The sequence below is a fragment of the Trachinotus anak genome, unplaced genomic scaffold (genome assembly GCF_046630095.1).
Source record: "Trachinotus anak isolate AG129_WGS33_773 ecotype Australia unplaced genomic scaffold, CSIRO_AGI_Tana_v1 ptg000026l, whole genome shotgun sequence".
NCBI classification, from domain to species: domain Eukaryota; kingdom Metazoa; phylum Chordata; class Actinopteri; order Carangiformes; family Carangidae; genus Trachinotus; species Trachinotus anak.
This window is the reverse complement of record NW_027273877.1, coordinates 126810-269918: the sequence shown is the minus strand read 5'-3', so window position 1 is coordinate 269918 and position 143109 is coordinate 126810. Positions and strand designations below refer to the sequence as shown.

Below are 143109 nucleotides of genomic sequence, written 5' to 3'. Positions count from 1 at the left end.
GAGGCTCTAAAATAAACTGACGGTGTTTGAATACCATGCATGGTTGACTAAAAAAAATCAGCTGCCATGTCTTCTCCAAATAACTTTATAATGTGAGCTGCCTGTGACATTACATGGGTGTGTTGGTTTAATACTGAAATATGCAGACTGAGACAAACTGTAAGCCCAAACATCGAAGGGAAACAGACTTTTAAAAAAGCTTCCTGCAAGAAAACAGTTGAAAAAAATGCAAATTTTGATTTCTGCTTTTTAGAAATACTCCTCCAGGCCTCCTTTGTGGCATTTGTTCCATCCATTTTTTTTGTTCCATTTTGCATTTAGGCTCTGTTGAAGGCCACTCAGACGATGGAGCTCTTGCAGCCTTAATTGGAGGTGAGACTTTCACTTTAATTCTTTTCCTACAATATTTCTTATTATTTTAAGCACATTTTTATCTTTTAGAAACATCTTGTTTTGAATAAAATGAGGAACATCCTCACATGTGTGCAGGCATTTTTCATTGCACTTTTCCAGTCCTAAATTATAATCAATGAGATGACAGGTAAATATATTAGTATCCTAAATGGAATTTTAAAAAGGGAAATTATTAATTCACACTGTTTTATTCCGTTATTAATCTATCTCAAGACAGAGGAGATCCTGAATTTGAACTTGTTGTATCAGCTGCTCTGTGATTAACTGTATGATGAGTTGTCTTGACATTTATACTTCACCCTCCAGGGATCGTTGGTGCAGTGCTGCTGGTACTGATCTGTGTAATAGCGCTGTTGCTGTGGTGCCTGTCCAGACATAAAGGCTCATATGTCACTAACGAGATGGATGACGACAACGACATCGTCAACGAGGATGAGGACGAGTCTGTTGGTTCTGATATGGCGCTCCAAACCAAGGAACCTCTGATGATCAAAGAGGAGGAATAATGGAAAATACGGGCTTGATTCGGGGATGAAGGAGCTTTGTAGCTTTGTTTGGAGACCAGGTGTGAAAATAAAAATTTCAGGGCAGTTATTTTCCAAAAGTAACCTCCTAATCTCTTAAAGCTGCACTGAGCAGAATTTGCACTTTGGCTGGTGTACTGAGAGCAGAACTGAATTTCCATAAACAATCTCACATTTGGTTTATTCTCCAACAAAAACGGCAAATTTTTTCACCTTAATATCAAACACATTCAAGAATACAGAATAACAATCTTAAATTTAACTTGAGTGGCATTTCTCCTTTAAAATGCAGAGAAATGCAGCGACTGTCACGTCTTCTGCAGACATTATCAGTCTCAGTCAATCAATCACCACCTGCAAACACAGAAGCTGCTGCTTTCTAAATCTTTTACAGCTCCTGTCCTGGTTTTAAAAGTAAAATAAACCTTCTTTAGTATTTAAAAGAGGATGTGAGGGCAGAATAACCAACTTACCAGACGCTGATAAACATTTACTTGCATCTTAACTCTGGGTTGCTGGTGATTTTCCACCGTGGTTGCTGTCATATTGTAAGCGCCTAACAATGACCAACTAACTGCAGATTGGACTCTGACTAACACACCGCACTGTTATGAATCAGCTGTGAGAAATTATCTGTGTAAACATTTGAACAAGAGGGTTCGTGGTAATTTTCCAACCTGAAGCAACCCACAGTTATTTCTGTCTTTTTTTTTTTACGAACAGAGAATCTGTTTTTCATTTTTTTCAGTAAACAGAACAAGACAGGGTGGTAAAGATGAAAAGACTTAAAGAAGAAAGTCAACATTTAGATGAAGTAATTAATCCTGTTCTTTTATACCGTTAAAACTAGTGTGGATGAATAAGATTTTAAATGTTCTTTTTTTAAAAAAATATTTGTTTATACATGTAGTTATTAAAATCTCTTTTACTTTTATAAGAATAAAGTTATTACTTTTGACACCGAGTCGTCCCTGGTGTTTGTATTTGGTGCCTCTTTGAGATGAAAAGTTAGTTTACACTGCTCCATCTAGTGTCTGAAACACAGTACTGCATCCTTGATTTTCAGAGCATGTGTGTATCTAATTTGAAGAACACCTTTCACTGGACTTCAGTTACTTCTACTTTTGATTTAGGATAAAGAGAAGTTGAGATATTGCATTATATATAGCAAATTACAACGGGTTCAAAAACAAGTGACCTTTTTGGAGCATGTGATCCTTATCTGCAAATATGCATAGAAACCAGAAAACTAACAAACAGGTAATAGAAAAGGTCAGACTGCACACCAACAGGTGAAGCTCAGACTACCTGACACATCAGATCCATTCTCACAGACTGCAGATGAAATAAATGGTTACAGCCATTCAGACCTAAACCCACAGCAAAACCAAACCTTACAGAAATAAAGCCACAGAAACTATCACAGCATCACAAAAACAAAAGGAACCAGACAACTGAAGAGCAAACACAACTACTGCCAAGGTCCCTGCCCCCTATTTGTAGGTTTCCTCTCAATCAGGCCAGAATAAGGCCGCCTGAGGAGAGAAGACAAATCCTCAGGGGTCAAAGATCATTTGCACATCATAACCAGCAGGGGGGGAGAGAGAGACTCTGTATCCATGCTGATGAACACTGATGCTCACTGAGGTTTAAAAACCTAAAGAGATACAAAGGCGTTTCTGCTTTTTTCCTCCCTCAGCTTTCCTGACTCAATTAAATTCATGTAAAAAAGGAAAGTTAAGGATATAATTCAAATTTTAATCTGTTTAATTTTCAGCTTTTCAAAGCCTGAGAGTGATTTGTCGTGCCTGCAGGTGGCCCTAAGAGAGGGATCAAAGCAGAGAACTGGTTGAAGACTACTTTTCAATAGACAATACCAATAAATAGGTGAAACATGAAGAGGAGAGACGGGGGAGGAGAAAATAAAGAGGAAGAGGAGGAAGAAGAGAGATAAGAGTAAAAAAAGGAAGAGCGAGAGAGACAAAAAGAGAGAGAGAGGAAATTACACTGAAAAAAAGAGAAGTCATTTGATCTGATACATGATTCTTTAATCCTGTTCATTAAAGCAACAGGACTGTGCTCACGTTGCCTCATTAATATTTAAACCGACACACAGCCCGAGTGGCAGAGTAAATATAACGTGTCTGTGTGTTTATCGACCAATAAAACCCACTAATTAAAACCGGGTGACGCTTGTTAATGAACTGCCTTTAAACAGAACACACACGCGGCCAGACACACACACACACACACTGCAGCAGCTGAGCGGACACAACCTCAACCACTGTGGGTCATTTACAGACAAAACACTGCTGCTTGTTTTCTACAGTGGCGACTTACAGCAGCTTTCTACTCCATTACACTGGAATTAACAATGAATTAACAGTTTTGTCTGGACAAATTCATCAGCATCAGTCTATGTATCTAATTATGAGGCATCGCAATGTTAATCAGTGACTCAGACTAAAAAAAAAAGAAGTCCTCTGAGGTTTCAGTAGCTAAACTCTTGGAAAAAAACACACAATGCTTGTTGTTTTTCAGAATATTTTAAATGGTTAAACATCTGAAATAACGGTAGTTTGATGAATGTGTTTTGGTTTCTTTTATTTCCACGCCTCAGGCTACTTTTTCTGGAAGGATGCAACCGATTTGGCCAAGAGGGGCCTCTCTTAAATTTCCAAACATCTGATCATCTGTCAAATCTTCTAATTGCAGTTTGGCTGTTTTCCTCACATACGTTCAGCCAAACCAAACAGTAAGTTGTCTGCGGTCTATCTCGTGTCAGTCTGATTGGAGCTTGGAGGTTTATTTCAGTGTTAGTCTGTTGGTAAAACCTGTAAATAAACCAAAACGCCTATAAAGGATTAATCCAAACTAAACTAATCCAAACTCATCTGTCTCCCAGTACAATAAAATCTATATAATACACTTTGAGCCCATGTGTTGTAATTTAAAGTATAAAGTTCAATATATCTTAAAGGTCCCATATTGTATAAAGTCTTTTTTGATTAAACTACAGAGAAGAGTGAAAGACCTAAACAGACCTTAGTCACAGCAGATATAGTTTGACTCATCGAAGCAGGAAACGTGCAGGTGTGTCTATTAACATCAAGATGAGTCAAACAGTGTGTTCGGGTCTGATGCTGTGGTTTCAAAGGTTTGTAGACACAATTACAGTGACGCTAATAATGAGGTGAAACAGAACATTTAGATTTGGTTTCACACTGCAGGGGACAGGAAAGTGTCTGGGAGCATGGTAGCTCTAGCTGCTGGGGCTAGCATGGCCGAATCTGTATGAGATACTGTTATCAGCCTCGTGTCACTGAGTCGTTGCTGTTATCGCATCCAACGTGCATCATCTCTCCTTCTGTGGTTTCAGCAAATCAACGGTTACAATTGTTTTTTATGGCGCAAGTTCATTTCAACAGAAATAAACCAACCTGTGGATGTATTAATAGAACTGGATACTGGACAATCATTACCCCCAAAACCCAACAGTATTTTTTTCATGTCTGTGAATTCCTCAGTGTGAAAAGGAGGTTTTGCAAACTACAGTTTCATGTCATCTAATAACTTTTCAACCAGGTTTCAGCTACTTTAGAAACACTACATGTAAACAATAAACTCCAAACACTGTAAATGAGCCACTCCAACATCATCCCCGACCAACGCCCAGTTTAACCCCGACAAGCATCTTCCTGCCTTTATAGACAGACTTCTGTTTCAAATGAAAATATTGCAGTTTTACGATTGAACTGGCACCAGAGTCTCCAGACTCTGAGCTCCTGGCTTCACTGGTTTAAACTGTGTGAACAAATGGACTATTGTATTATTATAATCTCTGATGTCCATTGTGAATAAACATCCATAAACCTGTTTAGAAATCACAGGAATAATATAAGCTACTACAAGCTTATTTGTACTTTTTGAGCTTTGAGGAACTTGTTTAACTTCCAGCAGAGCTGAGCTCAGTTCCCGCCTGGCAGCAGTCTATCTGAAAACACCTGAGAAGGTGTGCACGGCTTTTACACATAGGATCTGAGTATGTCTTCCACCACTCACCAATTCAAAAGCCATCAACAAAACCTGACTTTCAAAATTGAAGCAATGTATAATTTTCCATTTAAGCTTCTAGAATTCTATTGTTGTCTAATTTGATTGATTTGGGATTTTCCAGCTTCACTATTTAGACTCCAACCAGCTGCTGAAGTGCTGATGTTTGTTTTACCTAAAACTCACAGATCTGACTCATACTGGCTCAGACAGAGACGGTTCAGAGTGCACCTTTGAACTTAGTAATGTGATGGTTGATTAACTTCTAGTTTTACAAGGCTGCATGCGTGACAACATCTCCATTATTAGGAGTCTGCAGGAAACTGAGCAGGTGAAGACATAAAAAAGTTCAGAGGGAAAGTTTGGACGTTGTCAGATTTTTTCCCTCCTCCTCGCAGCCATAACTGTGTCCATTACAGCCCAATCCGTTGAGGAACGAAGGGGCCCGGAGCTCCGCCAAGGTGGGAAATTTCATCTGTGACTCACATGCTCGCTGTTTGTCAAATCAATTTGAGCGCTGAGCTGAGTTAACGATGTTCTCAATAACAACAGCGCTGCTGCGGCCAAGGAAAGAATGAGCTGAAATTGTTTTGAGGAAAGAAATCAAAGAGATAAAACACACTGTGGACTTCCCTGGAGAGCTGCGTAATTTCTCGACAGTAACGCAGCCTTTTCCAGCGTAGTGAAGGTTTGGCAGGGTTGAGTTTCCCACCCGGCGGTCCCACAAGATCATTACTGGAATGTGAAAATATATCATTTTTAACAAGTGATTTATTTAACCTGGTACCGAATCTAAAAAGATGACTCCAGTGTGATTGTACGGCCTGCTCATTTCCTGCAGCCTCTTATTGTTTTCCTTCATTGTTGATGGTTTTCCAACTTTTATCATGAAGGAAAAGAAAGAGGAGAGCAGTAACTTAATGTTGTAAAATACTGTGTCTGTACGCCGTCGCACACAGCTGTCTGGATTTCATAAATGTTAATGAGATGAGATTTGTATTTATTTCTGGTCATTACGAGCTGAATATGCTTTAAATCTAACACAGGAAAACATGTGTTGATGGAGGTTAATGACATTAAAACGTCTAATAGGAAGCTGTATAATTTACTTGTGGACTAAGCCTGTTCAAGCTGTTTTCTTTACATGCAAGAAAACGTGTGACTGCACCATGAGGCTGTGATAGGTGGGTTCTTTAAGAGCCCTACCAATGAAAATCAAGTGCATGTCCATATGTTGTCCACTTGAGAAAAAGAAGCGACTAATGCCATGACTGCATATGTCTCCAAAAAACAGATTCAGACAGTCGGGGATTCATATGTCACAAACCTAAAATGTTGTCAGTACAGAGAACCAGAGTTTGCATTAGCACAACCACTAACACTGTCAGCCACTGCCAGTTACAAGCTAACAAACAACATAAACAAATAACTATGTTTTGCTCAGGAATCCCACAGTGGACGCAGCGTACAGTGTGGTTGTAGCACTGCGGCTATAAGGCTGAGAACGGCCTGTGGAATCACTGGATTTAAACAGCATGTCATTTAGCATGGGACTGGTCTGATGTTGTTTCATCTGGCATCTGAACAGAGAATGTCATCACTTCATTGTCAGTGATAAAACACACCAGGATCACAAGTGCACCAAAAGCCATTATTTCCAAAGGAGAGAGCACAACGCTGACTTTCCTCCAGGTTTTGCAGCCACAGTTCAACTTAATTGAATTTAATTGACCTCAAAGATGCAGATCTCCACAATGCATGACAATGGGAATGTAACCTCGATGGGACACAAGTTTTGGAGAGACAATTTCACTGTAGAGAAGAATGGAGGAAAGTTAGTTTGCGCATCATATTGTAAAACTCAATGCACCACTCCTACAGAGACTTAAAAAACATCTGTAAACATCAGTAAATATCAGAGAGGGAGGGGGGACACCATGCTAGAGAATTAATATCAAAACTGTTACTACACCCATTGATTTCCCAAACATGGAGCTGCACATTTTTCGCTTATTATGGATTAATATCGACAATATAGGCAACATATGTCTGGGGCACCCTTGACTTTTTTGGGACCGGTCCTGGAAAGTCCTGGAGAGGTTTGGGCAAGTGAAAACAAGAATTTAGGGCAGCGAAAGCAGAGAGATCCTCAGATTTTATTTTGAAGGGGTGACTGAGTTCATGGGAAGCCGTCATCACATCGCTCGTGTGTGTGTGTGTGTGTGTGTGTGCGCGCGTGCGCGCGTGTGTGTAAATGTGTGTGTGTAGTCATGGAGACCCCCCACCTCCCACCCACCCATCTGTCCAAAACACACAAACACACACACACACACACAATTTACACAGTCATACACCACAGCTCATGTCAGTGTGTGTGTAGGGAAGTGGTGACGTTAATCAACCCCAGATGAGCGGAGAGGCCAGACGAGCCAAGTGTGTGTGTGTGTGTGTGCGTGTGTAAAAGCAGTAATAACAGTCTGGGCTCGCCGAGTTCGTCCCTAATACCGGCCTCCCGAAATCTACAAACGCATGCACAGACACGCACACACACACAAACACACACACACATTCACAACTCACTCTGAAGTCACCACCTGAGAATGTTGGGCCAAGGAGGCCAAAGCAGGACCTCTGTGTGTGAATCGTGCGTGTTGAGTGTGAGTGTGTGTGTGCGCGTGTTGTTTTTTTCAGACAGCAGAGGTTTGGAGGAGTGTGTACTTCACTGACAGGCCCGGTTTCCTCGACGTCTCGGCTCAGCTCAGTGTCAAAGTCTGCGTTCACAAACATTTCTCCATTTACAAAGGATATACAACCAAAACCAATCAGTGAGTCACGTTGCGTTCGAGGTCAGTCAGGACAAAATGCCAGCATAAGCAGGTAGAAGAAAGTAACAGCTTGGTGTCATTAAGACTCAGTGTTTGGATTTTTTCTGTAGAACCGGGAAGTTCCATTATTCAGTCAGTGATGGCAACGATTGAGATTTAACTGCTGTTGAGATAATGGTTATTTGAAATGGAGACATCTACATGTGTTCCCTAATGTCTGTAAACAAGTCAGTGAGTCACTAGTTATCAAAACCAATAGGAATGATGACAAAAGCTACCAAAACAATGGAGTTTTCCATGTTGGATGTGTCATATCCCACCAGCACATGACCAACCTAAAAAACCCACTACATGCCTGTCCGTCACCACATCAACATCTCAAACTTTTTTTTATTCCGGAGCAGGAAATATTCAAACCCAGTGAAGTTAAAGCCTGTAGCATGAAAAATGACGTTGTTTTGTTGTAGCTCATCAAATTAAATCCGTCTCAGACGGAGACAAAAGAGCAGAGGTTAGAGAAAATTTGATTTTTGTGCTTTTGGGTGGATTTGGATTGGATTAAAACATTTTTGTGCCTTGAAGGCTGTGCAGCACCTCTGTATGTTTTTTTCTTTCCTCCACTTTCATTTCATCGCTGACCAAAAACGCCAGTTTCATTTTCCAGACAGTTTTTATGTTGGCCAGGAATGAGTCATCAAAACTTAAGGGTCTGGAAAGGATAGCCACTGACGAAAACATTTCCCAGCATGCTCGGTTAGTCACATAGCAGGATGATGGATTGAAAGCTCTTCCAAATAAATACAGGAAAACAAATCTCCACTTCCCAGGTCAGCAATGAGGTTTTTATTCAACCCCTATTTATCCAGGGGAGGTTTGTCGGGCACATTCACTCTTTCTCAACAATGCCGTGATTCACTTCCATGAAGCTGCACACATTATCATTTGAGAGCTGCCCAGTGTGACCACAGCCTTTTGGTGTCAGCTACTGGGAGCTGCCCAGTATCCAACCACAGCCTGCCGCTGCCACAGAGCTGCTCCACCGAGCTAATTGGAGGTTAAGTGTCTTGTTCAAGGACACAACTGTGGTATCTGCTGTTACTGCTTCACTTAAAGGGTCAGTTCACCCAACTAGGCCTTGTCACCCAGACTGTCTGGGTTCTATGTGAAATCTGTTTCTACAACGTCTCTGATAACACTTCAAATAAAACACAGGGAAAGTGTCAAACATGGGACCTTCAACAACAAAGTTAAAGTTCTTTAAAGTGAATAGATTTTGAAATCATTTTATAAAATAGGAAAAGATGGTAGCCAGAGCTGACACATATCCTTACCCGACATGAATGATGCACAACCAAAATTGAAAGTTTTATTATTTAATAGAATTTGTCTGTCAGTGAACTAGCCAACTGTCCACAGGCCTGGGGCCCCATGATTCAAAATGGCCAAAAATTAATTCAAAGTAACCACAGAGAGATGTGAAATGACTTTAAAGAGAAGCAAAATGGCTACAGAGAGATGGGAAACAACCACAAAGAGGCACACAATGACCACAAAGAGACTGCAGAAGATGTGGCTCCGTCATTCGTGGTCTTTTTGTGTGGTGGTGTCTCCTATGTAGCCTACATGTCTGTGCCTGGGGGCCCACTGTTTCACAATCAGTCCATGCCTGAAGTTGAAGTTCACTGAGAGCTTGTTTCATTTGTTTCTAACCATCCTCTTACTCATCACTCTGACCTTTCTCCTGGCGTCGTGTTTCCTCATATTTGAGTCAGACAAAGCTCTAAAGTTACTCCCATGAAACGCTCTGCTCTGATATCGATGGGCAGTGAAGAGCGTGGGTGTTTGATAACCAAGGAATGAAGTGCATTAAGAAAATATGTAGCTCTCCATCATATTCCACATAATTCTCCTTTTTTTGTTTTCATTTTTCCAGAGCTGGCGGAGGAACTGAAGCTCTCAGGCAGAGTTAATCTCTCAGGCGTCAGTGTGTGGAAGCTCGTCCTTAACCAGACAGAGCTGAGATAACCTCTGGACGCCTGATGTACTCACAGCATTTCTGTACATGACCGTCTAAGAAGTGCACACAGAGATGAGGTGATGGTGCCCACGGTTTGTTTTTGTCAGCCTCCAACTTGTGAAATGTTTTGTGAGGTAGCTCCAGTATCTCATACATGCCATCACAGATTCCAGAAGTGCATCAGGTGCCACAATCACCAAACAAGTCAAGGTTACCAGCGCATTTCTCTCACTTCTTTTATGAAAACCACTCAGTATCTGCTTGCAGGCAGCGCAACATATACTTCACCTTCAAGCTTATTTATTCAGGCTTACCTCTGGGTTTTCTGTTTTTAACCTACATGCTCTGAAACACATTCCCAACAAACCCCATTAAAGGACCAAAACCATCCTACCAACAGGTTTGTCTGAGTATCCGGACCCGGATATGTCCTTTATGCCATAGAGCTCCACTGTTGTGCAAAAAACTATAAACAGGACATAAAGTAGAGCTGAGGCTCATGGGAATTTTGTTCAGGATTGGATAAATTAAAAGGGAATATGTTTGAAATAGAAGGAGGTTAAAAAAATGGTTAAAGTCTGGGATTTGGGGAAGTGCAAGAACTGTGGGAGCTGAGTGTAAAAGTGGTGCCGGCCTTGTGCAGTTTGTGATATTTATCCTACCGTCAGGCAGGACAGGCGCCGGCTCCTGCTCTTCAGTTCAGGGACCTGAGGTCCGGTCTGGGTTGGCTCGCCATCAACTTCCTCAAGTCAGTCAAAAATCCTGGCCTGCAGGGCGACCCGATAGCTGAGTGGTTAGGGCGTGCACCGCGAGCTGATGCTCTTTGCAGGCGAGTTGCCGGTTCAACTCCCAACTGGCCTGACTCTTTCCTGCATGTCATTTCCTGTCACTCTTTACTATCCTGTTGAATAAAGGCAAAAATGCCCCCCCCCCAAAAAAAAGATATCTTAAAAAAAGAAAATCCTGGCCTGCAGTCACTGACAGGGCCAGAATCATCTTTAATCAGCTGCTTGTATGATTTGTCAGGAATAGTTCATGTTAAAGTGTCAATAAATTTCTATTCTAACTTATTGTATATATTTATTTACATATTAAAGTGTAGCAATATTACAAGTACTGCAAACTGTACAGTGTAAAGCTGGCACCAGATTCTCACGTCTTCTGTTCTCAAAATCAATACAGCAATGAAATAAAATACTGAAACATTTACCAGCCACAGAAAACACTGAGCAGCTCAACATTTTATTCTTTCCAGCTGAGTCAACAACAGTTAGCACTCACATGACTCTGTTAGCTTAGCATGACATGTAGCATGACTGCAACTCACCTGTTCAGGTGTGTCTCTGTTTCACCTGACAGGTGTCAGTGAGCAGGGCCTCACTCACACACACACACACACACACACATCTAGGAGCTTAAAACACAGAACAAACGTTTCCATTCAGGTTTTTACCGTCAGGCCGCTGCTCCTCCCGCCACAGCGCCACCCAGCGGCGGGTTCAGGTGCGCTCTGTCACCTGGCCGCCGGCGCTGCGGAGCTGCACTCTGATTGGCTAAAGAACGTCAACACAAGACTGATTGGCTGTAGAGGTGGAAATCATAATGTTCCGATGCATTGCGGTAAATACAACGGTACCTGAACGCATCACTCGATGCAAAATATACCCACAGAAGCTCGATTATTAGGGTTAATAACCCAGGAGCAAACTGTCTGCAAGTCATAAAAATTATATAATGGGTGAAGAAGACATCATTTCTTATTTTACAATTTCTTATATTGAGTTGCAGACCTGCAGTAAATGTGGGGCAACAGGAAAAAAACTGAAATGAAAAAATGGTGCAGCTTTTTTGAAGCATCTAAACCAGCTTAATTTGATCAAACCTAATTAGCTCTAATTGTTTTATTGTGAATGCCTACAACAACCTTCCACACCTCAGTTCATCATCAATGAAGAAGTGGCGATGTGTCAAATTAACATTAGTTATTAACACCCAAACCTGCACCTTTAAAAAATAAATTCAATATATTTATCAACCAATAGCAACCAATGGAAAAATAAAAACCTAGTTGTTGACTGTAGCTTTTGTACTTTTATTTTCCACAACATCAGCAGGAACACTCATTGAGTTCATCCACAAAACATGATGAAGTAAAAACACTGAGGTTTCAATAACAACAGCAACACAACTATGCAGCTGAATAAACTGCAACATTTCATTAAAATATCCAGAAACCATTGATGTTAGAGGGGAGAATTGAACACAGGCTTCTCAGCTCATGTAACCCATCTGTTTCCTGCTGTAGGACGTCTCTATTGTTTGTTTAAGATGCATTTAAGTAGAACTTACTGTATGGTTATAAAAACAATGACCCCAGTTCATATGCTGCCTTGTGCTTGATGCCTGTCATCACTTCAGCATGAACTGGGAGAACAAGGATATGAAATGTTTTTTAACATGTGAGCATCTAAGTATTTTCAACCGATATAGGGTTTAAAGTTAAGGTTGGTATTTTCTCTCAATACTCAATAAATCCCACACAAAGACATAAGCCAACAACATGTTAGTCTGCTCAGTAATTTCCTACAACAGCTGTAAAAAAAAAAAAAAAAAAAAAAAAAAAACAGGGGTAAATAGTAAATTTATTCAACACTACAAACAGATTCAGCATCCAAGATAAAAGCACGTTCTCACGCTTCCTGTCCTAATGGTGGAGAAAAATTATCCTCACAACCTGTTTCAATCTCTCCCTGCTCTGACTCTGAGGTTTTTGACAGCAGAGACTGATACTGGCAGTTCGCAAAAGTCTCATAAAATCTTAAATAATATTCTCGTAAATTGAGCACAGCCTGAGCAAAGCAGATTGTTTTCAGTTTGCAGACTTATTCCAACTCGATAAGTGAGACTATGTGAAAAAATGCAGCATTCTGAGACTTTGTTTTTTAGGGGCTGTCAGTTAAAAGTTTGGGCAAAGTTTGGCAGTTCAAGCAATTTGGTTAAAAGCTTTATTCATGGTTTAAACAAGAACAAAACATTGCCAAAAATGTTATTGTTCCTCTCAGTAGAAGACTTGTTTTCATGAGCAGGGAATTGAACCCAGGTCAGTGAAATTGAAGTCACATGTGTCCAGGCAAACAGGGAAATGTTATCACACAGCATCACTATTGCATTAGAAAAGCTTCAATACTGATGATTTTGATCTCCAACTAACTACTATCTTAAAAAACATATCCTCAGGATGTTTTGAAGGTTGATTTTTTTTCTGTGGAAATTGGGACAAGATTAAAAGAGCGTCACCAATAATAAGTCAGAAGCAGCTGCTGTAATGGAAAAAAGACAAGTTCACTGCTCTGCCTTGTACAAATATTCTCATTTTTCTGTCTCTGATAAAAGCAAGTGTTGCATCTTTCAAGCGGCGGATGTCTGTGGTTGGAATGACGGTTTGACTTGACGCGTTGAGGTCAAAATGCTTCAGAAGGGAGATGATTTGCTGGCTCTGTGGCCCCTGAGCTGTTTCAAGTGGGAGCATTTTTCTGCCATCCTGTCAGCAGCACCGTGTGCAGAGATGACAAATGAGGAGATTAAATAAATAAAGCTTCCTCCACCTACGATCTTCAACCGCTCCAGAGATGATAACGACTCAGCTGTTAAAGTAAAGCACTCTGAAGATGAGTGTGTGTTTTCTTCAGTGCTTGTCAGTGTTTGACACTATCATGTAAATGTGCTTGTGTGGATGAGCAAGTGTGAACAAATCCTGTACTGAATCCAACAGCTCAACAAAAACAACAACACAAAGTAAGAAAAGTCTAAAAGTAGAAACAAGATGACGGAAAAAAAGGACACACCGACTTCACACCCTGAGGCACTGAGATGAATCCATGCACACAAAAGAAAAAAATCTAGAAAAGCAGTTTGTGATTATAAAGCAGGTCCAGGTTCTATATTAATACTGTGAAAGTATCAAAGCCTCAGTCCACAGAGAAATGCACACAGCCTGTATTCAGAAACTGAGCCTTAAAACCAGCCGTCAGGACTTCTGCAACTTTGTGATGTCACAATAAAGCAGGCACCGCCCTCAGCCCCACCCACCTGGACCCACCATCCAACCTTGCAGGATTTGGTTTCTCTGAGTGTTTACCTGAAATCTGCTGTATTTTTACCACTCACTGACGTCCAGGGAGAAGCCGGGGAGAGGAGATGTAAAACTACACTGAGCTGGGCTTTGGTTCTTAAAACCATGAGGAGGGGGAGGATCATCCAAAACATTTGCATTCACCCCCTGGGTAAATGTTAATACTGTACCCAAAGTAAGTTTACTGGAAATCAGCCCAGTCTTCATGATGATATCACACCATGAACCAAACTGTTGCACAAACAAAACACTGGAATCTCTGTACTACAAAGTCATTACAGGGAGATTTGAATATCTTGCATGTATATTTGCATGTAACGAAGATCAAAGGTACATCCGAGTTCATGTGCAGCTCACCGCCTGATAACTCTTCCCCCAAACAAATTGCTAACAAGCGCGCTGTGCACCGCAAGAGCTGCTTTAACAAGCAGTAATGTTCAGCTGTGTGACTGTGTATAAATAGGAGCAGAGGTTTTCAGAGTTAAAGTACAGGGTATAGACGGCTGTTAGGTCAGAGGTCCAGACGATTTCATGAGAGGGAGACGACTGGCAGCACTACAGTCCGTCTGTGGGAGGACAAACACAAAACTTATCTTTGTCTAATTTAGTCCGAAGCAGTCTTCCACAAACAAGCAAACACATCTGTCACTAAGGTGATGAAACTTCACTTGTTTCATGGGTTTCCTCAAATCAAGCGTCACCATTTTCTCGACAGTAGTCACTTGAAAAATGACACATATTTTCTGCTCCAACTGGAAAGTAAAAAAAAGTTTGTTTGTTTTTGTATTGTCAGGAAATCAAGGAAGATGTAAGAGAATGTGACGTTGAAACTCAGAGTTTGTGGAGGAAATATACGTTTGGAAATCATCCATGGTTCCAGCTTCTGTTTTTTTCTTTTAGGAACTTTTTTTTTAAGCTTCTGACTTTTGGTCGGACAGAACAAACAATGTGAAGGTTTGTACAAACTGAAAAACAATCAATCAACTGAGAAAATAATCAACAGATTAATCAATAATGAACATTAGTTGTTGTCCTGTATGAAATAGTTACACACATTTCCTGCAACAGTAATGATAATCTCATGTAAAATACTTTTACTTCGGTAACATTTTCAGTGCAGGATCTTTACTTGTAATGGAGTATTTTTACTGTGGTGCTAATACTTGTCAGTGTATTTGTATGCACAATGGAACAATAAAATCTAATTACATATTTATCTCCAAAACTAAGTTCCTTCAACATTTACTGCATTCATTGCTATAACAAGCAAAAATCCTTGAACTTCCTCTCTGAGACCCTCACACAGGTAAACACAGGTATCCTTCATTCAGGAGCGCAGTCGCCTCAGGGAGCACAATTCCTGTGAACAGAGGAGATTACATTTCATCAAAGACAGCTGTTTCTATAAACTGAAGCAAGAAACAACAGGGATGATTAATAAGCAGCATCAGGCTGTGCTATAATACAAAACATTATGTCCATTTTAATACCTGATCTTTTAGATGTTATCAAAACACCTGGTTATTTAATACCAGTGGTATTAAAGGATTTTCAGACCCTTCCTTTTTCATATCGGTGTCGACTTCTGCTGTAAACAATGACTAATCTGAAGGTTGCGAAAACAAGATCCTCAGCAGCTCACAGTGACTCATCAGCTCACAGTTATCTGACACCGGGCTGCAAAAAGACAAAGGAGACGCCGTCATCACATTGTTGAAACGCTGCTTTTTCTCCAGTTGTGGGAATTTATTCTCCTTTTCCCAAGACTTTTTTCTCTTTTTGCAGTAAAATAGGAAGGAAATGTAGGTGGTTTTACGTCATCATACCAGACTGGCTTTGAGATGATGAGGATTGAAGGTCTCCAGTTTGGGCTTGCATCTTTTCCTGAGTCATTAACAGATGTAGCGACAAGAGAAATTTTGACATCAAATCCGATTTTCTTCATGCAAATTCAATCACCCTCAAGGCCAAATGTCAGATTTTCACACAGTGAGCATGACTTCACCTGTATGGAAATCTACTCTGTAATCTGTTAGAAATTCACCTCAAACTGTTTCCCATCAGTGAGGCAGGAGTTTCCAGTGGTTAACGACATGGTCAAAGAATCCACAGTAAATAAAGGACAAACCAGAAAATACCACACAGGCCCAACTTCCACATACCAGCTGACAGGAAGAGAACGCAACAGCACAAAGGTCTCATAAAGGTGTGAGACGTCACTTTACTTTATGTGCTAATTAATCTGTCTAATTACAGCGAATGAGAGTTTCGATCCTGTGAATCCTGGTTAAAAGTACTGAAAGAGTTTCAAAAAGTTGATCATCGATTAGATTTTTCCAGTTTGAAAGATAAAAGACGTCTGTGTTCAATAAAGAGAAATGCTGCTCTTGTTGGGTGAAAACCTCATAACTCCAATTGTGATGATTTTCTCCCTTTAAACTCATAAAGATCAAAGATAACACACTTCTCTTCGGGTTTAGACAGTTTTACCACATTTGTGCTAATCAAGTCCTTTTTAGGTCCCATTAGAGAAAGAAAACATTGTTTTCAAGCCAAAGCCAAAATGGGTTTTCTCAGATTCCTGGACATCTTGTCTTCAGAAATAAAGTTCTCATTAGAGATTCACTGAGACTTCACAGCAACGACTCTGTGCCTTGAACCACATATTTAACAGACTAACGTTTAACATACTATTGACAACACGTGGTGCTAAAATGAGGTCTAATGGTCTAATAAACTCACCACAAACAAACCACTGCTCACAGCGTTGAAAAGGACATTTGAAAACAGCTTTGGTGCCTTGTTCATGGGCACAACTGCAGCATCTTAAGATCAATAAGGCTCAGTTCAAAGGGTCAGTTCATCCAAATTAAAAAAATGTGCATGCATTTTCTAAAAACTTAAGGGAAAACCTGAAAAATTAGTGGAGAAACAATATAGATGATTTAACAGATATCACCAGGACTCACTGAGTGATGTGATGATTAAGCTGCGGCCTCCACAGTCAACAGAGCTCGATCCAACTGAACACACGTGGTGTTGGGCTCAGATTTTGGTCTCCACCCATCTGCATCTCTGAAATATGATAGATCTGCATTTAAAAGTCACATTTGAAAACCTGAACGGCACTGCTGCGCTTTGTTCCTCTGAATAATCCACAGACATGACAGTCAACAATTTTAATTGGAACTACTGAAAAAAATAGTTCCTTTGAAAACCGTCCAGAGTGAGGTCTATGATTATCCAAAGTATCCTTGTGTCTGGAAAGATGCAGTCAACAGGGTAATTTTCTGAGGTCAATAATCTCAAGATCTGGGCACATAAAATCAAAAACATAAATAGACGTGGTTCAGGAAGAGTAAGGGCAGCGAAGAGAGGTTCAATCAAATCTGTTCCACCCTCTGTCCTTTGGTTTATCATAACAGCAGAAAATGAAACCTTTCACAAAAAACAGTGCAGTCATACAGTAAACAATTACTACAATATATACTCTATATATTACTGCACAGTAGGGAAACCTGTGTGTACTCAGGGTGGAAAAAATAAAATAAAATACAGTTTCTGATTTGGCAGTTCACTAATTAGTATGTGCAAACTATTCAAATTTCCTCACGAAAATTTCCTGCAATCTTAGATTCATTGCTAATATTTCCAAACGAACAATAAATACTTTGGCTTATAGTCAAACAAAGGAAATACTTCAGCACATCAGCCTGTGTCTCTGCTGTTTACTGTGTCCTTTAATGAACAGTACTGGAACATTTGTCAGCTCCAAACAGCCTAAACAGCCTCCTGCTCCTTCCAGTGAATCAGGGCCTCAGTGTTTAGAATCTGTCATGGTTCTCTGTCAAGTACAAAAGTTGGAATTAAAGAGCTTTAACTTTCTTCAGAGACAAAACAAATAAGATCAAGGCAGCAAAAAGAAGTCAGATGCAAGTTCCAACAGAAAAACTCCTGACTTCCAGTAATGAAAAGCTGTTTTATTTCCTCACTTCCACAGTTTGATGCAGACCCAGCTCTCTCCCTCTGAAAGCCCCAGCTCACGTCCAAACTCACCAACATCTGCCACCAATTTACCAGAACACGCCTGTCCCGGATACGACTATTAACCAGAGCTGCTGCCTGCTGTGTCTCCTCCGGCTTTCACCACTAACCAGGGCTGAAGGATGAGCCGCAGGTCCGAGCTCTTCCAGACAAGCCTGACATGGAAATAACATGACTGCAGCGGGCCTGTAATTTCAGTGGCTGTGACCTTTAATCATATCTTGATCTACATCCTTTATCCCCGCGTGTGCCGGTGGCCTGATGCTAATTTGAGACGTCAGAAGTCTGAAGGTTTTGACCTGAACGTTGTCCCATGTTTGTTGCCGTCTCATGTCTGTGTCAAAGCGCCAAGAACGACCAGATGGAAACTGACGCTCACACAGTTCTGCAAAACAGCCAAACATGAGTCAGATAATATTGTTTTTATATATCACCTGTGTGGAATTATAAGATTTAATCACGGTGGAGTATAGAGCTGAAATATTCTGCATCAGCTGGAAAACTTGTGCGCTCTGTGGCCAGAAGTATGTGGACACTTCCTCATATAACAATCCTGCAGTGATTTTCTTCCATCAGACCTCAGAGTATGAGTGAGGTAAAACTGTGCAGGCCAGTCAACGTCTTCTCATTTCGTTATGGCCCTCGCGTTGTCACGTTGAAACCGGGGAAGGGCCTTCACCAATCTGAATTTTGCAGCATGATTTAATTTCATTGGACTAAAAAGCACAAGACCAAACATTCACCATAGTTTAAATAAGACAAATCTGATCATCCTGGCTTTTATTGTGAAGTTGGATTTCATCTAAAACTGAGCTGAAGTCAGGAGGATTGGTTCATTTTGCCTTTGAAGTTGCATTTCTCCATCATCCAGGGACTTGTTTCTCCAACTTGCTCATTCTGACACATTTCACAAATCAAAAACAAACACTGTAATTGTGACCCATGCATGACTGTGAGAGAGAAATGTGGCATTTGTAAGTTTGTCTTTCATTTTTCAAATAACATTGCCTTTATTTGGGATCTGAGCAAATCACTTTTGTCAGCTTTTAAATTTTGGAATCTAAAATCGCGTCCTTCTTTTCAACTGGATGACCTTTATGTTATGTGTCTGTAATTTCTTTAAACAGTGCAATAAATCTCCAACAAAGAGGTACGTAATCTGGTTCGAATCACAGAGAAAATAAATATTGTTCAACTGGTACAACCTCAGTTAATTGTAACTGATTAATACAATAAAACCTTGATAAAGAACAAAGTTTCCAATGATAAATGAATAATGAAAGATTATTGGTTTTAAATTGAGCTTTTCTTTTAAGAACATTCCCAGTTTTCCTGTAATTAGTGCCAAATTACACAGGGCAAGAAACGTCTTACAAATTATTCAGAAGACCCACAAAATAAAATGTTACTAAATATACAAAAGTGCTTTGCTCTCCAGAACTGGACGTAGTTCAAGACATAAAGGGTTTACTGACCTTTGACCTCCTTTATGTTGGTCTGTCACACCCTTGGGTGAAAAGAAAGAGGAAGTTTTTGTTGCAACGGCTTCGACATATTCGGAGCAGAAAGAAGAAGACAAACAGAGGAAAAGGAAGAAATGACACAGAAAGTCCAGGACCTATTTGACACAACAGTTATTTAGATGTTAGGCTTCTTTATGGAAAATACTAAACTATGTACAGATAACAGAGTGAAATGTAATATTGTAGAGGTCATTACATTTAGATTTAGGTAAGACAAGAGCACACAGAGCAAACATGTTTAAAATATGAGGCTGGTTAATCATAAAAGCAATGAACTGGATTCTCACTGTTGGGTTTAAGTGTGTGAATAAAGAGGCTGGTTAGTGTGAAATGCTGAGGTGCTGCTGAGCAAGGCACCACTGTCTTGTCTCAGGAAACACAATTTTCACAAGCTGTAGTGCATCTACCGCTGTGTTAATGCCTCCTCTGCATGTTGCAGTAAAATGCTGCAGCAGCCCGTGGTGGCAAAGTGGAAAGTTACCGCAGCTCCTCAGCCTGTTTTGGTGCTGGCAAATATATAAACTGGTGAAGTTTAGTCATGGAGTGTGCTAATGATGAGGAACAGCAGCTCCTGGCCTCCGAGCCCCCTCTGCTCTCTGTATGGTTAATCCTGAAAACCAAACACAGGCCGTTTTTTAATTCAGCCGCTGGAGCTGACAAGTTCTGATCAGAGGAAAAAGAAAACTACTGATTCTTAATCATGTTGTCAGCCAAGGATCTCAGTTACCTATTATCCTTTAAAAAGCACTATCATTAGTTTTAATTACCCGCCGTAAATCACTTTGTGGATGTCTCAATTAAGAGCAACAACTACGCGGCTCAATTAGAGTCTCAAGATCACAAAGCAATTATATTCGGGCTTTGCAGGCACAAATCAACCTGTCATCCTCATCAAAATCATACAAGTTAAAGACAGAAGAACTGAGCTGAGCTGCAGAAACAGAAAAAGCTGTGGCTCTTAAAAAGCATCTCATAAAGAAGAGCGAGTGAACGCTGCTGCCAGACACCCAGGGTCCCAGCCAAGCTGTATTAAAACAGGGTGTATTTTAAAACAAAGGTTGCATTTTAATAGGGCCAGAGGGTGGCATATTGCAGATAGCTGTTGGCTTTTAACTGCCGTGTTTAACGTTAAACACAACGTCCTGCCATGGCAACATGGATGCCAAGAGTTCCCCCTCAGCGGTGCCAGCCACCCTGGACCTGTTTATATGCAAAGCAGTGGCAAATGAGAAGTACACTTTAATTATGGGGAAGAAAAAGAAGAAGAAGAAAAAAAAAAGCATCTTTACACAGGATGGTTTATATAACTAAAGTGGGTGAGTTTGAACAGGTATCCTCATCATCCTCACCATCATCATGAGATGAAGGAAGTCATGACCGGTGCTTCCTTCAGTGGTCCTGTTTTTGAGAGGCTTCAGTTCTGGAGGGTTGCTGACATCAGATTCAACAGACCGTCGTCATCAGTTTACATCAGCTGTTGTCCCGGGACAGATGATACTATGATCCTGGATTTCTTCACTTAATGTTAGCGGCATGCTAATGGTAGCATCTTATATTAGAGGGATGAATTCATGTCTCACATTTTTGCTCTTGTGTTTTCGGGTTCAAACTCTTCAAATGCAGTAAATGAAATCAAGCATCAACAGACTGAAACATGTCTGATTTAAAGGATGAGGGTCAGACTTAGTGAAAGCATCATGATCTAATGTCTGTGCTGATGCTTACATGTTGTTTGTGACTGGTTTAAAGGATCTCTTTATTGTTGTACCTGCAAAACCTGTGGCTCTGTTTCAATTTCAGCTCTTTTGTTTCCCTCTTTTTGTCAGAATTTTTTGTGTCAAATAAAAATTGTAATAAATCTAAAGATAAAAGGCATGAAATTAATTTTCTGTGGCACAAAGCAGCACGGCAACTCTTGGTCTGAACTCAGCAAATAAAAAAACTGCGTGTATTTCATGTCATTAATTGTCATTTTTTCCATCCAGAGGAATCCTGGTGCGTGGCAGCTCAGAGAAGTCACTACCCAAAAATTCCAGTTTACTTGGTATCCGACAGATGTTGGATAACAAATATTGTGACAGAACCAATGAAGCTCCTCATCTCTGAGCTTTTATTTTCTAAGTTGATTAGGGTCACAAGAGGTGAATTTGTGTGCCTCTCAGTTTTTTAAATTTGCTCCCTGGCATGCTGGAGCGAGTCCCTCACCATGCACAAAGCACCATGATATATTACACTGACACTGGTTGCACTGAACACAATGAACAATACAGGAATCCTTCAAATGCATGAGTCAGGAAAACTCGGTTCACCTCACTCTGACAGAGCGTTGGAGGACACAGTGACTGACTGCCAGATGACCTAAACATTGAATACATGCACCTTGGCTGATCGATGTTGTAACCACAAACATTTACCAGAACAAGCAGAGTTAAGCAACAGGGGAAAGAGACCGAACCTTCACCTGTAGATAACCACTCAGCTGCAGCGGCAAATTTATGTTTGTGCAGCCAAAGCATGTTTTATGTCATCATGTTTTTAAACAAACTTTGACCTATGTTAGATTGTTTTCCACAGACGTGACACTATAGTCCTGGGAAAATCTTCCAAATGTCAGCTTTTCAGCACGGACTTTTGTTTCCATCTTGACCACCGGGCGTTTTAGACTATATAAACAGGCAGTTTCTCAATCTGTGTCCCAGTTCAAGGTCTGCATCCTCCATCCTGATCATGTGTCCTGAGGGCTCAGATGAACCTGTGCCTCTGTCTGAGAGAAGCAGCGTGGCCCCAAAGCCTCAGTTCATTCACAAAAGATCTCACAAGGGAGGGATTCCCTTAAGGTGCCTTAGTTTTTATTCATTCATTCTAATGCAATATTTCTATTATAAAATATTAAAATAAATATTATTCATAAATATGAACAATAATACAGTTATTTATTTAAACGTGTAGAAATATTTGTAAATATGTTTTGATTTAAAATACTATGGTACAGTAGTTAAATAACGTATTCATTTGTTTATTTATTAATTGAATTGGACACTGTCCTGCAGCGGGATGACGCTCCTCTTTAAGGTCCTCCCGGTTGGAACGCGGTTTTCCAGTCATTCCCCGTCTGCACTGTCATTCTCAGTTGGCCCACATTCGGACCACCTTAAATATTTCTGCTCTCGCATTACAGTGACACACACACACACACACACACACGCACGCACGCACACGCACAGACCGCGACGGGAACGCGCGTCGGCAGCAGAAACCCTGTCAAATCTCAACGGAGGTGACGCGCAGGCAGGGGACTTACATAAAGATCCTCCTCGGACTCCTCGGGCTCCTCTAACGCGTAGAAGTCGGGCTGCTGTCGGGAAAGCGCAGTGGAAATACTTCAAGGTCGTCAACATGAGAGGTGTCGATCGGCTGGCGCGGTCCGAGGGGCGTTTGGAGTAGTTACAGACAACAAAAAGAGCTTTTTTTTGGTTTTTTCTTTACAGCTCAGACGCAGCCGATGAGCATCGAGGGGATTTCTACTTATTTTCTGCCTCGTTTCCACCATCGCTGTCACTGTGAGGGGGTGTGGGTCCTCTGAACGCGTCTGGGTCGGGTCCGTGCGCACAGGACCGGGGACGAAGCCGCTCTTTACGCGGAGGCTGCCGCGGGTCACCATGCTGCCGAGCACGGCGCTTTACGCGGCCAAGAAACGGAAGAAGCCGGTCCAGAAAATGTAAGTCGGATCAAATCACACTCGGATCGGTGTGATATTCCTTTGGTTTCCCATCAGTGTGTGGAAAGCGAAACTTTGGTGTGTTTACTGACTTCAGGATCACCGGGTTCGGCCCTGACACTGCTGAGATGTTCCTGAAGTGTCCCTATTGTACTGCCTGCTGTACTTCTACTGTAATACCTCTGTAATACTACTATGCCTGCGGTCTTCAGCAGTACATATAACTCATGGTATTTCCATAGAAACACTGTGAATTTACACCGTGCTCTGTAATCTGCCTACTTTATTCAAACTTTCTGTTTTGCACCCTGTATATATATAAAAAAGAGAGATGGGTCTTTTCTTAGGAGGTTTCAGCTGTGCAAACATCTCCAGTCTGTGTCATGCATGCAGTCTGCACTACAGCCTGCTACATGCTCAGAAGGGTGTAGTAGGCTGTAGGTTCTGCTCTGTGTTTGCAATAGTAGCTGCATTGTCCTGAGTTGAATCCATGAGGCCATAAAGTCTGTTTTCCCTGCTGTGGTTGAGCAGTGTTCCCAGCCAGGCCGAGGTAATGTGCCGAGGTCCAACAACACTGCAGGCCTGTCCAGCATGGAAAATAAAGACAACTGTTGCTTCAGTATTATTTAAATCTAATTATACCATCTGAGACAGCTGGGCTTCCCAGACTGATTCATGCAAATGGTCTCCGTGCTTTAAGACACTTTTAAGATCTCTTCTGAAGAAACCTCCTCTGAGCTCATGTGTTCCTTTGTTTTGTTTTTACTGAGTTTTTGTTTTGAGTGAGCTCTGTCTGCAGGGAGGGGAACAGAGCAGAGAGTGAAACCCCACATCAATAATATCATCATGACACCTCCTCGTGGTTCTACTCCTGCTCTAAGCAAACATGCATATGGTGTCGCTTCACGCTGGATTCCCCTTCACGGTCCCCTGCAGGACCCCGGACCACAACCTGAGAGCTGCTGCTGCGTCGCTCCGCAGTTTCACGAAAGCAGAAAAGCCGTTAGTCTGAGTTTTTATTTTTTCAGTGCTCGGCTGGTTCTATGACGGCGGTAGACAGTGCCGGAGAGAACCTTTTAAGAGGTTCTGTAAAGCATCACGCTCATATGGTTCCTCTGAGACCCCTGATATCATGAACCCTTCAGACTGGTTTAAATGATCTTTCACAGACCTTTGATGCAGCTGTGAAGAACTATTCACACAAATTCTCCATAGCGCTGTACTTTTATGGCTTCAATTAAACCACAAGTGGTGCTTTAAAGAACCGTCAAGGGAAGTCCTTTAAAGCACCATATGCAAAGAGTCCATCCTAGAACCCTCATCGTGGTTTAGCACTGTGGCAGAATGGTTCCTTCCTCATATCTCCACAACTTTTAGGCAGGTTTCATGTCCAAATACTTGAGAATAGATTGTACTGAGCAGTGTTATCCAGACCTTTAATGGTGCTGTAAAGAACCCTTTAGAGATATTCTCTCTAGCACCAGAACTTTAAGAACGTTCTACAGAAGTAACCCGAAGCACCATGCCAAACTGCTTCTTCTTCTACTATTCATAGTGCTGTAAACAACTTCTCTGCAGCACCATGCTCAAATTGTTTGTTGTAGAACCTTAATGGTGCTGTAAAGACCCTGCAGGTAATTATATAGATAATCATAGACCTTTTGTGGTGCTGCAAACAATTGTAGAGATGTTCTGTAAAGAACCGTGATGGATTGTTTTATTTTAGACCCTCCATGGTGCTGTACAGAGCCATTAGAGAGAGTCCCTACAGTGTTTTTTATTCTTACAGATCCTACATGATCCTATAAAGAACTTTTTAGAAAGGTGCTCTAAGGCAGCAGACCCTTTATAGTTCTGTAAAGAACCCTCTGCATGGTCAAATGGTTATTTTCAAACCCTTCATGGTGGTGTAAAGAACCTTTAGAGCAGTATTAACATTTCTTGGTGCTACAAAGAGCCTCTAGGTTCCTAAACCTTTCATTGCACTTTAAAGAACATTTTAGACATGTACAGTGCTCTGATGGTTCCTCTTAGACCCTTCATGATCATGCTAAAATAGTTTATCACTGTAAATAACATTTCAGAGAGGGTTCCTAGACTACCATGTTCTAGTTTTTTATCATAAACGCTTCATGATGCTGTGACGATCCTTCTAGATGTGTTCTCTAAGGAACCATGCTGACGTAGTGTATTAAAACCCTTCATGGTGCCATAAGGAGCCTTTAGAGGGGTTCTCCAATGCAGGCTTAGAGCTCCAGTGGTTCCTCTCAGACCTTTCATGGAGCTGTGAAGAACCTTTGGATGGGTTCTCTGTAGCACCATGCTGAGACAGTTTCATCCTTGACCCGTCATGGTGCTGTAAAGAACCCTTGAGAACGTAGGAGCTGCTCGAAGCCACAGTGTCTTCTCACTGTGATTTTACCAGATTGTGATTTTTAACTTTAACAAGCCAGACAGAGTGTTAACTGCTTCATACAGAACCACAGGCTGGAGCAGAGAACCACGGCAGAACCCTGCCAGAACCGTGGTTTCAGTGTGTGTGTGTGTGTGTGTGGTACTACCTGCATTAATCATAATCAGGACGTGGAGCGAGAGCGCTCTCACGCAATGTTTCCACGAGGGAGGGAGGGAGGATGGCGTAATCTGAGACTCGCTCTGTTTTTTTTCTCCTCCTCCTCCGACTGCCACAACATACTTTTTTCCTGTCTTTCCTTCTGTCTCTGTGTTTTTTTGGGGGTTGTTTTTTTCCTCCCTCCCTCGACTCAAATTAACATAGTTCTGTGTCACGCAAACGTTACGTAAGTCTGCCATGTTCGCCCGCCTCGGATTTTAGGAAAAGTTTCTCTCTGAGAGTTTATCTTTCTTTTTCTGTCTTTTTTTTTTTTTTGGAGGGGGGGTGGGGTGTCGGTGGAGTGAGTGAGTTATGAGTGTGTGTGAGAGTGAGTCTGTTTTGCCCTCGGGCAGGACTGGTGTCTGCCCCGGGGCAGTTAGTTCGCCGTGTTTACACTGCGCTGGAGACCAGAGCGTTGAAACGTGTCCCATGTCTGTGAGAAGATCATCAGCTTCACAGAAGTGACGACACCAGCCTGACAGAAGAAGTCAGACAAAAGTATGCGGACACTGAAACCTCTGGTTCGTTTGTGTTTATTGAACTTCTCGCTCCAAAACCACGGGCGTTAATAAGCAGTTGTGGGAAAACGTCCTACGTGAATTTGGACCCCAGCTGGCAGAGTGTTAGTGAGGTCTGCCACTGATGAGCTTTGATTGGGCCTGGTGTTGATGGGTTGAGGTCGGGGCTCTCGGATCCTGGACTCCTTCTGTCTACAGTCCTGACTCTCAAATATTACTGTGGAGCTGGAACACATTGAGAGGTGCACTGATCATTAATTAAGCATTAATCACTTAGTTGTTTTGTCTGTAAAATGTCACAACGATGAAAATGACAACAAAACATAAATCATAGCCTCTCAGAGCCCAGGCCGACGTCCCAGGCTACAAAATATTTACAGAGTTTTAAAACAGCAAATCCTTCCAGCGGAGAGGGAGCGTTTGCTTCAATATCAAATGACTCCAGCAGCTGATTGATGCAGTTCATCTGCAGCGTCGATGGGAACCTGTGCTTGTTTCTGTTCAAATGAATCATGAAATAATTAAGACTGGTGGACAGTAGCTGAGGAGGCCGACGGGGCTGCTGGTGACCTGTGTGAACAGAAGAGAACGTGGACAGTTTCCCACACCGCTCCTCTGCTCTGACGGTGGAACGAGGAGCGTGCACACACACATGTGTGTGTTTATGTTCAGTGTGTGCCTGTTTGACAGCAGCAATGAAAGAGATTGGGCCGAACTCCTGTGGAATAAAACGGTCAGACCTTCCTGCTGGTTGCTTTTGTTTAGTGTTGGTGGACGTGGTTTTGGCAGCGGTCACACTGCGTCTTGAGGCCCGGAGCAGGAGGCGCGCTGCTTCTCTCATGACTAACATGTGATGGACATCAGTCTCCCAACTTTCACTTCCTGGACGTTGTGACAGTGAGCAGTGTCCAAACACTGTCACTGAGCTCAGTTGTTGTTTTGGATCCGTTTTGTTGATGGGAACAAAGAAAAAGTCATAATATACAAGCACACTGTTTCTGTGGCAGCTCTCACTTTAATATCTCCACCATTTCTTTATTTTAATCTGGCTTCACTGCGTCACAGCGATGACTGTCGGGCAGAAATCCCTCTGTGATTATTTTATTTCTAGAAATATTTATATTGTGATATAAAATCACATATATTGTTTCATATAGATTTTTTCTGTATTTCCCACCAGCACTTTGCAAAAAGTGAATAAAAGAAAACAACAGAACAATGTAAAGTTACAGATACTTTCTCAGTGATGCCTTTTAAAACTCATCATTTCTTCTTCACTGAAGTTTAAACTGTCGAGATGTTGATTGTGATATTTTAGAGGAGTTACTCACACGTTGCCTTGTTGTGAAGAACCACACAAGTCAAACATAAAGACACATCTGAACCAGAGAATATTTGACATATTTGCTTGAGAAATGATCGACGGTTATTAGCTGACGAATGGTTGCAGCTGTAGATTAAAGGAAGACGTGTGGAGCTGTGGAGATTGTGGAGTCTCGGCTCTGCTCTGAGCTCTCTCTCTCTTTTTTCCTGTATCATAACTCCAGCAGGAAACAGACGCCAGAATCGGATTTAGTTTCTTTTGTTCCGCAAAGGTGTCGTTGCCCCGTCAGAGACAAAGTGCCTTTGTGTGAACAGAGGGGGGGTGTTTCTTCAAGTCCAACACAACCCCACACTCTCTCTCTCTCTCACACACACACACACACACACACACTCATGTATACGTCCACGCCCCTTCCAGGACAGATTTGGTAGATAAAGCGAGGAGCAACAACACTGGCCGCTCATTGTTCTTGCAGGGAGTTGTGCCGTCAGGAATGCAGCGATAGCCATCTCGCCTCGATTTCAGATATGTCGTGTTCTGGAGTATTATTGGAAGCAGATGTCTTATTTACAGGAGGGAGGGAAGGAGGGCCTCGTCCGGGCCAATGTCCACAATTTACACATTTAAGTTACAGTTACAGTTCAGACGTTGAGCTCACAAGCTTTCCCTCAGAGACGCTCAGTTTTGCAGGGAAGTGTCTTCTCCTGCGCCGCTGACTCTGTTATAAGTTCTGGGAGCATTTAAAGTGTGAAATCATGTGTTTGCAAGTAATAAGTTTGTGGATGAGTGTGAACTCCACACCAGCTCTGCCAGTCCGTCTTCACTCAGAGGCATTTTCAGTGCAGCTCTCCTGTGAAATCATACATTTAGAGACATTTTTAAACACTGTCTCTTCCATTTAATCTAAATTTAACACCTTTCATATCAGGCTCCTCTTATAGGTCCAGGAATAAGATGTTCTGCACCTTAATGTTAATTGTAGATGATGTTTTTGACTGGTCCATCCTTCTATATATGAATATTGTTAAAGAGATATTTCAGATAAATTGAACATATTTTATTTCATCTAAATGTAGCATATTACTGTGTTTCTTCCTCTTGATGTGGGTCCTCTCAGCCTCTGAATGGCCTCGTCAGACGTACTGTAGTTTGGGAGCAGTTACCCAGTGGAATGATAGATTATTGATTTTGCTTCTTGGCAAAATAAAACCTCGGCTATTTACATTTGATATTGTTCTGAGACACCCTGCAGAAAGTTTCCTAGAGAGATAATGAACAAAAGCAGCAACAAGAAAAGTTTGTTACTATATTTAGAAATAAATAGAAATATACATTTGGATCTGTTGTTGACGTTCTAACTTCCGACTGTATATTTTGACACTTGAAGGCACCGGGGATCAGGAGGTTTAACTGTGCAGTAATGCAGGTGTGTGTGAGCTTCACCGCTGGCCTGACCTGACCTGAACCCCCCAGAGGAGTCATCACAGGAACATCTGAACCTGATTTAACTTGAGAGGCAGCAGACGTGCAGCTGCTCAGTGTGGGACCCACCTTTAACTGGAAGGTCGCAGGTTCCATTCCCACAGCAGCGTCCTGGAGCGAGAAGTGAAACCCGCCTGTTGGCTGCAGCTAAACATTAATCCTGACGTCTGAATCACTTCATTTCTGTCTGATTCAACTCACCACTCCAGCCTTGTTGTGTATGTGTTGATTTGATAGCAGCAGCTTCTCAGGTCATAGCTCTAAACCGGATCTGCCCTTGAGCAAGGCAGTCAGAGACACAAAAACAGAGTTGGCTCAGCTCTTCATCCTTTTTGCTTTCATTTTGTTTTCAGAACAGTAGCTGGTGGAAAGTGTTGCTTTGTCTGAAGAACCACAGAGAACAGTGTGTTGGTTTTACTCTGACTCAGATAAGACTCACACTGTCTGGAAACTTCACCTGTTCTTCAGGTGGAAATGAGAAGTGAAGATGACGTGTGTCTCGCACTTTGTAATTGTGTGTTAAGAACTCGTTTCTGTCTTATATCTGTTTTGTGCGGAGCTGGACTGAGTTCATTTGAAGTCTCCTTATTTGTGGAGACGTGGAGAGTTTTTAATACAATTCAAATCCATCTTCAGTCAGGAGGAAACATTAAGAGGTGAAAATGCAAATCATGAGCCACAAACTGATCAAAGCTCCTCTTTCTTCAGTGCTGAGCAGATATTAGACGCTGAACTGACCCAGAACCAGCCAGGTCTGAGTGTAAATGTGCAGCCTCCGGGTCTGGTTTGAGGTGCACCACAGCTTCACACCGTCTCTGTGAAAAAGAAAAGCCGCTCTGTGCAGCGAGGGTCTGGTTTGAGTTACAGGAGAAGCCTCCGGGCTCACCGCCAGTCACCGGAGTTCACCCACAGACACACACCTGCTTTCTGCCTCCTCCGGCCCGACGGCGCTGACCTGCAGCCAAACAGCCTTTATTTACCTCGTTAACACGACACTGTGCTGCCTTATCGAACCAGTGTGGCGAGCTGTACTCATGCATGCTGCCGGACTGACGCAGATATGGAACCAGTATCATCACTGGGATGGACTCTATGAAAACTTTACTGTGTCGGTGATATTGCAGCTCTTATCAATATTGTCATGGGATTAAACAGTATAAGCAGGCCTCCAGTCCGCCTGTTTATCGACCGATTGATTTTTCTGCACGTGGTTGGCACCGCAGCGCCTGCACACAGGTCGTCAGATGTTCAGAAGCATTTCAATATGCAAAAGAGCAGAGTTTGATAAGAGGAGCTGCCACAGTCAGCTGACCTCACAGGTAGAATCTGAATGTGAGATGTTTTATTTGATGGAGACTTGTTGTTTGATCATGAAAGCAGCTGCAGTGTCTCTGCCTCTGCCTTTAAAGTGACATTAAAGTAATGACTAAATACAATTTTAAAGTTTCCAGCCTGTTTTTTAGTCTCTGTGGTCAGGCTGGGACCAGTCCAGCTCTTGGGAAAAAGGATCCTCACCTGTAGTTCAGTCAGAGTCTCTGAAGTCAGTGGGATGTTGCAGGGAAAAGAATTTGATCTTTTACCTTTCGGTTTCATGTTATGTGTAAATAAATGTGACCTTTCAATGGTGTAAATCAGATTTAGGAAGGAAACTGTCCATTTCCTGTCCCTCAGTAAATCTGTAAACTCAGCACACACAGGGCTCCAACAGGTCCGGCCCCTCGTGTACAGAACTTTAGATTTTTTGTCTCTCCTGCCGAAGCGTTGCTGACGGAGCAGAGCTGAACACACAGGTGGTAAACAAGCCCTGGAACAGGTGACATCAGGCTGCTCGCCTGGTTCCCATGGCAACAGTGGACGGGGCTCGCTTCCTCCGCCCCTGGAGAACGGAGGTGGTCCGGGCTTGGTTGTTTTCCACCGGGATAAACCTTCTAATCCTCAACACCCAGCAGCTGTGAGGGAAACATCGCGGCCTGTGTGGACTGAGGAGCCGATTCTGAACGGATCAGTGTGATTATGTGAGGACACGGAGGACGGTCCGCACAGAGAGGCCTGATGTTTACAGCTGAAGTGTCAGTACTGAGCCAGTCTGAGTCCAGCATGTCGGCTTCCTCTGCACACAGGGACAGTTCCACACAATCACACACATAGCTGCATTAGTGTTTCTTTAGTTTTAAAAACCTTTCCACACTTCTGTTGTTTCCGCTCAGGTTTTTTATGCACTAATTGAAAATGTGCATCAAAAACATGTTTACCATTTTTAAATTGTGAGGGTTTTACTCGTGCAACTCTCCTGGTGACTGATTCATTCTTTAAATCATCATCAAGCAAATAATTCACTGGTTCCAGATTCTCAGATGTGAACATTTGCTGATTTCCTTTGTCTTAAATCATTATGAATGGAAAACAGTTTGAAAGATTTCATCTTTAGCTCCTGCTGGGCTTTTTGACGTTTTACAGACTAAATGGTTGATGAATTAGTTGGAGTTCGCTGCAGCTCCATTTAAAAGTTGCAAAAACTGACTTTTTGATGCTTGCCATCACCTGCTGTGTGTTTTATCTGTGTTATCTGAATTCATCCCAGCTGCTGTTGCACTGACGCACACAGACGTCAGTATAAAGAACAGATTTAGCCTCAAGCTTGTTTGTTGTACTCATCATGACCTTCTTCAATTTCAAAGCCAAGCTCTGATTTTTAAGGGAAGATGACCTTTTAAAAACGTGAGTCGAGGTTTGGAAGCAGTTTTCTCAGTTTAGATACACTTTACTTTTATTTTTGACCTCTTATCATTAAATCAGTCTCTTGGTTTCCTGTTTAGCCTAAAATAAGCTTCTTAGGTTTGTTGCTGTGTTTTAATGTTGTTGTCTTTTTGTATCCGCAGCCCCAAACCTCCACCTCCCGATGGCGTCAAGTCCAACCCGTCCAAACGCCACCGCGACCGGCTCAACGGCGAGCTGGACAAGCTCACCAGCCTGCTGCCCTTCACCGAGGAGGTCAGGGCTCGTCTCGACAAGCTGTCTGTCCTCCGCCTCAGCGTCGGGTACCTGAAGGTCAAGAGCTTCTTCAACGGTGAGCGTCCAGACTAACTAAGTAAATTATTACAGCAAGAGCCGCGACCTCGCAGAATATTTGACGCCTGGAGTGTGAGTGGTGCTGTAACGCTGCTGGAAGAGGACGGAGGAGGAGTGTGTTTTATAATATATTTTCCTCTGGAAGCTGAGATAGAGAAGGTACAGAGTTCTGCTTCACTTTATACAAGTGCAAGCATAAAGACAAGACAGTGTGAAAAGTCTTGAGTGTTTTCTGCTGTGGACAGTTGTTTATGTGCACGAGAACTAAGAGTGGTGCGATGGTGGATTGTGCTGCAGGAGGCTGTGTAATGCTTTTATTTTGTAGTTTCAGTCGGCACCATCAGACCTGTACAACAGTTACAACATAACTGAACCCAAATGTATCATTTGTTGGTTGTTTAATTCATCCATCGTCTTTCTTCCTGCCGAACTGCCAGAGGAAAGTTATGCTTACACACCACCGTGTTGAGAACATCCTGTCACATTATTAATCTGAAGACATGAGAATGTGTTTGTAGGCGACTTTATGTGTGTAGAAGACAGATACGTTTTCGTGGGTGTTTACTATGTCTGTGAGAAACCAAACACACTGCAGGTTAGTGAAAACAGTTTATCCTCAGCCTGTTCTTAACCAGGTTTATTCCCACTGACTGCTCTAAACAAGACAGCAGACAAACACAACAGTGTCAAACATCCTGAGTCGCCTCCACTTCACTGAGGAGAATTCATTCAAACGCTTAAAGGGCAAACGTCTAGACGTTCAAACTCGTGAAAACATTTTCATACTCACGGACAAACTGATTCCCACTGTGTCCAAGCAGAATAAAACCTCAGGTCGCCAATAGCACAGGCACAAGGAAGGAGTCACAGCACCAAAGTCAATGTAAAAAATACAGTATTTTGGGGAAGCGGTTGAGTAAAAATACAGTTTTATCTCAGAATAATGTGGAAGGAAGCAGAATGAGTGCTTTTCAAGAAACATTTGGATCTCATTTGAATTACCAGGGAAAGCTTGCATAGTTAACATAGTTACTGTAAGTCTCTGTAACGATTACAGAGAAACACAAGAAAGAGAAGTAAACGTAGAGCTGAGGATGGCGTTGGAAGGCTCTAACTTCCGTTAAAAGACAAATCTCTCCACCGGGAATCAGTAGATTATTTATAAAAAAGTGAATTTCTGTCTACGTGGTGCAGGGAGGCTCGAGGCTCGAAGAGGTTATTCCAGTTTCCATCGAGCTTCCTCACATTGTTCTGCGACCTCTTTTGAAAATAGCAGCAATTAGATCCAGACAGCCTGAAAGATGAGGTCCCTATTTACAGTAAATGGCTGTGTGTGTGTGTGTGTGTGTGTGTGTGTGTGTGTGTGTGTGTGTGCGTGTTGGAGAGGTTATATCAGTGCAGGACTGTGAAATTTGGCCCTTCTAGCTCACCGTATATTTGGAGACACGCTCCTCAGCAACAGGAGGTGTGAAGTGGAACAAAAAGAGGCGAGCATTTCTCTGTGAATGTTGTCAGGGAGATGATCCGTACACACAATGTGTTTGTGTGTGTGTGTGTGTGTGTGTGTGTGTGTGTGTGTGTGTGTGTGTGTGAACATATGCACACCTGTTCTGTGCTGTAGGCTAAAATGCTAATATACACATGTAGGATTTGTTTATATTTCTACTGTGTCATGACGGTACTTCCTGGTTTTTATCTGCAGGTTTTGGTGGAAGTGACCTTAGTTTGTTTGTGAATACTGAGCTGAATGAAGTCGACAGCAGCAACAAACAAACGGACTGAGTGTGAGCGCAGCCGCTGTAGGTGTGGACTGTTTGTTTTTGTCTGACTCTATTTTTGATAGAATTGCAAATGGAATTCTGCATGGAGCTGAGAGGAGGGACTCTAAATGTTCTTTAAACCTGCAACAACTGAATTTTTTAGCCATTTCAGAGCAGAGGAACGAGCTGTGAACACATCAGCCTTTGTTGAACTTATAGTATAACTTATATATAATTACAGAGCAACATTAGAATAATGGGGAGTGGTGTTTGTGAGTCTCAGTCCAGTGTTCCCTCTTGTAGCTCTGTGTTTGGTCTCCACCACCTCCTGAGGGAAACATCTGGCTCCCCAGTTGCTGAATGCTCCACTGTGTTCACCAGCTGCTCTCTGACTGTGTCTGTCTGCTGCTGAGCAGTTCGTGCTTTTATTCTGAAAACAGGTGCAACTGAAAACAACACCTACAGTGAAGCGCAACAGTAAAGTTGATTTAAAGACAAACTGAAAGCATCAACACACGCTGACAGAAAAGTAGAAGGTAGATGACTCGCTGCTAAATGTTTATATCACCAAATTGTCCTTTAGTTTCTGTTCCACCAGGTTATTTACTGCTGTATTGATTAATAGATGTGATAGCTGTCCCAGCACAAGGCAGTAAAAAGGTCTGGTGAGGAGGTGATATATCACCAAATCCTGGAGTAATAAATCTGCTCAGCGTTCACTTTATTGGCTTCAGAGTGAGACTTGACTTTTGTTCAGGCTGAAAATCAATGACTCACTGGCATTGACTAACAACCCTATCAACCCCCTGCAGCCATGTTATGGTCTATTTGTGCTCTGAGAGTAAAAACTGACTTATTGCCTCTTTGATGTGTGTGTGTTGTCTTATCAAAACAAAGCAGATTTTACAGTCATCTTTTTCCAAGAGCATCGACCTGTTGCCAGAGGAAACAGACATCAGAGCCTGTTGCTTTGGATTCATCAATTATTTGGCAGCGTCGGTCGCTTAGTGTCGGCTGAACAAATGCGTTCGGAGTCAGCGTCGGGAGTCTGGTTACTCTCAAGCTGCACTGACAGTGAGAGGCGAGGTGGGGGGCTGTAGCAGCTTCGCTCAGCGCTTTTATTTTGAAAGAGATCAGTTTTACTGCTGCAGGTGTTGATGTTTTAGTGTTTTTATTTTCTAACAGCTGCTCACTTTCCTTTCTGAGACGCAGGCTGTGACTGATGTGTCACAGTTATCAGCGGCCGACGGGCTGGGAGCAGATTGATCGATGGCTCAGGGGGTGGGCACAGAGGAGGCGCAGTCCATTTCACAAAAACAAATGCACTACATATAGTTCTCATAATAGCTACACACACAAACAAACTCCTCTTCCCCCGCCCCCACCTCCACCCATTTCTTGGCCGCTGAGCCCGTCACTCTCTCTCTCGTGCTGAGCCCCACCCGTTTCCTGTGGCGGCCCCTGCAGCACCCCGGGGCCCCTTTCCTTCAACTGTTCAGCCTTTTCCTCCTTCGTCTGAAGTTCACAGCTCCTCCGCCCCCGCCCCCCCTCCTTCTCCACCTCAAACAAACGCTGCAGGACTCCAGTGTGTTGTTCCAGCAGGGAGGCCTGTTTGCACGGCAGGTCTGCACCAGGACAACTCTCGGCTTTATGCATTCATGAAGCCTCCAGGTTAAAAGCTTTCTGTACAGCTGACTGTTGCATGCATCAGACTTCATTTGAAGTGCACTGTGGTGCACGTGATTATCCACATTTGGAGCTTTTTGAGGATTAAAACGTCCTCGTCATGTAATGACAGGTCTGTTTGTCCACTGTTGGATGAATCCAAAGATCCTGATGGTCTCAACCTGCTTTACTGAAACCAGTTGTCCCTTAACTTCCTGGTATCTCCTCGTCATTTCTGCTGGATGTTCTCTGGTTGTAAATATCTAACAGGACGAAACTACATTTTATATCCAAAGGTTTATGAAGGGGAGGTTGTGAGCATATTTCCTGCAGCTTCACTGGTTGGTGGAGGTGGTTGTAGGTCTGTCATACTGTGGTGTATTTTCAGTTGAAAATTGTGTTTGGATAAGACAATCATATAACCTGCCTATAGGTGTGTGTTAGTCCTGCAGGCTCTCTGCCTTTCACCCAGTGTGTGCAGGTAGAGGTCCCAGCCTCATCATCATCATCATCATAATGATTCTGTCTTTGTTTATCTTTCCTTCTTTGCTTCGCTCTAATTGTGATAATAGACCTCGTTCATTTTAAAACATTTAACATAAAAGTGTATAAAGTACTTTAACGGTCACATAAATGCAGACATCAAAGTCAGGAAATTATTAAAAGAGTCGAAGGCACCGAGATGAAAGGACAAGGACGGAGGGTTAAACTATAAAAAAAAGACATCATGTACAAGCAAGTCTATAAAATTGAGTTTATGAGGTGATTTTAAATACTGATACTGATACAATACAGCTGCTCAAGTCAAGATTTTTATGTTGAATTGAAGCCGTCTACTCAACCTAAAGTGTGTGTGTGTGTGTGTGTGTGTGTGTGTGTGTGTGTGTGTGTCGGTCCTGAGGAAGCTGTTCTGAGCCGGCTCACCACAGACCAGAGACCAGACTTGATTTAGGGAAATGACAGCAGCTCACATGCAGGGATGCAGCAGTCAGACAGGGTTTCTGATCCTGAGTGCTGTTGTTTGACTGACTGAAGGTACATTAATAGTGGAAACACTGTGTGTGGATCTGACTGGTGCAGCTACCGACAGCAGGATTTAATCATCTGTCGCTTCCACTTGAGGAAACCAAAGTTTGAACTGAATTATTGTGCAGCACTAAAAAGCCAAAAAGAAGGAGCTGGTAAGACTTTGTTCAAACATTAAAATAGTCTCATCAGTCCTCCACACGCCTGTTTTTTCTGTAGACGAGAGAGCAAAGTGAAACCTTTGAATTTCACTGTCAGGTCTAACTCCTCTTAGTGATACAAGCCAAGATTTGACAAATTATTGTTGATAGATTTGATTTCCATAGAGAAAATAACAGAGGAACCTTTCAGCAGAACTGCCTTCATTTTGCTGAAGGATCAACCTCCTCAGGGCCTCTGTAACGTTCTTGGACCCCAGTTTGGAAACCAGTGATTGATCGAGAGCGAAAATACAAACACATGATCGCTTATCTCTGAAAAGTTGCCATTTTGTAGATATTTTGAAGACATTTCTTTACTCTGACATGTTTGGAGAACCAGTCCGGAGCAGGACAGGAAGTGGCTTTGATATTCTTAGCCCTTGAGCCTAGACTGAGCTTTTCCAATCCTGGCATCTGGGAAAATAAGAATCTTTTCCATGCAGAAGTGCAACATGTGGACAAACCCAAAGTGTAGATGATCACATAGCTGTTGATTCATAGGGTTCAGTTCTTAAAAAAAAAAAAAGTTTGTGTGAAGGATCGTGGCTGGGACTTCTGTCACTTCCCAAAGCATAGACATGAAGATCTCCTTTGTTGCAGCTGTGCAGAGGCTCGTACCGCTGCCCCGCGCTGCTGTGTGTGGCCTCCGCTCAGTCCAGATGCTGATGGCAGCAGGAGTCTCTCAATTAGATTATTCTTCATGAGGAATTCGGATGAACCACAAGACCTCCAAGGCTAAGAGAGTCTGGTGCTTGCCAACAAAGTCATACTTCCTCCACTGTCATTCGAACACAGGCCTTTTGATAAAGACTTAGATCAATTTTAAAAAATCAACCTGGAGTTGGAGGGAACATTAGGACCTGAAGTGTCTGGGTGGATACCTGCTAAAGAGGCCAAGCTGCTAATGAAACCCACATGAATGCACAGTCACGGTGGTGGACTGCAGCACAGAGTCATTCATTGAAAACAGAAGATCGAAACATAATTGTTTTCATTTTAATTGTGCACAAAAGTCAAAACTAATCTTTGGAAGTGTTGCACCAACATCTGACACCTACAGTGTCTCCTTTGTGGGTTTGTTGCACGTTGCATTGTGGGACATTTCGGTCTCCAGACTGAGTTGATTTGTCTGCTGAAAGTTTCAGACAGTTTCAGAAACAGACAGTCTGAGTGTCTGCGGCCTCGGTGAATCCCTCATTGTGACTGTGGCTCTACCAAACACACCAGTCTGAGTCTGTCTGTCAGCGAACAAAGACGACCCAGGAGTGTAAAGGCTCATGGGAAGGAGAGGCCGGCTCGGCGGTCCGGCAGGATGTGGCTGAGAAAGGAGCGGTCTTTGTCCGTCCTCTCGTCCCTGTCTCTTCCCGCGGGGGCCACCGACAGGCCAGTGGAAAACGCCCTGAGGTTTGATCCCATGGCTGATGCTCACAACACCGGCATTGTTCAACACTGTGAACATTTTCTGACCCAGACCTCCCTCATCTTCAGACTCTGCTTTTATCCTCAGCGTCCGCCTCTTCTCTCTTCTTCTTCTTTGCTTCCTTTTCACTCTCAAAGTTATTGATAGACTTAGAGATAATGCACATTTTATATTTTATTTCATATGTGGAACCGTACGGTACCTATCATGTTCTACTGGCCCGACACTTTACTGTATTATTGTTCATATAATATATTTAAAGGTACAAACCAAACCCATGGATGGATTACTAGGCACAGGCTCAGGGGCCCAAGGGGTCAGGGGTCCAGAGCATGTGTCTAAAGTGACTGTTAACATTTCCAGTTGAGAAGTTGATCAAAAGACCAGAAAGAGATGTGAAATGACTGGAGAGAGACACAAAAGATTTGCAAAAAGGCTAAAGAAAGATGGGAAAATGCCACAAATAGACACAAAACTGCATCACAGAGACACAAAATCATCACAAAGAGATGCAAAACTGCCTCAAAGAGATGCAGCACGACCACAGTGAGTCACAGAATAACTACAAAGACGCGCAAAGTGAAGAAAAGAAGTAAAAGAAAGTAAAAGGCCCAAACCATGTTTCTAAATATGGGTCCATTTCACAGTGCAGGAGTTTCTGCTGTATCAGTTGTGTTGACTCTCCTCAGAGGAGGGTGTAATGACAGATGTGAAAGTGAAGGCGAGCAGTGAGAAATCTCCGCTACACAGCTACACTGACAGTTGTTGTTAAGCCACAGAAGTCTAGTCGGGAAATATTTGCCCTCAGAGGAGAAGAGTTTCTGATGAAGGTCTTCTTGAAATCCGGAGGGATGAAATTGAGGTTGCGACATGTTTCCAGAGTGGATGTGTTTGGTTTCTGGAGTGAAGTCTTCATTCTGCTGCTGATGAGGCCCCAGCAGAGGAGATCTGTGGCTGTGGAGAGCCGTAATTTGTGGTCTTATAATAGCTCGGCTGAACTTCCCTCCTCTGCTGGGCCTCAGGAAACACACACACACACACATGTATGTACACACACTCTTTTTTCTTTGTTTCACATTCAGTATTTTCTTGCTCTCTCCCTCTCAACACACACACACACACACCCACACACCCCTCCCCCTCCCCCTCCTCCTCCATGAGTTTTCCAGATGTGTTTCCAGTGGACAGTTTCAGGCCTCAGTCGGTTTTTCCCAGCAGATTAAAGCGGCTGGAGGTCATCGAGCTTCCTCTATCCGAACCCTGTGACCCCGTCAAACTCTCAGCCTGACCTCTGACCAGTCTCATAGCTGAGGAAGGAGGTGGGGTCAAAGGTCAAGGGCTCACTGTAGAAAATAGAGATTCAGGTTTGGGTTGGCAGGGGATTGCTGACCATGGAAACAGCAGCTAACAGGAAGTGGGCTGCAGGTAAAGCATGTTGTGTCTAACGAACAGGAATCCTGGGAGCGTCCAACACGTCGTCCCTCCTCTGCTCGTTCCTGCTCTTTGACTGACAGGCTGATACGAGGCGTCGACAGACAGAAACTGGTGCTGGCACTCACTGTTGTGGTTGTTGCTGAGGTTTCACATGTAAGACAAAAAAAAGCGCAGAAATAACATATCAGCAGTTTGACTCAAAACACAAGTGAGTCCTGCTGCAGATTCGCTGCTTGGCAGTAAAGTGCTGAGCTGAGTAACCGCTGTCAGGAAACAGATGCCTGCTTTAACGGCGTTTGGTGGCACCTGCCCGTGTCTCGAGGCAGAGCTGGGATTCATGCTGGTTGTGGGACTCCTGGAATATCTGGGACTCATCGAGATAAATTACAATCAGAAAATTCAATTCCAGCTGTGAAACATGAACAGAAACGATGAAATAAACTTTTGGATAATGGCCTTTACTCTGAAGTCCGTCTCAAACTGTTATGAGTTTGGGCCCACAAAGTTGTTTTATTATTTCTTTAAACACTTAGAGAAACCAAATCCTGCAAGGTTGGATGGTGGGTCCAGGTGGGCGGGGCTTGGGGTGTGGCTGAGGGCGGTGCCTGCTTCGTTGTGACATCACAAAGTTGCAGAAGTCCTGACGGCTGGTTTTAAGGCTCAGTTTCTGAATACAGGCTGTGTGCATTTCTCTGTGGACTGAGGCTTTGATACTTTCACAGTATTGATATAGAACCTAGACCTGCTCTATAATCACAAACACATGGACATCTGAAGATTTGTGAGCCAGACTTGGTGCTGAAATGATCAAGTAATTGATTTGTTGATTGACAATAAGTAAATTGTTGATTATCTGCTTTCTGCAGCAGCTGTTTTGAGCCTCATGTTACCACAGTTACTGGCTTCAACAGAGGAAGACACTGTTCCATACAAGCAGAAATGAGTCTTTTGTTTGTCTCCATAAAAATACAGGACACTGAGTACACAGCTGTCTTCAGAAAATCACGCTGAGTGTCCTTCAGGTGCCAAACAATGTAAAGTTTATATAGTTTTTATTTGGACTCTGTGTTAATCTCATTAAAACCATCAGTATCACAGCGTGAGAGGCCTGAGACCACAGACTCTGTTCTTTGTTGTTTTCAGCCAAAATTTGTTTTCCTTGTTTCTGACGTTCATTGTTTTCTGCTGAAAAACTTAATCCTGTGTTTCCCTTCGTTCAGTGAAGAGGAAATGCGTTAAGAAAAGAGAGAGAGAGAGAGAGAGAGAGAGAGTACTGGCTTGTGTGGTGTGGAGAACGAGCATCAATATTTGTAGTGGCAGAGAAGACAAAGTCCAACAGAGAGACCTTTAAAATGCTGCTGCAAACCGGTTCTGTCAATGCTGAATAAAGTGGGACAGACGAGGGAACGGTTTCCAAGTAGCCAATCAGAATGAGACATGTGACAAATGACGGCTGAGTCCTGGAATCCGTCCTGAAAAGGACCTGGAATGAGTCCTGGGATGTTCCCGCTGCGATAGCATCGGACCTGCAGACCCTCTGCATGGAGGATCGCAGTCAAAACACAGCAGACAGGCCGGCCATGTAGAAACCTGCCCAGGCATCTGGGGAAGACCAGAGTGTGTGTGTGTTTGTGTGTGAATGTGTGTGTTTGTGTAGAGTCACTGCAGAAATCAGCAGAAACATGCAGGCGCTGCTTTTTAATCTGCTACTGCTTTTCTGTGATTAACTGAGAGCCAGCTCTGTGCTGAGCACAGGCTTTATTTCTTCCTCCTCTTTGTCTCTCACTGAGTCTTGAATTAGTTTTCTCAGTTCACAGAATTAAATTTTAGTTGATAAATAAAAGTTTCTGAAGCAGAAATGTTTCATCTGCTGACCTCAGGTCCATGAATTCTGGGTAATGTAGTCTAATAATTTAGATTCTGTGCTGTGAGGAGCAGCGAGTGCAGCTTTAACTTTTGCTCTGTTCTGTTTCAGACTGAAGCTTTTACTTTTATAACGAGATGATTGAGTTTTACTGAGGGAAGTAAAAGGAACAAGCGGCTGTGGGATGTGTGCAGAGTTGTGGCTGCTGCTGTGCATTTCCTCAGACCAGAGAGGTTCAGGAAACATGTCTGCATCCTTTCACATCCTACACAGTCCCAGTCTGCGTGGCAACGTGCCAGACATCACTAATCAATCACACGTGCACCGCTCTTTTCATCACAGTATCCTACTGTCCTATCGGTGACATCATGTGTTAGCGGTGGGCGTCCTTTGTTTTCGTGCCACGATGTTGTTTCTGTGCTGAGCTCTCATCCTCATGCAGAGAACAATCATAAAGCTGGCAAACAATGAAACAACCTGTCTCTTTCATCTGTCCTCTCGCCACGAGTGACTCAGCGCTTACTCAGCTTTTTACCCAGAATCCTCAGCTCCAAACACAGTGTGCGTTTTAGTGTCCAGCAGCTGACACTTCTGCTTTTCTGGTGGTTTATTGCTGCAGGTGAGATCACGGAGCAGCAGCAGCAGTGAAGTCTGGTTGTGTTTTAGTTTGTCGTCGTGTTTCTGCGTCTGTTTGTTCGAGGTGTGATGTTGCTGCTGAACCTCGTCGAGATTTTTATCTCCAGTATGCAAATTGGTGATCTGTGTCCTCGCAGACCTCAGACAAACAGAGAGCGATGAAAACTGAGTTTTACCTGAAGGGAAACAGACGTCTGATGATATCTGACAGGAGCGAGGCGACAGACAGGAGGAGGTAATTAGTGAATGAAGCTATGCTGAAATGAGTTTTACTCTCTTTGCTCTCTGTGGTTTGTGACCTGTTGCTTACACACTCAGCTCTGACATCTTGCTTTGAGATGATATGCTGGAGCTCAGAGAGATGAGGTCAAAGTTAGAAAATGTGAAATGCAGTTTAAACTGGGTGGAAATCCAGCTTTAAAAGGTCACATTCGATTTTCTGCGGAGAGCTGAAACCTGAAGAGATCACAGCGACCAGAAGGCATCAGGGCGTTGTTTTTAATTGTTTACCCAGGCAACAGTGAGTCACTTGTCAATTTCACTGAAAGTAACAACCCCAAACCACCAAGCACCTTTCACCGAGAGCCCCCACGTACCCAGCACAGGCTTTCTGTCCTAAATAAGACCTTGAAACTGGGTAACACTGCAGAGGACAAGAAAGTGTCAAAATAAATGATATAAAATGGCCGAATTACAAAGAAAAACTGAGAAGAGCCAAGAAAATAAAACAGAAAAATTTATAGGTCAGATTAAAAAAAACCAGCCAGAGTTTAATGAAAAGCAGCGCGGAGCAGATAAGTTCAGATTGATGTGTGCTTCGGCCTGGTATGCAGCTTCGCCCGGAACTCGGCACAGAGCTCCACGTGCTTGTCAGTTAACCGGGGGAAACCTGTAAAACACGTTGACTAATCTCTCCTCTGTGTCTTACAGGAAGTTGTGTTTGTCAGAGGAAGTCAGGGCGGGAGGAAGCGCCTGGGGCAAAGTCGTGGTAGAGAGAAAGGTGTCTGCTAACCTCTGATCTAGCCACAGCCGGGGCCAAACGGGGCCAAACGGGGCCAAACGGGGCTCAGACAAGCCAAACAGACAGGCGTTGTTATTTAAAAAAGGAGTTCAGGACATGATGTGCTCTGGGCTTTCGGTTTAATGTGACTCTGCTGCAAATCTCACAGGAACAAAAAGATACAGTATATCCTACTTGGAGTCCGAATTTGAACAAAGATCAAGCGAAAGTTGCCAGAATGCTTTTAGAAAACCAAATTTATAAAACAAAACTGAACATTTAGGATCCGCTCGAAGCCAAGAGTCTGCAGGATCTCTCTCCAATCAAACACGACAGCAGCTGATTTTAATCTTCACCGCAGCTTCAGCCCGAACGCAGCAGCTAATTAATAAAACGAGCCCAACCAGCAGCCCAGCTGCTGCACGCAGCAGAGGGCCTCCGCCTTTTATCTCACGTCGTATTTTCTGTTGCTGTTGGTTGACGGAGCAGAGAAGCACCTGCAGAAAAAACTCAAAGTTCAATCAGCTGAGGAACAAGCATCTCCTGAGAGGAGATTAGCCTCCTGGTCTGTTGTAGCTACAGCTCAGACATCTACAAGAGTCATTTGGAAGCTTTATCAGGCTCGAACTGGTTCATATTTTCTGAGGCAGTGAGTGTAAAGTTATTGGATATTATAGAAATCAGACCCTGAAAAAAGAAGCCAGCACTGAGTAACTATCAAAACCTGCAGTTCCTCTAAACACCACCAGAGTCTGGCTCTTAAAACAGCCAACTTCACAGCAGAAATAAACATGTAAAAGCAAATTTCCTCCTTCATGACAACTGTACAGGGTGAATTTTTATATATCTCACCTGTTTACATTTATATTACATTTTTACACACAAGACTTATTGGTGGAGTTAGACAGAGTCAGGCAGCAGCTTCAAAACTGCTCCTCAGAGGCTGCGTCCATCTTTATTTACAGCCTCTGGTTTTCTCCTGCTTCTGAAAATGAAAATAAAAGCTGTTGTTTCTGAGGTTGAGAATGTATTTTCTGTTTCAACTTCGAAGCCAGAATAGATGAGAAGTCCGGAAAGAGGAGTAAAGCTACTAGTGGATCTTGTGGTGAGATTGTTCTGCTACTGGAAGATCAGTGTTTTTGAGAAGATAACTTCAGGCGGGTTAAAAGCGGCTGTTGGAGGTTCTCACGCCCCTGGTGGATTTTTCTCACGGACCACATGCTGATATTGGCTGTGACGTCTCAGATATCAGCAGGTTTCTGGAGGTTTCATACTCTGATAATTGAGGGGATTTTCTGATTGTTTGAGTTGTGTTGAAACCACTGGATGAATGAAGAGATAAAGGTGCATCATGGCTCCTCCAAACGTGATCCTGTCGTCCGGAGCTTATTACCCAGAACCCTTTTTAAAAGAGTGCGGTGGTGCCGACATTTCCAGAGTCAGGATACAGTTACTGAGCTGTCATGATCTCATTTTCCTCAGAGGAACAAGCTGCTTCCTGACTTCACTTCCTCTTTATCGACCCAAATGTGTCGGCCCAAGTTAGCATCTCCTTTCATTAGATAATTGGCGAGCTGTTGATGGACGTCCCTGATAGGACGAGGAGCTGCAGCCAAGCGGCTTGAACGGGCGGAGACGGCGTCCAGGAATGACGATCACTCACGTGATGATGCTCTCTGCAGCAGCAGGGGAGCTGGTTATCAATCTTGATTATTTTCTCCTCCATTTTTCTGTTTTTTCATCACTCTGGGGAAAGTTCTCAGACTCTACACATGTTCACTGTGTTGTTGATACCACTTTTTTTTTACCTCAAATGTTTTCAGTTAAAACTACAGGCTCTTTGATCTGACAGGATTAAGCTCTGTGGACCACAAATCACTGTCTTAGACATAATGGCAGGAAAAAAGAGACGTATTTCTTTTATTTCACTGCTGCATCTTGAAGCTATTTAAGTGATTGTTGTGCTTCACATCATGTCACTGTGTGAAGCTTTCTGTCATACAGTAGATCATCTGTCACAGCTTTCACATCAGAGCCAGTCAGCGTAATTAACAGGTGCTTTAATGAGCTCCATCTGAGGGATATTATTATTATTATTATTATTATAACTAAGAATAAAAGGGTGAAGTTAAAGTTATGATCTATAACTTTCCACATTAAAATGTCTAAAAACAGCTGGACCTCTATTAGAAATGTTGTTGAGTTGTTTTCTTACAAATGTTTCCATCAGTTCTCAAACCAGAGAAATCCGTAGGAGTGTTGTGTTTGTCGGACAGAAGCTCGGTTTGAAGATGAGGGATTTTTGATCTGAAGTTATCAGAGAAACCGGCTGAGGAAGTGTTCGACAGCTCAGCTCAGAGACGTGAAAACTGCTTCATTCAGTGTTTTAAGCTCCTGGTCCGCGGGTCTGTGGAGGAGGAGGAGACCTCTGTGGATAATTCAGCTCCTGGTAAAAACCTCCTGAACGTCTGCTTCATAAGTTCTCAGTCCAAACAGCAGCACTCTCAGCTCCCTGCCCCTCCCTCACCTCCTGAGATTCAGATGAATTTTCAGCTCTATGGATTTTAAACTAATATGATGATGAGCTGGATGGTTAAAGAAGCTGCTTTCCTGACTGTGATATTTAGAGATTACCTGCTGCATGGTATCCACCCACTATAAACACCTGGCAGGTGAGAAATGATGTGCTAATGACATTATTTAGTAAACACAGGTTAATGTGGCGGCTTTTATTCCTCAAAGTCTTGACTCCAGCTCACATGAAGGAGGAAGTCGGCACCTGAGCGCGCTCAGATGATCTCTAGTCTCTGATCTGTGGTTTCTGGTGTTTTCATGTTTTCTGTGCTGCTTGGTCTGTTCACCTGCAGTTATTATGCAACTGCCCTCATGTATCAGGCATTAATCGGCCAATCAGGAGTGAATATTGAGGCGTAGGGGTGATGAATGTCTGATATTGTGTCTGTGCTGCTGTTGAGGTTTGGTCCACGCTGCACGTCTGGAGCTGCAGCGGCGCTGTCGCTGTAATGACAGGGAAGTGAGTTTGGTAAGAGCTTTATGGTGGAAAATTACTGGCAGCCTCTCGGCCCCGCCTCTCTCCTTATGAATGAGAGTTTACATAGGCAGCGGGGCAAGTATGTGTGGGTCATTAAGGAATCGAGGAGCTGCCAAGCTGCAAAAAGACAGTTTGGTGCAGCGGGAACTTGAGCTGCTGTTCAACACGACGTGAAACCTCCAGGAACAACTTGTCTCCACTTACAGATTCAAACATTTATTTCTCCTCGAATTTCTTCTTTGTTACTTCTTGACATTTATGAGTCTCTTTCAACATGAGATCTTGTTTGGTGCTGCAGGAACTTGACAGAAGATAATTTCCTCAGTAAGAATTTATTTTTAATCACAGGTTTAAATCTGGCTCAGAAACATAATCATAGTCATTTTTTGGTTCACTTTAATGTAGAATGGTCCAGAGTTGGACTCAAATATCTGAGAAAGTAGAGTTTGACAAAACAAAATCATCAAATTTTAACTTCAAACTTGTCTCTCCTCTCAGACTTTTTATTGCTGTTTGATATTTGTGAGTTTTTTCTAAGCACCGTCTGAAATAAATCAAAGTAAAAAGCAGCTGATTGTCTCGGTCTGAGCGTTGTTTCCCACTGGATAGAGTCTGACACTGAGGATTTTTAAATGTGTAGTTTTGCTCATTTCAAGCTCAAGTCTTTCCAGATGAGAAACCCTGTGTCTCACATGGTTTTCAACAGTGTGCGCAGCAGAAACGAGTGGGACTCGTCGTCGCACACCTCCTGAACACATGTCAGCGACAGCAGCAGGAACGTGGATCTGCGCAGATGATGCTGTCGATGAGCTGCACTGATGTGATCATCAGTTTACATCGCTCCAGTGTTCTTCATCTCCTCTTTCCCAAAGAGACACATGAAGCCGAAGCCTGTCGGAGCAGATCTCCCCAAATCCCCCTCCCCTCTCCATCTTTCCCAGCTGTCCCTGCGGTCGTTTCTGGGAACATTTTTAATCTCTGAAATCAAAGTTGTGTAATTGATAGGGATATGTGCCACAAAGGAAGATGGTTTCAAGTAAAAAGGCCTGTTGGGCCAAGCCTGCGTCACCATCTGAACGCTTTCTTTCTCCTTTTTTTTTGTTTGTTTTGTCATGTTTTTGCCTCAGTGCGTCTTCGAAAACTCCCCGACTGTGATCGGATGCCAGAAACAGGAAGAGAGAAATGAAAAGTAACGATCCCCCAGAGCAGAAAGGTGTGAAGGGAGATGGTGAGAAGACTGAGCGACGCTTTTATCTCAGTAAACACAAAGGAAGCGATCTTGTGAAATCGCCACATTTGACATCATGCAGAGTTTCACAACACGCAGCCTGCAGGAGTCAGAGTTTTAACGGTGATATTCAGACATCTTTCAGCCGCGGCGGCGTTGGTTTATTTTAGTCTGGCTGTGGCTGAGCCCAGTGGAAAACCAGGACTGGGTGTCATAATCCATAAAACACCATCACTGCTCACTTGTGGTTGATGATGTGTCCGTCTGCAGTGATCATTTAGTCTGTGAAATGTCAAGAAATAGTGAAAATGTCCATCACAGAGTCTGAGGTGACGTCTTGTCTCATCCGACCAACAATATAAAAGCTAAAAATGTTCACTTTACAGTGATATAAAGCAGCAAATCCTCACATTGATTATTAGATTATCACAATATTTGCTGATTATTTTCCTTAATTAATGGACTAATCATTTCAGCTCCAGTCTGTGAGCCAATCAGAAGAGAGGCTCTGAGTAACCTGCACTAAAACCTTTTATTCCACAACCTCATACTCAGACTTTACGTTTTCTCTTGGCACTAAAATTAGAAATAAAAGTTGCACATAATTTTGTTTTTTGCTGGACAAAATAAAATCATGTAATTATGTGATGCAGTTTAGATTTTAGATGTAGGCGGTGACGTTCTTCTCGTCTTGCTCTGCACAGAGAAGTCATCGGTGACTCGAGGGTGATTTATCTCCCAGTGAAGGACGATGAGAGTCGTTTGTATTAATCATAATCCACTGATGTTAGGTGTTGATTTTATGTGTCATGGTGAATCCTGCAGCAACACGCCAACACCTACAGCTGGGATTATCTACTGTAAACCATCACACACACACACCTCTACAGCTGCTTCCCTAATACCTGCGGTGTGTGTGTGTGTGTCTGTGTGTTGCAGCAGAAGTTTTAATTTCCTGACATCAGAAGTATGTCCACTCACACGTTTGTCTCCATTGAACTCAGCAGCGACAGTTGGTGCTGAAGTCAAGGCCGACTGTCAGCTGCACGGCCACAGCGCACCACCGCTGAGTAACACACACTGAGCTCTGACGCCTTCGAGTCGTCATCGTTCAGCCGCCTCGGTGCCATCCTGTGCCACTTTCTCTTCTCTGTTGACACCACGCTGGACGTTTGCCGCCTCATGTGGCTCGACACACGCACGTAGCGAGATGAGAAGATTAACTTTCACACCCTCGTGGTTGGTGATTCCAGATTTCCTGCTTTTCCTCTGTCACATGTGATGGTAAATTAAACATGTCTGTGTTTTTAGTCAAACAATAAAAGATGGTTCTCTAATATTTAGTTTTAGCTGCAGGTCTCAGTGACTTACACTGATGCTCTGCAGATTTGTTGTTCCAGTTGTCACTTGATGTGCAGACACTTTATTTTTGCTTCCATTTCCTGCCACTCATGTGTTAATTAAATTAATAGCATCATTAGGAATCATTGGTATGTAAGTATAAAAGGATGTGATGTAATTAAGGGCCTCATTGTATGCAGGTGTGAAACAGGTGTGAAATATCGGTGTTAAACAATCTTAAACTCTGCAGAAACTCGATGCAGTGATGAAGGCAGGAAATCACCAGCAGACCAGTTGATGGTTAAAATAGTGACTGGTTGTGGTTCCTCTGTCACTCAGGTAGATCTCTCCTGCAGCGCTGCTCCTCATGTTTACATACTTGAGCTCCTGCAGATGAAAGAGGAGCCGCCGCCTCCTTCCAGCTGGTTCAGACATGTCGGCAAACTGGCCGTCCTCGCCGCCGGGCCCAAACACCAAAACAATGGCTCGGGTTGTGTAATCACTCTATGCGCTGCAGAGGGCTGCTTTAACCCTTTAGTCGCCCTGCAGGATGCACAACATCACACAGCACAACTGACTGTGCAAAGCAGGTGGAACTAATTTGGGATGGTGGATTTTTTTCAGGCTATGACACTGCAGGAAAATATGAAAACATTTCTCTGGGACATTTCCAGTGTAGTTCCACCTGTTGTGGGAACGAAGATGATTATATCAACAAAACACACACATTCCTAATGGGTTACAGACAAAAATAGTGTCAAACCTGAGTCTTAAAATTGTGTAGTTGTTTTTTTTTTTCATTGCCACAGTTTAACAAAAGAGGCGTGGTATCTGCAGCCTGATGCAGCGTTTAGCTCAGAGACACCTTCGTTAGCCAGGCTGCAGACTGACGGATGCTGATGCATAAATACAGAGATAACTGTTTTGTGTGCGGATGTCCTTCCTTCTTTATATTTACTTTACAGAGTCCTGCAACTGGGCTGCACGTGCACGCAAATATCTTTTACCTCCATGCACATCATCAGTGTTTTTGCTCAGGAATAAGAGCTCCTCCTTTCCTTTTCTTTCTGGGTGAATGGCAGGATTTTTCCTTTATTCTTCTTTATTCCTCTGCAGCTGTAGGTTTGCTCGAGGACACTTCAGCAGGCTGCAGAGGAGCACACAAATATCTTTAATCTCAACAGTAGTCGAGGTAAATGACAGAAAAAGAGATGTTGGCAGGACAGTGAGAGTTTTAGGGAGAGGGGTCCAGAGTTAAACTTGATTTACTGTCCCTCCCCCCTCTGTCTGATGGAGGTCAGAGGTCGGAGTCTGGAGCTGGAGGAGATTTAGTGTCTTGCTTTTGGACACTTCAGCAGACAACAGACCTGCTGGAGGCGGAGGAGGAAAAGCCTGGATTCATTAACAAATTAGTCAAAGTGACTTCGACTCACCAACGTGAAACCCCCACACTGCAGCTGTGTACATGCACACAGGCTGCAGGGCAACCCCCCCCCCCCCCCCCCCCAACTGTTTAAAGGTAGCTCATCATGTGTTTCCTATTGGGCTTCAACGAGCAGCAGCTGACGATCACATGCGTGGCAGTCGAAATATTTTTAACCAGGTGCTGTGTATTTTTAGGAGCCTCTTGGGATCGACATAAAACCTGTCACCCTCCCCCGTGATGCTGGAAGGGGAGGTGAGAGATTCCCGGCCCAGACAGACAGATCCGGTGTCTCACATTAGATTTTTGGCTCAAGTGTTCAGAGATATCGCCCAAAACCTAAACGAAACACATGAATATTTCCTGCTTTATGTGTGGAAACGTGCATTTTGATTCATTTCCAACAAAAATATGGTAGTTATTTGTTTTGATTCAAAAAGAGTCTTCGATTTCTGCTGTTCAAGTGAAAAATCTGCTGCAGAGACAGTTTTGGTCTAATTTGTCTTGTGTGATGTCAACTGAACACATTTATCTTGGACCACGACGCAGTGAAGCCACAAACTGGTATCTGTTCAGTTTGCATTTGATCGAAGTGACAGTTTTAATGAAATACAAGCAGTGGAGGACGCCACAGTGCAGACTCAGACTTCTTTCCATTGTGCGGTCGCTGTGACTCTCTGCAACTCTGCGACCTGCAAAGATGACGAGTCGCTGTCGGAAAACGAGCGCTCCTGCAGCGTTCCCGTGCCGTCCCCGGCCAAAGTGCAGGCTTCTTTTCTCTGTAACCGCCGCTGTTTACTGACAGCACCAGCATAAAGTCAAGTCATGATTTCCTAAGACTAACTCTGCACTGTTGCCATCCAGAGGCTCTGTCACTCCGTCTGGGGACGAGCAGCTCGCCTCCAGTCCCACTTTGGACTGTTTAGGTTGGGAGAGCTCTGTGGTGTGGCCGAGCCGGAGTTTACACTGGACGAGTTTCATTCCAAAACACTGTAAATCTATTTAGGAAAAGAAAATGGATGCCTGATGTCTGTTGCTCAATAATAATTGAAGAAAACATCTCATCCTGTCATCTGTTTGGACTGAAGAGCTTCAGGGTCTTTGAGTTTTACTTTGATGTCTGCACTCAGTTCGGTGGAAAAGGTATCTTTGCTCTTTCTCAGTTTAAATCTACTTTTCATGTCAGAAAAAAAAGAACAAGTTCAAACCCTCCTGCTCTCACATCAGAGTGTTTACGTGCACTGAAGTGACCAGATTTCCCGAAAGTGTTTGTGTAAACCTGATTTCACCTGCTGGTTCCCTGCTGGATGGTTTTTAGATTCACATGTGCAGGACATGTGCGTGGTTGCAACACAGCAGAGGCAGGCGAGCAGTGATACTGACCCGCTGCATGTACACAAACGTACCGGCCCAGGTCACTTCAGGTCAGGACTTGAACAACCTGATTTCTCGGAGCAACGTGGTCTCTGTGTGCATGTAAACAAACTGGATGTGAAACCTGAGCTGCAGAGTCGGAGCTCAGAAAATAATTAATACTGACGCCTCTTCACTTTCCACTAATTATGCCTTTTCTTCTTTCTCTTTAATGTCTGATGACCCTCCTGCACGTCCTGCTACAGGTAAGAGTGGTTTCTGTGCAATGAATTGGTGCCTTGCTCATTGGCAGGTTTAAATTCGTTGATTTCCTGGAGAGAAACTGAGACGCTGCAGCCGTTTTGTAACAGAGTGAGGGTCCAGCATCCGCAGCATCCGCAGCAGAGTCGTCTCAGTTGTACTGAGTCTATAACTTAACCGACTTATGTAACATTCCTGCGGACGTGCTGGAACAAACCCACCCAGCCTGTTTGTCTGCATTCAGCTGTGTTACACCGCGACAGTGTGAGAGTGTCCTCACATGTCCCGCAGCTCTCTGTAGGTGTAGCTGTGTGTGAGGCTTCACGTCACCAATCAGCACAAAGAGCTGCTGGTCCAGGTCCAGCACAGAAACAGAAACAACTCAAGTTGTATTCTGCAAAAAACAACTAATTCTCCATAGTTTGAAAGCTCCAAGTCTCCTGGTTCTACCTGTGCAAAGCTTTTTCAACAGCTGTTGACACTGTCTTTTCCAATGAGACTGTTTCTCTCCAGACTGCTGGGGGTTGTGCAGATGAAACAGGAAGTAGACACGTCAAGTTTAAAGACAAAACCAAGAATCAATCATCCGCCACTTCTCAAGAAAATGTCTTTGTCCAGTTTGTCCTTTGTTTTAGGTTCAGAAAGAGGAACTCTAGTGTCTGTTGTCTCATGGGCTGCGGTAAACCAAGAGTACAGATAGTCCCTTTCTGTAATGGGTTATTTTAATTAAATATTACAAAATATTACAGACTATATGTGAAAAGCAGATGAAAGGATGTGAAACTGTGCTGAGGAAAGTTGAAGTTTAGATGAAGTCGCATCAGAAGAACCTTTTACTGTGAGCGTGCTTCAAACCTGCTCTGTTTCTGGAAGTGAAAATATTTAGAAAATGAGGACATCAGATATACACTCCACCGATCGTCGATATCTTTGAATTTCATCAGTATTTAGTTTTTCAGAACCAAAACAGGGTCAGCAGCTGTTAAAGGCGCAGAGACTCAACGCTGGAAAATCTGAGATTTAATTATTGTGTAGAAATTATTATTAAGTTATTAGAGAAATAAAAAGAGCCAAAATACCAAGTGTCTTGTTTCAGGTCTTTCTACAGCTGTGACTGGAGGTGGATGGTGTCTGATATCTAATAAAAGATCAATATTGGCTCTAGATATCAGATTTCCATGTTATTCACAGCTGTGCAGATGTGCAGTCTGGGTTTGATTGTGTGGGAGGCTGCAGGGAGCAAACAGCAGACACAGCACTGACCTTTAATCAGTCTGGTCTTTCTTTCTGCTGCTCAGACTTCACGCTCCTCATGCTGCACTCGCTGTTTGTGCCATGAATCCACCACAATCACTCAAGTGCATTGTGCCTTTGTCTTTGCAGTAACAAAACTTGTCCAAAGTGGGCATCATTTTTGGAAACACCACCCTCAGAGCATTTGCATTTTCCTGCCTCAAGCAAACACAAAGGAGGAAGTGATGCTTTCGTATTTCCCTGTAGCATCTCAGACTTCACATGATTTGAGGAAAAGTAAATGCACTGAACGTCTGTAAAAAATAAGAGAGAGCGGTGGTTGTGTGATATGTGCAGACCCACAGTATTTTAGCCAGCGGGACAGGTGTATGTTTACATACACCAGCTCACCTTTGTGCTCAGGAGGCTTCACATCCTTCAAAACTAAACCGTGGTGAAAACTGTTCCACATCTAAAACTGTTATTGTGTCTCGACCACAGTGAAATATATTTAACACTCATGTCAATCAAACCGCCCAGCATCAGTGGAAATAATGAACTATCACTTGCATTTACATAGAGCATGTGTGTGTGTGTGTGTGAGAGAGAGAGTCACCACAGTGGCAGCCAAGTAGTACCACTTCCGCCTCGTGGCACCCACAACATGTGGCATCGCCTATGAAAAGAAACCGGCTCAGTTGAGGGTTTTAAAGGCGCAGGCTGCAGCTTCAACCAAACCTGGCTCTATTTACATGATGATTTATTGGATTTTTTGTTTAACTTTCACATTTTGTTCTGAGCACTGAGATGCAGCTGTGAGACATGAGCACGAGTTTGGCTTTACTGTTAATGGAAACTGGGTTTTCTGTCTCCCTTAAGTATTTTTTATAACCAGTTTCTGTCATTTAACTCAAATTAAAACATGACTTTAAAAACCGCATTTTTGCAGGGAAGTCTGGTGAAGAGAGCTGCATCAAAACTGACAGAAAATTTGCTTTTTTATGCTTAGAAAATTATCAAAAAAAGAAAAAAGCTAAGTAAAGCAATTTGCAAAACAAAAATAAAGCTAAATTCAAGCAGTAATATTTTATTCATATATTTTATTCATCTATTATCTCCTTGCTTTCAAATTGTCTTTTTAGCAGTGAGATCTGGTGAGGAAATCATCATGAAAACTGATATGAAAGCAAGTTCCCACTGCTGTCAAATATAGTCAAGAAAAGGTGAAATGTCACGTGGGAAATCTCAAATTAATAGTTTTTTAAAATATATATATAACTATATAAGGCACTGTGTCAGAAAACTTTCCAGAACATTACATGAATAATCAAAGCTGCAGCTGGACTCAGTCTGAATAATTAAGGAATCTAATCTGAGTCTCAACTCTTCAGTCCACCTTAAAGACTCCCGAGTGCCACTCGCAGGTGAAAGCTGAGGGGAGCGATGAATCACGACGTTGATGATGTCATTTTATGGAAGCTTCTCTGGGTTTAACCGCCCACCGCCGAGCTGAGGCAGGAAGCTGCTGAGGTCGGCTGGGTTTTCCTCTGATTCACTCGTTTTACAAATGACGCAAGAGCTCAGAACGGCCTCACAGATAACGGGAAAATGGCATCAGAGCGACCTCTGTCCCGACAGATCAGACTGTGAGCCTCTAGTGGCGTCTGATGTGCGTTTGACCTCGTGAATTAACCAGTTTCTCTCATTTCAGTTACATAAAACATAAAGTTTAAAATTCACTTTTTCACAATGAAGATTGGCACTGGGCTGTAAACTGTACGACTGAATTCAGTCACTGTTAGATAATGTCTGATTCTTCGATGAGAGAGGTGAAGGTACAAGCCTGTGTTCATAAAAACTTTGAGGGAGAAGTTAACTACAACTACCAGGGTGCATTTGGGTTTGAAACATCCAATCACAGTACTGCTCCATTGCTGCGTTTAAGACAGCCGTAAACTCTGAAACTTCTGAAAGTTCTTTTCACGTGATTAACTCAGAAAACAATATGGCCGTCTGCAGTGACATCACATCACATCAATAGCCAATCGTGTTAATCACAATTATCACAAATGTCTTTGCAAAAACTGTAACGCTGCCAACTCCACTAATACATTAAGACTGTAGATCACTTACCATAGTAAACAAGGACGCCATGACTGGAGCTGTCACGTCAGCTCAATCAGGAACCTGAATTTTCAGATAAGAAACAGAGAGAGAAGGAATAAGAAAAGACAGAGTGAGGGACGAGAGAGAGAGAGAGAGAGAGCGAGAGAGAGAGAGAGAGAGAGAGAATGTTTGGCAGAGGAAACTTATCACTCAGACATGATCAGACACACACAACTGATTAGATCCAGCCAACTCCTCTGATCAAACTGATAGTGTTTCCAAGTGCACCCACTGACACACACACACACACACACACACACACACATGCACCTCTGCCAGGAACAAAGTGCATCTTATTTTTCTGGGTGTGTGTACTTGTGCGTGTAGTTTTCACTTGCATGTGTTTTTGTTTTTGCATGTCTATGTGTGTGAATAAATTCATACATTTGCACAATTTGTGCGTACACACGAGCACGTCTGTCTGTGTGTTGTGTGATATGTTTACGCCTGTGTGTGTGCAGCAGCATGCATGAGTTCATGTGTGTACGTGTGTGCGATATATTTCTAAGTGTTCAAGTGTATATGTGTGTGTGTTAGTGTTATGTAAACTGAATCTGCGGATCAGTTACACACACACAGTTTATACAAGATCAGGTCTGGTCAGCTCTGTCGGTTCGTTTCATTAGGTTCTTGATTTCTGACAGGAGTGAGACCTCTTCACTGTCTTCCATCAAGTTTGAACAACACACACACACACACACACACTCCTCTTTCCCTCTCACTCTCTTGTCTAAATAAACTCTTTACACGCAACTCCACTGGCTGCCTGCCGAGCCTGTCAGTCAGCGCTCAGGGTTACAACCAGTACCAGGCACTGGGCCCAGGCCCTGCCAGATACTGGCTGACTGGATTATTTACTGACGTTCTGGTTTAATGATGGGTTTACTGGTTTGTTGAGCCTCTTCATAGCCGGTTTGCTAACTGTTTTACTGCCTGATGCTTCCTGCTTTAAGGGAAATACCGAGCGGACACAGAGTCGCTCAGACGTTTACAAAAACACTCAGATGAGATAAAATCATCCACCTGGAACCAGTGAAACCAGTGATTTATCCAAACACAACTGAATAATGGTGAAAGGCTCCCGGCACAGATTCAGCCTCTGCCTTCAGTCTTCACAACAGCAACAAAGAGAAGGTGGCTAATAAAGCTCTGCTGGATTAACATCACAGCTGCCACAACAATCACACAACCTGCTCCAGCAGCACTTGAAGTTGTCACCATGTTTTTGCATCAAGACAAATTACAGCACAAGCCTGAAGTGTGGCCTCCTGCAAATTCTGGGCAAGAACTTCTTATTATTTCTGGCACATTCTGTGGAGGAGCTGCATCAGAGCGGGGGCCTTCATCTCCTCCGAGGACACCTCCTTTAACTCTAACTCACTCTTACTGAGCTCTTCTCCACCTGGTCTCCTTGTACTTTGTCTCATTGAGCAGACTGTTAATAACATGACAGTGAAAGTTCTGTAGCTTAAATTCATAGTTTTTTAAACCAGGTTTGGTGCAGACGGCCACTTGTTTATACGATAAACCTTCTCTCCTACTTCCAGCTTGATTACTCTGTAGATGAAAAGTCAGGGCTAAGTGTGTGTGTGTGTGTGCGTGTGTGTGTGTGTGTGTGTGTGCGTGTGTGTGTGTGTGTGTTGGGGGGTGGTTTCCTGTCCTCAATGGGTCCATGGCACGACAGCGATAAGAGCACCGGAGCTACATTATGCTTCAAACTCCATTACAGATTACCCCCCCCCCTTTTCCTCTCCCCTTCCTCCTCCTGTCTCTCCACCTCCTCCTCCTCCTCCTCCTCCTCTCGTCTTTTCCTCATCCTTCCATCTCCTCCTGTTTCTTCCCTCCCTCCTGCACAGAATCTCACCTTCTCCTTTCACCTCCATTTACTGTTGTTTCCACCTCCGTCCTCCTCCTCTCTTTTCACTCCACCTTATGCCTCCTCTTTCCTCTCCTCTTGTCTCTCCTCAGCCCCACCCCCTCCTCCCCCCAGTTCTTTTTCTCCCCCTTTTACAAAATCTCCTCCCTTCATCTTCCCGCACCTATTTCCTTCTCTGTCTTTGTCCTCCTCCTCCTCTTCCTCCTGCCTCCTCGTTCGGCCCTCGACCTTGCACCTCCTCCTCCTCATCTTATCCTTACCTCCTTTTGTCTCGTCCCCCCTCCTATTCTCATTTCCTTCCTCCCTCTTTTACAAGGTCTCCTAAATGTGCTTTCATCTCCCATTACTTTGCTTCTCTGTCCTCCTTCTCCTCCTCCTCCTCCTCCCACCTCCCCTGTCTGCCTTCAGTACACCCCCTCATCCTCCTTTTCATCTCTCTCCTCATCCCCCTTTCCTCCTTTACCACCACCTCCTCCTCTCACCTCCTGTTACCTCTTCTCCCTCTCTGTCCTCCACCTACCACCCAGCAGCTCTCACCTCCTCCCTCTCTTTCCATTATTCTCCCCCTGCTGTTTTTGTTCCTTCAGGTCCTCCCCCTCCTCCTTCTGCCTCCCCTCCACCCCTCCTCCCCCGTCCTCCCCCCTCATCAGTATCTACTGTATAATAACATTTAGCAGTTCCAAATTGGAGAACATGTAATCATGCAAACCATTCAAAAGCCAGTAAAGGCATATCAGACGCTTTGGCAGCCATCGCCACTGTGTGTGTGTGTGTGTGTGTGTGTGTGTGCGTGTGTGTGTGTGTGTGCGTGCTCGTTGTTCTCATAATAATCAAGCTAAATGTTTTCCCTCCCTCTCTCCTTGTCTTTTCCTCCACCGACCTCCTTCCTCTCCTTTCTCAGCTCAGGATGCCGGGGGTTGAAAGTTCGCACGCGAGGCTGTGTGTGTGTGTGTGTGTGTGTGTGTGTGTGTGTGTGTGCGCACGCAGCAACTATAGCAAATTAGCCGTATTTCCATCTGTTGTGTTGAAGCTAATACACCACCTTCCTCATCCTTTCTTACTTTTTCTTTCTTTCTTTCTTTCTTTCTTTCTTACCTTTCAACACTACGTTCTTCTGCTTTCCTGCAGTATCTGAGTGTAAACATTTCTCTGAAATTCGTTGCCAAACTCTTGTGTTTCTGCTGCTTTCATTTCAGTGCTTCTGTTTTTTTTTTCCCTGTGTGAACTCGACCCATTCTTTTGTTTTTTAAGCTTCTCTCTGTCGGTGAAAATTGATTAGATATGATTTATCAAAATTCTCTGTGAGCTCAGAAATATTCAGGACTGTCTGTTGTATTTGCAGCGATAAAAATCCCTTTGTGTCATCAATACATTTCCACAGAAACCACAGTCGAGCTGTCAGCTACTGGGCTCGCTGCCTTGCTTGAGGGCACCGAGATGTTATCTCAGTAGATGTTTTTAAAATAAAAGCTGAATGATTAGATAGCAGCATGTTCTCCTTGTGTCTGTGTGGGTTTTCCCGCTTCCTCCCAAAGAACTGCAGGTTAATATGTGAGATCCAGCTGCACCACCGTCACTGTCAAATCTCAGGTTTTTCACTATTGATTAATCTGACAATTATTGTCTTGATTTATTGATTCATTGCTTTGTCTACAAAATATTAAAGCCTGCGAGCTACAGATGTTCCGTTTTCTGTCTGAGAAGCTGAAAGCAGCAAATGTTTGACTGTGATTAATTGATGATAAAAGTAGGTGCTGCTTAATTTAATCAGCGAATCTTCACGTATGGATGTTTGTCGATGTGTTTCTGTCGATCTGCGGTTTTCCTGCAGCTGTTTTTGTACAAAACAAGGTTTGAATTTGAAGCTGAGCGACACTGCTCTGCAGATGAACTCCTCTGTTTAATGAGTGATTGGTATGATCCCACTGTGTGTGTGTGTGTGTGTGGGTGTGGTGGGTCGTGTGCTGTATCACCCGAGGGTGACCTGCCGTTAAGACAGAGGAATGTAAACGCTGAGACATCGCCTCCAGACTCTGCCTTATCGCAGCATGCAAGGGGTCAGAGGTCAGCAATGTCGTAGGAAGAGCAGGTTAAGGGCTGGAGCAGTGTGCGTGTGTGTGATTGTGTGTGTGTGTGTGTGTGTGTGTGTGTGTGTGTGTGTGTGTGTGTGTGTGTGTGGGCCTGAGGGGAGGAAATGACTGACAGCAGGAATCATCACTCAGCTTCAGGAAGTTACTGCAGATGTTAAAGCTGTAGTTTAAGACACTTTCCCCTCAACAACACAACAAACAATCAGGTTCTATTTTACATTAACTGTGTGTTTGCTGGTGTGAGTCCCCTGTTCACCCGCGATCCAACTCTCATGTTCTTTCACGGTTGGGACGCTGGTTGATTCGCGCTCTGTGTGGCCTCAGCTTCTGGGCGTGGCCATCAGTGAAACAGCCGCGGTTATCAAAGTGAGACTTTTAACCACAGAGCAGGATGTCGCAGTAACGACAACCGTGGAGGAAGAAAAACAAGATGAGATTGGAAAGATTTGTGTCACTGCAGCAATCAAGGCTTGAGATGACTGATGAGTGACAGGTGTCAGTGGTGAGAGACTGTTTAACTAAGGGGGGGTTAGTTAGTGCTGCAAACTAAAAGTGTTCATTTACTAAGATTAAGGTCAAAGGTCATTTTTACTGTCTCCTGTTAGTGAAGAAATCACTGCATGAAAAGTATGGACACACAGCACATCTTGTTTTTAGGATTCTCAGGGAATTAAAGAAACGTGCTTAAACTAAAATAAACCCGTAAATAAATATTTCTAAATATATGTAGGTGAAATTTAATTATGACAGCCCCCCCTAAAGGACAAATGGTGTAATTTATTTTTGGTGCAGATTCCATGTGGTCTGCACTGCTTGTGCCAAATTAAACAAAATCTCACCGATCAAACAGACAGATAAATAACAGGAAACTACACACACCAGACAACAGATAATACCTGTTAAAAACACAGAGAGGTGATTTCAAGCCGGAGACCAAACGGAGGAGCGCTCAGAGGGAGGACTGAATCTGAAACCGTCTCCATTTCCAAACCAGACAAGACCTTTTCTGTGCTTTCACAAAGTCCTCTCGCCGCTCATGTCCAGACCTGCAGCGAGAGGATCAGAGAGAGGGAGAGCGAGCATTACTGAGAGTGAAAGGGAGAGAGAGAGAGAGAGAGCATGAGTGTCGGTGATGCCGATCTCCTGTCACCCCCCCCCCCCCCCCCCCCTCCCACCACCACCACCACCACCTCCCTCCTCCCTCCCCCTCCCTCCTCCTTCTCCATCCTGCAGTCCAGAGCGATGGAGAACAATGACTCCATTCAGCTCTCGGGTTTCAAAGTCGAGAGAAACCACAAAGTGCTTCAGAGTGGGTGTTGGGAGGCTGAGGGATGGAGCGATGAGAGGGGAGGGGGGCATGTTTGCAAATATGATATAAAGAGAGAGAAGAGATGAGGAGGAGGAGGAGGAGGAGGAGGAGGAGGAGGGTTGAGGGGCTGCACCAGCCTAAAATGATTTCATGAAGTGTGGGGTTTTTGTCTTAACCCAGAAAAAAGACGCATCCAGAAAAGTCAAAGCACAGATCTGGAGCTCATGATTTTTTCAATTAAAAAAAAATCATTAAATCTATCAGTTATTTTAGCTATGAAATGTCAGAATTGTGAAAAGTGCCTGTTTTGGTTTCCCACAGTGAAAGGTGACATTGTCAAGTGGTCCTAATAATATATATATATTCAATCATTATCAAATCATCCCATTTAAAAATCACTTGAACTTGAAAACAGTTCATGTATTTCCTCATTTTCTACACTAGTGATCATCTTGTGTGTCTCGGGGGGGTCTGGAGCGAGCACGCCTGACGAAGCAGATCTAAAATACCACCAGTGAGGTCATACGTAGACGCAGTCGAGCACTTTTAGCTCCTTTACAGCCCCATAAAGTCCCTGTCAAACCATCTGAGCACTATTAAATTTCAGCACACAACCGCAAGAGCATTGGAAGCATCAGGCTTTGTTGGTACTGTGCAGAACTTTTTTTGATCAGTGTACAGTCTCCAAACGAAGCTGGGGAGGGGGCTGATTGAGTACCCCAGGGCCCCTCTTCTTCTTCACTGTAAAGCCGTAGGAGAGGTGGAGGGGGTGGTGGAGGTTTCTCCTGTTTTACGGGGGCTCTGGTGGTTGGTAGGAGTCAGATGTTCCTTGTTAAAACCTCAGTATGTAGAGGTGGGGGGTGGGGGGTAAATGAAGCCTTTTTTTTACATCAGAAAACAGCCTGGGAGTTCCCCAGGGCACCTGTGGGGGTCCACTCAGGTTTTATTTTTATACTTTTTTGTGTGTAATCTCTTGTACAGTTGTTCTTCTGTTCTCTTCACTTCTTCATCTCTTTGTTTAGCACTTTTACACTTTCTCTATTTATATCTCACTCACTTCTTTCATTTCTTCTTCTTTATCTTAATCAAACTTCTGCCTCTCATCTTCTTCTCTGTACTAAAATAGCTCATTGTTGCTGTGCTGAGACACTGAGCCTCTAAACCAGATCGCCTCCAGCTATGAGTGTGTATGAGTGTGAGTGTGCTTTAGAGGCCCTACCTCTGGGCATGCCCGGACAGACCCCCCCCCCCTTCACACACTTACACCAAAACCACACTAAGGCAACAGTGAAACCGAAGACAAAGACGTACACTCTTGAAAATTCTTGTGTCTAGTTTTTTGTGCATTTTTGCTCAATATTTGTGAACAACCCGCACACACCACATCTTGTTTGTGTTATGCATATGAACTCATTATTATCCAGTCCTACAAAATGTGTAAACTTGTCTCCTTAAGTCGACAAAGAGCACAAGTTCAGTCCTGCCCAGTTTCAGTTTGGACCGTGGCTCATTTCATTACTGTAAATGTCACTTCTTGGATGTTTAAACTTGGTCTGTTGAGAAATCATATTCCTGTAAGATGATTCTTTGTAAGCGTCGTCTGTCATTGCTGCATCGTGAGTGAATGTTTGTGTGCGGTCAGGTTGCAGAAAAGATGTCAGACCAGGTGTGATGAGATCAAGAGTCTGCAGGTTTTTGTTTCCAGTGCATCACCAGGTGATTTCACTGCTTAGCTGGAAAGAAAAGAAGTGATGAGGGAGGAAATGGTGCATGAAGCTTAAGAACTAATGAGGATGAATGAATTTGCAGTTAGAAATCACCTAGAAGAATAATTGTATAGTCATACAGTTGAACAACTTCTTAATCAGCTCCAGAATTTTGTCCACCTCATTCATCATAAGAATATGAAAATATTCTTGTAGGAGGTTAAAGTTTCAGTCGTTTTTCAGCCGAACATTTTCTGGCTCCAGCTTTTAAAATGTCAAGACTTGTTGCTTGTCTTTGTCATGTATGATAGGAAGTGAAATATTTGGGTTTTTGGTTTATGGTTGGGACTCTGGGACATTGTGTTTCATTACTTTCTGAAATATCAAAGACTCAATCAAGAAAACAATCTGCAAATGAACTGAAACTGAAAATAATCATTAGTTTCCGCCCTGTGCCCAGAAGTAAATGTCTGTGGTTGTGCTGGGAATCTCCCACTGGTTTAAAGCAGGAGACTGAGGCTGTCGTAGCAAAGAGGGAATCTTCATAATGCTGCTGATATCAAACAGAACTGATGATCTATGCACTTACTCAGGTGGAGGTGTGAGGTGAACACTGCTGCAGGCCTGCAGAAGAAAAGAGGATTCAGTATTTACATTTGTGAAACCTGAGAGTGCATGAAATTGATTGGCGTCGTCATGTTTAGCCATAAATCATGTTAAACGTCGTGGGAGCAGTAAAACATTTGGCAGGAAACTCTGCGAGAGGAGAGAGGGAGAGAGAGAGCAAAGGAGCATGGGATTAAAAATGAGAAGAAGTCTGTTTTAACATGAAGCTGTTACTTAATCTGATGAATTTACCAAGATTCAGGCAGATTTAATTTTGGACGGTTCACAGAATAAAAGGTTCTGTTGTGGAAAATTTACCTTTAGACAGCAGAAATCTTCACTTCCAACCAAATGTAAAAAATGTCAACAAAACTGAGCAGAAAACATGCAAATTCATGTGAGTTTTCATTCACTGTTTGGTCATTTTCACTATATTCAGTCTGATGGGAGGTAAGTCTGTTATTGACAGGTAAACAGCTGATTTTCGAGCCTTTTGCAGCTTTTTCAGATGCAATCTACACCTGAACTAATAATAACAATCATGGATATATTATTGGTGTGGTCATATAATCTATGTGAGAACGTCTTTGAGGAAAATTACCTAAATCTCTTGATAAAATGTTCAATGATGCAGTCAGATCCAGTCAAAACCATATGAAATCATACCACACAGTTTATATCACTTCTGCTTTTGCATAAATATATTTTCATGATTTCTTTTTCAGTCTGTTTACTCACTGTTATTGCATCAATAATTGGATGTTTTGAGGCTGCGCTTGCAGAGAGGCGTCTGCCAACATGTGCAGCAGCAGCAGCATTAATCAGAGTAAATAAAACAGACAGTGGCATCTGAGCAGTGTTTTTTTTTCTTTCTGTCTGTTTAACTGGTCGATTTATGACTGTCACCAAACAGATCCAGGGTCTGTGTGTTTTTCTGCTGGTGATCCAGACTCCATGCAAACGGTCTCTACCAGCTGCTCTGTGGCTCAGATTATGTTTTCCCTTCAAATTTCTCCGATCAAACCAACCTCTCATAGCGTGTGTCTGTTTGCTAATGTTGGCTAAACGCCTGCAGCATTTGCATTTCCTGTGTCCCTTGATATCAGACTTAAATGTTAACTTTTTGAAACGGTCTTCCTCACGAACATGTGCTGGAATAAAGGAGATTTACAGAGTTTGTGCCCAGTTTTAATCACAGTGGTACATTTTCTTTGTGTTTTAATGGTTTTAAACCAACACATCTGCTTTGGTTGTTCCCTGGCTTGTTCCTGTCTCCTCACCAGACTCACATGAACTGACTCTCTTGGTTCTTTTATGGCTCTGACAAACTGTACTGGACATTTTTATGTCCATGTCCAGTGTTGTTTGATGATATGAACCAGTTTTTGTGGTTGTTTCATTCTCTGACTCAGCCAAAAGCTTAATAAGTGAATAAAGGTACTTCTGTAAAGTCAGACACACCTTGGAGTTTTTGTGCCAAACAGATTCAGAACATGAAGTAACAGCACTTTTCTAACAGATTAATCACTGAGGTCATTTTCAGTCAAAAATGTGAAGCATTCATTGGTTTCTGCTGCTGAAATGTAAGAATTGACTGATTGTTTTGGACAAATGTGATTATAACCTGAATAACAGCTGCAGAAATTCTTCACTAAACAAGTAAATAACTGTCAGATTAACTGGTAGTGAACACAGAGGCAGCACTAAAGTGAAGAGGAGAGGAACCAAGGGAAAGTGCAACAGGAGCAGCTTTAAATTTTCTCATATTTAATATCCGTCTTTCTGTGCTACGATATAAACCAGCTGCAGTTTCACCTCAGACAATTCCATATGTTGCTGGAAAACCTTTAAAGGGCACATTAACCCCTGAGGATGTGCAGCGTGCCAACGCCTGCAGCAGTGCCGAGGCCTGTCGTCATTTCTGAGATTTTCAAAGTGAGGCAGCTCAGCATGAGCTGAGTTCATGTCAGGAGAGTTTGCTTCATTTATGTAAAGAACGATGTTAAAGAAAAAGGCAACGATTGTTTGGTTTAAATAAAACCAGTGTGTGAATCTGTGCATCATGTAAATGCTTCAAAAGTGGAGCAGAACCAAAAGTATCAAAAAACATTTGACCAACACGTAACAGAGTCTCGTTTCACTGCAGTAGAGCAGAAACAAATACCTCAGTGATCACACAAGATTAGAAATGACAGATTCTGACTCATTATGGTTTCAAAATAATGGCTTTCACTCACAAACATCTCACTACTGACTTGAAATTAACATCATACCTCTGTTCCTGTTGATTGGAAAAGTCCCAAACCTAAAACAACTAATAAGTGAAACAGTTTTTCCCCAAATGTTTTCAGTTTTTCGTGTCAGGAAACATTTTGTCACAGCAGTGGATAAGGAGAAATTTTTAAAACCTCAACAAATGACCACATTTGCTGCAGAAATGTCTTCACCACCCTTTTTATGCACAAGCATGGGACGTTTTTTAAAGCACAAACTCAGCTACAAGTCTGACACCAAGTATAAAGCTGCCAGGAAACCAAATAATGAAATTAAAATAAATAAAATAAAAATTTTTATAGAACACTTCAAGGTTGTAAAAATGTTGTTTCACAGAAATAAATCTAAAATACAGTTGACGTGATTTTTTTCCAGCTTTTTTTCATCAAAGTTTGTGGATATGATAATTAATAAATAAATCAGACTTTTACATTAAAAAACTCCTGGTTTCCTCAGCTTGTCTCCACATGATATACAATTAAAGTTACTTTGCTATAAATAAAACCTGCTCAGTGTTTCTAAAAATGAACTGACAGACTTTTCAGGGGGGTATAATAATCTAATAATCTGAGGTTTATTATCCAGTAACTCCAGATTATAAATGAGAAAACGCTGCTTGTTTCTGCCAGTGACAATCTCATGTAGGAACAAAACTCCTCTGTTAGAAAACCAGCTCCATCCAGATGGATTGAGTCTTCTCCGTCGACCACTTCACATGAGTCTTGTCTTCCAAAATCTCTGCCACCCCGCTGTGCTCGGTCCTCGGGGGGAGACGCCGAGGCCAACGGGAAATTTTGTGGCTCTGCCTATTATCCTCGTTTGGCCTGGGCTGAGCCAGCCTCCATCCACTGTGTGTGTGTGTGTGTGTGTGTGTGTGTGTGTGTGTGTTGGTGTCAGACTGCTGATAGTTTGAAGCTTTAGCGATATCGCTCTTTCTCCAGCAAATCCTCTTCATGCAGAAGTTGTAACAAGCAAACAAGCAAAAGAAAGTAAAAACTACAGATGCAAAATGTGTCACTGCAAACAAGTGGTTTGATATAAGAAGCTGTAATTTAGCTCCATAAATGTTTCTGTCCTTGTCCTCCTACTCCATCAGTCCATCCATCATCACACTCAACTGTTTTCTCCACGAAAATCCACCTGCTTCCTTCCTGAGAGGATATTTTTAGGTGATGGGGGCAGTTTTTTCTCTCTGGGTTTTCTGCTGCTCTGTCAGTGATAAGAGATGCTAGATAGGTTCCTGAGGAGGAAGAGTCGGGCGATGGTGTTGTAAGACAACAGGAAACATCAGGCAGCCCCACCCTGATAGAAAGAGGCAGAGACGTGCTGTTCCTCTTTCTGCTTTTCTCACTTCACACTTTTTATTTCAACATACCTTTTGGAGAAAATGCAGATTTGAATGCAATCAGCTGTTCACAGAGTCAAGTCGCTGCTGCAACAACCCAAAACTTTTTTTATTTGTTTCCTTAAATGTCTGCAACTGTGTTCAGGCATTTCTACACTGGGTGGAGAAAAATAAAAGTTGTTTCTTAAATTAGTTTCACTTCCTGTTTTTCTTGTTTTGGATGAAACAAGAAAAGGTGAAATAAGTTCATCAATGATACAAACCAACAGGAGAAAGTCAAATAAATGTTGATTCAGGCTAAAACTGGGATTATCTAACCTGTAGTTCCATAAAACTGTACTGTTTACTACCTTACAAACAAACTTTGAATTGTTTGTTGGTATATTAAAAGTCAAATACAGCGCTGAAGATTTATTTCTTCTTCTGTGTATTAAAAAAAATAAATCTAATGGGTTTTCTTTCTTCTTCACCTTCAGCCACCATGAAGAAAAACCAGAACGGCTCCAGCTGGACCAGCGAGCGGAGCCTGATGTTCGGGGGAAACGTCCAGAATGCGCGGACTCCCTCCTCCACCTCCTCCTCTTCCTCGCCCTTCTCCTCCTCCCTCGTGACCTCCCTTGATGGAGTCAGCTTCTCTGAGGGAGACCTGCTGCTCCAGGTAACACCTCACACATGTTCGTTGCATGTTTTTGTAATATCAGTAAATTGTTAAATTAAAATAACTGTATTATTTATAAGTTTTATTGATCTCATGTATAATCAAAAACAAAAAGAAAATAAAGGCTCCAACCTCAGTGCATCCAGAATGAGTCCACCTGTGATCACTGCAGTTATAAAATAACCTGTTAGCACCACAGCTCCCTCACTTTTAGCCTGGGTTGTGTTTAATGCAACGTGGCCCCACATGGTGGAAGCTGCCTGAAGAAGAGGGAACCAGATGTGAGCGGGAACAAGAGCATCAGTCAGGAGGTACAGGAAGACTGACAGAAGAAAACACTGCAGATCAAACTGTGCCAACATGAAAACATGAAACGAAGCCTGGCGGCTCTTGGCAGAACATCCTCTGGTCAGATGAAACCAAAATAAATGTGTTTGGATCAGAAGTGGTCCAGCATGTTTGGCACGGACCTGATCAGGACTACCACAGGGACTGCACAGTGCCGACCATGAAACATGGAGGTGGCAGCGCACTGATCTGATGCCACCGTGAATACAAGTTTGTTTAACCGAACCATGAACGAGAAGGTGGACGGAGAGGGATTTTCCAATGTGACAATGATCCCAAATAATCTGTAACATCTTTTTCTTGTCTGCAGGCACTTAATGGCTTTGTGTTGGTGGTGACGGCTGAGGGTTACGTCTTCTACACGTCCCCCACCATCCAGGACTTCCTCGGCTTCCATCAGGTGAGAGCATGTCTGCACAGGTGGACATCCTGATTCTGGGTTGAGACTAAAAACCTGTGCAAGTTGTGGGACAGTTCATCCAGTCTTGGAAGGTTTCAGGTCTTCAGGTTCGTCCAGTGTTTTCTGCAAAATATACTCAACAAATCAACATGTGTGTCCTGGAGGACTAGTGGGTAGGATACATGTCAAATAACCAAAATGTCCCCGGTGTGATCTTGCAGAAAATGCAGGTGAAATATCTTCAGTCAAAACATAGCTGTGTTGTTGGGAAATTAAAGGCATATCAACATATTTTAGGACCAGAGAATTTAGAGACTCACTCTGCACACAGCTGATTCTCCCCTGGAGGAAAATAAAAACTGCAGATCTGCTGCTGAGTGATTTTTTTTTCTTTAGAGCAACAGGTATCTGCCACAGAAATAATCAAATTAGCCGGTACAAGGAGGAGCCCGTTTCCACTCCACTGACCTCCTGAACTCTGATGTTCCTCTTAAAACATCTTTTAAAGGAGCACAATGGTGCAGACATCAGGGTTATTTCCTACTGTCTGTGAAGCAGTTGGTTTCAGTTCAAGTTTGTGGACTATAAAAGTCAGAGATGTGAATCTATCACAGTGAACATTTTGTTCTTGTCTGTTACTTACAGTTAAAAGCTGCGACTGTAGAAAACACAGAAGGAGAATTAGTCAGGTTCAAACCTAGACAAAAATAAACATCACACAGAGAAGAGCTGGTTGTCGGGTGTGTGGGAAATCACTGGAATAACGTTGAGTCTACAGTTTAAGGGCCAAAGCTTTCAAAAACACTGGGTCCTGTCATCTTCAAGCTGAGGAATATTTCTCCCGTCGTGTCATGTGTTTCAGCATCTTATTAAAGCTGCATCATGGTGAACTGCTCAGACATAACGTGCCATGTTTAAAGCTGCTCCATGTGTGCATCATTTACCCACCTCTCAGAGTAACTCAGCCGACCACAGCGAACTGATGGACACAGAGTCACAAACATCTCCGGCATGCGCCTGTGCGTTTGTTTGTGTGTGTGTGTGCATGAGAACTGAACTGCTTTGTTGGCTGTGAACTCTTGACTTGTAAACACATCCGTTTGAACCGGGGTTAAAGATGTCTGCAGTTGGGAGGAAAAAAACATTGCCTGGAGAGAGTGCACGTGGTAAAAACCTCTCTCACACACACACACACACGATTCCGCGATTCTGTGCACACACAACCACAGCTTTTTTTACGACACAATCTGAAGTCAGGATGCTAATCAGGGAAGGAAACGTTTTGTTCTCGAGGCCACAGTGGCTGGTAAAGCCCAAGATGCACCAGCTGCCTTAACTGTTTATTACCATTATAAACTATATTTATAGAGCCGCTCGAAATACAGTTATGGAGCAGAGAAAAGAAGAAAGAGCAGGAGATAAAGAGCAGACAGACGAGATCACACCAGGGATAAAACTGGATCTAAAAAGAAAAAAGCTTTGGGAAGATTTAGATGATACTGATTGGTCGATGCCAATGTTTATTTCTCAGTTTATTTTAAGTTTAAGGAGCTGAAATGTGAAACTAACTTGGGAGCATGTGCAGTGCTTATTTCTGTTTCTGTCGTGGTAAAAAGCTAAATTTCACAAACCTCTCCAGCTCACAAATCCTGACTCCAGAGTTGTTTTGAACTCATCAAAGCCTGGTGAGGCCATTTTTCAGTGCCGCTGACAAAGGAGGGTTTTGTGTCTGGTTTGTTTGTCGACGGGTGAGTAACAGAGGTGTGGTTCGCTCAGCACCTCGGCCCTTTAGCACAACGGACTCTCTGTGCTTCCAGCCTTAAGTCAGTGGTGTTCATCCACTGGAGCATTGTTCACGCCGTGTGTGTGTTTACACTTGCATCATCAGTCTTGAACACAGCTCGCCAGTACAAACACTGGTAGGGATGGAGCTCGCCAACGAAATGCTGACAGAGGGCTGAGCTGGAGCAGGGCCAGTCTTCAACATCTGTGCCAACACATGCAGGCTGTGGAGCATTATTTAATATTTGTTATGATCTTGTTCACTTGTGCGCACAGGGGTGTCTATTAGCCTCTTTGTCTTACAGTTTAAGCCTCAAATAAAATGTTCTGATGTGAAATTCAACTTCACTGGATGTAAATCATGGTGGTCGGGACTTTTTTAAAGCAGCTGTGTGAGCATGTCTGAGACAGACAATCTGCAGCAGCTATTTTATTGTTCATGTTGACAGTAAAGGTGAATTCATGCATGTATTTGTCTCTGTTTTCAGTCAGACGTCGTCCATCAAAGTGTGTTCGAGCTGATCCACACAGACGACCGAGCTCTGTTCAGACGTCAGCTTCACTTCGCCCTCAAACCTAATGGCAGCCAGCCCGACGGCTCTGCAGAGAGTCCCAGTAAGTCCAGATAAATGACCTCATAAGACCTCTCAGCTGACTGTGCATTAGTGTCAACATGAGGTTTGAGTTGGTGAATATTTCATCGTAACTACAGGTGAGCAGAGTTCTGCAGATATCAGCAGCGGTGTGATGACCTACGACCCTAAGACCATCCCTCCAGAGAATTCTTCTTTCCTGGAGAGAAACTTCTGCTGTCGATTCCGCTGCCTGCTCGACAACTCCTCTGGCTTCCTGGTAAGGTCATTGTTGGGAGGCAGACAAACACAGGTTTAGTAATTTAACAGACTTAATGTGGACTGTTTTTTAACATCTGAGAGGCTGCAGCTCCAGGATGACCTCAGCGTTTGTCGAGCTGCAGCCTGCATGTCAGAGGTTGTTGGTAAACCCTGACGCAGAAACATGCACGTCCTCATTCTGGCCTCTGTCTGTGTGTAAACTTGTGCATCCGACCTCAGGCCCTGAGCTTCCGCGGTCGCCTGAAGTTCCTCCATGGTCAGAGCCGGGTGTCGGAGGACGGGACGCTGGTTCCCTCTCAGCTGGCTCTGTTCTCCATCGCCATGCCGCTGCAGCCACCGTCCATCCTGGAGATCCGCACCAAGACGCTCATCTTCCAGACCAAACACAAGCTGGACTTCACGCCCATGGGCATCGACTCCAGGTAGAGAATTGACCTTAACACACCCTGTTATTCAGATTATCCCTCTAGAAAGAAGAAAACTGCAGGATATTTAAGTTTATGATGAAGACTCACCATCCTTGGAGAATCTGAGCTGGAAGAAACGGTCTCTCATGCCCATTTTATGTCTGTTGTGTTTTACTCCACAGAGGGAAGATAGTTCTGGGTTACACTGAGGCAGAGCTGTGTATGAGGGGCTCAGGCTACCACTTCATCCACGCTGCAGACATGATGTACTGCGCTGAAAACCACTTAAGAAGTCAGTAACTAGGGGACCCAGAATAACATAACATTCACTTTTAAAGATGTCACCTTCTCCAGACCACTGCTGCTTTAAAACACCTCATTTCCTCTTTCAGTTCTGCTTTAAATTACAGGCTTATGGAGAAGTGGATATATAGATAGATTTATCTGACTGTTTCTGTGTCATATACAGTGATGAAAACCGGAGACAGCGGTTTAACCATCTTTAGGCTGCTGACCAAAACTGGGACCTGGGTCTGGGTCCAGGCCATCGCCAGGGTGGTGTTTAAAGGAGGGAAACCAGATTTCATTGTGGCACGGCAGAGAGCTCTGACGTAAGTAGTTAGGAGGTTAGTTTTTAGTGTTAATGTGTATTAGTTACACTTTGTTAAAAACTTTGTTACTTAAGTTAAGTTAACGAATTGATTAATTGACTGATTCTTTTATTGCTTAATTACTTAAGAGAAAAACCTCCTGTTGTGTTTTCTCCACAGAAATGAAGAAGGAGAAGAACACCTCCGCCTCAGACGCCTGCAGCTGCCGTTCAACTTTGCCACCGGAGAGGCGATGCTGTATGAGGTCGCCCCGACCGTCGACGTCCCCGATTCGTGCTCCGCCCCGAAGCAGAGGAAGTTAGACGACTACTCCATCAACCCCGACTCCATCCTGGGCTGCATGCTGAGTCAGGACCAGTCTCTCTACTGTGAACACAACAACGCCAACATGCTCAGCTCCCTCAACGACGTTGCCTTCAAGGACACCAACGCTACAGTCAATGTTCCTGGAGACATCTGGCAGCACACTTCACCCAAACCTGTGGTGGGAAGTCTGGTGAAGTCAGAGGCCACGGTTCACGACATGATGGAGACCCTGCAGCAGATCCTCGGGGACAACAACCTCATTGACACCCTGGATGTGGGGCCTGACGAGCTCAAGAGCTGGGAGAGCACGCTGCTGAGGATGAGCGCCAACAGCTGCGAGATAGGCGAAGACCTGAACGACATTCTCAGCCACGACATCCTGTCGTATGTAGAGGAGCAGCTCCAGAAGGAGGAGGGGCTCAAGCTGCCACATCAGCTGGATGACATACCAGCCTGCCTCTCCACTTTGGAGCTCCAGAACCAGGATCCTGACCAAGCAGGGGAGCAGAACTTTGGCTGGACTCTGGAGCCTCAGAACCAGCTGATACCAAACGGGGGACAGATGATGACTGGACAACCAACTCCAGCCCTGGAGACGATGAAACTGACCCACTTGGATCTTCCTCCATTGAGTTCTACTGGTTTAAGCGGTCTAACCCTTCAACAGATCGCCTCCCAGCAAACCCTCCCCACTGTTCTTCTTGGCGACATTGGCACTCCAGTGACCTTCACCTCCTCCCTGGTGGACTCTTGTGCTCAAACACAGAATAAACTAAGGACCTTAGAAGTCAATGCCAAGGAAAACAACCTCGGAGCGTTCAGGCAAACCACTCAGCTTCTCCCCAACCCAGTGCAGAACCACGTTCAGATGAGGACGTCCAACCTACCAATCGGCCTCCAGGACCAAGCCACAGAGAGAAAGTTAAATCCTGTGTTCAACTTTCAGGGCAACCAGTGGAGCTCCTCTGTCCCCAACTCAAACCAAGCTGACAGCTTTGTACAAGCATACACCCAGAATATTTCAAGCGAATCAGGGTTTACTGCAGATCCTTCCTCGTCCAACTGCTTACAGGGCCACTTTGCACTTCAGACACAGAACAGTGAGAATCAGAGACAGTCGTGGCCACTGGAGCAGCAGCTGATCTCAAGCAGCCACCAACAAATGGGAACCTGCCTCAACCAAATACCAGGATTTCAGAGGAATCCTCCTCCTGGAGTCGTCGCGCCCCAATCCACTGTCAACGGCAGGCAGACGTTCAGGACTCAAGAGACTCCCAATGTAGTGTTTCCTGTCCAGCAAGACTCACAGCCGCCAGCTCGGGCACCTTCGAGCAGTTGTATGTTCAGAAATGCCGCCCCGTCTGTGCCCGTGAACGGAGTGCACCTCAGTCAGTCGCCTTCCTGCCAGCGAATCAACCCAGCGAGCAACAACCAGATCCCCTCGAAGCCCTCCTGTTTCTATCAGGGTCTCCCCAGTGGAGGATCTGTGCCGGGGATGACAGTGATACCAAATCCCAATGAGGTAGCGCTGTCCTGCCAAATGACCGCTGGTCTCAACTCCAACGGCCTGCTGGTGCAACAGCAGTATCTAAACTTCAGTGAACAGACGCAGGTAAAAAAAACAACAAAAATACAGCAATAAAAAGTAGATTAACTCAGGTATGGGTTATTGGTGTAAGCTAGGACAAGCTTTAAAATTAAAAAAAAAATTGAATCTTTGTGAAGTCAGATCTTTCTTTTCCTAACCTGTCAATGGTTTTTTCCACAGATCAACAGCCATCCAGCCCTCGGGAACGGAGGTTTCCCCCTCCCCTCGCTGCCCAATGGGAGCGTATACTACTCAGAGAACAAATAGGAATCAGCCACCGTTACTTCTGGACAACAGAGGATCCGGATCCCAACTTGGACTGAAATGGCAGTTTAAAGAAAACAAAAGACTCCTGTCTCTAAACACGAACGTGGAGTAGACTGAAGAACAGAAATGTGCCCCGAAAAGGAGGAGGAGACAAAGCAGGACACCTCTCCTTCTCTTTTTTCTAATTAGGAAAGCTTTAAAGATTCAAGTGTTTAAGTTTGGTGTAGGACAGCTGGTCTGTGGCTGAGGAAGGAGGAGTTTCAAGAGGAAGAAAAAGAAAGAAAAATCAGGAGTATGTGTTTTTGTCAAAGCTGGATATCAAAGTTTGGATACCTTTCTTGGAACATGGATAATCTACATCGGTGATTTGTTTTGTGCAATCATGATCAACTTTCCTCACGTCTAGAAAACCAATTTCAGGATGTGATGGATGTGAGACGAGGTTTCATCAGCCAATCACACAGCAGCACTGCTGCGTTTTCCCACTTGTTCCCAGAAATTTGACCAACGGAGAAGGACGTTAAAGTCAGTGATGCTTTTATTGCATTGCTTCAGTAACTGACTGTGGCTGTTGTTTGTTTGGTGGGAATATTTAGACGTATGGGAAAAGTTCAGAGAAGCAGATGTGTGCTGCTGTTTATCAGACACGGGGAAGTTAACCAGACATGCATTTGCCAAAACAACCAATTAGCTCTCAGCATTGAAGTCTTTTCTCTTGTGAAACCAAAATATACAGTTTCACTAGAGCTGAAATCATTTGACAGAAAAAGCAATCTGCAGCTATTCTAGTCCTCGTTTCATTTCTTAAATCTCTTTGGGTTGGCGATCAAACAAACCAAGCAAACTGTGGACATCAACTCAAGCTTTGAGAAAGTGTGATGGGCATTTTACACTGTTTTCTTTTTGTTTTACTTCTGTTTCTTTCCTAATTGATAGTTGCAGCTGGGGTTAGCCTGATCCTAACCCCAAAAGCAGCAACAAACCTATTGCACTTACATCTACACACAATCCAGTCTTAACACTTGTACAGTTAAAGGTTCCCTGAGGAGTGTGTGACGTCTGGAAACACTATGGAGCTGGTCCCTGTTTTTTTTTTTTATCACACAGCACCAATCAGCAGGTGGCAGTAATGTGCCAAATGTGCTGCAAAGTGCCAGCGAGGACAGAGAGGATGAAAACAGCAAAGGATAAAACACAAGCAGTGTCCCTAGTCAGGGGTCGCATCTTTCATTTGCTTTCATTACTGGCGTGCAATGAATCTTGGGAAAGGTTGGGCCATGAAGGATCCACCTGTTGGAGAACATAACTTTACAGGGAACCTTTAACTCAGCAAATGAATGAAAAGACCTGAGGGGTGAGGAACAGCTAATTGGTTTGTATCTCTGGTTAATTTCCCATGTAGGGTCAGGTCCTGAAGCCTTACTGTTTGCACTGTCTCAGTGAGATGAGACAATCCCAATCATTGGTCCTGGACTGATCGACCTGAGTGAAAGTTACACTGAGACAACTTCCTGCCGTCTGTCGCTCAAACAGGCCACGCCTACTCCAGAAAAATCTGTTTTCCACTTTGAGCTCTCAGAAGGATGAAATATGTTGAATTTTTTGTTTTGCTGTTTTTGTCCTTTTGAAAATGCGTCTTGATTCAGTTCATTTCAACTCTTTGCTGTCCCACTGAGGGAGATTTTGCTTTGCAGACAGGGTATATATAAATTTATATATGTATATATATATATATATATATATATATATATATAAAGAGAAAAAAAACGCACAATGAAATCACAGCATCATCCTACTAACAATGTGTAAGATTTAAACATTAGATGATTCAGTGAAAACAGCTGCTTCTTAGTGCATCTTTTATATATTTTAAAAGCAGTCCGAGCTTTGTCACTGAGCCAGTTTTCTTTCCTCTTTATTTTTCTTTTCTTTAATATTTCTGTGTTGTTGTTTTCCTGTTATAGAGGAAAAAAAATAGACGGTGCCTTAAACTGACAGACGTGTTTGAAACTTTAAAGGGACAGTCTGTTGCAATTTTATAATATTTCCATCAGGAATTTTTGCAAAAAGATGTTGTGGAAATTGATATTTGATATTTGACCGAAACCAAAGTTAAACTTGCCCTTGCCTTAACACCACCAAGCCAGTTTTTAAAGATTTATTGCACTATTCCTTTAAAGTGTTGCCAAAGCATGGTGAAGAGGAAATAACTGAAAAATAGAGCTTTATTACAAAAAGAGATTCCTTAAGCAGGTTGTTCATGACAAAATGAACACAATGTTTTTTATTTTATTTTTAAGAAATTATGCTCTGCATCCTCTAGATTTTTATAGATAATGGATTATAAAGACATTATCATGGCTTTTTTGAATAAGCCACGACAAAAATGAATAATAATTATATATTTTTAGTAAGAATTTAAAAAAAAATAGACTTACTCACTGCCTAAACCAGGTTCTAAATTTTACACTAAACCTGAAAATTAAAGACCATCTATAAGATACTGATTGTACTGATCTTTTATTCATAGTTTCCACAACAAACTTCCGTCCTCTTCGTCTGTCCTCTTTCTGTCTTGTGGTTAATTTATCGGCGTGCTTCTCACTCGGACCGGGAGCAACGCCGATCCTCCGGCAGCGAAACGCAGAAGTAAAACAGTTAAAGGCAGCTATTGTATATTTTAAATGAGGAAAAAAATGGAAAATATCTAAGACAAAAAAAAAAGAAAAAAGGGTGGAAACTTCAAGTGCCTTTTGAATGAGCTCTTTTTGATTGTCTGTTGATCTTAAAAACATGATTCAGCACTTAGGTTGAAAGAAACACCGTAAGAAAGTCTGAAAGTCGCACCCAGTCGCTTCATCCAGTACTGAGCCATAAAATCTGCTTTTTTTCAGGCAAGTTTTTGTCACTTTTTAGCACTTCTGAACCTTTTTTTTAACAACACAACTTGAATACTTGATTAAAATACCAAAAAACCAAAAGCCATCTGTGATGCCTTGTTCTCAAGGATACCAAAGGGACAATTTTGTTGTGGACAATTTCATGACTTTTCATGGTTTGTGGAGATTTCTCTGATTTTTACACATAAAGCAGCAAGAAATAGACCAGAAATAGACACAAGACTACTACACAAGTACTTCATCAAGTACCAGAAGTAGACAGTTTGCTCACAATCAATGAAAATGCAGTAAGCTACAGTAATACTGCAGAGCTGCAAAACATGAAACATGAAATAATTTGCATCACAGTAATAGAAACTCAATACATTACAACATTTTCCCTGTTAACAAAAGGAAAAACATGTAATGCAGCAGGGGGAGTAATAAGCATTTGGCATTTTTCGTATTTAAAGTTAAGAATTCAGCATTTTTGTTGAAACTCCGTTGTAATTGAGCCAAAGCAGTTGTAAAATAGTGTAAATTTCAATAAAGACACACAAATCCCCAAATTTCTCCTCATGCAGCTCTCTGTTGATGTTTTTGTGAACTTTAGCATCGAGCTAAGGGGACATTTTTGGTAATTTGGCAGTGTTACTTAATGCTACATCACCCGATTCACCAAAAATCATAAATTAGACCAAAAGTCATCACAGATGGATGGTGCTCACCACAGGCTGAATATTTAAGACTCAGTACAAAATGAAGCATTATATTTGAAGGTGTGTGATTTTTTTTTCCGCAGCGCACCTTAACATCTCCTCTCTTTAAATTTGGAGTACTTTCAGTCAGAGCCTTTTCCTCACAAAGTGTTCTGCATATAGAAATATAAATATATCTTGTTGCTTGCTTCTAGATTTGAAATAAAACAAAGCCATTTGACTTACTAGAGTTTTTGAAACCCAAAGCCCCAAAATGCAGTATCTTTGTGTACATGTATATAATCATCTATATTTGTCGTCTTTGTTTTTCAAAATATGTATTGTCATATATTATGTATTTTAATATCATATTGGCTTAATCTGTCTCACTCCTATAATTTTTTTGTACATTGTCTGCACAGCATATACATATGTAATCTTGTTATGATTTTTTTTGTAAACAATTTATTATATCTTGTGGATTTGTCTTCAATATTTTGCTTCTAACAGTGTATGAGTGTTTGAGACAATATGTTCATGCTCACCATATTAAAGGTGATCAGATCCCACGCTGCAGTTTCATCGTCTGTGTGTCCGAAGAAAACTCCAGAGTCTAGTGTTATCAGTGTGTATCATTATAATACTGTAACAAAAGAAAATGTGGAAATTATTTAGTAGTCATCTGTTTGTGGGTATATTCTTACTCTTTTAATGTAGTTTTATGAAAATGTAGAGGTAAAAATAATAGTTTTATAAGCTTAACTCTAATAGAGTTAATGAGAACTAAATACATTTCATATGCTAAAATGAAAAAAAAAAAATTCTCATTTAAAAATTAAGAATTGGCATGTAATTTAATTTTATAAACCACAAAAACTGATTTAATAATGTGGCTGTCTCCAGTATCCACTAGATGGCAGTTAAAGTCTGTGTGGCCGATGCATCTGCTCCCAGTTAATGCAATGGTTTCCACTGCAGAACCAAACTGTCTTATACTTTCTTACTTTGATACACTAATTTACAAAGCATGTTTACAAAATACTCTCAAAGTTGGTTATAAAAAAAAGACAGTTTGACAATAACACGCTTTACTTATGAGAAATATTTTTATGTTATTATTACAGTCACAACAACACACCGTAGCTGTCAAGATCATTTTAAGCTAATTTTAATTTACTTACTTATACAGTTGGTCCTGTGAAGTAAAGTAACTACGAGTAGCTTCCAGTTATCGAGTAAATGTAGTTATTTTCCACCACTGATTAAAATTAAAATTAAAATTAAATGTTAAATTGCTGTTTTGAATGTCGACCGTTATTTTTCTCTCGTCACCTTTGACCCGCTGCGCGCTCCCGACGACAATCACTGCCGCCGCTCGGGTCCGGGAGGCGCGCTCCGGTCGGGGACTGAGGAGAGGTCCGGTAGGAGGAGAGGACATGGCGGGAGGTGGAAACTGAACTTTAACGGGTTTAACGGAGAAAACAAACAAACAAACAAACAAACAAACAAACAAAAAAGTGATCGGGATTCGAAGTGGAGCGCCATGGACGAGACAAGCGGAGCGATGGTGCTCGAATGATAACACTTCCGCAGGGAGCGTTTCTGTCTTACAGTGAGTTTATTCAGCTTCTTCTGTCTTTAGCTGTGAATTCTGCTTTATTCCCTTTCACCCTCCCTGAGGCTTTAATCACCACAGGTGTTAACGGCTTCTAGATGTCGCTAACGGTAACGGGAGCGGTAACGGTAACGGGAGCGGAGCGGTAACGGGAGCGGTAGCGGTAACGGGAGCGGTAGCGGAGCGGTAGCGGTAGCGGTAGCTTAAAGCGGCGTCCTGTCTGTCAGTGAATGAAAACAGAGGGATCACATGCCTCTGATCCCTGGGAGAGCTGGATTCTACTGGATTCTACTGTGTGGAGCCCGTATAAGTGAAAGTTTATGGATGTCCTCCAGATTCACTGTGAATAATTAAATTCAGGACGACAACAACATGTATGCTGGACGGAAAAGAAGAAAACCGGCGCAGAAGGGGTGAGTCATTACTGAGGTTATTCACGGAGGGATGAAGTGGTTTTTATCAACTATTTACATTAAATCAAGTCCCCCTGTTTAGCATTTATAAGCAGTAAACATGGAAGAAATGGTTTATAACGTCCATCATTCATTATCTATGTAAAACACCGGTGTGATGATATAAATTATGTCTCAATAAAAGTCAGAATTGAAACACTTAAATATTTTTTATCTGCATACACCCACATTAAAGATTTATTAAATCTATAATATAATACGCGAGGGCTTATAAATGCACACAATTTTATTATGTTTAATCAGTTATTTATGATTTACTGAGGACATAATTGATTATTTCTTAAAGATTTGACACTATCTTGCACGTATAGGGATGGTCATTAAATATTGAACCCTAAAATATAAGAAAGCTAGAGCCTGACCGACACTGGCACTGATTTATATCACACATACACACAAGTAAAATGAAAGCTATAAATATGTAAATAATACAATTTCAGTAGGATAATATAACTGCTGAAGTTTAGTCGCTGTATTTGTGCAATTTGGTTAAAAGCTGATATTATTTTATAATTTTATTTTTTTATTTTATTTTCCTGTCAGGTTTCCATTCTAGGCTGCAACAGTTAATTACATATTGTTTCCATATCATGATGCATCTTACACACTTGCAGAATTAAATGTTAGAAATCCAAGCTGGTGTAGATAATAGACTCACACTGGCCTGTGCAGTGTATTGGCCAGTTGGCTTATCAGACATGTTGGTATCAGCCTATATCAGCTGATAAGTTAGAAGAAATGTCAACACAGAAATGTCTAACTTATGTTTAAGGAGATATAAATTGTGTCTCCATTATAGAACAAAGAGCATGTGTATTTTTCAAATGTAAAATTTCCTGCTCCTGTTTATTAATATATTTTATATTTTAAAATCAGATTTTGTTTTTAACTCTAAATTATGGACATCAATTATCATTATATATATATATATATATATATATATAATGATAATTATATAATTATAATTATATAATGATAATTTTATATATATATATATATATATATATATATATATATATATATATATATATATAAATGGAATTAGTAAGTTATGTGCAAAGAAAATAAAATCAGTTTTTCAATTCTGTTAATTCTGTTGACCCTTTAACATCTGTTTTCAGGGAAAGTATAACATCAGTTTCAGCCCCATATATCATTGTATCCATACTTTTTCTGGCACCCCTGAGGTGATAAATATTCACTTGATAATGAAGAATATTATATTATAATATCACAGTGTTTCCTTCATATCCAGAGCCAAACCGATCCCCGCTGAAGGCGCCAAGTCCAACCCGTCCAAACGCCACCGTGACCGTCTCAACTCAGAGCTGGACCGGCTCGCTAGCCTACTGCCCTTCCCCGAAGACATCATCTCCAGCCTGGACAAACTGTCCATCCTGAGGCTCAGCGTCAGCTTCCTCCGCACCAAGAGCTTCTTCTCAGGTAGGAAACGCTGCTCTGTGGAGAGGCTGTGGAGGTGGAAGTTATCTGATGTACAACCCTCCGTTTCCTCTTGTTTTCCTCACACGCTGATGCTCAAGTCGACCAAAACAGTGGAAGATGGGTGGTTGAGAACTTGCTTGATTTACTACAACAAAATGCTGATTGGAAGCAGCATATTAAGGGTTGTAAACAACTGTAGCAGCATCAGCAATGGTTTAAAAGTGGTGACAATGACGAATCTTGAAAATGAGACAAATAGAGAAGCTGGTAAATGTCATTCTGTAGTCTGGAAACAGCTGCTTGCCCTTTATTTCCTGCCTGCTGAAATACTGAAATAGCTTTTCACACCTCGTACAGGACCTGCAGACACAGAGGCAGAAGACTTGCAGAAACAGACAGGGGTGGAAGGTTTCAAGAGGAAAGAAATAAGGTTAGAGAGGATTTCTGGAGGCCAGGTCAGACAGGACAGTTCAGAACAGGGTTTTTGTTGGGAGCCAAAATGTGCCAACAGAGGGAAGCCAAATGAATGAGGGAGACAGTTTTATATAAACATATTGCTAGATTTAGAAAAGGATTGGGTTTGCACTCATACAACACAATGGTGGGGGTTAGGGGGATTAGGTGAGGGGGTTTAGAGGTCATGGCCTCTGTGTCTGGTCTGTCTATGATTCTGACTCTGTTTAAGAAGTGGTGGAGAGCAGAGAATTGGCTTTGTAGAGGAGTTAGCAGGCTTACAGGCAGAGCAGATGGATTTTGGGGATGTAGTGTGTGTGTGTGTGTTTGTGTGTGTGTGTGTGTGTGTGTGTGTTCACAAATTTACAATTAAAATCAGATTCCAAGTCTGTCCAAAAACAACAAACAGGCTTCAGAAATCTGCTCAGCCAGAAAAATCCTTAAACCTCACTGAACATCTGGAATATCTGCGTCCCAGTTTAATGTAGGAGGCTCAAATCAGCATTTAAAGGGGAAACGGGGGACATTTGATTTAATTAACAGCTTCCAGCACATGTTTCAGCACCTATCTTAGTGACTTTAGTCAAACCACTCACAGTGTTTACAGCTGGAAGTGTCATAACATGTGTTACAACTTTCAGCAATTAAAATTTCTGACAATATGCATCACAAAACTGAAAACAGAATCTGATCAGAGGCCTCATTTTCTCATATATGATCTTCCTGTATTTTATTTTCTGTTTGATTAAAAATGCAGTGAACCACAGTGGCACTGAGTGGAGCACATACCTCCACCAGGGAAGAACACATCATTTATCACAGATCATTTATTATGCATTTGATTTTTTTTCTCTGGAGTCTGGTATATGTTGTTTGACATAAACTTTTTAAAGAATAATTCAGCATATTGGTCCCACTGAACTGTTCTAGGTGACAGTAATTAACTGGTCGGCGGAAATCCTTTAAACAGCAGCCTATTGAAGACTAAAACTGTACAACACAGACTTAAACTGGCTACTCCATGATTAAAAACACATCAGACATCTATGTCACAGACTGACCCTACAGAAACAGGCCAGCATGCCCATCTCTAAGTGCATGAACCCTGGACGACCCCTTCTTATCATAATGTCTTAATGCAGTGGTAACGTATTGTAGGTCAGCTCCTCTTGCCCGTGGCCATGAGGCGACACTTGTCCCAAAGTCTCAGCCACACAGTAATGTAGGTCTGAGGAGACGGCAGTGTTACATGGAGCAGAGAGGAGGTGGGAGGAGATGAAAGCCTCTGAGAATAAAAACACGACGGGATAATCCACTCACGGACGGTTTACAGACCTTTTGAAGAAGGAAGGGGGGACACAGGCGCCCACTTTTCAACTTTTGACTCCTGCAACCCCAGGAAACCGGCGTTTTAATTTTTTTTTTACAGTGATAACCAGCACAGAGTCCTTGAAGTGTTAATCCAGAATGTTTCTGCACAGGGAGCTGAGTGTGTCATAATTTCAGTCAGTCCCCATGTTGATCTCACCCTCTGTAAGCACATGAAAGAATTAGGTTAGGTTCAGGTGGGGTCACACAAAGACTCCCTGTGTTTGTGTTTCTTGATGTCAGCCTGACATATGCAGACTGTGAGCTGCTGTACCCAGCACCACCTCCCTGGTTACATGGCGGGGGCAGACTGATCAAAGCAGAGTCCAGACATCGACCCCCACCGTCAAAAACCTGGAAGTCAGATCAGTGAGCAGAGACGTTACACTGGACTTGGATTGGACAGTTTACAGGACATAGCTAATATAGGCAGCTATTATCTATGAAACCTTTTTGTGCTTGTTGAAGTATTGTTTGATTTGTGAATCCCAAAACATTACTGCATGGTTTTATCTTTATATCTTTTTTGTATTTCCACTGAAGGACTCATCTGTTAGATGAGAGAAAGGTCAAAGGTCCCTGGACTCAGTGGTTTTACTCTGACTTTGCAGTGAATCACACATGCAACTCTCTGGCTAAAATGCGTTTGACATTAAATTACCTTGTTTGAAGCTGTGAACTATTGGTTTGTGTTGGGAAGCAACTTTTGCAAAGCAGAAGAAGAAATTGTCTTCGTGATTCCAGCCTGCAAATATGTTGATGTATATATAACACATACACATCAACATATGTCGATGATATGTGTGTGTATGTGTGTGTGTTAGTCCACATCTGTCTCCATGTAAAGCCATCTGTGCTCAGGGCAGATTAGTGCTTACTTATGTAACACAACAGGACTGTATTTGCTCTTGTTCTCCATCACTGTCACATGCTGCTTCCTCATTGTTTGTGTCCATGAAGACAATGTGTGTGTGTGTGTGTGTGTGTGTCAGTATGTGGTAAACATGAATGACCATCAGCCCTTATCATGCCATTAACCTAATGTTAAACCTGTTCCTTTACTCCATTAAATACAAGTATTCAACAATATCTGTGCCCATGTATACTGATAGAGACAGATTTTGTGTGAGGATGATTAGAATAGTCAGATAAAGTCCTCTAGGTCCGTCATGAATATTTAACACACACCTCTTTAAGCCAGACACCCACAAACACGCTGTAGTTTGCAGATAGTCCTGTCTGTTGTTGGTGGTTGTCCTCTCTGTCCGCGCTGCCATGCACTCGGCTGAGCCATTGAAAAATTAATTTCGCTCACAAACCTTTAGAGCACGGGGCGGTGGGGAAGTGACACGCTGGATTAGACGGGTCATTGTTTGTGTGATTGTCCCTGCAGACTGATTAGACTGTAGAAGACCCTCACTGCTGACAGTGGGTTGTTTTCATTTGTAACTGCTGCTGCTGAGATGCTAGTTGGAAATCGTTTTTTGTTTGGTAGTGAATCACGTTACCATTTCACAAAATCTTTACCTCCACATTCATGATTCCAAGCAAATCGTAGTTAAAACCAGTTAACAGTTAAAACAGTTAAGAATCAATTCCCAATAACACTGGATCACAGCTAATTGATTAGAAACCCATGATGTGTTTTTATTAAGATGATCATATTGTATTGCCCTGCAGGATTTTATCACGCCTCCAAATGTGGACTCACTCAGGCTGCCGTAGCTTCCTTTATGTTTCCTCTCTGCCTCTGTGAAGCGACTCGGAGGACTGAAGACTGTCTGTTGTGATGTTTTTATCGGCTGTTGTGTCCTCATCGCCCTCCGTTGTGCCAACAGATGTCCCCTCCCCTCTCCTCTCAGTCGCCTCAAGGTGTTTTTTCTTGCCAGCGGCTCCTGGTCATGACGTAAGGGCACCGAATACCCCCTCCACCCCTTCTAGCTCTTAATTATTGATGGTCGACATGCTTTTTCTGCTTCTCTCTTGGCCCTGTGAGCTTCCACTACACTGAGCTCTGTCACCAACAGACAAAGGTTTGGTTGCAGTGCAGTGAAGACTTATTTTTCTTTGGCTTTTCCACCAGTAGCACTAGCGCTACCGACTTTCTCAGTGGATCTGCACATGATTTGGTCACAGCTGCACTGGCTTCATACCCCAGATGTATTTAAATACACAACATTTTCGTCTTTGTCTGGTCAAAATCTCAACAAAAACAGTTTCCTTACCCACAGAAGTTGATAGACTGTGTGGTGACAGGATGAATTAAGAAATACAAACTCTTTAATTAATTTTCATGCATGAGCAGCCTTTAATGGAATCTGTGTTGTTGACATCGAAATATCTCAACTTTGACTCTGGATCCATATCAAGGTTTGTGGTTGGTTTCTGTCCCATGCAGTTACCTCTGAGACTGGTGGACGGTGCTCACCATAATAAAGAGAAACGATGGAGCTTCATTGATCCCTGTGGGGAATTTGGGTTGAGATCAGAAGAAGCAGTTTAACTGGTTGAACCTTCAGCCTCCGTATTGTCTGAGACTTCCTCTTCCATTAACGTCACCACTGCTGCTTCAGAAGAGCTCTTTGTTTCGTTCAGACCCAACCCACTCAAACTGATTTTGTCCTCAGGGTCAATGGTACACTGCTGCCCTCTGTGTTTTTGTCTCAGGGTCACAGAGAAGCCCCTTTGAGACGTTTTCTCTGCCTGACTGTACAGGAAATGTTTCAGACACAATAACTGTCAATACACTTCAAACATATTGAAAATGATGTATTTGTTTCTGTGCATTTGAAAATCGATGAGGTGAAAAACTAAATATCTGTTAAACTCTGTCTGTGTGTGTCTGCGTGTGTCACTGTTCAGTCACTTGTCCTGATTTGTTTCTGGATGTTGTGATTCTCTGACCTGTCCTCTCCTACAGGCTGTAGTCCGTCCCTCTTCCCACCCTCTTTTTGGGTGTTACTCTCTCCATCTTGTGTCCTGAAATCCTCTTTCTGAAAAGGTGTTACTCCCTCTGGTCTTCATTTTTTTAATATATATATCGATATATTGGTTAAATGAAGGGGTTTTACAGCTGTTTACAAATTGACCTTTGTGTTGTGTCAGCACTCAGTGACATTTCAGCTCGATAAATGAATAAATTACCATCACTAACTTATCTTCTGTCTCTCTGTCCATAGTGGCTCTGAAGAACCACCTGTCCAATGGCATGAACAAGAGTAGTGATCACAGTGACATCAAGAGAGCAGGATCTGCGGATGGCCACATACCTGAGGGGGAGCTGCTGCTGCAGGTCGGTGAGAGAGGGGCAGTTAAAGCCGGCTACGGACGCTACCTGTTGACATCCACCTGTTTTATTCTCATTTTCATACCTCATGATAGGCCCTGCAGAAGCTGATAGTAAATATTGTTTGCTGTCGCCGGCGCAGAGGAATATCGTTTTCAGGTTGTCTGGCTGATGATAGCGCATGATGATAACCACCACCATGTTTGTTCAGGGGGAGTAGCACTCCCTGCTGCGTCCTGGTTTCACTTTGGGTTCTCTCTGTATCACACTCTGCTGTGAGGAGTTCATTTTCTGACTGAATCATCATGTGCATCGTCACATTTATTCTGACACGGGCGAATGCAGAGTCATGGAGAGAAGTAAACATACATTTCTCTGACCTGAATCAGTTTATTGATAAATATATTGATCCCAGAGGAGTAACTGGGTCACCACAGCAGTGAAGAATCAAAGATGTGTCAGTGTGGAGGGCAGCAGCTTCCTGCTTCAGCTGCTCTTTTCCATTACAGACACCAGCCTATGAATTATACAGAGCCGGTGAACACATCTATTATTGAAGGGAGGGGGGTTTGGATGAGGGATGTGTGTGTGTGTGTGTGTGTGTGTGTGTGGAACAGGAAACATAACGAGCAGCTGATTTGACTCAAAATGTTTTCGGGTCATTCTTCTTCTGTGGTAAATAGTGAGACAGGAACATAAACACAGAGAGTTTTCCTGTGTTTCCCGGCAGTGTTGTCTGTTTTTGGGTTGTCATCTTCCAGGGAACACACTGGCAGAGAAAACAAACATTACTGGTTTCTCTCTGCCACACACACACACACACACACACACACACACACACACACACACACACACACACAAACACACACACTCACACACACACTCAGTCTCAGGAGAGAGAGCGGTTGACCAAACATGAGAGTGAGAGAGAGGGATGCATCTCCTGCAGACAGATGAATCTACAGTAAATATTTATACACAGTGCATGTATGCCACTGCACTCTGTGCAGAATGTGTGTGTGTGTGTGTGTGCGTTGGACAGTTCTGGGTGTGGTCACTCACTGTAGGTCACAGTTTTTGTCAGTTGAAATGTAAAGCTTTGATCCAGAATGCAGCGACCGACAGTGAAAGGAAAGTCTAATGTATTAATGTCACCCTGTCATTTTCTGAAAGGACTCTCTGTTTGGATTTTGTGTTTATGACTTTCTGTTTTACTTTGAAATTACTTACCTTGTGTTGGATGTTTACTTCCTGTCCTTGTCTAGTTTTCCCTCTCTCTCTGTGTTCCTCGCCTCCCTTGTGTATTTTGGTCTCTGTGTTTCCCTCAGTCTTTGTCAGTTTCTTCACTTTCTCTCTCCGGTGATTCCTTGTGTTTCTGTTTGGTCACCTGTTTTTGGATCACCTGTGTTTCGTTTCCTGCTTCCCTGCCTGCAAACTGTGGACATTCAGTCAGTTATTAAACTTCCTGCCCCTTTGTGTTGTCTGCGTTTGTGCAGTTATCTTGAAATCCTGCACAACCTTCGTCCAGTCAGTTTTACTTCCTCCCCTTCAGACCTCCAGTGAGACCCCTCCACCTGTAAAATGTGAATTACTGAACCTCTACGGTCTGATGCTGATGCATGTTTGACATCATGTCATGGATTTTTCAGGGTTTATTGAAGAGATTTGAAAGAAAACATCACATTTTGATCCAACAGCAACAATTTGAATCTGAGCCCACATGTGAAAATGAGGAAAAGTGTATCAGCATGTCTATTCAGATAAAGACTGCATTCCTGGGGAGGTCATCATCATCATCTTCATCAGTGAGGTGTAGGCGATCCTGGCAGCATGCCATTGTGACTCTTTGCAGCGACGGGACTCAGTGTCATCACCTCATCACCATGCCCCGAGGAAGACGAAGGGATAGAGGAGGAGCGGTGGTGGAGGTGTTAGTCATCCAGTACTGACCTCCTTCTCCTCCCTCCTCCTCCTCTGCATGTCTTCTCTTTGAACTAATGACCACTTGGCTTCAGCCTTTCCCGCTCTTCCTCCACATCTTCCTCTCTCTGCCTGGGGGAGAAGTCTCATCCCTGTTTTTTTAGTTTTCTGTGTCTGTTATCCTCTGTCCTGTCTCATTTCTTCTGTCTTTATGCTTGTAAAGCCGTTGCACTCACTGCAGTTTGATACTAGCCTGATCGTTTCTCTGCAGGCCCTGAACGGTTTCGTCCTTGTGGTAACGGCTGAGGGAACCATCTTCTTCTGCTCCCACACCATCCAGGATTACCTCGGCTTCCATCAGGTAAAAGTCACTAATCTCTGGCCTGTTGTTTTTCTCAGGACTCAGACTCCTACTGGTGCAGCAAAGTGCAGCACATTTTGTTAAATGTGTTGTAGTATTGACTATAATGTGAAATGAAAATGCAGAGATACATTTTCTTTTCAGCCATTTACAGTCTCTCTCTGTCACAGGCATTAGACAGGCATTTATGAGGAATTAGCTTAGGCTGTACCTTTAGGAGGCAGGTGTCTCCTAGGACGGGTAGAGTTAACCAGCACAGTGACACAGAGAGCAGCAAGTGAACGCATCATCCTCAGCACCTGAAGGATTGAACCAAACGCACATATGGAGAGGGAGGTTTAATCCAGTTGGCTTCACAACAAAGCACCATGGCCTCCAGTCTAATCTCATTGTGGAGAATGTGATTATCAAATGATTAATTAAGTCTGTCTGTCTGTCACAGACACAGAGACAAACATCTAAATACAGACCGTTAACACAACACACTGTACCCACATCAACACAAGCACATCTTTCCTCCCCCTCACACACACACACACACACACTTTTGTTGCCAGGTCAGAGTGTGAACATCACCTCTCACCCCTCATTTCCCCATCCACCTGAGGCGCGTCACCTCTTGTTTTCCAAACAAACCTAAATCTTTGGTGAAGCAGCTGCCTCTGCTCACGAGGAGCGTTTGGGAACACCACCACACCGTGGGACGCCTAGGGAACCCATAACAAAAAAAAAAATTGGGTGTCAACAGCTGTTAGCAGCACCCATAAAATAAGACACAGCAGGGGACCAAACAGGAATAAAAACACACAGACACAGAGGGAGAAGAGGGACAACAGAAGTGAGGTTTGTGGAGACAGGCGAGTTTTTCTCCACCATGCCACCATGGTAGTGTAATTCTCTTAGCATCTTGTGCTAAGCTAAACTAAGGATTAGCTTAGCACAACATTGCTGGAGAGCCCAAATACATTTAATGAGAAAAGTAACTCACCTTTTCATTTTCTTTTCACCTATGTCATGTAACACCTCTGCCTGTTGAAATTCCTTTTTGGGGACCTGATTTTGACCCGTCGCACAGGGGGAGGGTGGTTCCACTCTGGTCCTCAGCCAGGTCATGCTGGGTCTTGACGACAGATATCGGGGTCACAGCGGGTCTTTGGCTCCATTTCAGCTATTTGAATGAAACGTTCAGCGACACTTGATTTCTCTTGGCTCCACTTCAAGGCAAATGGAATCAAACTCACCCTGCTTCAACAAATCATCCGCCTTTACTCACGTAGTCTAATATTCAGCCATAAAATTGTAATTTTTTTCTTATGTGCTACTAATTGGGTGGTATGATTTCACGAGTATGTCATGCAATTTCACTGGAAATGTTTTTCTGAATGTAACAGTGATAATAAACTGTATTTTTCTAAACTGAAGAGAACTAGTATCCTGAGCTCTGTTTCCTGTGTGCTGCTCTCCTGCCAGACTGATGTGATGCATCAGAGTGTGTTTGAGCTGATCCACACTGAAGACCAGCAGGAGTTCAGGAGGAACCTGCACTGGGCCCTCAACCCCCCTGCTGGCCTTGGACCCCCCGAGGATCCCTCGACAGGTCTGTTTCCTACAGACGCACAGTTCAATTATGCAGTATCTCCATGCTGTGTCTGTGATGTGCTGGTGCAGGAGAAAGGTCTGAATTATCCTAAAGTAACACAAAATTTACAAAAACTACACATCTACACACGAGGAGTAGACAACACTACTGCATGATTGTAGTCTCCCGTGATGGTTTTATTTATTCAAGACTCTGGGCACAAACCACATTTCAAAATTAACAGACTGATAGACCATGTTCTGTAAATAGATACATGTTTAAAAGCCTTGTGGACGGTTGTGGGCAGGCGAGAAGAGGTGACCTTTAACTAAAGGCTCCTGAGATATGGTCTCACACACACACACACACACACACACACACACACACACACACACACACACAGAAACACAACACAGCAGTGGTCACATCAGCAACTACAACAAACTCAGTGGTTTTCACCACACACATGCTCTTACTGTACACACTGTACACACAAACATACACACTTGTCATTTTGAATTAGGTAAGGGTCAGCAGTTGACCAGACACACAAACTGTACACACACACCAACAACACATGAAGATCAAGTTGTCTCTTGATGTACAGTCTTCTTCAGGTTCTGAGCTGCAGCACATTCAGTTTGAAATAAAGTAATAAACTACAGCAGAGTCAGTAAAATAGTAAAATAATGATAATAATTTTTGATATCCTCAGATGGCGAGTCAGTGTCAACCCCTTCCTGCCTGGTAAGCTACAACCCTGAGCAGCTTCCACCTGAAAACTCCTCTTTTCTGGAGAGAGGCTTCGTCTGCCGCTTCCGCTGTTTGTTGGACAACTCCTCCGGCTTCTTGGTGAGATAAAGATTAGGATCCGTTTGTTTCCTCAGTGCAGTGCTGCAGTTTTTTTGGTGTATAATGTAATGTCTGGTGTGCTATGACCATGTTTAAAAGTAATAAAGTAAATCCGTGTTAGCAGTTCATGGTGTTCTGAGACCTGTTGGTTTTGCCGGCAGTATGGCGTGCCACCTCAGAGTCCCTTAGGGATCAGAAGCCACCATTTACTCCTGTAATCCGCCTTAAGAGAGCCTCGGGGTCGTGGGGAAAAGGGTTTTAATCCTCCCACCACCCAGATGAGATGAGAGCAGAGGGAGAACTTGCTTAGTCAGGGTTGGTAGCTCCAGACCAGCCACGGCTGCTCTCAGTGTGACAATTAGCTGCAGATGGAGAAAAACATGCTGTGGTTCAGTGGCTGCGCAAATCCCTAAAACCTGCTGGGGAGAACGGGGCAGGGTCCCCCATGAGCAAGGCACTTCAAGGGCCACACGCACGATTCTCAGCTGCTTCTGCTGCTGCTGCAGTCTCATAGAGGTCCAGCTATGGATCTTTGAGGGATTCACAGTCTTGCTCGAAGACACTCCAGCAGGGCTCATGAAGGGCTTCGAACCTGCACCCCTCAGTCCTCCCTCCCAGTGCGTTTGCGTGAGCAGTAAGCCAGGTTTGCACTTGTGTCTACTGGTCGCTATGGCTTTGTTTTTCGTAATCCCTCCTGCTATTCAGGGCTAGATTCCTGACATCACGGCTGCAGGCTCTTAAACCCACCAAAGTCAATTAACCAGAGCTAACAGAGAAGGGGAGGGGGCTTCACACGAGATGCCACAGGGTGAGAGGAGGACATCAGACAGGAGAAAGTGTTTTCAGGTTTTTTAGAAGTTGTAAAGCTTCCTCCTGTTGGCTGTTGATCCAGTTCACTCAACTTCAGCCTAAGGTTTTCTGTTATTTCTGTTTTCTTACGGATTAGTTTAATTACCAACCCAGATCTCATCTGCTTCTGTTGACACTTTACTGTCTCTTCAGAAAGAAATTCGTGCATAAGAAAAAAAGTTGTTTGTACTTAATATTTGATTCAAACTCAGCCAGTCAAATTACTGCTGAAGGATTTGTAAGCTCTATTTATCTCAGCTCATTTTGTTTGATAATGTGTCTTCAATAATTTTTCCATAAAAGAGATCTGCCTGCGTAACACTTAACAAATCGATGGGCAGGTGATCATCATAGACCCTCTGACCATGGAAGGAGGTAATTATTAGTGTTTTGTCCAAATCTGCCCAAAACAGTACTTACACTGACTGATGATGTGATCTCATACTGAGGCCAGATTCATTGTGACAATCTCTAAAAAATAGTTCTAAACAACACAAAATGCTTACAAGAGGGGCATCAGGTCCCAGGCTCTTAAATATTGTATCTAAACAGTGGAGAGTAAGTGGTGATCGAGGTGAAGTAGATGGAGGGGATTTCTGAAAGAAAACCCAGTGGACCCAGTGTGCTCAGGATAAATAACACTAATGGTGCTTGACAGGGAGAAACGACTTGCTCGTCTGCTGTGGAGGTTTGATGCAACAGTCAGAGAGAAAAGAGGAAGAATCAGAGGCAGGGAAAAGAGAAAAAGATTCACATCCTTCTCTCTGGGTCTTATTTGTTCACTGCGATGATGTAAATGTGTCAGAATCAATGTGGCACTGATTTACTAACATGAACTGTGTCCTTTCAGGCGTTGAATATCCAGGGTCGGTTGAAGTTCCTTCATGGTCAGAGCCGTCAGCATTGTGACAGCAAGGACAGCACGCCGCCTCAGCTCGCTCTCTTTGCCATCGCCACTCCCCTCCAGCCTCCAGCCATCCTGGAAATCAGAACAAGGAACATGATCTTCAGGACCAAACACAAGCTCGATTTCACACCCATGGCCTGCGACGCAAAGTACGTACTGTTAAAACCGCAGTTAGGACACAGATCATTCCAAAAGTGATGATGATGATGATGATGATGATGCTTGATTGACTTCACTCTCAATTAAATTTGTAATTGATGTGCGTCCACTTATTTTCCTGTGTTTTCAGGGGTAAAATAGTTCTGGGCTACACGGAGGCGGAGCTGAGAGTGCGTGGTTCAGGTTACCAGTTCATCCACGCCGCCGACATGCTGTACTGTGCAGAAAATCACGTCCGCAGTAAGTCACAGCTGTTTGCTGTCTGCAAGGTTTACATCACAGTTAATGAAAATCACTGGAAAGACTGAAATTAAATTATGTGGGGGGAGGGTGAACTGATCCTCCAACAAAGCCTGCCAAGGTGCTCCAAAGCTTCAGCTACTTCATGTCAAAAACTTCAGGAATTTTATTGCTGCCTGAAGAGTTTTTAATATCACAAACTCTGACTTTTCCATCAATGAACACATCCAGAATGTAATCAGACGGAGAGTGTGTTGACCCCTGTCTCACATTTGGCCCAACATTACATTTGTAACACATGCAACATGCAAACAAACAAATGCTGTGTGTGTCTGTTGTTGATGGAGAGAGCCTCCAAGCGGGAGTCAAATGTCCTACTTAGCTCGTGTACCGGATGACCCGGTTAGTGGTAACCTCAACACCCACACCACTGCTACCAGACACGCTCACCCACACACATACAAACACACAGTGTATGCAGGTAGTCATGCGTACAGAAACAGAAATACATGCATATGCATTTGGAAACATATAACACTGAGATACATACATGTTCAGCACGCTCTAATGCACGCACAGATGGGAGGGCAGGTTGAGCACAGACAACACAAAGACTCCACATGATAACCACATGTGATGCCGTTTTCAATATTTTACTATAACGAGGTGACCACTAATCCAATGTTCTGTACTCATAATACTCAGTATGTTCACAGCCCATCGAGCATCACCTTCTCTGCGGATAACAAGGGTGCTGTCATATTGCACGTTTGTTTGCACACAGTCAGTAGAAGAAATGTATAAACTACTTGGTTTCCTTCATAAAATATATTTAAATAGTTGCAAGCAAAAGGTGACAAAAAGAAATCAGTAATGTTTGATCCGTTTCAGGGCTGTGAAGTTAGTTCATAGTTCAGCTGCACTGTTTTCTCACCGTGATGACAGTGATAAAAGTTTGTTTTTGTCAGATACAAAAACTGTTTGAGCAGCTTTGGTGGAAGCTGTTCTGATAAGATTCTATCTTTTATGATTTTGTCATTTCACACAAAGAAGTTTTTAGTGTTTCATCCAGAATTTTCTCTTTGTTTTGAAGCAAAGCCTCTGAAACAGACCAGTCTTACCGTCTTTCTATGTTCTACTGGTTTAAAGCTTCACTTCACTGACAACTAGACAGCACAGAAACACAACCTGCACCACAATTACACACACTGACGGACACAATACTGAGCCTGGAGATGAGGGGTTTGTGTAGAGGGCTGTGATGGTGTATGTATGTGTGTTGGCTTGTATAAACAGGACTTGTAACATGTGCAAGTAGCCAAAGTGAACATCAGCATGTAGCCTCCATCACAGCAGCACGCCCGACTGAGCAAATGCAGCGTGAGTGTGTGCACACTGCGGGGCGCACAGAACGTAAACAGCAGTGACACGGAGCCTCCAATGTCTGGTCTGATATGATTCCAGTGATAAAGACAGGCGAGAGCGGCCTCACCGTCTTCAGGCTGCTCACCAAGGACAACCGGTGGAAGTGGGTCCAGGCCAACGCCCGGCTCGTCTACAAGAACGGCAAGCCAGACTACATCATCGCCACCCAGAGGCCTTTGGCGTAAGTGTAGAGTGATTCCAGCTGGATTTTTGAGCTTGACTTTATTTATCTGTTCATTTCTTCTCTGTAATGTCTCTCTCACAGGGATGAGGAAGGAGGGGAACACCTGAGGAAGCGATCCATGCATCTTCCTTTTACCTTCGCCACTGGAGAGGCGCTGCTCTACCAGACCGGTTATCCACTGCACGGCTTCCCTGATTCCTTCCAGGGCAAGGCCAAAGGCAGCAAGTCCAAAAAGGGTAAACTGGACAAGAGCTCTGCCGATGGTCTGGACCCAAAGTCCCTGCTGGGAGCACTGATGAGCCAGGATGAGTCTGTGTACGTCTGCCAGCCGGACACAGAGCCTAAGATGAACTACCACAGCAGCCTTTTTAGCGAGCAGCAAAGCGAGACTGATGGTTGTAGTAGCTTGTTAGGTGGCGACAGCTGGAATATTTTGTCTAATGGGGAGACAGGGAGATGCAACGGGAAAACATCCAATTATGACCCACTTCTGGCCACTCTAGACTCCTTGTCTCTAGACGGTGACGAGACGTGCTCCAACAGCGAACTGTTCAGCGCTCTGGAGAATCTGGGCCTGAACGCTGAAGACCTGGAGCTCCTGCTGCTGGACGAGCGGATGATCCAGGTGGAGCTGGACCCCAACCACATCCCCACACTCAGTGATCTTCTCACCAACAACGAAATCCTCTCCTACATCCATGATTCTCTGGAGAGTGGCACTGACAGTGAAGAACAGGGGAACAGAGGTGGATTTGGAGCCTCAGGCCATCCACCAAACCCAGACTCAGTCCCAAGTGTCTCCCAGCAGGTGTGTTTGACACCTCCTGTCCCTCCACCTCTTCCCAGCAGCAGGCAGCCCATCGTCCAGCTATCACAACAGATGCAGCAGCACATCAGTGCAGGTGAGCTGGGGAAAGCTCAACTGGAGCAGAGCCAGTCTGTCTCCCAGCCTGGAACAGTGGACAGCAACATTTCACCTGGGATTCCTAACGGTCACTGGGTGGTCACCACAGAGAACCTCCATCATCCCACCAGTCACACCCATCACCACCACCATACTGCACTCAAAGCCTCACAGTTGAACGGTGAACATAAACACCTTAATTCACTTCTGGAAGCGAGTCACCAGTGGCAGCTCCAGCAGGACCAGCACTCGGTCCACCTGCAGTCCCATCAGCAGGTAAGCAGCCAGAGTGCTTTGTTGCCAGGTTACCAGAATCAGTTTGGACCGACGACACACGGATCTTACATCCCAAACGGAAACACAGACTTTCCACCAAACATGGAGGTCAGCCACACACGTTACAATATCTCCAACACACCACATGCAGGTGGCACAGCACTGACTGGTGTGACCACACCGGACGTTTGTAACTATCAGAGGCCCTACCAGCCGCAGGGTCGCCACAAACACCAGCAGCAGCAGACTCAGGTTCCTCCATCTTGTTTGCCCCGGTGTACCACCCAGAGCTCTGCGCTTGATTTAGAGCAGTTACTGGGTCTGTCGCAGCCACAGCACAGCCTGCCATCATTAGAGGCCTACAACATGTTCAACACCAGCGCAGAGGAGACCACTCTCAGCAAGGTAAGAGAGCAGGGACATGGAGGCTACATGATGCAGACACAGCAGGTAGTGACTGCAGACCTAAGCTGGCTCAGTACCATTACACACATGAGGTGAGGTGATGGGGAGGCAGAGTGTGATAAACACATTAGTTTCTCTTCTGTATTTTGATTAATTATAACCAAAATACCAAAATTTAATTTTTCATTCTTGAGCATCTTCAAGCCTCAAGAATGATGTAAATGATCCAAGTGTGAAAACGTGTGAAAATACACCTGAAACATCTGTTAGGAGGGAATTATTCAGCTGTTTAGATGATTGATCAAAATCCAATTAATTCAATTAAGGCGTCAGTCAACTTTTAGGACAGTTACTTCACTCATACTTGCACATAGCCAATATTATCAATACCAGTAAATTAATTTTATTAATTTTATTGTAAGTAAACAGTTTGATGAAACACAGAGGTTGGAAAGTAACATCCAGTTTTATATGAGACTCCCATATAATACCAGTCCAGGGAAAAGAGGGCTTATGCTAGAGTAGGTGACTAACATCCTGAAAATGAATCCCACTAAGATCTTCTGTCTTGTGTCAGGTCTGTTCAGTTTGTCTCAAAACAACTAAAGCTGCCAGCTGTGCCAGAGCCTTTGATTCTGGCCCATTGGTGAGGCCTGAAGTCTGTGTTGCCCTCAAATATCAGTGAACATCAACAACTGAGGGTTTGTCTGCAGAATCTACAACCCCAACCCTTCAACCCTGTGCTGTTCTCTTTCACTGTCATGAAAATGGATTTTTTTCCGAGTCAGCACACAGGCCCTGGGCTGGCATGGAGCTCAGTGTAAACTGTGATGATGCGACCAGACATGCCATGTAAATAAGACAAGGGGGAGATGGGTCAGAGCAGCGCAGTCTGAGAATACGTCCGACTAGAATCTAATGCAGCAGATCTGTAGAAGCACTGAGGTTTCATCACTTCTTCAGGAAAGGTTCTCTAGGGGTTGTGTTCTGTTTGTGCTGAATGTTGTTGCAATACTCAGTGTTAAAGTGAATGACCTGGTGTGGAGTCAGATCAAATAACCTCTGCTGGTGCTTCAAAATAGTTGACTTTGCCTAAATCTTAATTTTTCTGCAGATAATACAAATAACATTGTGATTCAGTACATGTCAGTGCAGAGCTGGAGCAGTGGTCAACTACTCAGTCGGTCAAAAATCAATCTTTGACAATCAATGAATCATATATGTTATTATTGTTTTAAGCCAAAATGGCAAAATTTCACTAGTTGCAGCTTCTGAAATGTTTTTTTAGTCCTGGGTAAAAGGAAACGATCTCTCTGTCTTTTGGGTTTTAGGCTGTTGGTTGGACAAAACACACAATTTAGATAAGTCACCTCAGCCTCTGGGAAACTGTGATGCGCTTGCGCGCGTGTGTGTGTGTGTGTGTGTGTGTGTGTGTGTAAATAGACTAGATATAGTAAGCCACTGATGCATTGTTGGAACTCGGATCCCAATAGCAGTATTTGGGTTGCTTAATGAGACTGTATAATGTTCAGTGGAAGCAGGAATTCATCTTTAAAGACCAACAAAAACTTTTTCCACTAATGACAGAGCTGTGAGGGCTGGGGAATGTCATCCTAAAAACACTAATCAGTTAGAGTACAAAGAGACGCGCAGTCAGAGGTCTAGAGAAATTCCCATCGTAAAACATAATGAGGCAATAAGACCTCACCAATCAGTGCTGCCAGACTGAAGAAGGATTTAAACCAGGAACTTCTCAGGAGCTCCCACAACTGCCACCACTGGGTTCTATTTCTGCACCAGTAGAACAAGTTGGCATTGTTCATTTAGCTGTGAACAAACAAAGTCAAACAAAGAACAGACATCCTGTGTAAAAACACAACATAATAAAGCTGAGGTTGTATGAAAAGCCCTGCTGTCGTTTAAACATCACCTTTGTTTTGTTGGGTTTTGTTCCACAAGCTAGATAACTACAGTAGCTCCATGTCGATCAGGTCATAGTGTCACTGTGTCTGTGTTTCACAGGGTTGGCCCTCAAGTCAAGGTGCAAAAAATGTGTACATTTTCAGAGAGGTTAGTGTACGATGAAAGAGGAGGAAAGAGGAGTCATTAACCAGTGATCGCAGACATCCCATCATCAAAGAACGTCTATTTTTCAGTGTTCTTGTTCTATAGCCTTCTGTTTTTCCAAGCATGAAGAGCATCGCCGGTGTTCAGAGCGAAAAACAAACTGGGAGATTACAAAGGCCATATAATGAAACATGAGAGAGTGGACCAGAGAGAGGACAGACAAGCAAAGAGCCAGCAGTGAGAAAGAGTACAATAATGAATAGAATAAGGTCGGGACGGGCCGCCATCGGTTCCAGAGATGGCCCGACCCCGGCAGGCATCCATTCACATCCGTCCCATTCAACCTCCACTGTTATTCTTCAGGGTCAGTGACTGTCGCTGAAAGAAAAATACTGGCAGACTGGGCAGTCAAGCATGAGCAGTGCTGACCTACAATTTGACTGTCATCATTACCTAATGCTGTGAACACAGGCCGGGAAGGGGGGGCAGGAGATGCAGCAGGAGACTATTTTCAGCTCACATAGAAGCAGGGCTCTACTGTAGTTGGATTTACTCTCATCTGATTGGCCGTGTCCTCACACAAGAAGAATCTACTGTCTTCAGCAGGACGGGAGTCTGTCTCCTGGACGCTTCAGCAGGAAGTGATTAAACACACACACAAAAACACACTGCTGAATATACAGCATGTTTGACAGGGACACATGTTGATTATTTATATTTATTTGTATCTCATATTTGGTCAGATTAATAGTTTGGTTTTCAAAATGTGAGAAAATTCAACTGATGGACTCATTGTTGCAGCTCTACAGCAGAGAAAAAGACAAGATACACAGCACATACTTATACAAATGCTAATTTTCTAACTGGTAATCCAGTCTATTAGAAACAGCTGTGTAGCAGAGCTGGTGCAGGAAAATGTGGGTTTATCACAGAGAAAAGCTGAAAGCTTCACTGGCAGGAACCAGTAGAGACCAGTAAAGCCAGAGAGCAGAGAGGTGAAGGCGTCTCAGTCAGTGAGGAGACGACTGTGTGACTGAGCAAGAACAGAATCACTGACACTATAAACACCACTAATTACTCACAGACAGTTTGTATGATTAATCCAGGGCACTTTAACAGCGTGCTGCGCTGATGCTAAATGAATCTGCATAATGATTAATGCAGAATTAAGATTAATTGTGGAACGACTATTCACCTAAAATTACCTCTTTAATATTTAAGATTTGTGACTTAAAGGAAACTGACGTCTTCATACTTAATTTGATCTGTGATTTAATCCAGTTTCATATGACAAATATTGCTTTATATTATGTTTAAATGAGGTTTAAATTGAAGATTAACCTTCCAGTCTACTCACTGTAAATAATTCTATATAACAATATTAACAAAATACCTAAAATGCAAAAACTCCATGTTGCTGTGAAGCAGTTCATTGGCCGTACACCTAAACTACTTCACTGCTAACTCTCTGACAAACGACCTAATCTGTGTCGACTGACTGAAGGGGATTTCAGTCACTGTGATGTCAGTCAGTATGTAACAGCTACATACTGGAGATACTCCTCCCTCCCTTCCTCCTCTCTTTCTGTCTCCTGTCAGTGTCAGCCCTCCTCCTCCTCTCTCTGTCATGTTGTCTCTCAGGACTTCAGGTCTGCCACTAAACATCTGCTGCTCAGTGCTCATTTCCTGACCTGACCTGCTTCATGTGATTAAGGTCAACAGTGACTCCATACCTACTCATACTAGCAAATACAAAGGATGGTTACACCTTTGAAAACCTTATGCAGGTGCTGAAGTTATAACCTATCTTGAATGAAATAGGTTTTTATGAACGTATGTAACATTTTCAGTCACATTTCACGAACAGAAAATATGAGCCGTTGTTTTGTTTTTCAGCTGGAGAACGGCTGCCTCCTCAACGCAGCGTACATGAAGACGTGTCTGGTGCCCAATGGAAATGGAGTGGTGACATCCGACATCCCCATCTCAGGCCCTGAAGGACTCCCTGCTCTACAGGACCCCCCAAAATCTGGATTCTTCCTCTGAAGGGAAGACGGCCAAGTATGAGAGGAGGCTCGAGAAGGTATAAACTGAACTGACTCGACTGGATATGATACAGTCTCATTTTTATGAAATGATTCCATGGAAGAAAAAAAATGATCACGTTCTCTTCCATAGCATTTGTCTTGATGTCTCATCCCATAGTAAAGCATCACAGTTATGCTACGGAGAGAATCAGGGTTACACAGGTAAAGATAGGTGTGATGAGCACAGATGAATCAAGAGGAAGACAGTAAGTTGTTTTTATGTCACACTGTGTGTTATAATGTTGTTAGTCGTGCCCTCACTGAAAGTTGTGTTCTCATGTCTGGATAAGGTTTGTGTTCTTTGCCATCAGTCAGACTTCCAGTTTGCTGACTCATCTGATGATCAAAATGCCAAAACTCTGAAGAAAAGCTCTGATCTCTATGTACACTGTTAAAGTCCTGAGGAGAAATTAGGAGGAGAACACACTGTCAGGACTGGACAGTCCCACGTTGATGCTCAAACTAAATGTTGAACTCAAGATGCATCCCAGCCCAGACAATCGACGTGTTCCAGTTACAGTCATTTTTGTGCCATATGATATTAGAAAGCTTTAAAACAAAATGGTCAGCAGTGATATTCAAAGAAATGATTTGCAGGTAACAGGCTGAAACTTACTGAACCACCTCATTTTAAATTCACTGTGTTTTAAATGTGGACGTTTGGAGACGAGTTTGGGACAGACTCACAAGCTTGAACTTCCAAGATAAATGTTACAGGAGTGTAAGTCTGTGCTGTTTTCACTGGTGTACTTGCTTTGTCATTTAATGGTGCTCAGTATGTAAAGTGGAGAGGGAACCTTTACACAAAGAGCCACGAGATTTGGTCTGAACACACCAACAGATTATTAAACATCAGTGTTTGAGGTAGCTGAATTGTAGGGTTAGTAGATGTTGTTCGTCCTGGTGCTTTACATGTCAACAGCATTTCATTCTTATCTTTTATATTGTTGAGATGAGATTTAAACAAAGTGTAAAAGGATAAAATCAGGAGGGAGGAGCAGTTGAGAGGTTTTTATTTATTGCTGCTGTTTCTGTGGCAGTGGCAACAACATGTATCCTAATGCTGCATTTAAGCCTGTTTGAGGTTTACAATGATGTTGTGCGCTTACATGTACATTACAGACATAATCAGAAAGGCTCTGATTTGTCCGTCGGTGGCACTGAAATCTAACAAAATATAGCATTTTTGTTTCCTGACCGGAGACAGTGTGAAACTCTCCCGTTAATGCCTTGTCTGGGCGGCCGCGGCCAGTCAGACTCCCGCTTACTTTACCCTGCAGTGATGTCGTGTGGGAAACGCTGAGTGCACTTGCATGCACACAGTAATCCATTAAGGACCTAATTGTAAATAATAGATTACGACTGAAGGCGGAAGAGGAAGTGCATGTTCCTATTTCTCAAGTTTTGTTTTCCTGTAATCACAAAGTGATGATTATTCCATGATTGAGAAAATATCTGTCCTCATATGTAGGGAACAGAAAATTAATTTCAATAAAGCATCAAACAAATCTTTTTTTAATTTCCATATCTGGCCGTTATGTGCATGTGAGGAAAACTATGAAGAGCAGGAAGGATTAACACCAACAAACTGAGTTGTTATTGTTAATGATCAGAGTTGGACACTCAAGCCAAACCAAACCATGCCAGGCTCAACAGAGCTAGCAGACACACGCTACAAGCTTGTCCTTGTTATCTTATCTGTAGTTTTTGCCCATGAGGAGTCTCTCTCTGCAGCACCGACCTCCCTCCACTCTAATGTTAATGGCAATGTATCAAACACAACTGTAGATGAGACATTTCAGCTTTGATTAAAGCCACTTCTTCAGTCGTTGGATCAGAACACTGTCAGACCGCACACACTGCTCTCGACCACCATTTCACTGAGACTCTGACAGGTGTGTGTCTGTGTTGTTCTTGTGTAGAGTGAGTGTTACTCAGTCAAACACACCACTCACCAGGCTCTTCCTCTCAAACAACAGATCAAACCTGCAGCCAAACGCATCATCACCTCAACTCTGCTGCGTTCATGTCATGTCAGATTAACTGTAAATAACAGCTGCTGATTCTTACTGGAAATTATTATTGAGGAAATATTTTTTTCACAAAAAACTACAATAATAATAATCAATAATCTCCAAATATGTTGTTTGGCAAATGATTTGTTGTCCACTTACTTTTTTACATTTATGAAATTTTCTCTATATGTGCAGTAGGTTTTTTTTGTCAGATTTTAACCTCATATTTTAAAATATAAATATTTCTGATATGACATGAATGCAGTATTACTGACGTTAAACAGACTTAAAAAGTAAAAGAAAGAGCTTCACTCACTCAGGCTGAAGTGTTGATGGTGGACTGGACAGCATTTAGCACCGACTCAAAAACCAAATGAGAAGCATGTGAACATGAACACGTGTCTGCAGTTGCTCTGTTGTTGAACCTCTCGGGTAAAACTGTAAAGGTGTTTAAAACATGAAGCTTTTATTTCACTACAGAAAGGTGCTTAGAAGTGATTGGTCGATATTAGTAGCGTTAGCTGAAGACAAACGTCTCTGATGAAATGCATTTACAGATTTGCCTCTAGTCCTTTTTGTTTTGTTTTGTTTTATTTTTGCAGTTTCTTTTAGAAACTGGCTTCTTAGAAAAACAGATTATTTAAAACCAGCTGTGAGATCAAATGATGTATGAAAGAAAAAATTATGAAGAGAGAATCATTTTCCAAGGCTCATAAAAAAAAACGAGTGGTTGTGTGAGTGTATATAACTGTGTTTTCTATTGACGTTGTTGCAAGCACTACTTTAAAACCACTGTCTCCAGCACTGAAAGTAGTCTTGTAGAAAAAGCATTTTATGACTCTGTGTTGTATGAATATTGTTCCCAAGAGTCATGTGTTTTATCTTTATGTCATGTTTGACGAGAGTTTGTCACTTTAGCTCAAAACTAAATGGTGCCATAACGGTGAGCCCAGACTTACCTTCGTTCAGTATATAAGAATACAGTATATTTCAAAACACTTGAGCAACATGTGATGTTAAAAAAAACTTAGATTTTTTTCTGAAGTTTATCTTTTGGTATCTTTAAATCCACATTGTCCACAGATTCCCTTTGAGATGGAATTAACTGCTTTATATTTATGTTGTCGGGTTTGAAATCGAACTGAACTTTGAAACCAAATTCTCCATAAGCTGTTAAGTCGTGGTTCATGTTTTTAAAGACTCACGGACATTATTTAGCTATTTTTATCACTGAAAGTTGTAGGTGTATGTAAACAGGATTTTTAAAATGCAGTTTGTCTTTGAGCCGTGTGTTGAAATGTGCTCTTGGATCCTGGAAATAAAGGATTTTGTGCAATCACCCTGAACTGTCTCCTCTTCTCTCTCTGACAGCGTCTCTGCTGACGTCTTCTGTCTTTTCAGAGCCTGTCGTCAGTGTAGGTCCCCACCCCATCCATCACCTGTTCCCTCACCTGTTCCCCATTCCCCTGTCATCCTTCAGGCAGAGAACAGAGTAGGCAACCAAACCTGCTTCTAGAGCTCTAGAGCTCTAAAGGTCCCGTAGTTTACTCTTCTCCTGTGTTTTATCCGAAGTGTTGATAACCATAAGAAGATACATGTGTTGTTTTATTTTTTGTTTTCATCCCAGCAGCATTTTATACAGCATGTATGAAAAGCAGTGATGACTAAGCGCAAACTGTAAAAATAAAGAGGAAATAGGATTAAATTAAATACCACAAATAAAAATATGATTAGAACAACAATCAAAAGCAACAGGAATTAAAATGTAAAAAAAAATGTAACACAAACACGAAGTCTTAGATGATGACACACGTGTCAGGAAAATAACCAATGAGGTGAGATCCAGCCTGAGCTGCATTATGGGAGCTCAGAGAGTTTAAACACCGAAGTGACACATGCCACCAACAACCTGACCGTGCTTTTAGCTGCTGTCACTGACCCCTCCCCCAGCACACACACACAGCACTGCTGTCCATTTACACCCACCCATTCTTACGCTTTTTGCACCAGCAGATGTGTGAACTCACGCCCAGCTGAAAGCAAACAAACACACACTGACACCAGAGGCGATCCACCGTAGACTAAAACTGTGACCGAGCAGCAGCAGGGACTCACAGTGATGGAAAAAAAGGAAAATGAACTGGAAAAAAACCCATTGATATGTTTTTATTTCTCCAGCGGTTCTTAAACCTCATTTTGATGATCAAGTGTGCGTTACTTCAGAAACAATGTCCCCTCCCGTCAAGAGGGACAGTCAGTGCTGAAAATCAAGCCTCCCTCGTCCTGCCGAGAAAAAGAGGTCAAAGAGGATCCATTTTGTTTTCTTTGTGCACTGAACCTTTTCAGCTCTTGTTCTTCTACATCTGAAGTGATACCACAAATTTACCAGATTCATGATCACAGTTAATTCAATAAATTATTTAGAAAAATAAAAGCCCGACTGAAGGTGGTGAAAACCTAAAAACCCAGATGATTATGATATAACCTCACTAATTATGGCAGGAGTGGACACAAATGAATTTCCCATATCAGAATGAATGTATTTTATAAGAAACAGGACGAGCAGCTTCCTCTCCGAGTGCAAAACACTGTCTGCTGCTGACTTTACATCTTTAATGACTCGCCCCGAATCATTTATGAGAGTTTATCTTCTCCCGCAGTCTTCAGCCGGTTAACTTTGCCCGCTTGTGACGTGATCAATCATCCAAGCAAGATGTTGTGTGTCCCACTTTAGCTTCCTCGGGCCACTGCGTCACATGGCCCGTCACCACAGGCCGCCGCGGAGGCCCGCTGGGAGAGAGCAAACCTGACGGGGGCCGACGAAGCTGCAGAGCAAAGATGTTGCTGTGTTGGTCACCGAGATAATTCGCCACATTACAAACGCTCCCAGAAACCAGAGGGAGGATGACTCAGTGTTTTGATAACGCTGCAGTGACTAAACTGTTCTCACATGACACAAACTAAAACAGGTTGAAAATGTAGATGTGAGAGGATGTTTGTGCAGAAAACGATGAATCTGAAGCAGATGTTAGTCTAGAATCATCACTTTGATCAGTCTCTGCCTTTTACCTGTTTTTAAAGGAGCATTAAGTCATTTTATCTCCAGATGTCCTGTTCTCAACCTTGAACAGCTGATGTGACACACTTCTTGAACTGCACTGACACCTATTGGTGTGTGTTATTTATTAATGCCAGTTTTGTATTTGTTTGTCTGCTTTTAATGCTGCCACCTCGGTCAGATCTTCCCTCCAAAAGCTCAGAGCTCTGAGATTTACCTGCTTAAAAAGATTTCACAAAATCTGAGCAGCAGAGGCCGCAGCATGTTGCACCTCGATTTTACTTTACACTTCATCGACATCTCACAGCTGTAATCCTCCTCCTCTTCATTCTTCAGTCATCGTAGAGGTCTTTTATTATCAGACTCACTTTGACTGTGGCTCTTGTTCATGACTGAAAACCGCACTGTGCACAGTGACATACTGTGCATGTGCTGCATTCACTGTCCCCGTCTTCTGTGTGGGATATTTCACACCTGGATCAGGAGTCTGTGGGGTTGTGCATCGCTTCTGCTGCATAGAAAAGATATGAAATATTTAATGACCATCTATAACCACTCAGGCCCTTTCCCTGACGGAAAATATGGACACTGTGGGGGGGGGGGGGGGGTCAGAGCTGCTGACCTGTTTTCAAACACAGTGGAAACCTGCAGCTCAGATCAGTTTTTAAATCACATTTTCTTATGTGTGAGACTCAAGTCACTTTCACGTATAGCTCTAACTGTTTTCAGCAAGTGTTTTGCTTTGTTTGGTTCATAATCTGCCTAATTCATTGATTTCCTACATTTCCCATAATGCCTTTCACCAGCCCAAGAATAAACAGAGCATAACAAATGGCTGTGTTCAGGTTGAGTTTTTCTTTTAGGAGATTTTTGAATCATAAAAATCATCGCATCCTTATAATTTAAGTGAAAAGCTTTGTTTGAGATATTTTTTAAATCTCATTCATCTACTGACGATGTGAAATGTCTGGAAATTGATCAGAGCCACTGAAGCTCTGATCGATCGCTGACAGATTGATTTTTCTATCCAAGCCTGTTTCCATTAATGCTTTTTCTTTTCATTAGTCCATCTGCAGAGCTGCAGCAGGAAACACTGATCTCTCTCTCTCTGTCTCTGCACACATCCCATCTCCACCCGTCGGGCTGTCAGTGTGCATTACCTCCACCCCGACAAACAGATACTCCAGCACTTCCCCTGCTCGCCCTCCTGCATCAAGGTAAAACACACTGCTTCTCAGTGATAGGAAAGACAGGGAAAAGCTCTGTGAGAGGCAACAATAAATAATGAACATGAACTTTATTTGTGGTAGCACTTTACAATAATAGATACAAAGTGTTTTACAGGCAATAAAACATGAATAAATAAAGTTGAAACAATGGAATTGGACAGGAATTCAAGACTGAGAATATAATATGAGGTTTAGGAAAGAATAAAAGTTAAAAAAATTCTATATATAAATACATACACTCAGCTCACCTCTTGTCTGTCTCAGTGACTTTGGTTTGACTGCGCCCAGCGATAAACCTCCTGATTTTCTTTAATTTATCACCATCGTACCGTCTCTGCTGCTGAGTGACACAGAAATGTCCAGACGGCTGCGCAGTGTAAGCTGCCATAAAGGTTTAAACAGAGAGCTAATGGCCAGTGTTAACAGGCAGGGGAGGCTTTTAAGGTGGAAACACCCACCACAGCCTCCACCTCTCATCACTGTAACCCAGATCTGAGCGTTGACTCCCTGCAGGCTACTGCAGCACGGACACTCCTTTAAAGTGAGGTCAGGTTTTCAACGCTTAAAACCTGTGTTTGTGTCAACAATTATAACTTATGACAATATTAGGAGAGGATCAGAGTCTCTCTTCTGATTTAAACTCGGCCCCTAAAAGCCGCTGGACAATATCGGCCCAGATTTTAGTCTGTTTCCTAAAATCGTGTTTTAGAAGTTGCAGGTGGTCGAAGTCGATGTGCAGCAAACTAAAAGGTCACAAAACTTCCAGAGCACGTGTGCGTGCATGTGAGTGTGCGTGTGTGTCTGCAGGACGCTGCAGTTGAATGTCCTGACCTTTTCTGAGTGTCGGTGTTCAGCCTGGAGGCTTCGACCTCAGCGTGACACTCAGGTCAAACCACCAGAGTTTCTGTGTGGACCAGAGGTTTGACTGACAGCTCTCTGAAACACCCACCACACTGTGAGGCTTCACTCACACAGACACACCATCCGCATCAGGACTCTAGATACACGAGTGAACAGTCAAAGCAAATGATGACGACTCTCCATCTCTGTCACCTTCATCATGCCCAAAAACAGCTGCTGCCCGTTGCAGTTCCCACAGTTTGTGCAGTGCAATGCAAAGCGATCTGCTGTGGTGACAGTCGACGTTCGGATTGGTTCAGTGTCCAGTGTGTCACAGACAATAAAGCTGTTGTGATTTTGTTTGACAGGAAAACATTTCTCTGTGTTTTCTCTCCCTGTGACGCTTCACTGAGCACCTTCACCCACACGGTTTGACCTTTAACCCCAGCCTTCAAGGCCACACACACGCTCCTCAGAGGCTCGTGTGTGGTTGTGGGTGACGTGGCTGGTGTTACCTCGTCCTCCACGTCAATATGCCAAAACAGGTTGGATCAGCGCGTTTCTTTAGTCAACCTGAGCAGATGAGGCGGGTGGATAGGTCGGCAGATATTGATGCCAGAAGCTGAAAGACACAACTGCTCCCCTCTGTCTGTTCAAAACAAGCTGCTGATTCACTTCACTTCTGCTTTTCTGCTTGATTTCAGTTTGTACAAACAAATTTAACTTTTGGTTTTAGTCAGCTACATGAACTTTGAGTATTAAAAGTAAAAGTAAAATTTCCCCCGAGACGGAAATATTATTATAAATGAGCTGATTGACATGATTTACATGGTCAAGAGGAGAATAATGTTTGAGTTCAAAGCAACTTTGACACCTGCCAGCCAATCAGAAAGCAGCGTTTCCATAGTCATGATATGAAGCAAAATCACTGAGTGTATCAGTGATACACTCAACAACTGAAGCTCTGGCTAAATTCTTCTCAGGAGCAACAGGTGAACACAGCGATGAAGCCCTTTAATACAGTTTGTGTTCATTCGACAGAATTGTTTTAGGCTCTGATTGGTTGTTGTGTCGACTGTGACATGATGATGTTGAATAATTCAGAATATTTTCAGTGTCCTGCTGCCAGTGTTTCAGTTTTCCAGGAAACTGCTGAAGCTCAGATCAGCCTGACCTAAAAGCTCTGACATCTCAAGGGGCGATCACACACTGAGCTGCCAAAAATACTCTGTGTGTGTGTGTGTGTGTGTGTGTGTGTGTGTGTTCATCAGTCTCCAGACTAGAGAGCAAAAACACAACCTTGACCTAGATACTGAAAAAACAACCAGGAGGGTCCAAGGAGAAGAGGAGGAGAAAAGAGGGAGACGGGAAGAGGAGCAGGAGAAAAATACAAAAGAAGAAACTGCAAAAAATGAGACAAGAGAGGAAGAGAAATGAGGAGAATAAAAAGGAGAGAAGTGAGGAAGGGATGACAGGAAAAAAGAGGACAAAAGGTATAAGTATGGAGAAAAGGAAGAGCAGAAATGCAATGAGAGGAAGATAAAATGATGTGAAGAAAAAAACAAGAAAAAGACAGAACAAAGAAACATGGAGGAAGAAATGATAACGTGAGGCAGGAGAAGAAGAGAAAAGAGGAGCAGAGAAGTGATGGAAAAGCCATAAAAGGGGAGAAGAGAGAATGACAACGAAGGACTGGAAGGGAAACAAGTTACTGTGGAGAAGAGAAAAGACTGGAGGCAGAAGGGAGGGAAAGATGAGAGGATGAGGAAGAGCAGGGTGACAGTAGGTGTGGTGCAGAAGCAGTGGAGTTTGTAGTGGTGGTTTTTCCAGGAGTTGCTGAAGACTGTAGGATTTGGGACTGTCGTTTCTTAGAGTAGAGGATAAAAGTGGAGGAAAGATGAAAGGAAAAAGGAGATGAGGAAGAATGGAACAGCAAGAGAGGAGAGGAGAGAGGGAGAAAAGATGAAGAAAACAAGGAGACAGGAGATGAAAGAGGAGAAGTGAGTAGAGTGGTGTTGGTTTGGAGGTCACGGCCTCCCCCCTGTGGGTCTGATGGATCCACACTGACAACCAGAGGCCACTGGAGACTGTGTGTGTGTGTGTGTGTGTGTGTGTGAAGGAGAGAGAGAGAGAGACACTTCTTTTCCTAGTTTCCCTGGGGGTGTTTTCTTTATCAACTGTGGCTTTGTGTGAAAACTGTATCTCACACACACATACACAGAGGTCAGAGGTCAAACAGTGAATGTACATGTACAGTAGTAGTAGTAGTAGTAGTAGTAGTAGTAGTAGTGGTAGTAGTAGTACCCTCCTCCTCTGAGTCGTTTCTTCTCTGTAAATATTTGTGTATGAAAACCTCACTGACCTTTTCCCCTGATCTGCAACAGTGCACGCACACACACACACACACACACACACACACACACACAGGATTTGTTTTATTCAAAAATCAGAATCATCGTCTCTGGATGTTTGTGTTGCTGAAGTTGAGCTCGACATTAAAAATAAAAAGCAGACAGAATGACAGCAGTGGAGCTGACGGTGCTGACGGAGCTGACGGAGACGATGACACTCAGGGTGACAGCACCAACACTCACAGTGATGATGATGATGATGGCAGCGACAGCAGTGATGATGTTTATTCAGAGAAATGGGTTCACACTCAGTGAGGAGTCTGTATCACAGTGTTTAATGTCATTACGTGATGGACGTGTGCAGTTTACCACAGTTTACAGAGTGATTGATAATTTAGCTAGATTATCAATAATTAGGACAATGATTGTTTGAAGTCTTTCACAGAGTTGATTTGATGTTTGATTGATCTGGTGTTCAGGTGTTTGCAGAGTGTTGTGTTCAGTCGCTCCTTGTTTTTAGAAATGCAAACCTCTGCCAGGATCAGCCTCGATGTAGCGTGAGAATCTTCTTGTCGGATCACTGTCTGTCACGAGGCGGAAACGGCTCAAACATTTTTAAAAACAGAGAAACTTTGTGTGAAGACGTGAGGCTGAGGATGAGAGCTGGAGGAAATTCCTGCCAACGTGCTGTGAAAGGCTTCTATTGTGTTGTGATAATCCACTTAACCTGCACGCTTTCATACGTGTTTGCACAAACAGCTCGCAGGCCCGCCCCTGTTTGCTTTACAGCACACTGCAGTAACAGGTTCAGGTCATTATCAGTGCTGCAGCCAAACCCATCAGAGTGAAGGCTGTGCAGCACGCACACACACACACACACACACACACACACAGTCCTGTGAGAAACAAACACAAGATAAGACTCAACGAACTCACACTCTGTATGAACTTGTCTGTTTGGATAATGCACTAAAATCAACAGATAAAATGACATTAAGAGAATAAAAACTGTGATGCACACCTTGCTCAGAGCAGCATTAATTCAATATCACAGGTCAGTGTTAACATGGACCTGTATGTTCAGTCACTGTCAGATCTGAGGACCTGATTGAGGACCTGACAGCGGGCGGCAGGGACAATCTGTTCCAGCCGTCCCGCCCTTTGTTCCTCTGACCTCTGTGACCTCTCTCTGAGTCTCTTCCTGTCACAGAGTCACAGATGCCACGTTGGATCTGAGGAGGAGCGAGAACGAGCCGCCGCGCTGTCGCATTCATAAACACCTCCGTCTGTCACACACACACACACACACACACACACATTCACACGTACTGTAGCAGTTTACACACCTACAGGTCCACTATTAAAACCAACACACACACTGCTGACTGTACTGCTCTGTGAAGCAGCTTCATGTCAGCTCAGATTTCATCAGAGATGCCTCTGTAGATAAATTACTGTTGACTTCAGTGGACAGAGGTGAGTGACACAGAGAGGGATGATTGACAGCTGATGATCCTGTCATCAGCTTCTAACAGGGAGTGTGTGTATTATAACATGTTAACGGGGCCACAGCCAGGACTTCAGAGTCCAGAGTCCACCAGCAGGTCCTCACCCACTTTAACTGGCCAACATCCAAACTAAGATTTTAACTTTTATCAATTCAGCTGCTCGTTTAACTGTTTTTGCTCTAAATGTTGTTCAAGAAAAACTTTCCAGGGATGAAATTCTGTTGGAGAACACTGTGTCTCTTTGATTTAATTCTTTTCCTGCAGCTGCTTTGCCCACAATAAGATTTAGTCTGAAGTAATGTCAGAATCAGGGTTTAAATCTGGATTATTTGCCTGCTCTCTCTCTCTCTCTCTGTGTCTCTCTCTCTCACTGTCCCTATGAATGAACCACAAAATAATTAGATGTATATTACTGCTGCTCGTACTGCCACTACTGTTGCTGCTACTTCTGTTACCAGTCTCACTGCTGCTGCTGAGGACAGAGATTCACTGTCCTGCTCTCCATCCTCTTCCTTTTCAAACAGGCCTGCGTCGCCCTCCTCTGGTCCACAGTGGAAACTACAGTTTGAATGCTGCACGAGACGAAGGCACCTCGACAAGCCCACCTCCCCACAGCACAGAGAGGTGAGGCAAACCCACACAGGTGGCGTATAATGACCTGTGATTGGATATGAACTGATTGATTTTTCCAAGAACAAATATTTGCTGCGCCCATCATCACTATTTGGTGCTTTTCTTTGTCAAATGAAGGAGGCTGCTGCATAAACAGATGATGAATGACAATATAGTGAAACACAGCTGGAACAAGTTGCTTTGGACATGGACATGGATGGTGTAAATCTCTGAAATACATCATAACTACAAAAATCTAAATGCAGAACATCAGTAAATATTGAGAGCAACAAAGAAAAAGGGATTAATGAACCTATGTGAGCTGGATGAAGACAGAGTGAGACTTTAATGTTCCCTCAGCAGCAGAGCACGGACGTAATCCTCATCCACAGGGATTAATGATTAGCGTCTTCATTGAGACTGGAGCAGCTTTCATGCGCTTCAGGGTTTCTGTCTTCCTCTAATCCGCCTGCTCTCTGATAGTGTTGCGGGTGAAAACACACCCACTGCCCTCAGCTGGACACACCAGCAGGGACCTCCAGCACAGAGACGGTGTCTGTGTACAGATACTCCTGTACCTGAGCCGCAGCAAACACACAAACATGACTTTATCCCGATCACCTCTGTTTCCTTATTCTGGATAACGCCAGATTTTTCCTTAAAAGCAGGTTCCTGTTGACATTAGAGGTTCCTGCAATAATCAGGTAAAGTGCAGTGGGGGGGGGACTGAAGTAGTTTCCAGCTGCTGTTATTGTGCAGCACAATTATCCAGGTCAAGTCAAAGGCCGCTGAGAAACTGGATCCCTGCAGACACCCAATATCTGTTAGAGGAAACACTGCTGTCCCATCACTGACACAGTCTGGAGGGAGGGAGGGTCTGCACCTCCATGGCCTGAACGAAGTCACCAAATGTAAACACATGGTGCTAAAGGTAATAACTCAGGTTGTTCCAGACAAACACGACTGACTGTAGAATTGTGCTTTGCTAACAATACTTGTACTTTGACCAAAGCAATATTTTATTTGTGATCAAGTAATTCAGAATTTTGATATTTCTTCTTCTGCTGCCGCCCATGAAGACATTTCAGGCCACAGTCCACATAAGTAACTAATAACCTACGTCTTGTATAAATTCCAGGTTTTTGGGGGGAAATGTGAACCAGACACAAGCAGACAAATCTCCTCATCAACCCCTGCAACCTCCTGGAAGGACTGAAGAAATGCCTGAAATATGTGACTCAGCTAAAAGCTAAAAAGCCAAACAGAGTTTGTGTTAAAGAGCTACAAGCTCTTACTCCTCAATTAACGGAGGTGGCCGGCAGCGGCAGTGGCAGCGGCGGCGGCGGAGAGTGGTTTATCTGGGCCGGGGATTTGGACGGTATTAGTGTAATCTTTCTCTCTGTGACCAACAGGTCTGCTCGTCATCTATCCAATACATCCCTGCTTCATCCTACAGAGGAGAGCAAATGATGGCACATCTGGGCTGCCACTTGCTTCTGGGATCTGTCAGTGAAGAGTTAGAGCTTCAGTTTTTCATTTCAGTTTTAAAGATTCTCTGCAAAGGAAAAGGCTGTGGAAACTTTGGATTCCTTTGTTCGAATCATTGATTTTCTCTTCCCTCATGCATAGTTTTTTAGATGTCTTTCCTTTAAATATCTCTCACCCACAGGAGAAGGCCTGACCTTTGACCTCTTTATTACCTGTTGCTTGTCATGCCGTCTGATCTAGGAACCACTGTGCGTCTTTGAAGCCACAGGTGTCAACTAAAATCCCAGAATTCAATATGTTTTAAGTCATCTGTGTTTAACTGCTTGTGCACAGAGTTAAAAAACATACACACACAACACAGTGATGAGGTTACATTTGAAACGTGCCATTTTTGCATTTTTTGACATTTTAAGTGTTTGTTGAGAGAATTCTTCCTCTAATTTAAAAACCACAGACCCTCGCCCCGATCGAAACAATACAACACAGAAAAAACTCATTGTGATTAAATATGTAAATCTATAAATAAACCTGGGAACAATCTGGAGATAAACACCCTCTGCCTGCAATCAATCAAATCTGTCCAGACCCTCTAATTCTCAGCTCTGTGGCCCAGTTTGGCTCCAATCTCTCAAAGCTCCCCCTCAGCTCGCATAACCCCCTCCCACAACATAACCACAGCGCTGCATGGTGAATAATTGACAAGCTCTCCCTCCCCTCCCCTCTCCTCTTTGTGTCTCTTTCCATCACTCCGTCTTTGTGGCGTTGCTCGTCGGGTTTTCCAGGCAGTGACGACCTGCCCTCCCTCGCCTCCATCATGTCCAGTTTCCACCTGTAGCCGGCTGCATGTTGACAACAGGCAGGTAAACAGACGGAAACAAAGGAGCAGCTGTCGGTAAGACCAGACCTAAACATTCAAACAAAGGAGAGTGAGGGTTTACAGTTTACTGTCATGTTTTCAGGACTTTTTAAATCGTGCCAGGAAACAGCAGATAGAGCAGTAAGTGAGTAAATGAAAAACTTAACATATGTGGTTGAATCCTGTATTTTATCAGAACACCTTCTGGTGCTGTAGAAAATCATTTAACCCTTTGAGGACATCATCCAGCTAAGCTGAGGGAAAATGATTATTTTTAACTGCTGGACTCTTCACCTTAAGGTTGGGAACCAGTTTTACAGAAACATATTCAAAAACGCTTAAACATACAATTTCTCTCAAGAGTTTTAAGAATATTAAGAAGACTTTTAGAAAATGTTGTGAATCTGCTCAAAGTTTTCGGTTCTGCTAAGACCATTTAACTGAAACGTTGCTGTGTTGCTGTGAAGAGCTGTTGTAGAGAAGCTTCTGCAGGGTACTGAGTGATTGCACTGTGGTTCTCCAGATTTCTCAGTGAGAGCAGTTTTTATTTTTAATGATAGAAATGACAGCCACAATAATTACACCCAAGTTGTAATAAACCAGAATTATAAGAAGTAAAAACATATTTTTGGAGACAAATTGTATTATTTTTTCAACTTTTCTCTGGTCTTTGCTTTTTTATAGTTAGCTACTGGATTGTTTTCCCTCTTCAAGCCTAAAAACTACTCAAATGAACCAGTCACTCATAAACATGCAGTACAGCACAGAACAATTTTAACTTCAGGAAGTGTCCAGAAGACGAGTGCAGGAGTAAAATTATGAAAGGTAAAGAAATCTTCTGTCCAGGCACCAGTCAGAGGTCAGAGTGAGCACAGGAATCCTCATGAAAATGTCACTAGATATTAATCTCCCCTCTCTGGTTGTTTTCAGGAAGCTGTTGGAGTCATGAAGGGGTTGGTCTTCCTCCTGCTGCTGGTGACGGAGGCGTCCTCCAGGTCTCGCAGCAGCTGGTGTGAACTGGGCTGTGACTGTCGAGGAGACCTCAAGTTCACCATCTGCTCCCGGGCTCTCTTCACTCAGCTGCCCAGCAGAGTGGCCCCCGGCACCGAGCTCCTCGACCTGTCCGACAACCACATCTCTGTGATCCCTGAACACTCCTTCAGCAAGAACCGCAAACTCAGAGTCCTCCTGCTGCAGAACAACAACATCAGCGTGGTGGAGGACGCCGCTTTCTCTCGGCTGGAGTTCCTGCAGAAACTGGACCTGAGCTGGAACCAGATCTCCACCCTGACTGAGGGCTTCTCCGTCGGCCTGGCTTTGCTGCGGGAGCTGCAGCTGGCCCACAACCAGCTGACGAGCCTGGACAGCCTGAGCTTCCTGCACCTGGACGGCCTCCAGAGGTTAAACCTGACCAGCAACGCCATCCACACCATCCAGGTGAGGGCGTTCTCCTCCATGAGCACGCTGCGGCAGCTCCACCTGGAGGACAACCAGCTGACGTCTCTGCGGAGCGGCATGTTCTCCATGCTGCGCTCCCTGGAGGTCCTTAACCTGGCCGGAAACCGGATCAGCGAGATGGAGATGTCCGTCTTGAAGCCGCTCCTCAGCATGACGCTGCTCAACCTGGCCGACAACGAACTGTCCACCATCTCCTTCAAGACGTTCCAGAGCATCCACACCTACAGCACCCACATCCTGCTGGAGGGGAACCCCTGGAACTGCGACTGCGACCTGCAGAGACTTTTCCGGAAGCTGCGGAGCATCCAGAGGCTCTTCCTGGACGACTACTACAACCTGACCTGCAAGGCGCCACCCGTCCTCCTGGACTACCGGCTGATGGACGTGGACACGGAGCTGTGCATCGCGGAGACGGTCACCGTGCTCATCATCACCGTCACCGTGGTGATCACCGTGCTGGCCGCCATGCTGATGGGCGAGAGGAAGAGGAAGAAGAAGAAGAAGGGGAAGCACTGGACACAGCAGGGAGAGCTTTCAGATGAGTCGGACTACTGAAACACATCCTCCTCTTCCTCTGCTCCTCTGAAACGCATCACAGCTCGCTTTCTTCTCCTTTTCCGTCTCCTGATTTTCAGGAACTCAGCGTTGTCACTTCATTCCCACTGGAACATCTGTACGCCTGGAAAGAGATTTGGGATTGTGCAGTTCATTTTGTTGGATTTCTGCTGGAAGGATTTCCCATCTGCTTCGCACCAAAAAGCCTGGAGAAGCTTTCTTTCAAACACAACATCTGCTTCAGGATAACAACACTTTTTTTGAATGGCATCATATTTATGAACATTTTATCTGATAATTTGACTGAAATTTTTAAAGCTGGATTGCAAATATCATTTTTATGTGAATGTATATGATGAAGTTGAGGCAGTGGTCGTGAGTTGTGAATGTTCCTGATGTGAAAAACATTAAATGAGATGTTGTGACATTTAATTGTACAAAGTTTCTCATTTAAGACAAACATTTTTCCACATATTCATATTTTCCAGTAGAAAACAAAACACAAACACTTGTCAGAACAGTGCACATCTGTAGTTTACATTGAAGTCTGCAGCGACCCCTGCAGGCAAACAGTTGTATTGCACTGAAAATCATTATCTGACGTCTGATTTCATTTTCCTCTAACACCAGATGATGGGTGTGGTTTGTTTCCTGGTAAATATATATTTATATATTCAGCAAGTTCCTTTTTTTTTTGTTTGCTTGTTTATTTGTTTTGGGGGTTTTTTTCCCTCTATTACCATAAGCATGTTAAAATTAAAATAAATGAGCATCAAGTGCAGGTTTTCTCTTTATTCTAAATATAGGGAAATTATACCAAAGCTGTAAGACACTGTTACATACACACAAAAAGACAATTTCTCTGACAAAATGTGTAAAAAAAAATCAGCTTTCTGGATTTTAACACTTCTAACATGTTACTTTAGTTTCTTCTAAAGTTTATAGAGCAGTTGAATAAATAAAGTACATGTTAGAGATTGAGAATATTCATTTTTATATGATTGGGTTTGAGCAGTGTAAGCATCATAGAGTTTAAATGCAGAATATATATATTTAGATTTAGTTTCCTAAAGGGGTGCAGATTTATCTAATAAATAACGTTGTAAAAATAATAATTATGATAGAATTTGTGAGGCAGTTATATTCATTATGACCATGTTGCCATATAAAGTCACTGCAGGGACATGTGTTGTGTCTGAAGGTTTATGTTTGTGGATGTTTTCTCTGTCATTAATGGAGGTTTCCCCTTTAATTGACCCACTGGAGACGCTGAGTCAATAAGTCTGGATTTACCACTGAAAACTACCGGATGTCCACAAAATAAAAGCACAGCATACGCCTAGACAAACACAAATCACAGATGAATGTGCTGGAATAAATATTGAATGTAGTAATGTATCAGCTAATATTACAATTACTGTAACAGTGCCAATTACAATTTCCCAGAACCCTAAATGATGATATCTCTAACAGTCCTAAACTTAAAGATATTCAATTCACTGACATACATGATAAGAAATAGCAGTAATTTGTCATGTTTTTGTTTGAAATACGATTAAATAATCAACTCTTCAGTTAACTTAATCAACTAATCAATTGCTTGACCTTTAGATGTACACTACAAAATGACTATTTACTTAGTAGATTGTATTAAAAATAGAATATTAGAAAGAACATTGACTGATAATTACTAAAATCCATATATGATGCTATAATATAATAAGGGCTTTTATTGTGAAGGCGCCGGCCGGATGTTGTGTTGTGGGTCGCTGTCACTTTGAGGACAGGTGGAAGCTCCGGTTTAACGAGCCGCTGTTGTTCTCAATACAAAGGCAGCAGACCCGGGAAACTCTTCACATTTACTCTAAAATAAGACCCGAACTCTTCACCGGGAATTCACACGTTACCCGCGGGATAAAAGTAGTAATTTTGACCGGTTTTGCGTGAAAAATGTCCGAGCGAAGAGAGAAATTCACGAGGAACTGCGCAGTTTAATGGGAACCGTGACCTGAGCAGGTGAGATAATTAATTCCTTTGTAAATGTGCTGTTTTATTTTACACTGGGTGGGGTTTTTAAAAGTATGTTTAAGAAGTTACAGGAGGGAAAATGAAATGAAAAGAAGCCACGGTGTCAGAGCCATTTCCTGCCCGTTCAACCGGTTTATCTGCACTAGCAGCGTCATGCTAGCTGTTCTGTTAAATTCCCCTTTTAATGCATTGAGTTTGGTTTGTTTTCCCTCTGAAATAAACTGTAGCTTTAGTGAAGATATCAGACACTTCCGCATGGGACCGGCAGTGGTTTCCAAACTGGGGTCCGAGGACCTCCAGCGGCCCTGGGAGGACCACCTGACCGGTGCTGTTTTCATATAGTGATGGTTCTCAAAATGTGGTCTGGGGACCTCCAGGGATCCTGAAGGGGTCCCAGCCGAGGTCCACTGTAAAAATGTATTTTACTCCACCCAGACCACATGAGACCAGGTGAAGATCAAACACCACTACACACACCTGCACTAGCTCAACAGGTAAATCACAGACACTGTCTCAGGTCTGTGCAACCTCAGGTGTTTTAGTTTATTTATATTTATAATTTCATATGCCAGCCAGACTGCATCACACCAGGTCTAGACTAGAATAACAAGGAGACTCTGGAGACAGTTTAAAGCACAGTGACAGATTTCAAAAGTTAAGATAAAAAACACTTTTATTCTATTATTGGCTAGATAAAAAGGTAAATATAAGTTTTTTTGGTTTTATTTTCTAAGTGAAATAAGAGACAATCTATTTATTGATTGTTGTACATGCGTTTAAAAAAAAAAAAAAGAACCTGATTTGTCTGTTTCTCTCCCTTAGTCACACCTCTACCTAAAAAAAGCAGCTGATTGTTTGCAGCATTTGAAGCTCACTAGACGTTCCTCCAAAGACAGGTCTATTTATAGGAGCAGTAGCTGTTCGATTATTCCCAGGCTGAGAGATATTGATGTTGGAACATCTTCAGAGTAACAAACCTTTTTTTATTGTGAGAGAAAGAAACGCCCAGTGAATCATTTTGAGACATTTTCTCTCACGATCTTTCAGGATCTTTTTCTAAACGTTGTGTTTGCGGTGGAGGAACGTGACATCATGTTTGGTTTCCAGCCAAACACGACTGACTTTGTTCAGCGGAGCAGACTAACCTGCCAGCTGGAGGACAACTCGGTATCATTTGGTTAATGACAGTCCCTCTCACCCTCATTTCCTTATCCTCCAGATATGGCAGCTGACGACAAGGTTGCCATCCTGACAGACGATGAGGAGGAGCAGAAGAGGAAGTACGTGTTGGCCGAGCCGTTCAACACCCTGTCGGTGCAGCAGCAGGTGGGCGTGTCTGCGACACCTGCGCCCGCTGCAGACTCTCCGCCCGAACAGCCCTCAGCCTCACAGCCCGACTCCATCAACTGCTGCCAGAGGATGTGCCTCCGCATCAACAGCCACCTCCTCATCTCCAAAGTCTTCTACTTCTTCTTCTACGCCGCCTACGGCTCGCTGCACCCTCTGCTGGCCGTGTACTACAAGCAGCTCGGTATGTCAGCCAGCCGCAGCGGGCTGCTCGTCGGGATCCGCTACTTCATTGAGTTCTGCAGCGCCCCCTTTTGGGGCGTGGTGGCCGACCGCTTCAAGAAGGGGAAGGCGGTCCTGCTGTTCTCCGTGTTCTGCTGGTTGGTGTTCAACTCCGGCATCGGCTTCGTCAAACCAGCTGAGATGAAATGCGAGGAAAAAGGCGCTGCTCCTGCGACGACCGTGACGCCTGTGGTGACGTCTCTCCCTCACGGTAACTTCACAAGTCCGAGCAACTCCACCAACCACACCAGGAGTCGCCGGAGCCTTCTAGACCTCCCCAAACTCCTGGACTTCAGCATGCTCCACAGGCATGCACGAAGCGCTGACGCCAACACGACGTCACCCCCCGTCAATCTGCCTAACACCACCCAGCTCACACCAAACACCACCCTGCCCACGACCACCGCCTCTCCTGCTCCAACCAAAGTCAAGGAGTACCAGATCATCTACAACGAGGACCAGGTGGAGACCATCTTCCTGCTCATTCTGCTCGTCATCATCGTGGGCGAGTTCTTCAGCGCCCCGGCCGTCACCATCGTGGACACCGTCACCCTGCAGTACCTCGGTAAAGCCCGCGACCGCTACGGCCTGCAGAGGATGTGGGGCTCCCTGGGCTGGGGGCTGGCCATGCTGCTTGTGGGCATCTGGATCGACCACACACACATCACGGTCGTGATCGACGGCATCGGCTGCATCCTGCCCGACTACCGCCTCCACAACTACCGGATCGCCTTCATCGTCTTCGGTGTGCTGATGGGTGTGGCGTTTGTTGTTGCAACTCAGTTCTACTTTGAGAAAGGTGGCGGCTACCAGCAGGAGCCTCCAGAGGGGGTGGTGGAGCACACCGACAGCCCGAGGTCGATAACAGAGTCCAGCTCCTCTGACCAGACTCCCATCAGCCCCAGCGCCACACAGGAGTTCCCCTACACTGATCTCCTGAAGCTTCTCTGCAGCGTGCGCTACAGCTCCGTGCTGTTTGTCGCCTGGTTCATGGGCTTCGGCTACGGCTTCGTCTTCAGCTTCCTCTACTGGCACCTGGAGGACCTGAAGGGGACGACCACGCTGTTCGGCGTCTGCTCCATCCTCAGCCACGTCTCTGAGCTTGCTGCTTATTTCACCAGCCACAAGTTCATCGAGCTGGTTGGACACGTCAGGTAAGACACACTGCGTAGGGTGTTAAATATTATATTACAGACATTTATGTTTTAGTTCTAAATGCTAGACACACATCGAGGAAGGTAACTATAGATCACAGCAGATTGATTTTGATTTGAACAGCAATATTTGCAGAGGCATAAAAAGGCTTCTTCAAATAGACTGAGACTCTTTCCAAACTAAAAAAATGCATTAGCACGAGGTTAAGAATCTCCAGTGTGTGTAAATCCTCCTGTATTCCCTCTTTTCTGCAGCTTTATTTTACTCCAGTACAACCTGACAGTAAAATACTCACTGTTCACTCATTGCAATAAACAAGGACGTCTGTGGTGCAGCTGACGGTCAGATCCGTCCTCCGCTCTGCAGTTAGCCGTTGTATCCAGTGTCAGAGCTAATGTGCCTCTGTGGGACAATGCTGTCATTGATGGTCGGGGTTTCTGTCGGAGCGAATTCAGGGCCGGACCTCACAGGCAGCAGGGACATTTGAGAGCGTGGTGTTAGATGACAGGGTGCAGCTCTGAACCTGCACAACGTCCACACTGTTGACCCTGAAACAACTCGACAGGAGGGAAGTTAGAGGAGTTTCTAAAAGGCTTTTAAAACTGTAATGAAACTGTAGAGTTAGACACTGACACTGATTCTTGAGTGTGTGAGGATGTGAGACTGTGCTGCAAACACACTTCCTGCTTTACTGAAAGGTCTGAACAAGAGAAACCAACTCGAGAGCAGAGCGAGCTGCAGCTGCAGCATCACTCATGGTCACCTGTCTTTGTATAGAAGGGGGGATGGTAACAGGCCGCCTCAGGCTGCTGCAGGTGTCCTGTGTTGACCCTGTTACAGACGACGGATGTGCGCAGTTGTAAAATAAAAGAGCAAAACTTGGTGCATTTCGTGTTGAGTAGCTGGGTTAAATTAACCAGTGTCACCAGGTGTGTTTCCAACCTCCTGTTTCTATGCATTGAAATTTGTAGTTAGGGTTAGCAGCTCTTATTATCATCTCTGTGTGCGTGTGTGCGTGCGTGTGTGCGTGCGTGTGTGCGTGCATGTGTGCGTGCGTGTGTGTGTGTGTGTGTGTGTGTGTGTGTGCGCGCACTCAACAAACCATCTTTAGATGAACAAACAGTGGAATAATCCTGAACAAATGGACTGACTGAGGGTGTGTCGTTTCTCTTCACCTTGTTTGTCCTGAACACTGCAGCCAGAAAACAACTGAAGCTGAAACAATGACCTGATTCATCTGTTTTATAGTTTTACAGTCAAACTGAATTTATTTTCACCTTGTTAAACCTTCTCCTCTTTTTACTGAAGGCTGCTTTGTCAAACAGCTTCCTCCAGTTTAGGGATGAACCATGAACCTAATTACTCAATGACAGTTTTAATAATAAGACCAATGTGCTTTCTACCTTTTATTGTCTTTGTTATTTTTTTATTTTTTCAACAATTTATTTTAATATTTAAATATCAAATTTGAATAAAAACCTACCTAGTGTCCTACAAGTGTCCTTGAGACAATGATTTAGGCCAAATGCCAAATGAATGTAATGTAATGTATTAACACCCAGCCCTCCTCCGTCTCCCCCCCTCAGAGTGCTGTACATCGGCCTGGCCTGCAACACGGCTCGTTACCTGTACATCTCCTACCTGCAGAACGCCTGGACCGTCCTGCCCATGGAGGTCCTTCAAGGTAACCTTCATTCATTTCTCTGTGTGCAGGGAGGGTGAGGAGAGCTAGGACCCAGGGGACAGGACGGGAACCTGCTGTGTTTGTCTAACAGGACGCTTATCAGACGGCCTTCTTCCTCCTGCACTAACAGCAGTGAAGCAGGACCTGCTTCACTTTGGAGGGAGGCGGCCGGAGCTGCACTTCAGACACTAATGAGTTTGTCCACAGACAGGAAGCTTAGAAAATACTGAATGAAACTCTGCAGTGAAGCTCTTCTTGAACGCACTGACACAACGTCCTCTATTGGCCTCTTAACATTATTGTTGATTAATGACTCACTATTAATTATAACTGTTACTGTAGGACAACAAACACAAGCTTAAATACAACACAGCTAACTAAGTGACTCCATGGCAACTTCATACTTCCTGTTTACATCCTCGTGACACCCCTCCCACTGTCTTGGAGGTTGTCCAAGCGTTTACAGCATTTAAATGCACATTATTCAAACTAAAGTGGATAAAAATGTAAAGCAAGTGAGAAACACAGAAGAGGAGTGAAAGTGAAGTAAAGTGAAGAGCTGACGGCTCCTGTGTGGTTTGTTTGAGACGTCTACCCTGAGAAAACACTGACACCTCACAGAATAAACAAGTGAAAACTCGTTCAGAGCCTCAGCTTCAAGTTCGCTGCTTGTTTTCACTGTGAAGTCGACCACTTCAAACAATAAAAAGACAATATATCTCCAGTCTGAGCTGATAACGTCACCACACAACAGAAGAATCAGAGAGGCAGCGCTCTGCAGGAACAAGTGACTTTTTACTGGTGTTTACATCCAGTGCTTCATGTGTGATTATCTCTGACACCATGTCATGTGACACGTTGCAGTCTGCAGACAGGAAGCTGGACTGCTGACAAAAATAAAAGTGTTTAGTCTGTGGTCTGATTAAAAGAAAAAAACACAAGTGAAACAAATATTCATTCAATTTTTATGATAAATAAACCAACAAATACAGTTCTTGTTTAAATGAAGCACTATTTTATCTTATCTGTCTAGACATCATCAATAAATTTATCCCACTAACAGAAATCTTCTGTGATCTCAGCCTGATATAAGTTAAGCTTCTGTACCATAGAACATTATTTAAAAACCTTATAAACCATATAAAATATCAGGCAACAAATTCCTTCATTTCACGTCGAGTTTATGCTAAAAACAACTCAGTAACTTCACTTTTGTGAACCGTGACCGCTGTCTGTCCCTGTGCGTCCTCCAGGTGTGACCCACGCCTCAGTTTGGGCAGCCTGCATCTCCCTCCTGAGCGCAGCGGTGCCCCCTGCGCTGAGGACTTCGGCGCAGGGAATCCTGCAGGGCCTCCACCTCGGTCTGGGCCGCGGCTGTGGAGCCATGGTGGGGGGAGTGTTCGTCAGTTATTTTGGTACGAGGCGACCGTGTCGTCGTGAATCACATCGTCCAGTGAAGCTGAGATATTTCGATTTAATTCTTCCACCACTGACTGTTTCCCACTGTGCAGGAGCTGCAGCGACGTTCAGAGGAATCGGCATGGCCTCCCTCGTCATCCTCCTCATCTTCGCCTTCATCCAGTGTCTGACTGGAGAGGAGGAGGAGAAAGGTGAGAAAACCCTGACTTCACACACAGTTTTCATCTTATTTTTATCAGATTTATTTTTTTAAATCTAAGATGAATTGGAATATAATTTTATTTTATGTTTTTTTCTCAGAGGACAAAATGTTAGCAGAGAACATCCCCGTCCCCTCCAGCCCGGTTCCCATCGCCACTATCGATCTGGTACAGAGCCAGAACGCCGTCAATAGTCCTATCCCGGCCCGCCAGGCCGCCGTCCTGCCTGTCAAGAAGACCAAGCACCAGGAGGATCAGGAGGACGTGACCCGGCCGGCCTGGGTGCTCTCCGGAGCCCCGTGGGTCACCATCGCCTTCGCCCTGGTCCAGATCAAAGAAATGATGAACATGGCGAAGAGCAGCGGACCGCCACCAGAGACTCTACCACTGCAGGTGAACAAAATCACATCAGTTCAGTTCATCGTTAAAAGACTGAGAGACTAAATGTCACCATGGCAACATTTAGCATGTAATATTTAACATTAGTAGAATATGTTAATGAGCAGGTATTAGTTTTAGTTGTGTCCTGTCATTTTTGTTTTTGACAAAAAGCTCGACTTCAGTGAACTGATTACCTGACCTGCATTTAATTTAATAATCAATAATCCATCAATAATATCAAACATTCGCCTCTCAGACGTGACGACTTTTGCCCAAGGGATGTGAAGTGGCAGCTACAGATAAGATGGATTTAAAGGTCTCGTATCGTATAAAGGAAGATGTCGGTGTGAATTTTGATTGTAGGTTCAGGCTGAGAGCGGTGCCTGCTTTGTTGTGACATCACAAAGTTCCAGAAGTCCTGACGGCTGGTTTTAAGGCTCAGTTTCTGAATACAGGCTGTGTGCATTTCTCTGTGGACTGAGGCTTTGATACTTTCACAGTATTAATATAGAACCTAGACCTGCTTTATAATCACAAACACATGGACATCTACCTTTAGACTGTAGATGATTTAACAGATTCCCGCTGTTCGGGTCCTTTGTGACTGGTCTGACTCTCATCCGGTGTCGTCACTGGAAATAGATTCACTATAATGTCGCTGCATTAATGATAGAAATCATATAATAACAGACTGTTTCCATCTGTTGTGTTTGATAGTTTAATGACTGTGTGGGAAAAGATTCTTTAACTTTCACTAAACTGAACCTTCTGACGCTTCCTCCTCTAACCGGCTGCCCACACACACGCTGAAGAAAGGTGAGACGTCTTTGCGTGCGAAGGTCGATGGAAAACTACCATGTGTGTGCAGGGGGTGGGGGGAGGGGGGTGGGGTGTCCAGAGTTTCCTGTGTGTGTGTGTGTGTGTGTATTGCATGTGGCGATAACAGTGACTCATCTATACCTGAGTGTGTGTGGTATGTGGGCGTGTACATGCATGCATACGTCTGTGTGTCTGTGAAAACTCCCACGCCTGAATCATGACGTTATGTGAGGCACATGCCTGGATTAACCCAGTGATGTCAAACCCCGCCAGAGGGTGGGGTCGGGGGAGTTGGAGGTGGGCGTCAGCCAGCTCTGACTGTCTGTCTGACATCAGGACCTTTGTCTAACAATAATATGTTGTTATATATTATTAAATTTACATCAAATATATAGATTTACGCTACATCTGCAATATTATACTTTTTTTTTTTTTAAGGTGGTTTGTTTTTCTGCAATAACATACATGTTAATAATTATAATTTATTTCAGAATTTATTTTATTTGTGGGAAAACTTTAAATATCTTGAAATAATGGACATGAACAACAATCTATAAGATTTATTTATAAGCTTTAAATGGGGATGAAATAATAGGAAACTGGCTGAAATGTAAACTTAAGTTCTGCTGAATTGATAATTTCACATGACCAGATTTCAAATATGTCTGGCTGCTGATTGTTTGACCGTCTCTTCAGGGGAGAGGAGTTAAAGTCTGCACGAAAAGCTGCCAGATTTAAAAGCTCATTTTGTCTCGAAAACGTAACGTTCAGAGAGCAGAGGACTCAGGTGAGACTCAGATTCATACAGGTCAGTGCATCTGATGAGTTTAGATGTTTATGTGAAGATCTGACTTATCTTTGTGCGTCCAGTTAGTGTCCTAGATAACACACCTCAGAGAAACTAGCTAGTTAGTGTTAAAACAAGTGTCTCATTGTTTTCTGGACAGTTAGTTAGCTAGGCAGCAACAAGTTTCCCCAGCTAGACCTCTTTTTTTTTTTTTAGATCTTTTTTTACACTGAATTAAATAAAAGACATGTTCCTCCATGTCGGTGTCGGATGTGCGATTGTATGCATGTGTCACACCTGAAAAACTGGCCTCTCGTCAGACGCCATCACTGTTTGTTCCTCTTGTTGCCAGGTACCTAATGAGCGGGCGTCGCCTGAGTACGCGGCGGTGGCGACGTCGCACAGTTCAACTGATGACTCCACAGATCCACCGTCGGCCAGCTCAGAACCAGACACACAACCAAACACCGCCCGTCCTAACAAAGACCAAACGCACCCATCTTCAGAGGAAGGAGGGCCCAGAGAAAACCCAGCCTTAACAGCAGGAAACACAGACTGACTCTCTGTCTAGAAACTTTACTCCACACACACTGAGCTTTAAACTCACTGTGGTTTATTACTGCAAAAACATCCACAGTCACAAGTCACTTAGTCTCAAATTCAGTCTGAAAATCTGCTGGTGTGGTGGAATAATTTCACTGCAGTCTCACTTCTGTCAGGAGCTTGACAAAACATTGTATTTGTATGTGTTTAAGGTACAAAAATAAGCTTGTATATGAAACTCCAGAATTCATTGGTCGATTGAGTTGTTTTCAAATGGTTTTACGACAGGACCTGTTTGAATGGGTTGTTTTTGCAGCAGGGACTTTGTTTTGACTGTTTGGATGAAAAATGAGGTGCGTTTGGTGGCATTTGCCTCTCAGAGGCGAGCAAATCCAACACACCTCGGAGCTCTGAGCACTTTGTTACCTGCCCTTTACCGGTGGAGCGTGAAGGAAAGTCCTTCAAGTGTAAAGAATGTGCCTCTTTAGGAAAAATGTTAATTTAAAAGTGAGGAAATCTGGCAAAACATTAGTTTAATGTAACAGTTTCCAACAAAATTAGCACATCAGATCAATTTTTAAGAGCTAATTAGATTTATTATTTTTAAATTAAATATTGAATCCGTTTCCAGTGGAGTTTTACATGGCGGCATAAAGAAAAACAGGATTTCTGCAGCTGGAGAGACATCACTTCCTTTGTTTCAGATTTCAGTGCTTTCAAAACAAAGACTGAGCAGAGGATGAGCTGCTGTCAGAGATGATCTGTGTGTTGTACACTGAAGGAGCCCCGATGAAGAAGTGCCTCTTTTAAACCCACTGTAAGCCTCTGAATCATCATTGTTGTCCTAACTTATTATTAGAAGATGTCAAGTAAGGATCCCTTTACTCAAACACAGGATACTGGGTTTTTTTAAAGGTTGATCCCGGTGTTTTTGTAGTGAAACTGCCAACAGCTGACACACACTTTATCTACTGTCTGTTTGTGATTTTCATGCCAAACACTTCCCAGTATTCAGTGTTTTTGTGTCGTCTGAGTAGAAATACCAGAGGATTGAAGAAATTATGTGAACTGTAATGTGGACGATTAAAGGAGATTTTGGAAAAAGAGCAAAGAAAATGAAAAATGTCAAGTTTTTTCAGCCAGTTTTTCTTTCATGACGACCATCACCAGCTCTTTGATACAGCATCAGTGTAATTTATATCATATTGCTTAAAAAAATATAATTAAGTGTGTGTTGTGTTGAGTAGTAAAGCCCAGGCTGAGCTTTACAGTTCAGTGTGATACTGTAACTGGGCAACTCTGACCCTGAAGAAGATCATGGGATATGATTGAAAGCTCCAGAACAGCTATGTTGATGAGTATTTCCATTTTGTATCTTACTACATTTTAGAGACAAATATTGGACATTTTACTCCATTGCATATATTTTGTTTTATGAATCTGAATCTGCAACATAACTATTAACTTATTAAATTAATGCAAAACTTAAGATCTGCAGTAAATTTACTTTCCACCACTAATTTAGAGAATGTTTATTCAGTATTTTTACACTCTGATGTTGCTGTTTTTTGTTTTTAAATGTTTCCATTTAAATCTTATTTTGAAAGAGCCTGCAGCAGTAAGACAAAGGCAGTGCAGTGACCATCACAACAGAGGAGTAAAGTAGCTTTAAATAGAAAGTGCAGGGGTTTAAATCGGAGGATGTTGATGCTGCAGGTCGCTGGTACAGATGTGGTCAGAAGCAGCCACTTGATGGCAGTAGTGCTCTGAGTGTCGGTGGATTTATGGCGTCTCAAATGAACTGAGCCAGCCTGTGTGTGTGTGTGTGTGTGTGTGTGTGTGTGTGTGTGTGTGTGTGTGTGTGTGTGGAGGGTTATTGAGGTTGTGGTGCGCCTGCTACTGATGGGTGTGTGTGGGAGGACAGTAATAGGCTTCCTCAAAAAAGTAGACTATGTGCTGTTGTAAAAAAATATATATATATATATAAAAAAATAATAAAATCAAACCGTCTTGGCACACTCAGCCTGTCTGATATCCATGGAGAAATTTCAGCAGCCCCTCTGCTGTTGATGCTGCCGTTGTTTAGTCCTGCGTGGTCCTTAATAATGAACATATAATAGTGTTGTTTTTGTTTCGAAGGTGTCATGACCATGAGCTGCACAACAATGCTACATATTTCAATTTAAATGACGCCGAGGGTTGAGGCGAGACGGGCTTTTATTCTCTGACATGACTCAGAAAATTGCAGGGAATTACTGCAGCGCTGACCCGCAGACGTTTCCAATTACTGCAACAAAGAGAGTTGTACGTGTTAATCATTGCAGCGTCTTGCTTGTGGGCACTTTGGCAGGACACGTGGACGGTTAGTTTATTGTTCATCTGGTTGTAGACAGATTAACTGTGACTTTTCTTTGACTGGACAGCCTCTTTCTGACCTAAGCAGTAGTAAAATCACCAATAATACAGATAATTTTTTATATATTTCTGATAAATAATATCAAAAATATGTTGTGCTTTACAGTCAGTGTTTGCATCTAATTTTAAGAGGCAAAGTAAGGCCCTTTCACCTGAAAACAGAGGACACTAAAGGACATTTTCCACCATAACATCCTGTTTTTTTTTCCTCTTAACGTACGTCTCTCTCTTGTGGTTTTGTTTCCTTTCAGCCACGCAAACCAATCAGTCAACACATGCACAGAAAAATGCTTTTATCCACAACCTCTGCATACACCTGGGCATTAAAAGTATTCAAACCTGATGTTAATATCTCACAAATGGCATGAACATGTTGTCAAAACACAATAAAGCCTCATCCAGAGCCCATTTTCTTAATTGCATCCAATTACTATCAATATTGAAAAGTGTGAACATTATGCTAATGAGCCAACCGCTGCCCAGATACAACCTGAAGCTATTTTTAGCCTCTTTCTCCTCCCTGTGCCGTGATGGAGAGGCGAGCCAGACGCCCTGAGGAGGCGACTTGGCAGGAACCATTGAGTCAAGGTGATGACAGCTCCTCGTGTCCTCTCAGACTCTCTTGAGAGATCAGGGACCTTTCCGAGCCTAAACAAGGTGTCCACATTACTAAAAAGCACCTCTGGGGTCTCAGTATTCCTGATGGACTCGTTGGTCCAACAAGCGATTGTAACACAGGAAGTTTTCTATGAAACTTTTTCAGAAACTACTCTGAAATGGTTTTGATTCTGTGATTGTACCCATTCAGTCAAAAACATCGTCCCACCCCAAAAACAGCAGACAAGCAGGGTCATTACCAACTACTGAGCATCAATGAGGAGTCAAATCCAAATTTTGTGCATCAAGTGCCTCAAGTTTTGTGCTAAACTTTGTAGGTGAAAGAGTCTTTTGACATTAAATAGATTTAGTCCGGAGACGTCCCACAGCGCAGATGTCAGGGATTAACTTTGGTTTTAGAAAACCTCACAACCTCTGCACAGAGTTTTTCTATATTAGGCTGCTGGTCAAACATGAGCAATGCAAAAAAATAAAAATAATGTGAAGGGTTTTCACTCCAGGCTTCTCAAGAGGACAGTTAGTGTGAGGTGTGCGTAGCCGGATTAATCAGAACCATTTCATAAAAAACTTTAAGAGAGGTTTTTGGAAAGAAAAAAGAATTAATTTATTCAACGTGCAGAAAGAAACAATGGCTGTTTGACTGAAACCTCGATGTTTGTTAAGGTAAATTGATTCTATTGTTAGTTAAGAGCCTCATCTTGTCAGCGTGCAGGTGTTTTTTTTATGAAATGGGGATAAAGAACATCAAACATGGAGAAATGATTGGTTGGACACCAACTTCCTTACTGTGAAGAGCGAGCGATGCGTTTTGTGTTCCCCTTCAAATTTGTCTTGTGTTCACAGTGATTTGAAGCATTTTTAAATATAAAAAGATATCGTATTTAATAAGAGAAAGCAAAAAAATTTAGAAAAATTTCTAGGATGTTTTATCTCTTTAATCCTAATCTGTTAACCCTTGAGATTCATCTAAAGGCTGTGTCAAAGTCTTTAACAGCAGTGGTATAATTCTGTCAGAAAAAAATCACTTATTTAAATATTGTGTGTTGATTTCTTTAAAAAATATAAAGACATTGAGTCTTTATAAAACTGTAGAATATAATCTCCTGTTCAGTTTGTTTACACCTAAAAACTCTTCAGAAACAAACCAGAGGATATGGAGAAAACATTGATGGTGAATATGCTTAAACATATAATAACTGTGAGCACACTTCTCAGCCAAAGCCACAGACCACCTTCATGTTTTGATGTGACTGTTTGGGGCTGTCTGTGCTGCACAGGGTAGTAAACAGAGCTCCAGTGTTTACTTGCAACAGAAAGCTGCAGACTCTTGGCCCCGCGAGGCGAACTGCTGGAGACCACCGAGCTAAATGACTAAACCGTGAGGTGTAACTGAGCTCGCAACAGAGCGGGTCATAGGTTAAAGATGAGCCTGGCGTTCCAGAAAACCCCCAGACGACCCCGGTGAGACCTCCTGCAGCATCACCATCAGGACCACCTGAGTCAGGTCTGAGTCAGACTAGAGACCACAGCGAGTCACATTATTGGCAGGAAGATACAGACTAAAACTCACATGGCTGCATGCCTCTCATTCTCTTTTTAGACCGAGATATTTGTTCCTATTCTAAAGCACATATGCTGGTTTTAGTTATGACACTGAAAACAGCTATCACAACAAATTTCCCTTTTGGTCCCCGCCGTATATTTCTGTACAGTCGGTACCGCTCTTCTTTACATGGGTGAATGTCTAAATATGAAACTACACAGACTGGTTGTGTTTATGTGATTATCTACAGAAAACTGAAACCTAAATCCGTCTAATACTTTCAGGGTTTCCCCAAAGTGTCTGTCAAGCGGAGGGAGTAACACACCCTCCTCAAACGATAACTGTCGTCATTAAATTAATACTAGATGCTTCTCTCTTTATTTCATCATTAAGTTTAGATGTTCTGCTTTAAGACAAGGTAGCCTCCCCTGGATATAACGAACTGTCTGAAATCCATCTCCTACCTAAATAATCACATATAAAGAAGAAAAAAACTAAAATTTATGAACCAAAAACTGCACTTTGCTGTTGGTAGGTTTGTGAATTAATTATGCAGACACCACCTATCACTGACAAATTGATATTGACAGTAAAATGCCAGAAATCTGAATTTACTGCTCAATAAAGAGTCATTTATTTACTGAATAATGAATAAATGAATAAATGCATTTACATTGCTAATGTAAATACAAGTCACCCAGGTAACTATAGGCTCATAGGTGCATTAATTTATTGTTTTTCAGTAACTTTTGTGTTATTTGTTTTTTTATTGTTGTGAATTGAACTGTTTTCTCTGTAAAACAAGCTTTTATGACATTTTATTGATCAAATATTAATAGAGAAAAATTGACAATGGTGCATTTATTTATTTGACTTTTGAAGTTTGCATGCTGCAGGGCAGCGTGCAAACAAGGAACTTGGACTTTTTTTTCATACATTTTTGTTTGTGGTAAAGACAGTTTGTTTTAAGTGCAGCGGTCATAATGAAACTGTAAACTCTTCTGATCTGGGATTTACCCCTGAACTTGGCACCTCTTGTTCGATGTTACAGTAATGTTAACAGTATCTCTGTGCAGAGCAGTTGCAGTGTGAACAGGGTGCAGCAGACTAAGATGTATAAGAGCAGACAGCTGTCACAGTCGGTCTGGCATCACCCTGCTGGCTCTGCTCAAACAGCCTCTGTTCACACAGGAAAAGTGAGACTGCTGCACTGTTACCTGTCCACGTACAGCACGTGTTTAACTGGACGTTGACCTAAGTGTGAACACAGGCTCCTTATTTGATTTGCTAATGTTTATTGAGACTTGTTTTGTCAGTGCAGGGAGAGGCCGTGCTTCACATTCGAGCGGTTCATCATATTCATGAGCACAGCTGTTCCAAATGAAGGGTGAGTGTTCGGAGGTCGTTGAGCATCTGAAGCTGTTTATTAGTCTCATCCCCCAAATTTTCCAGGTCCAGGTTCCTGATGAAACTCGAAACAAATCAACATTTATTGGCTCCTTCAAATTTAAATGCAGAATTGTAAACATAGAGAATGGTGCTCAAATAATTGTTGTTTATTCCTTCATTTAATTACCAAACTGAGCTAATAATCTCCTTCCTCACCAGGAAATAAATCCCCAAAGAGCTCTTACATGTCACAAATGCCTCAAATTACCTTTGTTTTAAGAGCTTTAATCCTGGGGCTCCTCAGGGAACCACCCCGGGTCCCCCTGTGGTTTTAATCTGAAAAACCCCAAAGGTTTCCTTGAGGGTTTTTCATATTTCACAGTGTGCAGGCATGGTAATGTATTTTAAAACATCTTAAGCACATTACGAGCGTGTTGCACACCATTCTGTTTGTATAATCACATTTGAAAATGACATGCATCATTATCAAGGGAGGAAATTAACATTTTCATCCACCGGCCATAATGGTTGGTGCCTTCCAGATTTTGCCAGAGTCTTTTACTGTTTCAGCAGCCAAACATGATCAGGGAAAAGCAAAAGAGTCTCAGCAGGATGGGAGGTTACCGACATTTAGCTGCAGGCTGGTGATGTTTTTCTACCTTAAACAGATTAGTCTTTGCAGACAGTGTGTTTTATAATATCAGGAAAAAGACTGAGTAAAGGAAAGAAATGATAGTTGTAAATTACATAGTACAAAAAAGAAGAGTAGCATCCATTTTCTTAGCATCAGTAATTTATTCATTTCTGCTTGAATCACGTACTTTATAGATAATGTACCATCATCATGAAGATTAGACAGCAGGCTGTAGTCATAATGGACGTGCATTGTTAATCATTAAAAATCAATGAGAGCTGCTGAATTATGAGTATTATGAGTCTGTAATGTGGTTAATGATGGATTATGGTGATAATTAGCCCGAGATGAGAAAACGGTGCAGGCACCACAACAGAGAAGCGATGTGTCACTAACTGGACTAATTATAAGAAAATCTCATTTTCCCAGATGCATCGACATCTGTGGCCTGCGACAGATGCTGCTGTGAGACAGAGAAGACCGACTACGCCTGCGAGGAAGTGACATCAGCGACGGCGACGTAGATTTCCTCTTCACAACTACAGGTACGTTACACTGGTGCAAAACTCACCTTTTATGTCCCATCGACCTCTTTTCCTTGCACTCAATTCGACTCACTTATACCTGCCCAGTCATTCTGCAATGTGCAGGGGATGAGGTGACACTCCTGTGACTCCCAAACCTCATGGAAAAGTATTTAAATTAGACACTGAAGGTACAAAAACTGAAGCATAATTCTGCAACTGTGTGACCTATTTCCCTCCCCAAACTTATTCAAAACTTCTCACATTCTGGTTTGATTTAGGAGAATTTTTTCAACTTTCCATCATGTCTAATGCAGCTCAAAGCAGCAGAAGCAAAGGCTAAACGCAACTGCACAAATGATGCGATCGCCCCCACTTAAAACGATGTTTGTCCCACGCAAATCGAGCAGAATGAGTGAACAAAATTTGCTTTGAGAGACTGGTATTGATGTTTATTAGATATAAAAGAACCAGACCAGGGTTACCAGAAATATTCAAGCAACAAAAAAACATAAAAAGCTTTTATTTCCAGTCATTTTGCAGAGTTTGCATTTAACAAGAAACTTAACTTTAGTAAATCTTCGCAGCATTTTGGGAATTCACATTCACATTTGTACAAAAAACAGTTGATATTGAATCCGTCTCTTGGACTTGGTGCCCGGTGGCGCTGCTCAGGCGTCTCAGCAAAAGTTCATCTTTCTCTGAAGACTTTCCTCTGTTTGAAAATAATTTAATTTATAGCAGCTGGTTCCGTGAAGCAGCCTGACACAGCTTCAGTGAAGCTGCAGCTCTTAAAATACAGGTAAGTCAAAGTAAAAACAGTTTGTTTGACAAGTTTTAAACACTATTTCATATTTTAATCAGTGAAATTTGCAACAATATTAATATTAATTCAGTCCACCAACATCATGTGCTATTGACAGATAGACAGATAGATAGATAGATAGATAGATAGATCAGTTGGGGGAAATAGTTTTACAGGCACAGTGAGAATGAGTTGTCAACATTTTTATTTTTCAGCACTTTTTTATCTTTTAAGAATAAGAAGTAGAAACTTTCCCTTGAGCTGATGAATGCTGACAGAGTTACAGCAGCTCGTGTTCCTGTAAAACTCATCTGGTAAAAAAAATGACTCAAATACACAAATAAAAGTTTTGTGCTGCTTTAAGTGTAATAGATACGTAATCTACAGTAAATAAACAGTCATCTGTTTCACTGAGGGTTGAATGAAAGTAATTTTGTTGTGGTTTCCTGAGGAACTGTTCAACTGCTACCTGAGATGCAAATCATTGATTACACCTGTTGTAAATAGATTGTGATTATTGGACTCACACAAGCCTTGTATTTGCAAAATGAGGGGGTTTCATGGGGGTCAGTCTTTAATGAGTGGGAGGCAGGGAGGGGCTCTAATTCTGCAGATTAAGCGCATTCATGAACGATGATAAATATTCTAAAAAATAAATAAAATTAAAAATAAAAAAGTTGTTTCTGTGGCCTCTGGTTGTATTTTTATGGTGTTAGCATATAAAGCAACGGAACGTATCTCTAAACAACCACACATCTTTGCAGTAACTTTTGTTTCTTTAACAGGTTTCAAGCCCAAAAGTTTCCAAAACTCCCTCAATGCATAAAAGTCAGCGTCAAACCCACACCACCAAAAACTGAAGGTACTTTTTTTTTCCCTCAGCAGCTGATAAACAGCTCAGCCTGATGTGGCTCAGCTGTGATACGTATTATAAAGTATAAAAGATGTGCGCTCTGTAGCTGTGACCTTTCCCCCTCTCCAGGCAAACACCTCCACAACGAACCCACAGCAGCAGCCGCCGCCACCAGCACGGCTCCCTGGACTTCAAAGGAAAAAGACTGGCGTGGTACCAGAGTCGTACACCAGCGCTCTACACATCATTTACCTTCTCTGGCTGCTTTTTACTTCACAGTTTCCACAGTTGTTTCACACAATTAATGGAAACTTCTTGGAAACTGATTATGTTGGTAGATTTATTTACATATCACTCACCACCACGATCTTTCCACCTCTGACCTTTGACCTCCTTGGTTACTGTTGTTTTTAAGGATTTCATTTCTCAAAAAATGTGTAAAAAGCTTCATACGGACAAAAACTGAACGGAAATGTTCAGATGAAGCAAACACCGACCTGTAAAGCTGCCTCCTCGTCACAACCTTTAACATTAAACCCAGAATAAATCACCTGAGCTGCCTGTGTGTGTGTTCTTGCAGTATCTGTCCGGAACTAACTAGTAAAGTAGCCGCAGTAGTGCTGAGTATTTCTAAGTAGTAGTAATGTAAGTGTAGTAGTGTAGTGTAGTACAACGCTCTCTGCTGCAGTGACTCTGAGCTCGTTTTTCCTGCTGCTGCTCGAGCAGGACAACAGGGAGACTTTTTGTCCTGGCTGGGATCAATCGGTCCATAGATGACGCCCACCCAGCCAGGCCTCTCCGTGGGCGGCCGGCAGCCCAGCAGACCGGCCCGGTCCGGCCCCGCCTGGGCCCTCCTCCGGCCCCCGCAGCCTGCAGGGTCAGCACAGCGGGAGAGCAGGAGAGCTGCACTTCACATCTGAAAGCTTTTCGCTGACACTCCAGTGAACTTTAAAGTCAGTGAAGGAGACACAGAGCTTTCTTATTGTGATCTACTTCCTGCTGACGGAGGGCTCATCCACAACCAGCACGATGTTAGTTAGAGAACGAAAGACAATCTGACCAAACAAAAGATCATAATTAAGCTAAATCTGTGAGTTTTACTTGTATATCAATTATAGCTACAATCAGGTGAATGTGAGTTCTTACATTTCCATCCAAATGTTGTGTAAATCTGAACAGAATTTCCAGCAAATAGACAAAAAAAGCTAAATGAATTCTCTATTCTCTGTCCACTATTCTTACACAAATATCAGGAGCTGGTTCATTGAGATAAACAGTCGGAGGCATCAATTGTCCTTTCAAGTGCCATTAACCCACTGCAGGAGTAGACGGCTCAATGAGGTGATGTAATTGAGAGCTCAAACTACAGAAAACCACTTGGACGACACAATGAAAATATGATATTTAAGATTACTTTGTGTAGTAATTTTAAGAACATCAGGTTTCCACCCAAACGTTGCTCATAATTTACCTAAAAAATGAAAAGAAAATGCAGATTAACCCAAGTTTCCACCCACTACTGTTGTGTGAGCTCATTGGTTGAAGGAGCTCCAGAGCTGTCAGTCATATCACATGATCTTTATCTGCACTTTTCAAACTTTCCATGATCAAAGTTCAGTCTTGACCTCACCTCAAAGTCCATTGAGTAGCTGTTCTCGAGCTTTTGATCATATGAAGGAAGTCATTAATGTGTTACAGGTTTGTAGCATCAGTAATACTAAACACTGGGAAACTCCCTGACTGTCACAGTTTACAGTAACAAGGAGATTAACACTTGAATTTAATCAAGGCGTCAGCTTCTTTTCTTGAGCTCCTCGAACAGAACAGTCTCACAAAGCGCCACACAAGGTTAAATGAAGTAGAAATGACAGAAAGCCAATCTACACACAAAAAAGCAGGTGGAAATGAAACCCATGGAGGCTGTGCAGTGGCAGTTTGGGTGTTTTTCTGCAGCTGATGCTTTTATGTGGAGCGACTGGTAACGAGCGCTCAGGTGAGAGACATCATCGGTGAAGAGAAGCAGTTGTGGTGTTCGGACTTCAGGAAAATGTGATCATTACGTTTGTCCATCTGCGCTGGTACAGCATGGATTTTGTTCACCTGTCTGCATCTGTTGCTGTGGTAACGGTGTAGGTGAGAGCATGTATGCTAACTGGTAATGAGGTTAACAACAGTACAGCACAAGCGGTCACAGCTGACACTGTCAGTATTATACCGACTGAGACAATGTTCAGTCAGGAGGAGTTTTCTCACCACGTATACACAACATATTAACATGAAATATGTCTTCAGAGGACATAAGTTTAATTAGTGGGGAATACTGTACATTAACAAACACGTTGTCACTGATGATTCCTGTAAATAAACCAGTGGATGCTACATTTACAGACGTGCTTGTGGCTGATTCTCTGATCCACGGTGAGCTGCACCCACATCTCAACCAGCAAACACATTTACATTCTGGTCATTTATCCAGCGCTGTTGTGTGTAGATTAAACTCACTGGCCGTCCACAGTCAGGACATTCATACTTATATTTGCATTTAGTAACTTAGCTGGAGCTTTTTTACCTGCAGGGATTCCAGTAAATCCGCTTCACTTCCTTGATCGCTGAGAATTTCTCTGGAAATTATGAGGAAAACCCTCAAATGAAAGAGGAAAAAACTGAGTTCAGAGTTCACTCTGCTTTGGGCTGGTGTTGATGAAAACCACAGATCTGAGAGAGGTTTTAACAGGAAGGAAGAGACGAGGGATGGGTTTTTACACCTACAGGGTTCACGGTTTAATTCCTCGTTTGGTTCAACAGGGTCAAAACTGAAGAGTCAGGGTTTGATCCCCATTGAGAAATCTCTCAGTCACTCCTCTCTCCCAACTATTATTTCTACTTTACAACAATAAAAGTCTTGAATGAAATGTAAGATAAAGAGATTTATCTGCAAGATGTTTCTGTTGAACAAACGTTCACTAACAAAGTATGTATTGATTTCCCTCCAATATATGCTAGGTTTAGGGTTTGGGAGGGATTGTGGTCTTGGTCAAATATTAAAAAAGTTAAGAAGCACAAGAAGCAACCTTTACACCTAAATCTAACTCGTAACTTTTTTATTCTTGGGAATAAATAACGTCCACATTGGACGACTCTGCACCTCAGGATTTACCTGAAGTGTCGAGGTTCAGGTGGTGGATGAGATCTCCTTTCTATAAACCACAACCACAATGGTTCCCTGAGCGTAAACAGCTGCTTTAGCTGCCCAACCTTAACCTTACACATACTGTGGAGGCCATGCACCGGTACTTCAGAAGGTGACACTCTTACAAACAGTGGTAGTGGATATTGAACGTCCTGCAGAATCATCCAGCACCGGTGCTTCAGATGTTTTTTCTGTTTGAAACTAAACTAAAACTCTCCAGTGAAACCAAAATCCTCTGAAATCTCTCTCAGCTCTGGGTCATAGCGCTGCCTTTAAACGGCGCGTTCGCTGTAACTCCACTGACCAGTGAAGTTTGTGCAAAGACAATCAATAGTCACTTTCCTCTGCAGCTGTGCACTGGCAGTAAGCACGGTGGACGATATCTGATGTTTGATTAAAAGCAGATGAATCTTTATCTCCTCTGCGTGTTCGGCCCTGTTGTCTCTACACCGTCTCATCAGTGTGTACATTAGTTGTCAGCACGTCTCTGCATTAATGTCACCACCACAAATCCCTGTGCATTCATTGTGCTCGGCGATTAAAGTGATGCTGGTTGTGATGTGCTGCAGGGACGTGGGCAGGGCGATGTGGGTACTTGTGTGTGAGGAGCCCTAAGTTGCAGAGGTTTTTTTCTAATTGAGTCAGGGACTTATGCTGGCAAGGTAGGCGTGTGAGTGGGGGGGAGACTAATCCCAAGCTGCTGTTGTTTTTCGTGCCTGCTGGCTTGAGATCAAAAACTTAACAGCAATAATCATGCAAAATGTGTGGCTTCACTTCAAAGCCTGCCTCAACTTTGCTCACACCCTTGTAGCTCGTATTGTTTCATCATTTGTACCAGTTTTTCTTCTTCTTCCTCTCCTGCAAGGGATTTTTTTCCCCTTTAGTGTTTATCTTTTGTCACATTTCATCATCTCAGCGTGCGGGGTTTGAAGGCGATCTGATAGATAGTCGTGACCTTTCAGCGGCAGCCCTAAATTAATACATTTAACAGATTAATCACACCTTGAGATAAGCTCAAAGTTGAGGTGTTTTTGTCACGCACACACACACACACACACACACACACACACACACACACACACACCACATTTAAGGCCGGTTGGTTTCTCTCTGACTGCAGTGTGTGGTCGTGGCAGAGGGAGCTTCAGCCTCCGCCTGGAGATAGCAGACATGTCAGACGTCAGCAGCACTCTCAGGGTGAGGATGCCGTGGGCGGCGAGGGTCGCTGAGGCCCCTACGTGGCCAAAATGGGCAAATCCCCTCCACGTCAACCCACGGCCTGTCAGCAGGGAGCTACAGGGCTTCCCACTTAGGCTTTAAAGGTGCAAGACATAGCATTATAAGACCAGTAAAAACTCCACCACATTAATGACGCTTGGCCCACTTTTGTCTGAGCCCACTGCTTTCACACCGCAGCAAATGATGTAAATTTGTTCTTGACCTTTTTCTAATTTTTAAAGCAGATCAAACCTTAAAGAATGCAAATCATTGATATTTTTGAAGAGTTTTCTCGGTGGCATTTGGCAGCTTTGCCATTTGCACGAATTTAATTCAGCATTTTGAAGCCTTTGGATCTTGCATAATCGTTTAACTTGCTTATTATTGCAGATGTGATCAGAAAAAGCTCAACAACAGTTTTCCTGCCATAAATTATTCTTAATAATTTCTGTAAAGTTGATGTGATGCACATTTTGTACATTCCAGGTTAATTACCTGTAATTTTTTAAATGTACACATTGTACATTTACAACACAAACACCACACCACAAACCACCAAGCCAAACTCTGTGCAAATTTTAGAGTATTTAAACACAAAATTGTTATTATCAGCCTCAACAGCATGTGGCTGGTGTTTTTTTTCAGTACTACAGTCACTAAACTTTACAGGCGGATAGTTGAGATGAATGTTAGCTATAATTAGCTGTAGCTAGTTGATCCTCTCTGATGTGAACCCTGCAGATATTGTGATTAATTCTTCATCATACTCATCGTACTTGTGCATAAACATCTAAGGGAAATTATAGCCATAGAGCGGCTGCATCTTAGCATTGTTAGCATTTTAACAACGAATTAGCACAGTCATTTAGACGACTCAACTGCTCGAAGGCACTGAGCGACGTGTGACTCCACAGGTAGCAGCTCAGTGTCAGGTAAACAAACACAACGACCTTGACTTTTTATGCAGTGATTCAGATTCTCATCAAAGACGCAGCAACACTTAAACATACCTCTTGTTTGACACATGGGCTTTTGCAGCATTTCAACCTTTCCACTACAATCGAGTCTTTTTAACCACAAGGCCACTCTGCCACAAACTGAGCCCACTTTAGAGGAGGGTGACTCATGTTCCACGTGTCAAACAGTGATTACACATCGGTTCTCGCAATAATAAAATATTTAGTCAAACTTGGTTAATATCGAAGGCACAGATTTGCATGTTGGAGGAGTTGGGGTTAGTCCATTCATCATATTTAATTATTTTTAAATGAATCTCTGTGTTAATGTGATGAACACAGTGATGCTTTTTAGGGTCTTTCTAAAAAGATTAAAACACATAGACAGATAAATGGACCATAATCATAACAACAAATATGTAACACAATAAAAATAGCTTATTTAGCCAGTGACAAAGCCTCATGGGAGCTGTAGTTTTTTCTGTTAATCACAAAATAATTCAGATTATTTTTGAATAATCTTCCAAATACTCACAAATTTTATTAATGTCATGATCATAAGGTAATAATCACTAAATTATTTCGCAACCCAGATTACTTTTGTGTTGCTAAGACAAACACTCAGGATTATTTTCTTTTTGATTTGGATGTTGATGTGAACAATAGTCTAAAAATAGTAATTGTGGTTGATTCACTTAGACTCATTTATATATTGTTTTAATTAATTAATCGTTTACAAAATGCCAATCACAACTCTCAGATGTCTCTTTCTTGTCCAACCAGCCAAAGATATTTAATTTACAATGATATGAAAGTAGCAGATAATCACATTTGAGCAGCTGGAACCAGAATTTATTGCTGATTAACTTCCTGTCAGTTGACTTAGTGATTAATCCCCAAATCATTCGGCAGAAAATAACTTTGTTGTGATCACAATTTTAAGAGATGCCTCCTCCTCCTCTTCCTGGCTGTAATGTGTCCTGACGTGTGACATGTTTTCTGTTCGTGGAGGTGACTTTAACTGAAAGTTGCAGTAGATGCCAGTGAAGGCAGCAGATTTCCACGCTGGCACATTTGCAGGCAGCAGGGCCCCTATAGCTGCTTCTGCAGTCCAGACTCTGCAGTAAAGTTTCACACACATAAACACACTGCAGGAACACTGCAGTCTCTATCTGTATGTCACATAACCTCCGCCTACGCACACTACGCCCACACACATCCTTGCCCAAAACGCCCACACAAGTGTAATGTGTGCAAAGACACACTCACACACACACACACACACACATCGCCCCTATACACACTCCCCGCCCACGCAGGCACACACGTGTTCAGTCAGACATAAGCCGCTCATACCATCCCACACTTTCTCAACAGACACAAAGTAAGACTAACCAGGGAGCCTGTGCAAACACACACCAGCTTTAGCCCTGCACACACACACACACACACACACACATTCTCCCAACACACACGAGCTGTGACCTCGAACGGCATTGTAAACTCAAAAAATATGTTGTGCTTTTATAGGAAGAAAACCTGCTCGGCTGCTTTAACTACTTTCTGCCCAGATTTTTGGATTTCACAACATTTTTTTTTTCCTTCCCAGTGAAGTCACATCCACACCCGACTAAAATGTGTCTGCCACCCAAAACGGCAACACAACACTGGGTGGAGTCAACAATAGAAGGCACCAAACTCCAGACGAAAGGAGCGTTTGGTTTTTTTTTTTCTTATAATTGAAATTTTTAAACTCCTGCTTTTGGCATCACAGTCATGCTGTAACCCATATTCCCTCCAAATGAAAAGGGACACTCCATGACAAGCACTACCACCGCCTGGAGACTGAATCATGCTGCTCTGTTGTTCCTCCTCTTTTTTTTTTTTTTCCTCCCAAAGAGGAACTTGGATGAAAAGAGCTGCTTTTTTAGAGCGCAAAGTGTTGAGGATGTGGGTTGGTGGGAAGGGGAGGAGAGGAGGGGGGAGAGGGGAAGGAGGAGACAGAGGGGAGGGAGAAGGGGAGCAGAGCAGCGTGGGCGCTCTGACAGGGCGAGGGGCTGACAGGCCCAGGCGTGGGCGTGTCATTGAAATGTGTTTCTACTCCGGGGGGGGGGGGAGAAGATGGGGAAAAAAAAGTTGCAGGGAAAAAGAAAAAGAGGAGAAGAAGAAAAAAAAAAGCAAGCAAGGCAAGCCGCTGCAGAAATTAAACGAACAGGCGTCTCCTGAAAAGTGAAAC

The 143109-nt window shown here is 42.9% G+C and overlaps 7 protein-coding genes and 2 long non-coding RNA genes across 21 annotated transcripts in view; 7 read left to right on the top strand and 2 right to left on the bottom strand.

Moving 5' to 3' along the window:
- The window catches only part of gypc (glycophorin C (Gerbich blood group)), a 4066-nt gene extending 2168 nt beyond the window's left edge, over positions 1 to 1898 (top strand). Inside the window, exons 3-4 of the mRNA XM_071464762.1 lie at positions 322 to 372; positions 721 to 1898. Of these exons, the coding sequence (XP_071320863.1) occupies positions 322 to 372; positions 721 to 920 (251 nt within the window). The 3' untranslated portion in view covers positions 921 to 1898. The remainder of the gene's footprint in view (positions 1 to 321; positions 373 to 720) is intronic.
- sh3bp4a (SH3-domain binding protein 4a) overlaps positions 1 to 11398 on the bottom strand; it is a 66189-nt gene extending 54791 nt beyond the window's left edge. The window contains exons 1-2 of one of the 2 annotated variants that reach the window (XM_071464775.1): positions 11287 to 11398; positions 10496 to 10734 (exon numbers count right to left, since the gene is read on the bottom strand). The gene's annotated coding sequence lies outside the window, so the exon portion shown is untranslated. The other variant, XM_071464776.1, reaches the window with a different exon arrangement.
- Positions 11399 to 22794: 11396 nt separating this feature from the next.
- Positions 22795 to 77889, top strand: ahr2 (aryl hydrocarbon receptor 2). The gene is made up of 11 exons (XM_071464830.1): positions 22795 to 23250; positions 32065 to 32252; positions 66999 to 67180; positions 67839 to 67928; positions 70199 to 70325; positions 70423 to 70562; positions 70784 to 70986; positions 71154 to 71263; positions 71441 to 71582; positions 71742 to 73500; positions 73657 to 77889. The coding sequence occupies exons 1-11, from the start codon at positions 23192 to 23194 to the stop codon at positions 73741 to 73743; spliced, it is 3087 nt and encodes a 1028-aa protein (XP_071320931.1). The 5' UTR covers positions 22795 to 23191; the 3' UTR covers positions 73744 to 77889.
- LOC139609839 (uncharacterized) lies at positions 26465 to 78648 on the bottom strand. Of its 5 annotated transcripts, none has more exons than XR_011685375.1 (7): positions 78502 to 78648; positions 77866 to 77963; positions 62887 to 62921; positions 60179 to 60328; positions 55284 to 55337; positions 53767 to 53826; positions 26484 to 26604 (listed from the first exon to the last, which is right to left on the bottom strand). It is a non-coding gene; the product is annotated as an uncharacterized lncRNA (long non-coding RNA). The 5 variants fall into 5 exon arrangements; XR_011685373.1 differs by lacking the exon at positions 26484 to 26604 and adding an exon at positions 51923 to 52783 and having other exon boundaries at positions 53181 to 53826; XR_011685372.1 differs by lacking the exon at positions 53767 to 53826 and having other exon boundaries at positions 26465 to 26604.
- Positions 33817 to 35432, top strand: LOC139609840 (uncharacterized). The gene is made up of 2 exons (XR_011685377.1): positions 33817 to 33871; positions 33902 to 35432. It is a non-coding gene; the product is annotated as an uncharacterized lncRNA (long non-coding RNA).
- A 143-nt stretch (positions 78649 to 78791) lies between the features above and the next one.
- On the top strand, positions 78792 to 103534 carry ahr1b (aryl hydrocarbon receptor 1b). 4 transcript variants are annotated; one of them, XM_071464832.1, is made up of 12 exons: positions 78792 to 78932; positions 79296 to 79348; positions 80664 to 80851; positions 85852 to 85964; positions 88150 to 88239; positions 89710 to 89836; positions 90534 to 90670; positions 92370 to 92575; positions 92716 to 92825; positions 94290 to 94431; positions 94516 to 96019; positions 99983 to 103534. In XM_071464832.1, exons 2-12 carry the CDS (start codon positions 79308 to 79310, stop codon positions 100130 to 100132), a joined length of 2808 nt encoding a protein of 935 aa, XP_071320933.1. In that variant the 5' UTR covers positions 78792 to 78932; positions 79296 to 79307; the 3' UTR covers positions 100133 to 103534. The 4 variants fall into 4 exon arrangements, with proteins under 4 accessions (XP_071320933.1, XP_071320932.1, XP_071320935.1 ...); XM_071464831.1 differs by lacking the exon at positions 78792 to 78932 and having other exon boundaries at positions 79051 to 79348; positions 99983 to 100169; positions 100265 to 103534; XM_071464834.1 differs by lacking the exon at positions 78792 to 78932 and having other exon boundaries at positions 79051 to 79348; positions 94516 to 95614.
- A 9777-nt stretch (positions 103535 to 113311) lies between these two features.
- LOC139609899 (leucine-rich repeat-containing protein 4C) lies at positions 113312 to 116919 on the top strand. Of its 4 annotated transcripts, none has more exons than XM_071464945.1 (2): positions 113312 to 114134; positions 115065 to 116919. In XM_071464945.1, exon 2 carries the CDS (start codon positions 115076 to 115078, stop codon positions 116141 to 116143), a length of 1068 nt encoding a protein of 355 aa, XP_071321046.1. In that variant the 5' UTR covers positions 113312 to 114134; positions 115065 to 115075; the 3' UTR covers positions 116144 to 116919. The 4 variants fall into 4 exon arrangements, with proteins under 4 accessions (XP_071321046.1, XP_071321045.1, XP_071321044.1 ...); XM_071464944.1 differs by having other exon boundaries at positions 113313 to 114134; positions 115061 to 116919; XM_071464943.1 differs by having other exon boundaries at positions 113315 to 114166; positions 115061 to 116919.
- Positions 116920 to 117902: 983 nt separating this feature from the next.
- On the top strand, positions 117903 to 128217 carry LOC139609751 (major facilitator superfamily domain-containing protein 6-A-like). Of its 2 annotated transcripts, XM_071464704.1 has the most exons (8): positions 117903 to 118159; positions 118399 to 118665; positions 119391 to 120894; positions 122482 to 122579; positions 123833 to 123994; positions 124091 to 124189; positions 124299 to 124591; positions 126538 to 128217. In XM_071464704.1, the coding sequence occupies exons 3-8, from the start codon at positions 119393 to 119395 to the stop codon at positions 126742 to 126744; spliced, it is 2361 nt and encodes a 786-aa protein (XP_071320805.1). In that variant the 5' UTR covers positions 117903 to 118159; positions 118399 to 118665; positions 119391 to 119392; the 3' UTR covers positions 126745 to 128217. The 2 variants fall into 2 exon arrangements, with proteins under 2 accessions (XP_071320805.1, XP_071320804.1); XM_071464703.1 differs by lacking the exon at positions 118399 to 118665.
- A 5567-nt stretch (positions 128218 to 133784) lies between these two features.
- LOC139609746 (NGFI-A-binding protein 1-like) overlaps positions 133785 to 143109 on the top strand; it is a 31175-nt gene continuing 21850 nt past the window's right edge. The window contains exon 1 of the mRNA XM_071464697.1: positions 133785 to 133872. The gene's annotated coding sequence lies outside the window, so the exon portion shown is untranslated. The remainder of the gene's footprint in view (positions 133873 to 143109) is intronic.

What these genes read in the sequence shown, in the direction of transcription:
- ahr2 (XM_071464830.1), top strand. Translation starts at nt 23,192, where the DNA reads ATGCTGCCGAGCACGGCGCTTTACGCGGCCAAGAAACGGAAGAAGCCG. An exon ending in AAGAAGCCGGTCCAGAAAAT is followed by an intron (nt 23,251 to 32,064) that starts GTAAGTCGGATC and finishes TTGTATCCGCAG; the next exon opens with CCCCAAACCTCCACCTCCCG. An exon ending in GGTCAAGAGCTTCTTCAACG is followed by an intron (nt 32,253 to 66,998) that starts GTGAGCGTCCAG and finishes CTTCACCTTCAG; the next exon opens with CCACCATGAAGAAAAACCAG.
- ahr1b (XM_071464832.1), top strand. Translation starts at nt 79,308, where the DNA reads ATGTATGCTGGACGGAAAAGAAGAAAACCGGCGCAGAAGGG. An exon ending in AGGGGGAGCTGCTGCTGCAG is followed by an intron (nt 85,965 to 88,149) that starts GTCGGTGAGAGA and finishes GTTTCTCTGCAG; the next exon opens with GCCCTGAACGGTTTCGTCCT. An exon ending in GCCACCCAGAGGCCTTTGGC is followed by an intron (nt 94,432 to 94,515) that starts GTAAGTGTAGAG and finishes TCTCTCTCACAG; the next exon opens with GGATGAGGAAGGAGGGGAAC.
- LOC139609899 (XM_071464941.1), top strand. Translation starts at nt 114,224, where the DNA reads ATGTTTTCAGGACTTTTTAAATCGTGCCAGGAAACAGCAGATAGAGCA. An exon ending in AGGAAACAGCAGATAGAGCA is followed by an intron (nt 114,272 to 115,060) that starts GTAAGTGAGTAA and finishes GGTTGTTTTCAG; the next exon opens with GAAGCTGTTGGAGTCATGAA.
- LOC139609751 (XM_071464703.1), top strand. Translation starts at nt 119,393, where the DNA reads ATGGCAGCTGACGACAAGGTTGCCATCCTGACAGACGATGAGGAGGAG. An exon ending in AGTGTTCGTCAGTTATTTTG is followed by an intron (nt 123,995 to 124,090) that starts GTACGAGGCGAC and finishes CCCACTGTGCAG; the next exon opens with GAGCTGCAGCGACGTTCAGA. An exon ending in CAGAGACTCTACCACTGCAG is followed by an intron (nt 124,592 to 126,537) that starts GTGAACAAAATC and finishes TCTTGTTGCCAG; the next exon opens with GTACCTAATGAGCGGGCGTC.